The sequence below is a fragment of the Anopheles merus genome, chromosome 2R (genome assembly GCF_017562075.2).
Source record: "Anopheles merus strain MAF chromosome 2R, AmerM5.1, whole genome shotgun sequence".
NCBI lineage: Eukaryota > Metazoa > Arthropoda > Insecta > Diptera > Culicidae > Anopheles > Anopheles merus.
The window spans coordinates 17,821,390-17,936,472 of NC_054082.1; the positions used below are offsets into that span (position 1 = coordinate 17,821,390).

Below are 115,083 nucleotides of genomic sequence, written 5' to 3' on the forward strand. Positions count from 1 at the left end.
ATTTTCTGCACGAATCGTATCAAATAAATGATAAAGCGTATAAAAGTACTCAATTAAATAAAAAATTCCGAGTAATTAATAGTACTTTAGTCATAAAAACGTGAAATTCGACTTACGCGGATTAGTCGGGAACGTAGAAACCGCGAAACTCGGGAACAGACTGTATAAGGGAATACCTGAATGGAAATAACCACTGTATTTTCCGATACATTTAAAGTATTTCAATTAATTGGTGATCTTATCGAGTTTAATGCCAATCTTTAGCAAAAAATAATATGATACTGTAGCCGGTACTCATTATGTCTTATTATCGGCTGCACTATAAAACATTTGAACTACCAAAAAAAATCAATACTGCACACTTTTAAAAACTGCCATTGCCAACGATGTAAAAGTAGCATCGGAAAGTAATAAAGCTGAACTCATTAACATCTCTCTTAGCTCGCATGATTTTGCAATTGCTTTTGTGCGAATTTGCTTTATCCCTCCTTTGAAGATCGTGCAAAAAGTAAAACTGTGTCAGTAGGACTGCTTGGCGTGCATCAATAACCTGTCGATGAATGGGCAACACTTACTTAACTTTCCTGTGTTCATTCGACTTTTTTGAAACGTATAACATCAAACAGCAAGCATAATTAATAAATGCATTTAATGAGCTGAACCAGCTGCAGTAAAGGGGACATCATTAAAAGAGCAGCTCCATTAAAATGAAGCAAAACCTTGAATATGTTTGATGATCACTGCTGCCACCTCCTGCCGGTCATCCTGTAATCCGCACTAAACTGCAGGCAAATCCCGGTTACGGTGCGGAATGAAAGCAACAATTACGAATCATACCCAAATCCCATCCTTTACCATCTCCCCACCAAACCCCTTCTTTGCACCGGCCCGGGGTAAACGTACATCCCCCGGGGCATGTTTGCAGAAGGTTGTATCGTTTGCTGTTGTTGTTGTTGTCATCGTCGTCACGCTACATGGAATCGCTGCCCCCACCTGCATTTTACTAAACAACAAACAGATAGGAGCTAATAATAGAGCGCTAGCCTTAAAAGCCGGCCCCATTCGAGAGAAACGCCATCCACACACACACACAAACATTGCTAGCTGGATTACCCCCGTATGGGTGAGAATGCATGTACCGGACGAGCCTGGACTGCGGCATTATTCGATACGCCGCTACGGTCAGGATATCGTGCTGGTGCGGCCTAGGATATACACGCCGCGGTCGCGGTATTGTTCGTCCTTCGAACCCGCGTCCATGACAGTCATCGTCATTCAATGGAAATATAATGGTAGCACCAACCCCGTACCAACCCTCCTTACCACTCTCCCCTTCCCTCCCCCGAATGTTTCGGTCGACCGTGTTCGGTTTTGTGCACATTGGAGCGGCGACCGTCCGGACAGTCGCGGTGCATCGCCGACACGGCACGGTTACCACTCCCTGGGAGCACTCGGAACGTCGACCGGCTTCACACCGGGCTGCCGAACCATTACCGGGCGAGGCCTGTACGGGGAAGTGCTTGACTACTACTTCCTGCAAGTGCACTTACAAAGTTCGTATTGTGTATTATCGCCTGCGTTCTATATCTTTTTGTGCTGTTTTGTTTTTAAAAACTCACTCCCGGTGATACATTGGTTTGGTGCAGAATTTTCGAATTTTAGCTCCCTCATTGTTCCTCCTTTCCTGTCGCGCCTGGTTTCACTTTGACGGCCTTGACACAGTTGCCACGGTCGGCAAAAGTGGTGTCGTAGGTATCGTAAGGAGCCGGAGAAACCTTAGTGTATGAGAGCAGGGCAGCCAAGGCAGGCAAGGAGAGGCCGTGTTGTGTGCCGATAATATTATGGCGATTGTAAACAATCTGGGCGATTTAGTGTTTCGCAAACAACGTTTCCAACAGTACAGTACAGTGTGAGCATGGAACCAAAGAGACACGGATCTCTCTGTCAGTGTGTGTGTGTGTGTGTGTGTGTGTTTGTGTGTGTGTGTTCTTCCGTACTTTAGCCCAGTTCAGCCCAAATATATCTGCCCAAGTCCTTCAGGCGCCCCTATAATAAGGGCTGCAAATAAATAAACTTCCGTCACAAAGCGTTCCCGGTATCCTTGGTTTCCCCTTTGCCCGCCGTACCTAGATACTCGCGTAAAGCTGCTTAATAATGTTAAATGCCCCTTCGCTTCCTGGTTTGTTAGTCTTTTACGGTACGCGTAATTGTCGATCGAGTGCCCACAGCGGAAGTCCTCGCTTAAACGCCATCCACCAATCGACACACCGGTTGCCAATCTGCAAACAGTAGTAAAACGCTTAGTATTAGTGGAGTGTTTTGTTTTGTTTACTGCGTGGCCCTGGGTACGGGGATATCAATTGTGTACATATGTACAGTGGGCTACAGATTTTATGGTGCAGCTGCATGGAGAATAGTATTTCAAAATAAGAAGCTTTGTAGCATTAAGAAAGAACAATTTCATTCTAGCAACGTTGTTTTTTTTTTGCAGTCATTTGTGCGCAAAGATATGCAAATATGTTTGTAAATGTGAATTTGACCATCTGTAAGTAAATTATTGTACACCATAAAGCGACTAATTGTATTTGATGGTACATTAACTTTGTATTTGCAATTATCGTAACCATTTCCTTAGCTAGCCACTAAACATGTTGATGGCAAATGACGCATCATATTATTCTGAGCTTCTGCGACATAAATGTGTCTTACTTTGTTGACCAAGTTTAGACCAAACGCATTTAAAAAAAAACCCAAAATCAAACATTTAGTTCAACGCCTTAGATTTTACTTTGCATGAGCAACAAAAGCCATTGGCATTCTCAGGCTCGGTAAAAATAAAGAAAAAACTATCTATTTCGACCATACAACTTATAGTAATAAGAGAAAAAACGGAATCAATGGCAAGTCGTACATTCTAGCCACATTGCAAACAACTAACAATTAATGAACAAGATCATGTTAAGGACGAGATGTGGTAAAGAATTAATCTTTTAATTAATTTTTTTTTTAATTTTTAATTTTAATCTTTTAATTAATTAATTTTTACTATGTTTTACGTTCGTGTTTACGTTTACTTCAATACTTCCTCCTTCATTATCTTGGTATCTTATATTTTTTTCAACAAGCGTACAATGGATAGAATAAATCAAACAATCACCCTACAAAACTTTCTTGTACAGTAAAAATCATATGGAGCCGTACCATTTATTCAGTGAGTCACTGTGCACCATTTCCTTGCCACGGAGCTTTACCACGGAGGTCCCTTTTAAACTATGCATTGCGCCCGAGCAACTCCCTGTGTAAACAATTCCAACAAGTCACCCAGTCACTAGTACACCGGCATTAGGCTAAAGTAACGTTTGGCTTTTTTTTTGTTCTTCTTCGGCCTTTTCGCTGCTCTACCATCCTCCCAGCACCTAATGCCCTTTGGTGGAAATTAATCCCAGTTGTTGATATATTGTGTCAACAGACACGGAACATCCACGTGCAAGGCAAGGACAAAAAAGTAACGCTAAAGTGCATGTAAATAATGCAGCGGACAAGGAAGAGAAAGAGAGAGAGAGAGAGATAGAGCGAGAGAGAACAAAATCAAATTGGCCCCAGAAATGACACACAGATGAGCTGGGCTTATAGTGGAAAATGGCACTTTTGCATGTTTCACGTAATCAAAGTACAATATACACACAAAACACAGCAGGCCTGGAAGTGAACGCACTTTATCGCCATGCAATCCATCTCTAGCGTTATCGATCGACAATACCATGCCGTAAAGCACATTTTCATACACACACATATATGATAAAAAACGCGATAGGAATCGGTTTTCTTTTTTGTTAAACTTTATCACTTTTTCGGGATGGGACCGAACCGAGTAGCGTTTTTTTTTTTTTTGGCATGTTTTCCCTGAACTGTTCTAGTTCTGTAAACAATATTTTGTTTTTCTTCTTTCTATTGTTGTTTATGTTGTTGTTGTTAATGATGATTTGCTGTCCATCCACCATTGTTTGCGATCTTCTCAACAGCCGCCTTTAAGCTCCCTTCGCAACATGAAACGGCCGTAAAATCGGACCGTAAAAAGGCAGGAAATTAACGGCCTGCAGCAAACAGCAGCAGCAACAACAACAGCAGCAGTAGAAGCGTTGATAGCGGCATCATCCTTTAGTGCCTTAGTAAACAACCCCTTTTAGCCTTAGCCTTCCGGGTCCGAACGCAGACACACACAGCAGCAGCAGCAGCAGCATGTCGACGCAACGTATTTGGACGACCGACAGCAACCACAGAACAGATTACGGTACGTTGTCTTGCTATAAACGTGTGTGTGTGTATGCTTGTGAGTGTGTTTGTGATGTTTTTAATTACAGTAAATTTGCACGCTTTGATTTGCTTCCTGAGTTTCGCACAGTTTTATGGTATCCCATCGCACTGGTATTAATCGTCACTATGGACCTTCCTCGACGGGATTGACCCTCAAAAACGCTCAAAACGCAAAAACAAAACCAAAATGCTAACGAAACACCCACTGTTCCCTAGACCCAAGAGCTGTGGTGAATTGAACCACGAACGGTAGACAAAAAAATGCGCAAAATAAATAAACAAAACCGCACGCGCTCTTCTCGATAGTTGTTTTTAAACATGACATTTCCCAGAACATATTCACTAACAGACTCTGCCCAGATCTTTCAAACATCCCCCAGTGTGTCCTTTCGTGTGCCTTTTTTTTATTATATTCCTTTCTTGTCGTCGTACTACGATGAAGAAAATCGCTCCCAATGCTCGACCAGAGCCATCGCCATCGCCATCGTTTGATCTGCGCACATTTGGCACACGGTACAGAGTGCGGTGGGTAAAGTTGGCTTTCTCGGAAAACCATGGCCAGCTACGATACCGTTTCGGATCTTTGTCTTGTTTGGAAAAACTAATAAACCTAAAATGTGTGTGTGTGTGTGTGTGATAAGGGGGAAGGGAGCAAGTGTGGAAGCAATCTATCAAAGATGGCCAATAAAGGAAGGAAATGGGATCAAACCGTTGAATGGCTGCCCACTAGTCGGAGCCTGAGCAAATAGAGAAATTTGAGTGGGTAGAGGGGGGGGGGGGACGGAGAGGGGTTACGGTACCGAAAGGGCAGGGTAGACCCAGGATACCGGGACGGACGTCGGCATCCGGCGAGCTCTTACGAATCACAGGTGTAGTAAGTAGGTGCGTAACGTTTATTATGCATGATAAAAGCATCTTTTCGGTAGAAATGTGTTCACATAATGAGAGCACACATACATGTGCGCATGCAGCATGCCATAGTCACTCCGATTGCTATGGCCCTGCTAGGAAGGAATTTTTCTTTTTTCTTTTTATTTTCCACCCCTTTTTTGTGACACACGTTAGAAAGCTTCCCACGAGCCTGAACTGAGAGCGGGGGCTTTGGCACAGTTTTAAATGGTGTGACCGGGTGCTGGAAATTAAACATAAATCCACTTTTGCCACAACATTCAGAATAGAGTTTTGGATTGCTTCCATTTGTGCAGAAGCAACGAAATGCGTTCCATTTTTATTGTTATTGTTGCTGAAGTACGAAATTAATTTTCATTCAAATTAAAAGCAAACACGCTTAACCTCAAACACTGCCACGTGTGTAGCCTGATTAGCAACTCAAGCGAGGGTTGTAAACAGTCAAATACAAAAACCAAAAAAAAAAAGCAATCTAATGTGAGAATCTAAACAGCTGACTGCTGCGCCCTGCACCGAGAATGTTGAAATATTTTCAAACAACCGCATTCAGCATGCTCAGCTATAACGCCGCGCTATAGCCAGCTATGTACCACGTATACGTACAAATTATGCATGCATCTGGCCGGGTCAATAAACCTGCCGGCTTCGGGCCCCCACAAACCCCCTATCAACTGGAGAGGGGAAGGAAAAAAAAGGCCGCGAGGGAAATTGAACCAATGCTCAGTACGAGGATACGTTTCGCCCAGCGTGGGTCATTCGCCTTTTCCGCCCGTTACACCCGTTACACGGCCGTTATTGGTGTTATAATTTTTTTTTCTTCTTCTTTATTTTCGCTTGCAACAGAGGAATGGGCAGGCATAATTGTATCTGTCAACCAACTGACCACAAATGCGAACAACGTGCCGTGCCGTGGGTCATGCTGAGCTTTGGCACAAAACCCTAATTTATCCAACCGTCTCGCCCTTTCTAGTTCAGTGCCTGTAGTACATCAGGGCAGGGTTCTACATGGGGATGAACAGGAACTGTTAAGTGCTCGCAGTGGACAGTGCGGCTGACAGTTGTCCTGACCTGATTGTAGCCGGTCGAATTAACTAATAGCTCGTAAGGGCTAGAGATTTGTTTTTTTTCCGAAAAAGTGGTCGATGGGAGAGATGGCCCCGTGATTCCGTGCCCGTTCCGTGCTGTTGGTGGCGAATTCTCGCTAATGCGTCATAAATACGAAAGTTGTTTGGCTTTTGGTTAATTAGGTTTTTAATTTGCCCCGTCTAGGCGCATTACTTTAATGTAACGTGAAACGTGGCACGCGTTTCTGGGGAATCTGCCGCTCCAGCGATGTTGCTTCCTGTTCTGCAGGAAATAATTCCACTAATTTTATTTAATCTCGCACATACCTCATACCACGAATGCGTAGCGCCCGCGCCACCGGCCCTTTCTTGCGAAATCCCCAAACCAACCCAAATGAGCGAGTAATTAGAATGTTTAGTTCGCAGCACAGTTCATCACGACGAGCCGAAGCCAGTTCTGCTGAAAGTGCGCAAATTAAAGCTCTTTTCCTGGGCTGGCAACGGGGTTTGTGCGCGCCTGCACTGGCAAGCAATTCTTTCCCCCACGCTTCCGGAAACCGGTTTTCTCCCATTGATTAAAGCAAAGCAAGCCAGAGCCAGACTAGCCAGAGCTAGTAATTAGCTTTAAAAGTTTGCTAACCTTCGTCAAATGTGTCGCGCCACCACTCTCTGGTCCCGGTGGCGTGCTGGTCGAGAGTAGCGTCCCCGGAAGAGCCAGAGTGTGTCCTTTAGCTTCCCATTCCTTCCAATTCCTTCCAGGGCATGAGTCAGAGAAGAGCTCCGTCACCCATCCGCACACCGTGCCGCCGCCGCCGCCGGCCGGAAATCCCTACCTAATCGGTATCCAATCAAGGTAATGCAAGGACTTCCTTCCCGCGATTAGTTGCGCTACATCGTATCGCCATTAACGCCATTCTTTTCATCTCACGTTCCCGCACGCCCTCCCCTGATGTGTCACCAACACGTTCTCTCCCAAAATTCTTCCTCCCTCCCCGGGGGCTCACCATCTCCAGATTCCGGCGACGGTATTATCACAAATCGATAGTATTACTTCTGCTGCTGGTTATCTTCATCCTGACGATCGCTATCATAGTAATAGCATGCTTGCGTGAGTACCCATCCAGCCCAATGTTACGCCGTCATCATCATCATCATCATCATTGCTTCAACCATTCCAATTTCAGTCCACTTTCCGCCCGAAATCTGCCACAGTGCGGACTGTCTCCGGTCGGCGGCCGCCCTCAAGCACAGCATGGACCTGACGGTGGACCCGTGCGAGGACTTTTACCAGTACGCGTGCGGCAACTGGGAGGACGAGCATCCGCGCCCCGACACGTACGTCAGCTTCGATTGGTTCAGCGAGCGGCAGGCGAAGATTTTGCGCAACATCCGCCACTATCTGCAGGCGAACAGTAGCGCGCTCGACCCGAAACCGGTCGTGCAGGCCCGCACCATGTATGCGGCCTGCCTGAACCTCACTGCCATGGATCGGCTCGGCTATGGGCCGGTGTTTAAGTATCTGAAACAGTTCCAGCTTCCCCCGTACCCGTCGCTGCTGAACGTGACCGAGGGACCGGAATCGGCCCCCTTTCAGGGCTATGGGTTCGATTGGGTCAGGTCGCTGGCGAAGATCAAGCAGCTGCTCGGGATGGACATCTTCATCGGGCTGGATGTGTATCCGGATCCGCGGCACCGGGACTACAACCGGCTGGTGCTGGGAACGCCCGAGAGTGGATCGGATTTGCCATTGTAAGTGGGTGCGCTCGTATAATGGTGGTCAAATTAATTACTTAATTAATTGTACCCAGCAACACGGACATTCTGAGACACATCCGGCGGGGGCGAACGCACCGCAAGCTAATGGTCAGTGCGGACGATGAAGCAGATGGCGAGAGCGATGGCGAGGAGGTGGAGGACGCTGATGACGAGGTGGGACCGCTGACTGCTTACAAAAAGTTCATGATCGGTGTGATGAAGCTGTTGGTGAACAGTACCGACCCGACAATCAAGGTAGAATCGTTTAACGCACAGTTCGAGAGGGCGGCCACGATTGTGGTACAGTTTTCGGACTCGATCTCTAAGGTTAGTGCCGAGGGAAATCGGATTTAGATTCATGAATATGAAGGAATCTTCAAAGTCAATCAAGGAATCAGAATCTAACGTTTTGAGACTCACGAATCTATAAAGAGTTGTTTTCTCGCTTAAATGTTATGAATCTCGAACGATGCATGAAACTTTAATTGATCCCTTAAGATTAATGATTTCATGTTTGAATACGTCAAATGTCATGAATCTCAAGAGTCATGAACCTCCACAGATATGAGCCTTAAGATTCATGAGTCTCAAGAATCATTAGTCCTAAGAGTCAATGGCTTCACGAGTCATGAGTCTCAAGCACCTCAATTTGCGAGAGTCAAAAACCTCAAGACTCATCAAAGATTCATGAACATCTAACTAATCACAAAACTCTTAAGATTCATGAACGTGTGATTACTTATGAATTCCAAATGATTCTGAAAAAAAAATCAGTAGACCACTAATCAGGAATCATTGGAGATTTCTCAGAGATTTATGAGCTTTTAGAAATCTGATTGGTTTTCCAATTTACTCAACATTTAAGTTTCATATTAATAAATCTTTAAAAAAGCTTCTTTAAGTAAGATACTAGTAGCTGTCTTCTATGTCTACGAACCTTCCTATAAATCCCATTTGCTTCCCTGTCTGATTACCAGTTCAACCGTGAAGCAGAGAACGCATCCCGCAGCACCAACGTAGAGGATCGACTCAACCTACAGGACATCGTGTACTACACCGTAGCAGACCTGCAAAACATCACCGACACGCACCTAGCGCCAAAGGATCCGCTCCCGATCTGGGAGCGTCTGCTGTCCAGCGTGTTCGAGGGCATCCCGGAGGCACAGCTCAACCTACAGGACGAGCTAATCCTCACCAGCAATGCGGACCTCCTCTACCTCAAGCTGCTCGTCGACTATCTCGCCGTAACGCCACTCGCCCACATCGAGCTGTACATCTGGTGGACGGTGGTCGAGGAGCTGATCCTGCACACCACGCTCGAAGTACGGAAGCTGTACTACGACTACTACAAATCGATCGCCCCCTCCGATGGGTTCAGCTCGCGGACGCTCTACTGTACCGGCACGGTGAACCGCCTGCTCGGCATGGCCGTAAGCTACGCCATCTCGAGCGACAACTTTACGCGGGACACGAAACCGCGCGTGCAGGACATGCTGCGCTACATACGCACCGCGTTCGAGGGACTGGTGCGCGACACCACGTGGATGGATTGGCCTACGAAGCAGTCGACGCTGCGCAAATCGCAAGCGATGCGAAGCCTGATTGGCTTCCCCGACTGGATACTGGACCATCGGGAGCTGGAGCAGCATTACAGTGGGGTAAGAGTAACGCCATTGCGAGGGGGAAAAAACGGGCGCACCATTAGGTGGGCATCGATTGGGGCGACCGACAAAATCAAAACTGATTGGGGTGTTTTGTTTTCCTCCACCCCACGACAGTTGCAAGTTAACGAGAGCACCCACCTGGACAACATGATGCAAGAGGTACAGCGTAAAAACATCATCAAACTGCGCCGCTGGCGCCAGAAGCACGAGCTCAGCTGGGAAACGTTGCCCACCAACGTGAACGCGTTTCACACATTCCAAGAAAATGCGATAAGTACGTAAGGAAGGGCCAACGCAAAGGGCCTTTTTCGGAACCCCTTTCCTTTCCACGGTCGGTTCAGGTCGGGTCTGACCGAGATCGCGTTTCGGTGTGGGATATGCTGTGCTAACTTTGGTTTGTTGTACTTTTTTTGTTTTGTTTCTTTTTTCTTTATATGGTTTTGTGGCTTTTCCGCCACACAATCCTGTCGATGCCCCTGGCCGATGCTTGCGCCTTTGCAGCCATACCGATTGCAATCCTGCAGTACCCGTTCTACCATCTAGGATTGGAGTAAGGATCTTCAACATGAAACCGAAACAAGAAAAAGAAATTACACTTCTACCCACTGTGCACTGCTGCACACACACACACAAATTTACGCACAACGAAAGAAAAGCACAGACGTACTGGTTTGACGAGTAAAGAACGCAACGCTTACGCACGGCGATTCACCACACCACGCAGTTTTCATGAAGGTTGCTGAACCGCCTTGAGACGCTGCAGGCAGACCGGTGGAAACCGAAATGATTGCTCGCTACGCACGTGCTGCCCACGTAGGATGCACACAACATCGTTTTGTTCACATAAACTCACCGCCCTGAACGGAAAAGTTGTACCCGTTGTAGGAGCCACATACGCTAGAACAGAATGAAACAGTGAAAACGCCCTAAAGTATGCAATTTCGCTCAACACAACACGCTTAAAGCTATGCAATCCGCACAACGAGGTTAATCGACTGTTTTGGAGGATTATGCTTTGTCTGTGTTTGTTGTTTTGAAATGAAAGCAAGCGTAGTTTCCCTTCTGGGCGGGGGAGGGTTTACGATACACCCGCTGTGCCGTTCATTGAAGCTCTATTTTGATATTCGCTTTCTTCTCCCCCCCCCCCCATTCGCTGCTTTCCAAGAGCACTAAACTATGGTGCGCTGGGAACAATCCTTGGGCACGAGCTAACGCACGGCTTCGACGACAGTGGTAAGTGGGAGACGCCCCCGAGCTCCACCCGTTTCCCTCGTATGTAGATTAATAGTATGTATTTATTTGTTTTGCTACCTTCTCGGTGCACAAGGGCGTCAGTTCGATAAGGACGGCAATCTCGCCCAATGGTGGACGGACAGGACGGTGCAGGAGTACGTGAACCGTACCAAGTGCTTCGTGAGCCAGTACAGCCGCTACTACATACCGGAGGCGGACGATTATGTAATGGGGCGACCCGTTTGCCAGCCGTTTTTAATTAAGCGATTTGTCAACTGGCGTGTAACCGTAATTGCTGCTATCATTTGCAGATCGACGGGCTGCTGACGCTCGGCGAAAACATTGCCGACAATGGGGGCGTCCGGGAGGCGTTCCGGGCGTACCAGCTGTACGTGAAGAACGGTGGCAAGGATCCGCTGCTGCCCGGGTTCGAGCACTACACGCACGAGCAGCTGTTTTTCATCTCGTACGGCAATATATGGTGCGAGTCGCACACGCAGGCGGCGGCCAAGGCCTACCTCGACGATTCCCACTGTCCGGGGAAGTTTCGGCTGAAGGGTGTGCTGACGAACTCGCCCGAGTTTAGCGAAACGTTCAGCTGCAAGCCGGGAACGGAGATGAACCCCGGCAAGGACAAGTGTCGCATCTGGTGAGCTTGTGGCGCGCGTGATTGTGTGTGTGTGCGTATCGTGTGTCACCGCTCCTGGCGGACTCGTTGAGACAGTTGTTACCCCGTACTAGGTTTCAGTGTGAGGAATTCGCGGAAGACAGGTCACTAGCAGGAAGATATTTAAGAAGTGGTAGAGTGTGAACAAACAATTCATTATGCTGTGTTAAATGTGATACAGGCACCACAACAAACTCACAAAAAGAGGGAAGTGATACGGATGATATATGTGAAACTGTAGCAAGGGATGTTGCCCCTTTGCAATGAAAGAGAATAGGAAACAATGGGTATGTTTTTTTTTAAACAATTTGTTATCTGCATGTTAATGAGTTTATGCAAATGAAACTGTATTAAATGTCTTGCAAGAACAGCAAAATAATACCTTTGAAGTAAATGATTGGAGTGCCTCTTTGTATTTGTATGCCGTTTATTTAGTAAAATTCTTTTATTTCTTTGAATCAGTGACAGAATTCCCATGGACAATCTTGCTGAACAATTGAAAGAAATTAAATATTTGGAAACATGCAATAAAAATATGTTAAACGAAGAACAATAAATAAACACATGTGTTCCAGTGTTTATGGCAAATCAATCTTAAATCCTTTTTTTAAGAGGCGATCTGTATCTCAAAATGCCAGTCTAATTTCTACCAACGGTTTCCCTGCCCAACGGTATAAGCTTTGAATTTCAAACCCGTCTAATGACATTTGCGTTTAGATCGCTTCGGCGCGCGGCTGACGTTTCGCGACGTTTCCGAAGGTGGCCGAAGTTTGACAGCGTACGCTAAACATTTTCTCTCGCCACGGTCGTACCAGGTAAATTGAGCAGAGTTTGGCTATGAATATCTAGCCGTAATCGCAACGCATTTATCTTCATTTCCCTGCCCAGTGGTCATTTAAGAAAGAAAAACACGTTTTTTTGGTCCCTCTAGTAAAAGTGCAACCATCCTTCGCCCGTCGCCCGAAGTGCGTATTGCGAGCGAGGTGCCCTTTATCCGCTGCTTCTTCCTCTGCTACCTCTTCCTGGCTGCAGCAGCAGCAGTCGTGCTGGTGTGCCGTTGTCATAAAGTGTGAGTTTGAAGGGAGGCGGGTCCACAGCAGCACCAGCAGCAGCAGCAACACAGCAAAATAACAAGGTAAATTCAGTGCGATTTAGTGCAAAATCGACGATAAAGTGTGTCGCACATTGGTTCGGTTATCGGGTTTGGAGTGGTTTACGTGCACAAGGGAAGGGGGCTCCCGTATCTTTTGACATGAGTGTGTGCCGTCGCTAGCGTGAAGTGATGAATGCAGGCAGCAGCTTGACTCATCATCAACTTTTGGGCCGTCGTCGTCGTCGCAACTGGATGAGAGGAGAGAGTGGAAAGCGGCTGCCGTGAAGTGAGTGTGTGTGTGTGTGTGTGTGTGTGCCCCTTTTTTCTCGACTGTGCTGGGGGGAGTGTGTCTCTGCGTCATAGGAAGCAGTTTATTCTTTCAGAAAAGTCGGGAAAGAGGTGCTCTCTGCAAATATACTGAAGTCAGTTCCGGACCGAGCTTATTCCCCCGGGTTCCCCACGAACGCAGGGCCAGCTTCTTCTTTTCACACTCCCCGTGTGACTTGTGAGTTGTGTATGTGTGTTTGTGTGTGCATTAATATGTCCATGTGTGTGTGTGTGTGTGTGTGTTGGCAAAGAAACACCTAATTGTGTTTGGGCGCTGTTGATTCGAAAAATCGCAATCGGCACACGCTAATTAGGTGAAAAATATTCATCCGCCGTGCTCCGGACGTGGCCGTGTGTGTTGCCGGGTCGGCGGATGTGTCGGGTTCCTAATGAGCGGGCGAGGGGTAATCGCGGCGGTGTGGTGTCATCTCGCCCCGTCGGGACGAAGAATTTGGCCGCAGCGACGAGAGAGTGCTGCTGCTCATTTTCGTTCGTGACACAGGGGTACCAGCAGCCGGTAAAGTGTGTTGGTGCGGCTAACTGTGCCTGCTGAGTGTGGATACGTGTGTGTATGTGTGTATGCTTGTGCCATAGCGATTCGTGGCAGTGCGAGCGAAACAGCAAGCGAGCGAGAAAGTGAACGAAATAGAAGAAGAAAAAAACAGTTTCGTTCGGAAAGTGTTGAGCGTGCGGTAGAAAGAGAGGCACCACTACCACGCTATGCACACGCACTGCCCGCACGGCCAGAGCGAGAGGGGGCGAGTAAAAATGGCGTTTCTGGAATGTGATGAATTTATTATTCGTTGTCCGTTGTGTTCTCACGCCCCGTGCCCCGTCGCTGCGCTTTTACCTCCTCCACCACTGCTCTTCGCCCTGTGCTTGTCCCGTGCGGCCAGTGGGCGAAAGCTAAAGATGGGTTTCTGCTTCGAAAATGCGGCCCAACCTAAGATCTTCTCCAGTCTGAACGTATGACGACGGCGACGGTGATCTGTTGGGTGATTTTTGTGTTGTTGTTTCTTTTTTAGTTTGTTCCGTGCTGCCTTTTCCCCCCGACGGGTTCGATGAAGAATCGGCATGCATGTGTGTGTGTGTGTGTGTGTGTGTCTGGCGTCTGCATTAGGACATGCAGTTGCAGTGGAATGCTTTCTTTTGCTCAATCAAGCGTACAGTGCGCTGCAACACACCATCTGTCGTCACATTTGTGTATAGAAACTGTGTTGGAGTGCAATGGCACACGCTACCAGGCAACCAGCTGGCCGTGTGCCAAGCGCACAGGGCACGGCCTCCTGCGACTAGAAAGACGCTCAAACATACAATAATTCGCTGTTATCAGAATCAGCCCCGTAGCGTCGCTTATGTAATCGGGAAAAAAGCCTGAACCAGCTGACGGCAGTCATGAAAATTGCGTCTCATCGATAAACTCGCCCGCGAAGCAGCCGGATCCAATATTCGCATTCTACACCACCAATTCGACCGGCCCTGCCGTATGTATTGCCGATACAGATCGAATCAGCTAACATCATCCTCGTTTTTGCCAGCTGAGTCAGTTTTATCGTGCGAAACAAGAGCGAAAAGAGCCGTATCAGAACGACCCGATTTCCGCCTGGCATTGGCATGGCAGAATCATCATCTCTACCGCCAAACGGCTATTGTATGCTCGCATACAGATCTCCCAGCAGCAGCCGCCTTCCCAACTAACGCACCACCGTTCACCGTTATGATATACCCTCATTTTGCGTACCCACCTTCGCATTCACGGTTTCAGCAGCAACAGCGCCCCCTCCCCCTGGCCACGTTTGCGTTATCATGCTCAGATAACCGGTTGCGTTCTCATTCAATGCGCTAAAGATAACATTTTGCTCGAACAGCGGACGATGTGTCGGTTTTAGAGGGGTGGGGGGGGGGGGGGATGAAGGAGAAGATGGTCCATGTGTACGCACCAGAAAATTGGCCCAGACGCGGTTCGCCCCCAATGGGGTTTTGTTGAGAGAAGAAGCAAGCATCGGATCGGGCTGGAGGAACCTAACGGCTGTGTGGCATATCCGCCCAGAACATTCATCTGCGACTGCAATGGCCATTTTTGTGGAGGAGAACGTTACTAAATTTGCCAACAGTAGACCCCCGTCCAACGCCACCTTCCCCCCCCCCCCCCCCCCCACTTTACCGGCGGGTCTACTCGAGTGCGTCAATGAAGCGAATTGTATGAACAGTGATAATGGCTATCAATCGAGAGAGGGAGAGAGAGAGATAAGGCAGACAATTTTATCGTTTGCATGAGTCACGCGCGCACAACTTCTTTCGCGGTGCAGTTTTTGCGGGAGCGGGATAAGAATGAAACATATGACAATGCTCGGAAGCTTTTGCGACGAGAAAACTCACACTTATGGCAGCGTTTGTAGTGTGCGCCCTTCCTCCTTAGCAAACTGCAAACAGCAGAAAATCAATTATCGCTTCCGATCAGATCGTTTGTATTCAGCAAAGCGAGTCAAATGCGTGTAGCCGCATCGCAGTAGTCATGCTGCATCGTGACCATCGAGGGCTGTTGGTGCAATTCGCGCGGTTGTGCGTGTCACCCAGCACACTTTGATGAATAAAGCTGAAGGGGGAGGGACCAACATACATTTCCGTCAAGCCGTACTAAGTTGCTTCAATTACAACAATCAGTAGCTGCTCCATTATTGCTGGTACAAAATGTGTTCCCATTTCTTCTCCATTTGCGCTAGTTTGTTTAGTGATACGGATTTATGTGAAATATCAACATTTGCTTACAATACTAACCACTGCCGTTAGGGCCTCGTGCCTATTCCCCCTTTTTCCGTTGCAAACCAATCGGCGACATACTTGCAGCATTACGTCATGCGTCTCTTTATACAAAAGATTGGGTTTTTTTGTATTCTCACCCACAAACGTTTGATTGAGCATCTCTTGTCTGAAGTATCGATCAGACTTCAACAAACAAGCACACACATCACTTCTGACCGATCACTCGTAACCGATCAGCGGTGTATTGCAGAGATGGATAACAAAAAACTGAAATCTATTTTGCATATTTTCGCCCACAGAAGAATCAACCCGGGACGCGCGTCCACAGCCACCATACCAAGCAAAGCGTAAGCACAAACCCCACAGGCCGAGGGTTGCAGCAGCAGCAGCAGCAGAATGCAAACAATAAAGTGCGTGGTCGTTGGTGACGGTGCGGTCGGTAAGACCTGCCTGCTCATTTCCTACACGACCAACAAATTTCCATCCGAGTACGTACCGACCGTGTTCGACAACTACGCCGTCACGGTCATGATCGGTGGCGAACCCTACACGCTCGGTTTGTTTGACACAGCTGGTAAGTTTTGGGTCGCTGGTCGAGTCCTGCCGGGATTTGCTACACCAATGCGGACTTTATTCAACCAATTTCTCTTCGCATTCTCTGCAGGCCAGGAAGATTACGATCGACTACGACCACTGTCGTATCCACAGACCGATGTATTTTTAGTGTGCTTTTCCGTCGTGAGTCCCAGTTCGTTTGAAAACGTTAAAGAAAAGGTAAGCTTGGCGAGAGATTGATGGTCTCACGGGGGAGGGTGGCGAATATGGAATCCAGTAATGATCGTTTCGGTTTTCTTCTGTAATGGAACGCTTGCAGTGGGTACCAGAAATAACGCACCATTGCCAGAAAACGCCGTTCCTGCTGGTGGGCACGCAGATCGATCTGCGCGACGAAAACAGTACGCTGGAGAAGCTGGCTAAGAACAAACAAAAACCCATCACCCTCGAGCAGGGTGAGAAGCTGGCGAAGGAACTGAAGGCGGTGAAGTATGTCGAGTGTTCGGCGCTGACCCAGGTAAGCGATATGCTTGATATGGAAGATTCTTGCTTACCTCATTGTTGAATAGTTAAAGAACAAAACTAACGTTACGCTTTTTCCTGTTACCGTTTGCAGAAAGGGCTGAAGAACGTGTTCGACGAGGCAATCCTGGCGGCGCTGGAACCCCCAGAGCCGACGAAAAAGAGGAAGTGCCGATTTTTGTAAAAAAAAAAAGAAACAACTACCAACCCATTACCCGTTTTTGGTGGAGCAACAAAAATTATTTAGCACGTGGAAGGGAGAGAGAGAGAGAGGTTAGTTGTGTGGGTCGGCCACACAATAAAACATAGCTTCCTCTCATCATTGTCCTCGTCATAATCATTGGATCCTTTCTAATTATGTTCTTCTTAACTTTCGGTTTTATTCACTTTTGTCCTTTCGCCGTTGCCGCGTGCTGCGCCACGGTCGACAGGATTTTGCAGTCATTTTGAATTTTTTAGCGACGATGGAGAAAGAGAACGGCAACGCACCACCACTAAACCTAGCCAATACGTGCATGCGTGCGTGTCAGTGTGTTTTGCCCTATTTCGTTTCTTTTACTATCTTTCCCCTCTGATAAGCCTGCCGCCCGTGTGTGCCGCGTTTGTTAAGGAGGCACCCTGGAAAAAACGGGGGGAACATAATCGGGCGATGTTGTATCCGTTGCTGCTGGGTAACTAGTTCCCAACAAATCCCACACAAAATAGGGCGATGTTTATGTACGCCCCCGTACTCCTAATCCCTTCCCCCCTCGCCTCGTTACAGCAGTAATTGTTGTAAGCGTAGCAGTGTAAACAAATATGCAGAAAACACAACCTCAACAGAAATTAAAGATAGATGCTAACAAACAGAAAGGAGAAGGAACAGATATCAGCACATTGAAAACAAATCCCTATAAAACACGATTTGAGGCGAAGAACAACAAGCTCTCCGAAGCAACACACACAACTAATGATACATTTTGCTAAATTAGGTGAGCGAAGATGAAACAACTAGAAGTGAAGGTGGAGCAAAACAGTACAGAAACCTTGTTGTGCTGGGTTTCCTTACTTTTGTCACTAAAACAAAACAAAACAAAACAAAAAAAAAACTAAAAACAACAAAAAAACAAATGCAAAAGCACACACACACACACACGAAGGCTGAAACTGTGTGCAGTGTGTATAACGTGCGGGGCAAGCTTTAGCTAAGTTTGAGATTGATAAAAAAAGGCCAACATTACCTATACGATAGGGAGGGAAAGACAAAGAAAGAAAACAGTAAAAAAAATATATATACATAGCAAGCGAAGTATAAACAAGCGCATTAAATACTAAGTTTAAATACTGAACACAAATACTGACGGTGCAAAGAAACGAGCAAACTAACAAAACTAACTGAAGAGAATAGTAAAGCAGGAAGAAACAAAGCACTCCCTTCCTTTCCTTCCTTGCTCATCCTCCTCCCCAGTTCCATAGCTGCTCGATAAAGTGTTGAGCGCCTGATCGGGGTTTTTTTTTTAGGAAGACTGGACCGGTTTTCGATCATTCCTGTCCGGCTTTTGGTGCGTGAGGTATTCCAACAGTGAGGGACACCGCACCGGGGGAAAGAGAGAGATCGCAATAATACGAAAACCATACCACGACCAAAACAAAAACGGTCGATGCAGCCAGAGATGAGTACGAACACACCGACACTTTCCTCTAAACTTACACAGTTTATACAGCTTTTTTACAACATAATGTTACGAAAGTTATTAGTGTACCGATGAAAGGGGACTCAACCAAGAGAGGAAGAGCAATGGGGACAAAGAGAGACCCTTTTGTTGGGTGCGTTGCAGGACACATACGTTTGCGCAGCACCATACCGACAGTAATTTGTACACGCTGTGGTGTGTCCGGTAGAGATCAGTTGAACAGTTGTTAAAAGAACAGAAAAAGGGTATGATGAACCACAGCAAAGTGGGTGTGTTTTTTCGGATCCGCTTTCCGCCACTCCATACCTAGCAGGTTCGATGTTACGATGCATTAGCACACATTACACGCCTCGGGATATGGAACCCAGTAACGTTTATGATTCAACCCAGTATAACGTCTATCATGGTTTGATCCCGCCCGCGACAATGTGTGTGTGTGTGTGTGTAAGATAGAGCAGAGGGAAAGCACAGATTTGAGCTATGGTGAATTGAAGGTTAGAATGTTTGCCGTTTTGCAACTAACGATTTAGAGACTATTTCGTTTCACCCGGCATGTGTCGGGCGCTAATTACGTTTATTTGAATCGGTTTGTTTCGTTCGATTGGAAAGGGTATTTATTTAGTCGTTGGCCAATTGCTGTCAGCGAGTGGCAAGTGAAGGATGGAGAATAGCTTCGCTCTGGTGTGCTATTGCGTATAGCAGAGTAAACGCATTCGCATTGCTGTAAAGGGAGTTGCATACTAATTAAGGATATAATGGAAGGGATACAATCAGATAAATAGATCGAGAGGCACGCACGCACACAAACACCCTGCGTAGGCCAATTTCCTAAGAAGAAATGCCAACAGCTAGGCAACGGAAGTAGCTCGTGCGAGCTTGTTTTGAGGATTGATTGAGTTGCAGAGGAGCAGTACTGATCGTGTTTGGGTTCGAAGCAAAATCAACCAGTTCCATGTATGTATTGGTTTATGTTGTGGGTTGCATTTTACCCAGGAAGAAAAATTGGAATAAATTGTCATTGCGCACGACAAACACAAGCGACTAGACAAACGTTTCGTGTAACGTTTGTTAGTTTTTTTTTTTTTTGCATATCTGCGCATTAGAAGATGTGCTTATTTCAACAGTGTATTGCAAGTTTTCGTTATTTGTTGTAAACATCATCAGCTTCATCATCATCATTGCGCACAGTTAGAGGGATTGCGCCGTGGGACGCTCGCAGATTGTTCCCCGAGCCGTTCAACAACCGGCAATAATACCTTTTCGGACGGCAATCGTTGCGTTCTTTGATAGAGTAGTATTTGGGTTTGGTATGTATTAAACCATTTGCAATACCGTTTGACTGCAAGCAACATGATTTCACATGCGTCTCTACCAATTCTAATCTGCTGATACCGGATCAGGGGCTTCTACACAGTTCTTTCCCTTATTTAAACCGACATAATAAAAAGGAAACGCATTATGTTAATAACAAAGCATGTTTCGAGAAAGAAGGAATAATTATATTTAACGGATAATAAATATTAAAATAAAAAAAAAAAACATTTTTATACAGCTGAACATGTTTCTTCGTATTTCTGTGGGAATTTATTTCTAAACGTAGTTTATTTCTCACCTTTAAAAAATAGTTTGCATTCGATGAATGCTATTGGAATCCGAAACGCAACATTGATTAATTACATAATTTATTGCTGGACAAACAGTATACTCTAAAACTCTAGTATCCTATCGTACACGTAGCGAGGTTTGGCCTACGAGGTGAGCGTTGGGGCCGTGTCCAACGAGGGCGCTTGCTTCGCCGCTCCAGCTTCCAGCATTTTCAGCTCTTCCGCCTGCCGGGCTGGCTTGATCACGGTGAAGTACCGGTAGACGCGCACCCCGAGCATGTAGGTGCCGTACATCGTCAGGCCCATGCAGGTGTACACGACGCCCCGGTGCAGCCGATCGAGCAGCACATTTCTCGACTGTCGCTTCATTTCGCGCTGGCTGTGCGGTCTTGCTCTGGGGAGAGAATAGAAACGATTTCCGACGCATTAAGCAGTGGTATTTCACAATTTTAGGCACCGTTTTTACCCGTAGAAAGGTCTGTGTTTTGATAACTGGTGTGTGTTTTTGCGTGTTTTGCGCTGTCAGCGTGACATTTTCGACCCGAAACAGCTGATTCAAAATGGCAGACTGTCACCGTGCCATAAAGTGTGTATGCATCTTGACTGTCCCATAAACGGAGGACGAACTATTTGCGGGAATGAAACGTTGCTGTTCCTTCGTGGCATTTAAAAGGAGAATTAAAAATTACTTTCCTACATCAAGCAATGATTTTCCGCTAGTTTTTCTTCCGCTTTCTCCCGAATCGTTTCTTCTCAAGAGAGGCGCTGTCAAGTGTGTCAGTGTGCCGGCCACCGGCGCCTGTACACACCTCGGTGCGACACACAAAACCTGACGGCCACAAAAACGGAAGAAAAAACGAGTGGTGTGTGTGTACGCTTTTCTTTTCTTCTATCCTCCACGGCTGCTGCTGCTGCGCTGGGGCCGAAGGAGCAAAATACGGTGTGCAACCCAGCACAATTGTGGTGAGAAAGATCGCGAAACAAGCCGTTTTCCCCACCTCCCCCGGGCCGTTGTGCGTGTGTGTGTGCGCCAGTCCAGTGAGCCCCCGTGCGTCCGTGCGTGCGTTCGTTCGTGCATTTCGTGTGTCCATCCTCCGGGAACCTCGCGAAGTGCTTGTTCCATATTCCCCCTCGCACACACACATCCTCTGTGTGTGTGTGTGTGTGTGTGTGTGCGCGCGCGCGAGTGTGTTAGAAGGGCGTTGGAATTCGCACGGCCGTAGGTCGCGAAATCGTTCTAGTGTTTCGTGCTCGGGGAGCTGCTACCCAGGTGCTGCTGCTGCCCAAGCGTGATTCGTTTGTGCAGAATCGTGTGTGTGTGTGTGTGTGTTTGCCAGTGGGTGGGGAAGCGAGGAAGGGAGTGCGAAGCGGTCGTACGGTTGTGGAGTGCAGTGTGGCCAAAAGTGGCCCAGCGTGCCCGAGTGAGCGTGTGAGTGTGTTTGTGGGAGGGGGTGGGGCTGGTAGTGTTGTAATCGTGCGTTCGTCGTATGTGCTGGTGCGTGATCCTGTCCGTGATTTTGGCACAGCCTTCTGCACAACACCAGTGTCGTGTGAGTGTGTCTGTGTGTTGTAAATAGAGAATAGAGTTGGAATATACTGCTCGTGTGTCCCCTACCCAGAGAGCATATCGATGGCGGCATTATCATCTCGAAGGTACGTTACCAACCCAACCTCCCCCCTAAAATGTTGTTAATCATGCCGTTAACCCAATCGGCCCAGCTACCCTAACCTAGGCCGTGGAGGTGTGTGTAGAGTAGGTGGCATCAAGGAGGGGGGGGGGGGGGGGGAAGCAACCACCACACGAAAAAAAAGACGGGCCCAAACCAAACGCTTTTTCAAAGCCGCCAAGCCCCTTATCATCAGGTCGGGCCAGCGAAGAGGAAGGGAGAAATACAGGGTGGCGGGGACGTAATGTAGAGTGGAGCGCTTGATAATATGAACCCTCTCGAACCTCCTCGACATGTGTGTGTGTGTGTGTGTATGTCAGTACATTTCAGACCATCGTGCTGGGCGTGCTGGGGCGGACGGGTTGATCCCTGGCCATTCTCTGGTGTATGTCGTTCACCTTCACCGTCCGCGATGCACTCTTTCGTTTTCACACCCTGTCACACACACACACAACTTTTGTCACAACGGTGCAGTAGCCCTTCCCATTCCCTCCTCTTAGGAAGGATGAACCGCCGTTCCTTTACTACACCCAGAAATAAACAGCTGAGAGGGAGTGCTAGAGCGAGCAAGCTATGCAGGCCTGCAGTGGACGCAGACGAGAAAGAGAGAGAGAGAGAGAGAGAGTGTGTGTGTGTGTGTGAGTGTGTCGAGAAGTGGGAAGAGAAAGTATGAGAGCGCAATTTCATTATGCATTTCGGACCCGTTCTCAATCCCGGTTCCGCTTCGACCCCCCGTTCTTCACAATGTCGAGCCCCTGCTGAACACCAGCCCCACTTCGTATGTTTACAATGGATTCATGTAATGGCTCGTTCCCGGGGGTTTGCTCCCACCGTCGACACCATTCTGTGGCCATGGAACAGAGCCGCACACACGCGCACACTTGCAGGCACACGAGAAGCAACAGCTCGGCACACAGCTTCCTACGATGCAAAGTTTTGGGGTGGTTGTTTTCGGGCAGCTGCAGCTGGACAAAGGAACCATCGGGCTTTCGTCCTTGAGCCACTGTAAGCAGTTTTTTTTTTTACGGGGACGGAAGGGCCAACAAAAACCATCCCTTAATATTTTCTCTACCACCTTTGCAAGCTTTTCGTCCACTGTGATGACGAGCCGCGCATCCGGATCCGGTTTACAGCAAATGAAGGCTAGCAATAAAAAGGAAATGTGGTCACACAATTAAGCGCCACAATTTTCACACCACCCCTAGCGCTGGCTTACATTGTAAGCGAGTGCCTTTCCATCCGCCAGCCCCGAAACCTTCCGTGTCCCGTGCAGCATCAATTGGTTAGCAAAATTAGACGGCAAGAGACGTCGTCGTCGTCGTCGTCGTCATCGTCGGGGATAAAACTGGCCATAGGGGTCAATTGAATGAAAACGGGTCATAAAGTGCATTAAATGGCCGGGTTGTTGCACGTTACTGGCCAGCTGTTTCCAGCGTCGTCAATGGGCGCCGGGGCAGGGAATCTCCTGCCCTTGTTTCTCGACCCCAAAGCGCGACGTCCAACGGGGGGCCACTTGCTGTGCGAGTGTGTGAGCCGTGTCTATACAGCCTGTGGCATAGTCTACACAACCCTTGGATGCACATGTCACGGAATGTGTCAACTTTTTGCTGTTGTTTCTCAAGGAAAGCATTATAAACATTGACATCGTTTATCGATTAATTTGAGGGCGTGAAAGAATATGTAGAACAAATAAGGCTTTTACATTCATTAATAGTAAAATATTGTTTACACGGTAGGGGGTTATAAATTAAACTAAATCATCAGTTTTTTTCTATCGTGTTAAAAATAATTAATTAATTAATACCAATGATTCAATGTGGAAAATGTATACGAAAGGGGTAACAACATTAATTTGCTGATAACTTTTTTACAATTTTCTACTGTTGCGTAGACATTAAAGATTCGCATAAACATGGTTCAGCCTCTTTCATTTTCTCTCCTTTGACTGAAACATTTTTTGCTCTCCATGGGTTAACGGCTTTGCTTAAGAAAGCTTGTCAAATTCGTTCGCACTCTTGACACTTTACCCCCTCAGTTCCTTCCGTCCTCCCCCTGAAAATAAATCCCTTTAAAATCCGCTGATGAGCACCACCCCCTTTCCCCCCTTTCATCGTGAGAGAGGAAAACCGTTGTAGCGAAGCGAAGGAGTCCCCGTTTTCTTCCTTTCGTGAGTTCACAATGGCACAATTTATGATGATAATGTGTATAATTTTCCCATACATTGTATTCCGATCCACGCGCCGACGGGTGGAAGACATTCCACCTTTCGCGGAACGGAGAGGTGGTACACGGGGTGGTACCACCAGCCAGCCAGCAACAGACGGACCTTAAGGGAGATGTAGGAGCAGCAGCAAAGGTGGTGGGGCGACGGCGGCGATGAATAATTAAACGGTTCAGCCTACTGTGACACACTGTTGCGTCTAGTCAGAGGCGGACGGCTTGAAAATTAAGAATATTCGTCCTTTTCTCTTCCCTCTCTCTCTCTCTCTCTTTCTCAACGCATCGTTCCGGAGCGGTGCCATACGCGGCGGTGTGTTATGGTTGCAGTCCCCGGGAACTCGGTTTGGGAACAGTACGATGGAGCGAAATAAAATTTAATGACTTAATCGCGCTTAATGTGCGTAATGCTCATAAATACCGTGATCTTTTGATAGGAGAAGTTTCTTTCGGCTGTTATGCTTCGGTTGTACGGGGCGCGGCGGGGTACGGCGGCGCTGTGGGATATGAATTTGAAGCTGTTTATGTATGTAATGGCAGCAGGCTACAATAACTTGATCATTTTGAGATCGAAAAATGTGATTGATTTTTTGGAGAATTGATTCAAAATTGCTGTGATTCTTCAAAAATTATTTTCTTATTCCGCTCGTAAAAAGTATTAAAATATTGAACAGGGAACTATGTTCTAGCTATAAAAGAAACACACTCCAAGTTAAGCGTCGTTCAAAAACGTGTGAACGAGTGTTCAACCTCGTTTAGACATTTAATGATGCGCTCGATGATAAGACAAGCACGTCCTCGCATGTGTTAGTTAAGTACCGCAAGCAGGCAATGTAATGTGGTAGCACCCTTGCTGCCCGCGCAGAACGCACAGTCATCCGCACGGCGACAGTACGTCTCTGAACGCTCTCACACTACCTTTTTGCGCGGTCGCGCGCGCATGGACGCGCAAAACCACATTGCTCTTGCGCTGTTGCCGAGGCTGAGCCGTATGGAGGGACGGGGTGTTCTTCCCTTACCTCGCTCACGCATACCGAGCGAAGAAGGTGCTGAAGAAGGTGCCACAGCCTCTATCGTGTACTCTCGGTCTAGGGACCGACCATACGCCCTCGGTGTCTCTGGTGCTGCTTAATTATGTCATCGCAGCACTGGCGCAAACGTAAAGCGCAAACAAACCGGAGACTCACACAAACAATGCTGCGGCTTGTTTCTGCCGTTGAGCAAGTGGAGAATAATCCGTATAATTCACACTCAACGATGCTCTATGGGGGACAGGTGTTTTGAAGGTGAGGTGTAAAAGAATGGGCGCTCGATCCGTTTCTTTCCGCCACGCGGAACACGCGGGCAGCCGCGGTCGATAGCCGCGCGGTACAAAAGCGACAACAATTGCACGGCAATAATGATCGTAAATCCCAACCGCCGGGAAGGCAAACTACCACAGCTCAGGCAATGGTTGTAATATATTTTTTTGCTTTCGTTATTAGTGCTGGAATGGCTACACAATCATGGTTGGGAATGTACACTTTTAGGGCACTGTCTTGTTCAATTTATTTAAAGCTATAAAAAAGCGATTACATTAGCTGTGTTAGTGATGGCAGAAAGTAACGAGAAGGCCTCACAGACGTACCGTCGCCTTTCGGATGATTGTGTGTACCTACCTCTGGCCCGTCGCTCGATTGCCAACCAACATCCGCAGTACTCGATGAAACTCGCGGTTATCTCCCGAGATGGACGAACTGACAAAGAGAGGTTCTGCAATGTGCATTAGCAGCTGTGCTAACCTAAATTAAGCACTGACAGAGAGACCGAGAGAGAGAGAGAGAGAGAGAGAGAGAGAGAGAGAGAGAGAGAGAGAGAGCGACATGGAGGAGCCACGTGTGCAACAGGGTGTCGATGCGAATGAATCACGCGATATCCGATGATTGACCTTTCCGCCTTTGCGACAGCGATTGGACGAACCGGCGAAAGATGAGCCAGAGATTTGGGGGAGGCTTTCGCCGGGGTGGCCTTTCCGAGCATGTTGGGTCAACATGTTTGGCGAGCGTTCAAAATTGCATTCTATTGCACGATGCGGATGGATTGATCACCTGCAAAGCTCATCATCGCACGCCCCGGCAGCGCTCATTATACGGCGCGGTAATTGTCGATGCGGCGGAAAGCGAACCGCCGTTCAAATCGTTGGCACGTGGCCCATTCAGCTGATTTGGTTGGCGATGGCGGGGATGGATGGGGTGTGTAGCTCTATATTCCGTTCCGTTCCGTTGCGATGATGGGGTTGGATGCTAAACTGTGTGTCTTACTATACTTCAATCACATTTCAAACTTATTAGAAGCATTTTGGGAACTAAGGTGCATACGGCAACCACACTCCTTTGTTTCGTTGAGCACTGGGTGTGGTGAATAAACGGCTCATTAATTGCAGGCTAGAACATTCTTTTGAGTTCTTCCATTGTTATGCACCAAAAGCGACGATGGAAGCGTTTTCATTTGTGTTTGTAAATGAACCTATCTAGCAGTGAAACAACGCATAATTCCCTAAGAGAAAGAGATTCCCGAAGAGGAGCTTTTGAGGGAATAAATGAATATATACATTAATAACCAAAATGTGTATTTCTTTCTTTTTCTAATTTTATCAAAACGTCTAAGACACTCTTTAATGTTCATTTTTGGCATTTTCCTCGCTTACTTGCAGATGGTTTCATCGGTCCGTGTCCGGTGTGGAGGCGGAAACAATGCTTCTGGAGCGGGGCTTCGACGGTTCGTTTCTTGCGCGCTATTCCTCCTCCAGCCCGGGAGCATTCACACTGTCGGTGCGGCGCGGTCAAGAGGTGACCCACATAAAGATCCAGAACAATGGTGATTTTTTCGATCTCTACGGTGGTAAGTACGACTTGCGGCAGTGCAAGCACCCTCGGTCGGTGGAACAACTTCAGGAATAAAAAAAAAAACCCCTAATCAAATGATACACGTTTTTTCGTTTTAGGTGAAAAGTTTGCCACCCTTTCCGAGCTTGTTCAGTATTACATGGAAAATGGTGATCAGTTGAAGGAGAAAAATGGACAAATCATTGAACTGAAACAGCCATTGATCTGTGCCGAACCTACCACCGAACGGTAAGAGCGGGGTTTTAATAGATTACGGTTGAGTTAGATAGATGCCAAATAATGTAGGCCAGTCTATGTGACCAAAAACGACTGTAATGACTTTTAGACAAGGTTTAAAACATATCTATAGAGAAGAAAACAGTTCTAGTTTAAGTGTATTTCAATTATCTCACTTATTAATACTTTAATTTGATATAAAAACTGTAGAAGAAGATTATCATATATATAGCACTACAACTAAGTGTTGTATCGGTTAGAAAATGTACTTCTTGTCCGTTTTCGTTGACCTATCATGAGAGAATCTATGCAACCAATTAAATCCTGAACGATTTCAGCAACCCAAGTAGATGATGATTGTTGACACAATCAAATAGTACGAAAATACAAACGAAAAATTCTGCACTTACACACATTTACACAAATCAGCAACGAGTCTCAACAATGCCGGGCTAGTATTGTGCAATGAAACGAAACTTTAAATATTGTGCCATTAAACCAATGCAAATAAGCAAACAAAAGTATGATACAAAAGGCAGTTTAATTAAGAGCCTGTCGCATAATATAATCAGCGAATCTCAGTTAAACAGTTCGGAGCGAGCTCAAATTTATATCGGAATAAACTCTCAATGGTTGAGTCTATTCAGTTAGTTGTGGTTAAAACCTGAATAGTGTTGTATCATTGAAAAATTTTTAATGGAGGCCCTGGAACGTTTGTTAATCCATTGGTAAATGTTTATGATAGTTCAGACATTACAACTCATACACTCAATTGATGTAGTTAAAATAACATTTTATAAGTGCTAGAGATGGTACATGCTATTGGTTCAGAATACGGCCAGACGTAATTCAATTAATGGTTTAAAGTTTAAACAATCGGTATAAAGTCAGCATATATCGCTACTGCGTCTCCAAAATCAAGAAAGTAAATTACATAGTTCTATAGCAAATTGCAAACATCCAAAATTAGACGAGGATTGTCTTCCCCAAAATCAACCTTATGGTATGGTGGTAAAATTCACGAATTAACATATCCCGTCTATCAGGAAGTTCCACATGAAATAGGCAGAGCTGCTAATTAATCAAAATGGCTTTCCTACACTGGAGCTCACGTGAAAGTCAACCAATTAGATGCTAGGCTTAAAGTTGTTCTCAAACATAAATGAAAGGCAGTGTTTACTATTTAACATGGATATTATTAAACATGGACAAAGGGCATTGCTCGTTAGATAAAAGTTGAACGCTAAACAAATTGCGCATCCATGGAAGCTCAATATTTAATCGCTTAGTAGAGCTAGTATCATAAACTTCTTCAGCCAACAGTGGCTTATATATATTGAGGGCATTTGTTAAGAGCAATGGATGTAAAATAAGTTAATGAGGGCTTTTACGATACCAGCCAGCTGTTTTATATGGAATTTGACAGTTGGCGGCTGAAATCATGTCAACACTCCAGACTAAACCATACGCAAAACTAGCCTCAAAATTTTAGCTTAGATTACTTCAGCCTGAAAAATATGTACAAAAAACACCGAATCGTCGCAGGCTCGATCAGGTTCAGTCCATGAAGGATTGAATTTGTATGTTGAAGCATACATCAATGGCTGAAGTATGGCTCGATCAGGTCAAGAAAGGCTCAAAAATGTTTGAATCGTTATTTTAAAACGTACTTAAGTACTGTAACGGATTTCAAACACAACAGAAAGAAAAGAAAAGTATTTTAAAATGTATCTTTGTATACAAATGCTGAAAACCAACATGGCGGATTGTAATAGTCAAATGGATACAAGCCGGATGATGTTTATTGTTACACTGATCGGCTGAAATTTCAGCTTGCTGGCTAGAAAAAGAATAGGCCTGAATATTGATCACTTATTGATTGTTATAATAATTGAAAAGAAACACGGTAACTTGCAGATACTTCGATCAAGTAGTGTCGAGGAAATTTCAACACATTTATTATCCTGTTAACAATACCAAAAAAATCTGTGTTAGTAATCTTTGTTGTATTGACACAGGAAAAGGAAAAACCATTTATGATTGTGTTGATCTACATGATAATTATTAGATTGGAGTACAGCTCGCCCAAAGCTCGTATTAGTTCTGCAAACAGACACTTTGATGTGGTATTCCACATTAGTTACTGATTGAGAAAAATATCTCCACAACCTTCAAAGAGATATTGAAATTTATGTTACCGCGTAACAAAATACTTTGCTTTGTGCTTGAAGCGATCTACGAATCCTATAGCAGTGTTTGCATCACTGTTATCGTTCGATGCACGGCAAACAATTTGCTATTACTTTCTCTTTCTCGTGTCATCATCCCATTGGCTGAACAAAACAATACAGTAGTTCTTTCAACATATAAAATGGGATCTTTTAAATACCGTCCTACATAAAATGTAAATGAAAGAGCGTGCCTGTGGCTCAACTGAACTGAAAACAGGATTTTTGCGGTGTCATGTTGGGGTGTTATGTTTTATTTATACACGTTTTTCAGAAGGTCAGAAACTACTAGCGAATCTAGGAAATGGGCATGCTCCGCGTACGGCAAGGTTAGATTAGTCAGCGTGTGGCAGATTCACGTGACATGGTACCAGTTCGTCTATTGCCGTAATAGTAGACCGACTGTCGCCAAACACAGATTGCGAACGATCGAGCTTCTTCAATAATCGACATTGAACTTTAGGAGATGCTGAAAATAATGCAGTCAAAGTCGGTTTCGACCGGTTTTGATGATTTACATAAATTTCCTTGCAACCCTCACGGAACCAGTTTATGTTTAGGGTGAGATTTGTGCTGGAGACGATTTCAATAGACAGTCTTTTTGAGGTGGAATGATTCAGCAGTTGCGCAATCGATGCTTAAGGTTAATCTCTTTTTTCCTACTCTATGATATGGATGTTTCTTTTAGATTACGGTCACCGTGATTAGCGTTAGATTGCTTGTAGAGTAGGTAGATTCTATTGATTGAAAAATGGTTTTATTAACAACGCGAACGTTAAGGTAGAGCCATATTTCAATCAGTCAATTAATTAATTAATTCATAAAAAAGCACAACAATCAAATTACAACAACCAAATTCCATATTCAGACAACTCCCCCATTCGCCCGTCAGCTTATTCGGTTAGGCTGCAGGCGTAAAACATCCTTTACGAGTCACAGTAGCCCTCCGTCGGATGTTGACCGTTGCATTGAGCGTTATTGGCAACCAGGGCTGGGTAATGAATGAATAACCCTTTTTGTGCCTTCATTTGGTAGGAAGCACCTTCGTGCCAATGACGTCATAGAGTAATGGCAGTCGGCGCTCATCCGGGCATACAAATTACCTCATTTTGAGGAATCTCTACCGGTAACCTCCTGCGAGGGTCCCCGTTTCGTTAGGGCTGTGTACGTGCGGGTATACATATTCGATTTATGGAGATGCGCAAAACCCATGCAGTGCAGTGACTGCTGCTGCAACTCTCTATCTCTCTCTTTTTTCTCACACTGCAGCAGCGACTCGGAGACTTGGCGCGAGGTATCTCGGTAGAATGGTGTTTAGAATATCAACGGTTATTTCACTGAACTCCGTTGAATACAGCTACAAACGTGTAGCTGTGCATTTGCATACTTCCACACACCGCACTCCCCAAACGCACGTCAGAAGGTTGAGCAAAATCAGAAAAAAATGAACAATAAAATTGGACACTTTGCATTCATCCTGCGGCTTCGCTGACTACGCTTAGTAGACTTCACAATTACTGGTGCGCAACTCGTAGCGCACACCCGCACTGGCGTGTTAAACGAAAGTGACATTTTGCCAGTGGCGGTGAATAAATACTCGCTCGGTGCTCAGTACCACCACCGTCCCTGGCATCGCGGAAGATTGCACTGAACATCCTAAATGTGCGGGGAGCACAGCCAGCGAACAATGATGATCAATATTACGGAAGTTACGCCGATGATGATGAGGCCGGGCACGGCTGGCTGTTGGCGACAGCGGGAGGATTATTATCGCAAAGTAGTCACTTCCTTCCTTGTACAACGGGCGCCATGACGCCAGTGAGTGGCTGCTGGTAGAACTTCAGTTAGTATATCATCAGTTACGGCTTGATCGTTCATCTTGCACGGTGAAAGGAGCTGATACAGTCGAGGCTTTCATTTCTTGCTTGATGGTGTAGACCAGTTCGCTGGGTGTTCATCGCATGAGCGGTAGTTTTATGGGAGCAGTAAGAAGAAAAAGGCATTTCAAGGCTTTTTTCGAAGAACCAGGTGCATCTGGCCGATGTGCAAGCCAGTCACGCTCGCTAAGAAGGAAGTTCTGGCAAAGTGAACGCAATCGTCAATTACTACACTCTCGATCAAGCTTTCTAATGTGGTAGACGCGTGTTATAGGAAGAGCAATCTTAAACACATTCTAATACAATACAAAACCTTAACACAAACTGAGCATCAAACAGCGTTGCGAATCGGCAAGATGTACGGAAATAGACAAATTCTTCAAGCGCTGTAATCACGGACAAGTCGTCGGGCCTTAGTAACACGAAGTAGATTTGCATAGGTTTATTGTTTGCAATTTAAATAAACACATAAATATCAACTGCATTTCAACGTGGCAGCGATTCTCGCCGATGGCAAACGATCATTCTGTTTCATTCGAGGCGCAAGTGCAAAAGTGACGTTCTGGCGGGATATTTTACTGTATTGTACAAAAAAACGATGTTTACAGCGATGCAATGTACAAATTATCTTTAAAATCTTGTAATTAGCCTACCGGTGAACATCATCAATTATCTCTTGCTGTCCATATTTACCCATCTCCCGCGCGTCCTTCTGATGTAGTTGTATATTTTATATCTCCAGAATTTCAATCACTTTTTGGCGTACGTGCATTGCCCAAACGACTGCCGTGTTCTACGGTTGTTCTTCAGCAAACTCCCCCCCCCCCCCTGTTCCGATGACGCAGGTGTGTGTGTGTGAGAGGTCAATCAGCTTGCAAGTGGCGTGTGCTGCATACAAAACACGCGCCATTCGATCATCCAGCGCCAGCGGGCGGTCTGGAGTTTCGCGGCATCTCTTCCCAACCACAGGAAGCGAACGTGAGCGAACGTCAGTATATGGCGGGAAGTGTGTGCGAAAGCCGCGCCACAGAATCCTTGAGCACGGGAGTCAAGTGTGCAGTTAAAGCTAGCCGCACGACCCGCCGGCTCGCCAGCGTCCGATTCTGAAACGAACTCTTCACGTCGGCGATCCTATCGCGCCGTGTGTCCATCCGTGGCGTTTACCGCTAGCAGCTCACCCAGCGGCAAGAAGGTATCACACGATCACGTCTTTGCACGCTTGGTTGACCTTGGGGATGTACGGAAACACGAACGCGTCCTGCTGTCGGAATTGCCCGTACGTGTTCCGCCGTACGGTGGTGCGGTGCCGGTAGAATCAGGATGTCCTCATTGCAGATAAAGATCGAGGGTGGATGTGTGTGTATGTGTGTGAGTAAAACGGGAAATTCCAGAATTTTGGGAAAAGTAACAAGTAATAATTAGAATTTGTTAACACATTCACACATCTGTAGCTGCAACTACAGAGCAGCTTTACGTCAATGTCATTCAAGTTGGCTTTATACATTGTACATAAAGGCATGAATCCCAAATTGTGCTCTACGCAATTGTCCAGTACCGAGTACCAAGTTAATGTATTACACTTTTTCACAACGGCTGTCGTTCGGTTTTGCGCAGTTCTTCGCAGCAGCGTGGCGTGGCCCATTAGTCATAACGCTGGAAAGGCGGCAGATGGATAGATGGGTGGAGAACGCTGTGGTCCCAAAAGGTGGCGTTGGCGTTATGGCGGCGAAACCACACGATTCGCGACATATTTTTGGACCATGTTCTGGTCTGGCCCCTTTGTTTGTTTGCTCTCTGTGCAGATTTTGTTTTATTATTTTTGTATCTGCTTTCTACGCTTCCAGCAAAAGCGGGGGCGAAAACGGTGTCATTTTCTTCACACAATTTCACGATCGATGCAAAGCTGGTGGAGCATTAGTGGACAGTGTTTTGTTCCCTTTCGGCATAGCTTTTAAAACGAGAGAACGAAAGTCTGCTAATAACTAGCTTTAGTTTCACGAGGGAGGTGCGTAAACAATCCGGGCGTGTACTGGTTTCAGTAAACAACACCGGCAACCGGAACTGCTACAGCTTTTAAGTTGAATCTTGTTCTAAATTCCTCTGACAGTTTTTAGCCCACCAGACGATTAGCTGTTTCTTTACGCCCCTCCGCTGGTAGTGGTTGTGGCGGGCGAAAGGTTGACGATTTGGCCGCAACAGAAACATGTGCCAATAAATGTGACACGCGCGCTCGAAGCTCCAATGTATGCTTGCCAATTGCTTTCCGGAGCGCGTCCGCCCATCTCCATCTTGAGTCCGTCCCTTTCGCTCCGGTCTATTAGCCGGCTAAGAACGAATTAGTTTAGAGCGCTACAAAGCTCGAACCGTAAATCACTCGCTGGTTGTGGACATTGTGTTTGGTTGCGAGGAAATGACTTGCACCGCTGCAGCCCAATACAATGTGTGTGTTTGTGTGTGTGTTAGAATTATATTGCCATTTAATGGAACCGCAGGAAGGTGTCTAATCTAGCGTAATGAGTGGCAGTGTAAAAGGGATCGTCAGATGCAGCAGCAGCAGCAGGGAATATGTCATCGGCTAACAAGCCTTAGCTTGTCTCAAATGCCTAAACGATGCTTTGAGCTTTTGAGTGTCCGTTAATGAGTTTTGCCCTACCCCCGTTGGCAATGGCAGAATCGATGTTCCGGTACTGCGCGCTGCTCCCCGACCAATATAATAAAAACACAAAAAAACTTGGTGGAAGGTACTCGCGCTGCCTGGTGTCTCGCGATTTGTACCGACGGGGAGAGCACAGCGATTGCACGTTACCTCGACACGTGCGAATAACATCCAGCTGTGCGCACCACCAAAGTGTCCTGGCATCTGTGCGCCAAGAAATTGCTTTTGCAAACCCGTTGGCGAACGATGTTTGGTGTATTTATTTGCAACAATTTGATCGATTTTTCCATCCACGCTAATTATGGGCTTGATTATATTCATGCTTATGCTTGCGGGTAGTAGCATGTAGTGTGTGTGTGTGTGTATTCTCGCTCATAGACAACAAAGAACACGAGGGTGGGGAAGAGGACAGGAGATCAATCGATAGGAACACAATTTTGGCACAATAAAAGCTGCGCACAAATGGTCGCACACCAAAAGTGGACAAACATTTTCATTATCACCTCACGGTCGTGCCATAATGGTTGTGTGTGTGTTGTGGCAGCATTCCAACGCAATAAAATGCTCCGATAAAGTATTGCCAAGAGTACAAAAAATGTTGATAATAGTAGCATAAAGTGAAAAACTGACAAAAATGTTGGTAAATTGTTGAGCAAACGGCAGCACTTTGCACTGGTAGCATCACCCTATAACGCATTACATTTGTTTGTTGGGGAAGCTCCCACGAGATGATGTTGATTGGTTGGTTGATGAATGGGGATGAGCGTTTCTAATTCTAACACTACAGAACAGCGATATAATACTCCAAACTGGCAAGTTCAAGGACGCACCGTTTATGTTTCCTCAAACATGACCAATTAGTTATTAAACACTTTTTTGGTTAAAATGATAAAGAAAGCTTCCATCGTAGGGTGATTGTGCTTTGTTGTAAAGCTCTCTCCCCGCTGGAGGTTTTGTAAAAGCAGGTGACTTTGACATGTGCGAATTGACCGTAACAGACGTGCCCCTTGGCGACAGCTGTACCCCACAGTCGTCCTGGCCCGGTAATGGAACGGTCACACACAAATTTGCCGAAGGTTATTTTTACTTACATTCAAGTTGTACTATCATTTCTGTACGTTGTCGAGTGAGCAGAAGAAGAGAAGGCGTACAACACCGAACAAGGCGACATTTCTTTCTACAGGCCTTCCCCGTGTCCCCTAACCACTTTTTTCGAGGGCGAGTATGTGCATCATCGTCTCAGCAAACGCGCAAATTACATTCGCAAATTGTAAATCGCTCCGGCAAACACATGTGTGTGTGTGTGTGTGTGTGCGTGTGTCTTCCACCGTCTCCGACGAATCCCGTACGAACGAAGAGATGAAACTTTTGCCGTTTTGGGGAACGACATTTCACGGTTCCAGCCCGACCGTTGACAAAAACAGCTTAAAATGTGCGCGCCATCCAAATTCTAATGCGCCACGACGACGCAAAGCGACCGGGCCCGCGGGGCAGCCGGTACGCATTGCGCGAAGCGGTTGCTTTTTACGCATTTTGCATACCTGTGTGTATGTGTGTGTGTGTGTGTGTGCACAACGCCCCAGCACACACCTGTACCGAAAGCGTTGGGCTTGCTGCTCCAGCGCGAACGTGTAAACACGACACGAAGTCATCGGGCAGCCGAGAAGGAAGGGATTGCGCGGCGCTGGAGTAACGACGGCGGCGGCGGCGGCGTTACGTCGCGATCTGTCGCGAGAGCTTGCTGCGGGCTGCTGCTACGGTCGCTGTATGGTGCCTATCGTGGTCGATGGATCGGCCGCTCGCACCAACACACCAACATGCGGGCCGACAGAAGCAGCCGATGCCGAGCCTGAGCTCATATTAAAATGACAAGCGATCGACCGCGATCGGTTTAGTGCGGCGGATCAAGTTCAGCAAGCAGCAGCAGCAGCAGCAGCAGCAGTTAGCAGCGCATCTCTCGAAGACGAGGCGACAGTTCGCAGTCAATTCGAAGCAAAGAGCAGCAGCATCCAAAGAGAAGCAAACTAAAAGTTGTGATCAATTTGACAATTATTTTCTTTGTGACACGGTCTTAATAAACGTGAAAAAAAGGGAAACACTTTCAACGCAACTGTTTGAGCGCATCGTGCACGGATTTAGTGGCAAACACGCTCGGTACGACAGGCCCTTTCGGTGTGTTCAGTTCTTCAAAAAGACGCAAGAAAACACGCTTCACTTTGTAAAAATCGAATCAAGAAAGCTTAAAACATAACCGTGTTGAAGGATCATTTACCACACAAGTGCTAGTGTCGTCCTGTACCCCGTGTGTGTGTGTGTGAGAGTGTGACAATGAGTGGAGGATTCTTCTTTGAGCACATCGTCGAGTTCCTGCTTCCGAAGCAGCCCGCCCAGCAGGAAGCCGATGTGGCGAAGTGTGCCGCAGTAGCCGCCGCCCAGTCAGTGATCAAGAAATAGTGTTCTTTCCACTGGCTGTTTACAGGCTACGGCTGACTAAGACTAAAGCATTACTATTGACAGCGTTCGAGTGAACAGCAAAACAAAAATCGAAGCCTTTTAAGACACAAGAAGCGGAAAAGAAAAACAATGTTGAAAAAGTACGTGCTCAAACTGACCAACACGATCGGTACGGTCGACTACCTCAAGCGCCGATCATCCACACCAACGGAAGTGATCCGCCAGCAACAGCAGCAACAACAGCAGCAACAACAACAGCAACAACAGTACCAGGAAAATGTGCCCCACTCCCAGAGAGGCCCCGGGTTGGGCAAGTTTACGCGCAATGGGCGCAAATGTTTGCGTCGCCGGTTCTCCAGCATCTCGTCCGCGGACAGCGGCATCCTGGAGGAGATCGACCAGGAGGACGAGCTGCAGGCCCAGATGCAGCAGCGCCAGGAGCAGCATCAGCAGCAGCAGAAGCAGAGGGAACGGCTCGAGGAGGACCCACTGGAGCACGATTCTGCCCTGACGACGCCGGCTTCGGAGGAGGTCGACGGTGGCAGTGGGACAGTCACGGCCACAGCCACCATCCGGCTACCTCCGACCACCCTCGATACGGCGCTGCTAGCAGTGCCGGTCGCACAAATCATCATCTCGACCGCGATAGCGGAACTCCGGAGCGCACTGCTGTTCTATCCGTTAGTATGCATGGGTGGGGACACCCGGGGAGGGGTGTAGAATGTTAAGTGAGACCAAAGTATACACTCTGTGTGTGTGTGTGTGTGTGGTTGTATGACAATGGTTGCTCCGGATGGCCACGTGCTACTTACTTAGCCGCAAACCCCAATTAACCAATTTGTGTATTAATCGATCCTGGGTGTCCAGCCACAAGACAGCCGTCCGGGGTTGGTTTCGAAGTAGCCCGAGGACGAGATCTCCCTTCCTTTTTAGCCACAGTAATGTAGTTTAGCGTTCGGTCAGTCGCATAAAGCCTCGGAAACACGCCATAACACACTGGTCGAGGTGGTGCTAATAGGGGTTTGGGTTCGTTTTTCTTTGGTTTGATCGTCCGTCCGTCGTGTTTTACGATCGCGCGGGGATCGCCTTCTCTATCCTCGACCCCGTTGTCTGAGCGGTGGCCTGGGGGAGGAGGAGGAGGAATGTGTCGCCCGGTCGCTGGCAATGTTATTGTTGGATAAATATTACACTTTTATAGCAGCGCCTGGAAAGCTCCCATTGATTCCCTGCGCAAAAGCTGCGTTGGCGTTTGTGTTGGTTTGTTGTTGTGCTCTTTTGTGCAATTATTACATATTTTGTTGGGATTACTAGTATGGTGTGTGTGTACGTGTGTGGTGCCTGTTGAATGGGAGCGCAATTACGCGGGGAGAGGGTTGTGGCCGAGCTTGTTTGTCCAATTTTGGCGAGGACGTCTTACGCTATAAATTGGTTCATTTGTTTGGAAAAAAAGGTGACAGATAGACAGCAGGAGGACAACAGCGCATTTTACGCATTACTCTCAACAGCCACCCACGCACTCTCCCACAACTACTTTCAATTTCGCTTGAGCAGAGTGCGAGTATTGTGCCCAGTGTCTTGGCGGGGACACTATAGCAGGCACGTGTTTTTTGCCTGCTCACTACTGGAATACTACTTATCGTACTTGCTAAGTACGTTAAACGTTTCTACCACTGGTTCGGTAAACCAGCTTAAGCCAGTTGTGTACAACAATCACGTAGAAAACGCATTTTACGCTAACGCCGGTTGGAAATGTCGTAAAAATGGCAACGTCGTGTTGCGTGCCCGCGTCTAACGAGATGCACAGCATGTCGGTACGGGATCTTGACCTTATCGACTTGTTGTGTGTTTTGCTGCAACGTTTTTTAAATCCTTTTTTCGGGTATAAATTGTTCAAAAAAATGATCAAAATCGTAGATATTGATGATCCCTTCGGATGTCATAGGTTTGACATTTCGATTCTTAACCTTCGGCCACCATTAGTGACGGCGCTGGACACAAAGCATCGTACATCCCGGTACTGTGAAGTTGAAATTATTACGCGATACCAAGTAATCCCCCGGGGCGGCACATGCCGTGTGTGATAGCCCTTTAGCCCCTTATGCAACCCCTGGTGCCGGAATGCGTTTCCTGCGAAATATTATTTCCATAAACGTGACGCTGCTGCTGTCACCTTCTCCATCGGCATCCCTTTTGTGGAGGGTTTGGAGGGATGCCTGTCAATCGACAGTGTGTGAGCGTGTGTGTGTGTGTGTGTGTGTGTGTGTGTGTGTGTGTGTGTGTGTGGTGTGTGTGTGTGTGTGTGTGGTGTGGTGTGTGTGTGTGTGTGTGGTGTGTGTGTGTGTGTGTGTGTGTGTGTGTGTGTGTGTGTGTGTGTGTGTGTGTGTGTGTGTGTGTGTGTGTGTGTGTGTGGTGTGTGTGTGGTGTGTGTGTGTGTGTGTGTGTGTGTGTGTGTGGTGTGGTGTGTGTGTGTGTGTGTGTGTGTGTGTGTGTGTGTGTGTGTGTTGTGTGTGTGTGTGTGTGTGTGTGTGTGTGTGGTGTGTGTGTGTGTGTGTGTGTGTGTGTGTGTGTGTGTGTGTGTGTGTGTGTGGTGTGTGTGTGTGTGTGGTGTGTGTGTGTGTGTGGTGTGTGTGTGTGTGTGTGTGGTGTGTTGTGTGGTGTGTGTGTGTGGTGTGTGTGTGTGTGTGTGGTGTGGTGTGTGTGTGTGTGTGTGGTGTGTGTGTGTGTGTGTGTGTGTGTGTGTGTGTGTGTGTGGTGTGTGTGTGTGTGTGTGTGTGGTGTGTGTGTGTGTGTGTGTGTGTGTGTGTGTGTGTGGTTGTGTGTGTGGTGTGGTGTGTGTGTGTGTGTGTGTGTGTGTGTGTGTGGTGTGTGTGTGTGTGTGTGTGTGTGGTGTGTGTGTGTGTGTGTGTGTGGTGTGTGTGTGTGTGTGTGTGTGTGTGTGTGTGTGTGTGTGTGTGTGTGTGTGTGTGTGTGTGTGTGTGTGGTGATAGAATAACCAGTGAGGGAGAATTCGTTCCAGGGGAATGCATCACACCGGGGTTCAGGCAATAACGATCGAAGAGGAGGATGCTTGCTGCTGCCGGTGATCGTCGTTTACCATGACGGAGCGGTTATTTTACCTCCTTTGCATACTGCATTTCGTTTGCACTAGATGGATGGTGCATTAAATGCCACTGGTGTGATGATGCCATATTTTTTGCGATTTTTCTAGCATGCAAAAAGGGAGAACTTATCTCCCCCCCTTCTCAGTCCGTCGTTGAGGTTCGTCGCCTGTCGGCTGAAGCTTCCCGAAACGTTCGTTTGTAAATTGCCGCAATTGCGTCAACTGCTAGGCTCATTTCGGGCTGGGTGTAAAACTATTAGAGCTAATTCGTTGGCTTTGTTTCTGATCGCAAAATTACAGTCTTGTAAAAGCTGTACACTGTAAAACTGAAGTTAATTATGGAAATCACGACAGAGCGATATAAAAATCCACCGAATGGTTCCACCACTGTTAAATGATTCCGGTCGGTCATGAGTCGTGAGATGATGGATAGGGATGGAGTGGGATGAGTTAAAGCGTTTTGACTGACTGCTGTGTGTGTTTGTGTGTTTGTGGCAGCTAGAACCTGTTCGTCCGCAGAGTGTAGCTCTAGCGGAGCCCAAAACACGAGCATTAGAATAAAATTGCCATACATCAGACTAGAAACCTTAATTCATTTTATTACTGCTCCATTCGTTGTGCACACAAACACACACACATTCCTTCGGTGGGCAATCTGCCTTAAGCAATGTAGATCACGCGTACAACGGCTACACTACGGGCAGGAAAAAAAGGCGGCACGTTTCTTACTAATGCTGAACAAACAGTGGCGGGACACTCCGTTCGAACCGAGACTACTGCTGCACACGATCCTTTCGGTCTTCTGTGCTCCTCTCGCCCGGCTGCTTAAATAATGAATATTCAATCGTGCACTATTTGAATTGAATGCCCACAGCAGCGGCGTGCTTGGTAGGAGACGTGGGGTGTGGATAATATTTTCTTTACTTACGGATTGAGGCGAAGTGTGGAAGAGAATCCCAGATAATGTGGGACAGCGTGTGGTACCTTCGGTAAATGCACTAAACGGGGATGTTAATCCATTAATTGATCGACGTGCAGGCAAGCCACAATTAATGATAAATGAGTAAATGGTCTAATATTCTTACAAACAGAATGTGACCATATTTTAGCGACTTTTAATAAGAATTGTCCACCTTTCAAGTCATTCGAGAAGTTCCTTGAGTTGTGTTCCGGACACAAAGCGAACACACACACACAGCAGTTAAAAGATCATGATGATCTCATATGATCTCCAGCGGCGGTGGTTGGACGGGGGCTCGCTGATGAGCGCGGGAATAATGTCTCTATATCGACTTATTCGATGTGTCAACAAAATGTCACCGTGTGCTGCTGCGCTGTTATTTGCCTGTTTGCTCGCAGGGCAAACAGACTACCGCAAACGATTGTGCTGGTGCTGGTAGGAGAAAACAGGCGCTAGCCCATCACATTTGTGCGTTGTTTTTTTAATTAATTTAAAATGAAGCTTTTAGTTAGCCGTGTCATGGAAGGGAGGGATGTGCGTTTTGTCTGGAGTGTTACAATTTGCGCTAATTTTGGGGGGGAGTGCAAATATGTGTGGCACGAGGTTGTCATAATTATCAACGAAACGTTAGCATTCCGTCAACGTCGCATCACGGATCAGAATGGTTCTACGTTTATTGCTTGCTCTAACGCTTTACAGGGTGTTGTGTTTGTTTTGACTGCTGTGCGGATGAATGAGAAATGTGTCAAATTGGTTTGATTGGCAGCACACTTCACGCAGGTGGAAAATGCGCACGAAGCCACACCAAACGCGCCACGCTAAAACAGCGAAGCACTGAGAGTAAAATGTGTAACACCCGGCTATCGGGTGGCCCTTAGCTGGTGGGTTGATTGATTGAGCCACAGTACAGCAGGGCCTGCCCTCCTTCCACACCACAGACGACGCGGTTGTGGTGGTGGGGTGTACAAGGCGTATCATCTACGGACATATCGACGGGCCTGTATACCTCGATCGAACCGAATGCGCAAGAAGAAGTGTGCACACACAAAAAAAAAAAAAAACCGGTAAATTACGCAAAGCCCGTCACCAAACCCTTTTGATAGAGTGCGCGTTCCTCCCGCCGGCGTCTGCCGTCCTCTGCGGGGTGTGCATTCCAGCAGTTTCCTGCCCACCCGAGACGAGCCCACGGAAGCCTCAAGTGAGCGCTAAGATGATTCGGGCCTTTGACTCGTTGTGTTCACACACACACACACACCCAATTATTCACAGAGATAGAGAGAGAGAGGAAGACGGTGGGGTTTGGGGGTGGAAAGGGCTGCCATGAATCCTAGGGGTTGATTGCTTACAGCGACCGCTGTAGCAATTGTTGAAGCGTATGCTGGTTGACGCGTCTGCCGGGCGCCCCATCTGAAACTATGTCACATGATGACAGATAAATATTCATCGTAAAGTGACGTCTGTGTGTATATATATAAATATGTTTAAAAAGTCGCTTTTATGGGTAGTTTTTTTGTAATGGGTGACTAATTCCTCCACCGGACCGGGCATCATCAGCACTCACGTGCTCTGTCGAAAAGTTTGAAATAACGCCATCGAAAATACGTCACTTTTTTTTAAAGGGGATTGTAGCTGTCCATGTATGGTAAAAGTTCCTACTGACTACGTTTGGAGATGTCTCGCTAGCACCACATGCGAGGCTTCGGCTGATTCACAACATCGAAGTGCAGTGCCTCTGGTGTACCGCCAGAGACCGCCAAACAAGTTCCCCAATGACTCACTTGCCGGCGTGCTGTCGCCACCATCAATACGGCCAGCAATTTCGACGCAAAACAAAACATGCAATGGCCTCTTCTAGCCAGCTCTTGTCCACCTTTTACCACTTTAAACAGGGGCGGGTGGCTTGCTTTTAAGACATGCAAATGCATGACAACTCATACCTTCTTTACTGTGTGTTGTGTGGTGCCCCGCCAGGTGTGAAAACGATTTATACTACGCAACTTCAACATTGCCTTATGGCACGTTATTATCTTACACACACACACATTATCCATAAAGTGTATTACGTGTTTTACGGGGAACCACCTTCGCGTAGATCGCGGAGAGATGATTCCGTCCGGCACTTCCGGTCACCGCGGTTTTAAGTAGGCGTCTGTGAAGCGCGAAACCCTACAAATGTCTCACAAGCGAGCAAAAGCACCGCCGCGAAAGCTTCAGCGCGAGCTTTCGTCAGCATACAACAACCCCGCGCGATGAAGGAGGGTTGATAGTAGAGGGGACGAAACAAAATACGTCTCACGTGTTTGAGTGTGTGTGTGTGTGTGTGGTTGTTTGCTAACGTTTTGCGCATGTTATGTGTCCCCTGTGTCGTCACTCGTTTGGTTCGATATTTGTGCGTGTGTGTTCGTCTTGTCCGGCGGTCCGGTACGAACTTCAACATGGACCAAACATGGTCACGGAAGGACCTCAGGAAGGGAGGGGTGAGGGACCCGAAGATCGCGCAACACCCATGCAACGTACTTCGGGTGTAGCAAAACACGGGCCGCGATTGCCGAGTTCGCGCGTTCGCCCGCTCTCGCGCTGTCGTCAGAAAGCTTTAGAATCTTCAGCTGTGTGTTTACTCGTCTTCCCGTCAGTCGTTCTGTGGCTGCTGTGCTGTGCTTTAGCACCTAAATCGTTTGCTCTGTGCATTTCTTGATTCTGTGTTTTTGCGGTTTTGCACAGTGTTCGAACACTAAATTGACCGGAAAGTGAAGTTATCGTGTAGAGATTGCATCGTTCGTGCAACCGCTCCTTACGTAGGTGGGGCACGGTAGTAGTGCAAGCATTCGAACCAAGAACACAAACTTGAACTTGAACTTCCTTCTTCAAACAGAAAGGGGGGGTTGGCAGGAGTGTGCAAATAATAAAAAAAGTTAGATCGTTATTTCTGTTTCGAAAACTCAGTTGCGTCGTCGTTATGTGGGCGAGTTGAATTTGTTTACGGAATTATCGATTAGCGCGCGGCAGTGGCGCTGCAGTGGTGAATTGAGTTCTGGTGCCTTGTGGGGAAGCTGAACAGCACAGTGAACAACAACCTTCCCTTGCCGGAGGTGACTTTGTGGTGATCGTAATTTATTTCAATCAAAGTGCGACTAATTGCTGGTTAGAAGTTGGTTAGAATTGAGATTTTTTTTGTTGCTTCTATAATCCAACGTCGAATGTTTGCCTAACACAAATCCCTTTTTGTTTCTCTTCTCCTTCCATTTGCAGATGGTTCCACGGCAATCTGTCCGCTAAGGAGGCGGAAAAGCTTATCCTAGAACGTGGCAAGAATGGTTCGTTTCTAGTGCGTGAATCTCAAAGCAAGCTCAGTGATTTCGTGCTCTCGGTCCGGGCGGACGATAAGGTGACGCACGTCATGATACGATGGCATGTAAGTACCGAACCCAGCGCAGTTACATTCTTCATTTTACATACATGCATGCCTCCAGGGTGGGAGAAGAATAAATTGTGCTGCGAAAAGTAGACAGAATGTGTTAAAAGGCGAAAAAGGGCCCTGCAGCGGGATTAGTACCTTTAAGTCACTGGACCGGAAACAACGTGCCATGTGTGTGTGTGTGTGTGTGTGTGTGTTTCTGTTTGCAGAGCATGACGGAGCCGCTCTTATGTTAATGCTCTTCCTTCTCTACTCATGTCGCGACGGCCGGATGACCTTGGCACTAGCACGACGACGGTACGACGACGACGACGACAAGTGACGCATAAACCGTTGCCGATTTGGAAGCACGGTGTACCCAAGGGAGTAAACAGTACGGTGGAACAGATGGGCAGCCAAACACAAACTTACACACACACAGCCTAGACTGGGGGATGATCTGTACGGCCCTTCTTCCAGTGGCCGAACATGGCACGACGATGGCGACGACTGAAGGTCTTTCGCCGTGTTTGTAGTGATTTAAAACCGGCAACAAAACGGTTCGACTGTGTGTTGCCACTTTAAGTTGTTCGTGAGCTTTTTTGTTGTTCTGGTTGTTGTTGCTTACAGGGTTTCCCACGATTTATTGGTCAGTTCCCATGATTTTTTGGTGCGTTCCCACGATTTTTTGGTCGTATCCCATAGATTTTTGGTTCGTTCCCATAATTTATTGGTATTTTCCGATTGGATATCAATACAATTGGACCAAAAAATTCTGGGAAACGACCAAAAAATCGTGGGAACGCATCAACAAAATATGGGAACCCACCAAAAATTGATGGGAACCGACCAATAAATCGTGGGAAACCCTGTATCCTTCCTACCCTGACTTTAGTGTGTTTCGCCAAGCGAAATAACAAGGGAGGAGTTTGTGTTGTGTGCACCTTTTGTTTGAACCGGTGTGGAAGATAATTTACAACTTACTGCAATTTTTAAAAAAGCACTTCCCCGTGTCCTTCTTCATTAGATTTGCCTTTTTCCACTACGTATCAGACAGGTGTAAACATATATAAAATCATATTCTCTCTCTCACACGCATGGCAAGAGAAAATCGATTCATTGGAAAGGTTACATAAATTGCGAAAAAGCACCAAAAACGTCATTTGCCAGACTGTGCGTTGCGTTTCATCGCTCGGCGGGGTGGATGCGATGGGGAGTGGAAATTATGCTAAACGTATTTCCGCCAACCCGACGTCTGGAACTGGATCAAGGTCTAACGAAGAGCAATTAGGTCTAACAGTGACAATGGCGGGTAAAATCGGATTACATTAGTGCATTGGTGTCGATGACGGTGTCATCTGTGGGGCTTCTTTTTTTAGGCCGATTTAAGTTTTTCGGCATTGTTAGGTGGTTGCATATGCGGCGCAAAAACCGTACTCTGTGTAGGGCTAATGATGTTGAGGAAGCAAGTTTTTGAGGTACATTAACGAATAGCACGGTCAGAATTCGCTAATTGAACAGCGTTTCCAACTATTGGCATTGTGCTGACTTCGGTTTAGTTCCCGAGAGCCATTAGTATTCGGCATTTTTCTTAGTAGACACATGCACCTTAAGTAATTTGTTCCAATCCCGAGTATTCTTCCATGCCAACGCCTGGTCTTTAATTGAAGCTTCTATCGTACGTGCAGCTATTGAATTCAAATTGTATTGCCTATGTCATTAGTACGCATTTTGATCTAGTCTTCGCGTGACACCTCAGTAGCGCCACGTGTAGAGCTCGATCGTGCAACACGCTTATCGAAAGATCAAATCTAGTCTGAGACTAGTGGTGCATGTTTGGGTTTTGCTGAATGAAAAGAAGGTTTTACATACTTTTCAAACAAACAAGGTAGATAAATATACTATAGGCTTTTGAGGTATGATGGCGACTACTAATAATGACTCTAATTCTGACCTGGTCCTCATATTGATTTGTGATTTCTATGGATACAGAAAGTTTTGGAGAGAAGTCGCTACTGAGGAGGACCTTCTCTTATTAAGGCTAAGGCTATGGTTCTTCTCCCCGATCAAATACGTTTGTAACTCATCAACCCACTCTAAGTAGTAGTACCTTATTAACAACTGAAGGACGAGTTTTACTCCCTTTTTAACTCCCACTCCCCTATGCGGACAAAGACCGAACAAGGTGTAGTAGTTTGATCATACGGGAGCGCAAATAAGGCTCAAGAAAAGTATTGAACAGCGAGGGTGAGTGGCAACAGACAGATCATATTTTAAGCACACACAAACACACACACACAAAGTGATCTTAAAATTATACGACGATTAAGCAAACGTGACAGCGACGTCGGCGCAAGGCGAAACACTCTTTACCAACTGCCATCAAGGGACAAACGGCGTGGCGTGCAAAAAAGGGGAGAAGAAAACGATCATGCACTTGGCGACAGCCTTCGAATTAGTCATAATTAAATCGTTTATCGGCACCGATTGCTTCTGAACGTGGCGGCTGTCCACGTTTTACCCGCAAGAGTCCGGCGTTGGTGCGCCCGGCGTACTTTCCACTACTGCCCCGACCGGAAGTGCACGTTTCGTGACACAGACGATGCATCAGTCAGCCAGTCAGTGTAGTGTCTCTTCCGCTTATATGGTGGTTGTAACGATCGCCTGTACCCACAGAATGATGACGCCAGCCTAACCATGGATAGGTCACCGATTGCAGAATGACAAATTGATTGAATAATTAGTAACCACGAGTGTAACCTTACCTGTTAGAAGTGTAGCTGACGTGTCTTCATGTGACTCATATTAATTTATCAGAATTATTCAACTTTCATCCTCGATCCACCATCTTACTCCTTTGGTAGCAATACTTCCTTCCTACATGTGAATCATTTCTTTATTATTTTTTTTCCGCATTCCCGTAGGAGAAAATGTACGACGTCGGCGGTGGGCAAAAGTTCGCAACCCTGTGTGACCTGATCGAGCACTACAAGCGCAACCCGATGGTGGAAACGTGCGGCACGGTCGTCCACCTGCGGCAGCCGTTCAACGCGACCCGCATCACGGCGGCCGGCATCAACGATCGGGTCGAGCAGCTGCAGCGCGAAAACGGGGGCCAATCGTACGGGAAGGGCGGCTTCTGGGAGGAGTTCGAATCTCTGCAGCAGCAGGAGTGCCGGCACACGTTCTCGCGCCGCGAGGGCCAGCGGAACGAAAACCGGGCCAAGAATAGATATAAGAACATTTTACCATGTAAGTATACGTTTTGCCATTTAAATTGATCTAATCCAACTCACTCTAAATCATTAGTTTGGGGATTTGGGAATGAAAGGGAAAACAAAATTGGAAGGTAAAAATATCATTTTCTATTGCAAAACATGAAACGAGGATCTTGAAACGTTCCGCTGCTCCGTAAACAACAGCACGTCCATGTGGACCTGGTCTTTGTTACGTTGTTCGGGCGAGAAGCGGTAATTAAACGTCGGACCAGTTTAGCGGCAGCCCTGCCGAGTGTCGTGGGGTTCTAAATGTTGAATCAAAACACACCATCGGACGGAGACCCACGCAGCCGCAACCTCCGCAGAATTGTAAACCTGACGATGGTGGGTCACCATCGTTTGTGTGTGACGACTCGCTCGCTCGCTCGCTCTGCTGCCTCGCGTGTGATGCGTGTTAGTGTAGTGGGGCAGATAAAAAAGGCATCTTTGAAAAGTTGACGCCAGGTATTGCCCTTCCCTTTCCCCACCCCGAAAAACCCTCCGGTTCCGGTCTGTCGACGTCGCAAAAAGGCATCCAGCCAACCGGTCCAGGCATGACCATATACGCGAGAGTGCGCGATCCGCCACCTCGCCGGAGAACACCAAATGTACGCGGAAGAGGGTAACCCTCCCTCGCGGGCCATGTGAAGGATCTGTGACTACGTATGCGGGTTGCTCGCTATTTACATACAGATAAAATACCAATATTTCAATCTAACGCGCCCACCCCGCTCCCTCTCGGCCGGTCAAAAAGCGCATCGCGTTTGGATGCAACGGTATCGCGATACTTAATTGCAAGCGTGCGGGAATGCTAATGATCGGCAATCGGAATCAAAACACCACGTCCAGTGGGTAGTAGGATCGTGTGAACAAACTCGCCCAAGTGCAACATAATCGACGCGAGCGGGCGAACGAGCGCGCGCCTCTCTATGTCGTCTGCCGGCGTGTGAATCAGGAAGCAATCGGTCGAAGCGTTTTTCATATTTTGCAAAACGTGGCATCCGTTCAAGGGCGGCTGTGGTTGCCGCGGAAGAATCAATAAGGAGAGGGAAGGTGCGCTTTGTGCACTATGAAATATGCAATAGTGTCGTCGACAGCTCTCTCTTTATCATCATCATCATCACCACCACCGTAAGCTTTGGAGGTGTCATTCTTTTTATTGGTAAAGAGGAGCGCGCTGGGGCATCCTCCTCTGGGTGCGCAATCGATTGTCGCATTATCCTCTCGAAAGGTCACGGGTATGGTCAAGGTTTTTGCTGTTGTTAGAGCCGTGACAACAGACAGGAATAGCCCATCCAACCTCCTCCAAGCAACGTGCTCGATCGAATTATTGTGAATGATGATTAGGTAAAATTGGTTGCAACGAAAACCGTCTGCTGGCCGCCTCCAATCAGCACTGAAAAGCGGACGGATAACAATCAGAACTTTAAGTGGCCTCTCCATACATATATACACGTTAAAACACTCGAGAACCCTGACTGCCTGACGTGTGTCGCACATGTGTTTTGTCGCAAATGGCCGGGCAACTGGAGCAAACAACGAAAGGTTGACATACGTTACGTAAATGTCGGTCAACTGAGAACTGAGACACACACACACGGGGGGGAAAAGGGTGGGGACAACACACAGTGGTTTGCAAGTGGTTTTCATTTCACGGCAAACTGTTTCTTCCATCTCCGGGCAGCGGTCGAGGTGCGATAATTAGATTGCCAATCAAGCTTCATCATCATCATCATCGTCTGTCGTGTTTTAGCATCACAATGAGAACAGGAATCGTTAAACAATATGGGTGGCATAAGGGGGTCAGGTGCAGATGCAAATGCAGATTTGAAAGTTGTTAAACAGCAGGAACGATGAACAACCGAAACACAGGTTGATTGTTGTGAAATTGAATTGTTGGTTGTTTTTTTTTCGGTCGAAAGGCGAGAGATATGTTCTCTTGAATGTCGACATAGGAGAGCGAGCTTGACACAGAATGTGAGCTTGTATTTCGTTTATCTCAAAATCGAGGTTTTTTTTGCTAGAAACAGAGAGGGAGAGAGTTTAGAAAGATTGCTGGTACCAGGAAACATGTTTTGTTAATGTAAGTGTCCGGTACATGTAACCAATTATTGAACAGCTTTTGCTTCTGTACACGTGTAACATATAACCAGTGTTTAAAGCAAGCAGTTCACTATCTGAAATAATAGAAGATACGGGATCAATTACCATTTGATTGTTTATGATGCTATCGTACAACCAGATAATACGGAGAAGATAACATATTGAGCGAGATAACACACAATGCGATCGCAAAATACTAGTTACGTTTAAACGTTGGCTGGATGTGACTGTTTCGTGGTGCTAAGGTAAGGGCCTGGGAGTAATGCGTCACGGATTGTGTGTTCAAATCTTGTTTGAACCCGAAACAAAAGCGCGAATTTTACTAACTCCATAAACTTTGTTAGAAAAGTTGCATTCAATCACGTATTGGTGGAACACAAACAAATGAAATTCTATTTATAAAGAGGACCCACCTTCGTCATTTTCTCTCTTTTATGTATACTATCTTATGTCTTTTTTGTTCTCTTACAAGCAACACACTATTAAGTGAGTAATCTTTCTCGTTTTGCACCTTTTTACGCAAATGAATAGCGCCGCACGACAGACGAATGATTATTAACGAATACAAATGTCTTGTGAGCGCGCACACACATCACTATCGAGGAATTATTCTGCCTTGAGCAGATCGGAGGAGGGTGTTGTCGAGCTAGGGCACATCCGACCTGTTCTTTAGCTACAACACTGACTGCAAATATATCTGTACCCCTGACGCTGACGCTGACAATTTCCGGCGTCGAAGCGACGATTCCGCGCAATTAGTGCGCGCCCAACGTCCACATTCTTGCGTGCCGTTTTATTCATCCTGATGCACACACCAGCAGCTTAACGTGGGTGGGGAAGAATGGTTCATGTTTACCATCCACGACTTCTCGCTACTACTACTGCCGAGCGGGGGAAAGTGAACATTTCCCTACAGCAGTATAACGACATTTAATTAATCGCACCGAGTGGAATTCTTTTGCGGAAGCATTCCGTTAATAAATCCTTCCTTTTGTCTCCCTCCCCATAGTTGACCACACGCGCGTGAAGCTGAAAGACGTGGACAGCACGGTGCCGGGCGCGGACTACATTAATGCCAACTACATTCGCCAACCGACGGAGGCGGAACAGAACGACATGAGCTCGTCGTCCGAGAACCTGGCCCAGTCGGCGGGATCGGGGCTGAACAACGGGTTCTCCCAGCCGAACGCCACCAACAACAATGGCACCAACGGTAACAGTGCGTCCCAGGGCTACAGTGTCGGTTCGGTGGCGCCGACGAAAAATTGCTCCAGCTGTCAGCTGCTCAACAAACCCTGCTCCCAGTGCTCCCTAAAGGCCAGCAGCGAGGTAGGGCGTTGGAGACTTTTCCTTTATTTTCCCCTACCTCGACAGCGATAATAATGCGGTGCTGTCTATCATCGAATTACCGTTACAGATGAAGCATAAACGCAACGAGTCGATCACCTCGCGCATGCAGCTGCAGCAACAGTCGCCCCACAAGCGGGACGAGAAGGACATGTTCAAGACGTACATCGCGACGCAGGGCTGCCTGACCAACACGATACAGGACTTCTGGAACATGATCTGGCAGGAGAACACGCGCGTCATCGTCATGACAACCAAAGAGATGGAGCGGGGCAAGAAGAAGTGCGAAAAGTATTGGCCCGATCCGCAGCAGAGCAAGGAGTGGGGCCACGCCCGGGTCCGGTGCCTGAGCGAGACGAGCACCGCCGACTACACGCTGCGCGAGTTTCTGCTGTCCTGGCGCGGGCAGGAGGATCGCAAAATCTACCAGTACCACTTCCAGGTGTGGCCCGACCACGGCGTACCGGCGGATCCGGGCTGCGTGCTCAACTTCCTGCAGGACGTGAACACGCGCCAGGCCCAGCTGCAGCTGGAGGGTTTGATGCCGGTAAGTGCAGCACGACGACAAAAGCACGACGGATGGAAAGCTGACGTGTTTGCTTGCTCATTTTAGGGTCCCATTTGTGTGCACTGTTCGGCTGGCATCGGGCGCACGGGGACGTTTATCGTAATCGATATGATTTTGGATCAGATTCTGCGTCAAGGTAGGAGCTTCACAGCGCATCCCTAATCGCCCATCCTTTTAACACACGCTCCGGTTTTGTTTTTAGGTCACGAGTGTGAGATTGACATTCAGCGGACAATTCAGATGGTGCGCTCGCAGCGTTCCGGCATGGTGCAGACGGAAGCTCAATACAAGTTCGTCTACTTCGCCGTCCAGCACTACATCCAGACGCTGCTGCAGCGGAAGCAGGCCGAGCAGCAGAGCCTGCAGGTGGGCCGCGAGTACACCAACATTAAGTACGTCGACGAAATCTATGTCTAAAGTAACTGTCTAAGCGCTTTCGAAACTAACTTAGCGTTACGCTGTCCCCCCCCCCCCTCTACGTACCTCCGCCTGACCCACGTGTCCGTCTGTGTAGCCGTAACCTAGAGCGCGTGTTTGCATATCCCCCATCCGACCCCACCCAAAACCTCGATCCCTGAAAGAACGAACTACTACGTTTGCACCATGAACGGTTAAAATAACGGTCTTCACGACGACCCCTGTTGTTGTTGCTGCTACCTTGCTCTGCTCGCTGGTCGATAATTTCTCTGCCGGGTGGCCATACTAAAACAGTGCAGAATGGAAGGGCAACAATGCATTAGGAGAGCAGGGAAAGGGATCAAGGGATCAGCTGGAGCGAACGGCATGACGCATAGGGATCGACCAGATCGCGGCCAGATCACAGCGGAAAAGAAGCGCGGGGGAATATAGCTGTAAATTGTTGTACATTGTTCGTGCTACGCAAAATTCGTTCTCGTGTTGCGTGTGTTGGCTTGTACACCATCGTTGTGATATTACTGCTACTACTATAGTAATTTAAATGCTTTCCTTTTTTTGTCTCTATCCATCGCACTCCTGCTCTGTATACCTTAGTGTTTGCGGATTTGTTTTTGCTTTCCATAACAGATTGCACGATTAAAACAGTGTGTGAGTGTTTAAAGGTAGAACGGTAAACATGTGGTCGCTTGTGTGAGATAGAGATTGAGAAATCTGGGGTTACGTGTTTTGTTTTTCTATCTTTCGTTTGGATAAATGCGGCAACTGACGGTAACAAAATCGGAAAGCAAATTAGAATAAATACATAGGAGCCGAGCTGAGCTCTGAAGCAGCACGTTAAATGGTGTACATTGGTGTTGATGTACATATACAATAAAGTGTATCATTAGTTATGGTATTGCTCCTAGTAATTCAAGTAACGAGAAGGTTTAGGGAAGCGTCTGCCACGATAAGATTATGTGCACCTTTGTGATTTTGGCTTTGCTCTCTGTACAGTTTCTAGCGCTAAGATGTTTCCATAGTTTTTGGGCTCCAAATCAAGCGTTGCAGCTAAAGTCAAGCGCGGTTGCATCCGAAAGAAAGAGCGGATAAATGTTTCGGAAGATGAAATGCTTTTCTGTGCGTTGGTATTGCTTCCTCCGTTGCTGGATGGTCCAGTAAGGCATGTAAAAGAGCATATGTTTTGTCTAGTTTAAAATGTAACCGTACTAAGATCGGATATTCAATTTCAATTCACATGAGATGAAAGAAAGACGGCCTTCATTCATTTGGAACTAAACTTTAAAGACATCATTAGAACAATAAGTTACTGCTTGTACGTTTTGTTATGATGTGTTACACTACTTACTGTAAGATGGACTCTTCTCGATTGCTTTAGCCTTCTCATTGTCCGTACCCGTACTCTTTCCACCCTTTTCCATATCTGGTAGATTAAAAAAGCTAAGCGAGTGCGCTGAGCGCTCGTACTCTAATTGCATTACAAATTTAATGTTTAACCGTCTTCTGTACTGATCCCACTTTACCATCCCACGTGTACGAGCAGATATGCATGCGACTCGAATGATCTGCAGCGAACCCAGCTACTCCCATCGCTGTCAACATTAAGCTTAAACACAAGACAAGACTTGCAGAACAATCGTATGCAGCACAACCACACGATTAGGTATAATTGCGTTACAACTGTGTGTTCTTGCTGTAATTGGTCGTGGTTTTGTGTTCCTTTTTTTTTCTTTTTGTATTTTATGCTACTTTACGCTGTGATTGAAGTAAAATAAGATTGTTTTTAGGTTGGCCCCATGCAGTTACAAGGCATGTCTGCGATACGGTGTTTTTGTTTGTAGATCATTTTCATTTTGTTGTTTTCTAGTGTTGCGTTACTTACATTAGTTTTAAGTGTTAATTATGTTATCATACTCCCTGCACCGCGCGCATTACTGACCCACCTTTGTGTGTGTTTTTGTTTCAGGTCGACATCGGATTCGCAGTTGCCATTACCGAGAACTGTGAACGATCTAAATAACTCACTATCAGGTAAAGCAATCGCAGCAAAGCTACCTCCCCGCGATACTGTATCCCCCACAACACCCTAACAACTAATAATCTTAATTTCATTCTTCTTTCCATTTGCAGTATATGAGAACATTCGCAAAGAAGCTGTACGAGCACCACCGCCTACACCACCGAGAAAATCATGACAAATGGATTTTTAAAACTTATAAGGCAAATGCTGTGAAAAACAAACAAACATGAAACATGTGAAAACTACCACCAACAATCTACATATACACACCTTACGGGCATTGGTTGGTCCATATACATCTATTCTCTTTATTCTGCTTGTTGCTAGAACCGCTGTTGCGAACCGTCGTTGTCTGTGCCTGTGTTTGCATTGCGACTGTGGCGCGAGTCAAGCGGAAACCAACTTAGACGATTCGTCTATGCGCTCACGGTGCGTCAGAAGTGCACATTTCCTGCGCGAACCGAACCGTCGTCCTATATGCGTGTATGCAGCCCAGGAAGTGCTGTATATGTTTCCATACCACTTGTTTTGCTATGACAAAAAGGGGTGTACTACGAGGTGATATGTTGATCGGTCACAGTGCCTCTAACCTGTGTAGTAACAGTTGTGTGCGGCAGCTGACACACGATCGATCACTGATCCTCCTCTTAGCCCGTCAATGTGTTGGGTAGCAAATGTTACGGCATTTCTGTGTTATAGTCGTTGTAGATTGAGTTGTTTTAGAGGAGATGCGTTTCATTGTAAAATACCTGTACAGCAATGATGTGAGCGTTTTTTTTTTGCGTTTTTGTTTTGATTCTATTTTACGCGCCTTACTCCGTAATAACTGCGCCAATACCGCTGTGGTCGAGTTTTTGGGCTGGGAGCGGGGGGGCAGTGTGGATTAGATGCAACTGTTTCCAACTATTCTATGTGCATTGAATGTGTAGCGCTGCTTGTTTTGAAACCATCGCTGCTAGACCATCGCCAACCCAACTCGGCATAATCCTCGCCACCGATTGGCCATGGTTGAAATTGTGTGTTGTTGAAATTTAAGTATAAAAAAGCGGACTTAAGATGAAATGGAAAACAACACTTTAGCATGTTATCTATGTAACGTGCATCTAAATAGAATGAAAAAAAGGTAAAGAAATAGAATAGAATAAAACAAATTAAATTTATATCGCTGATAGTCAAACACACACACACACACACACACACACACACACACACACCTACATATATTCATTATAGATACACACTTTACGTTTGTCTTGCTCTAGGAGGGAGGTATATGCAAATCAGATCAGTAACGGAAAATAGACTTCTATTTTTATAACTTGAAACATTTATTACACACAGAGAAAGAGCGGACAGCGAGAGAAGAAAAACGAGACGTTGGATAACTATTGTTGCTGCAGAAACATGAAAAGGCAAGAACACTATTCAAAAGAGATTATGATAAGAGTAACAACCGGAATACAGGAAGTAAAAGAAACAAAATGAGTCCGCGCTGTGTGCAAAAGCGAACGGGCCAATAACGGTGGGAGCAGGGGAAGGAAATCAGCGCCAAAGGGAGGTACAATACAGATTCATATTATAGATTTGTTATTATACTAGACGATGCGATGGCTCAGTGAATGGAAATTGCAGGACCAGAACAAACAAACACTAGGCAAAAGACATATAATCGAAGCAAGGAAGCAGCGCATGCACGTGACGGAAGCTAGCTTATTAGCGGGGATTTGCATACAGCAATGGAACAGAATCATTTCGCCCCAAGTGCGTGTGTGTGTGTGTTTTATATTATTAGACATCAGTACATATACGAGATGCGTCTTATAATTTAAACCGTAGTTAGCGTTGTACTACAGCAAAGTCGTTTAAAAATGCTTCTTTTTTTGCTTTGTTTCACTGTGTTTGACCAGTTGCTATGAGATAGTTAGCGTTTTTTGCCTTAAGCTCCCACAGAAAGCGGTTCCATCTAAGATTAGATTACACATGGAACAATCCTTTGGATCTAATTGACTGTTAAAAAGACTCTGGAAGGTATCACTCTTCCGGTAGTGCTGTGTTATTTTAAAAGATGTCTGTTTTGTACAGATTGCTCGCCGGTACTACGTTTCGTCCTGGTACGTTTCTGTTCGCAAATCAATCCCCCCCCCCTTTTTTTTTCTCCCCATACACACACACACACACACACACACACACACACACACACACACACACACACACACACACACACACACACACACACATTGCTTAGCATGTATGTCACCACCATATTTTTCTGTTTTATTAAATTTTTATGCTTAAAGTTTTTGTTATGATTGTTAGTTATAGTCAGTTTTACAACAACCACAAAAACAACAACAATCAGTCTTGAATCATTTTATCGGATTTGAAACTTTATAAAAGTTAGACATTAAACGTATATTATAACCTCGAAAGTATAAGACGTACACAGAGAAAAAGAGCAAGAGAGAGTGAGAGAGTGAGAGAGAAAACTAAAGCTGAATATGTGATTGTAGCGTTAAATAACGACAACGGCAGAAAAAGAGAGACATTTACCACGAAAAAACAAGCGATAGGTGATTATTATTTTTTGAACCACATACATAATACTATTTGTTCTTTGTTCACACAGCATAATGTTTCTGTTCCCTAGGATTTTGTTTTTTGTAGTTTTCCTCTCTTCTTTCGCAATGAACAGTCGTATTTGGTGTAACTGCACGATTTTGAATCATTTTAGATCGATTCCGGCTGGAAAACTGGTAACTGAAAGAACGAGAGTGTAAGAATATACTTCAAAACTAAAGCCTCTGTACATCTTAATGCGAAAAACAGATCGGTAAATGTAACGAAGAGACAATGGGTAAAAGAGAGAAAATGAGATATAATAGTACATGTTCACTCAGCGCAGGCCAATTAATTGAATGAAAATAGCTGAGAGAGAGAGAGAGAGAGAGAGAGAGAAAAAGAGGAGTAAAACAAACCTATAAATAGACACACAGTTACACAATAAACAACAATAAACGTTATTGTATGGAACATATTCGTTGCGTTGTTGTGATTCTTTCTTACGTGTATGTAATTGCCCCGAAATGGTTGCTACTAAGGTGTTGGATAGCGAAACGATTGCCTTATGATTGGAATCCTGGCATCATCTACCCCATATACAAGCAGGATGGACTGCAACAACCGCATATAAAATATACTGCCGGATCTTTCAGGAACGACATGTCCCTCACGTCGTAAAGATAGTCGGAAACTATCAAAGAGGATTCCGTACTGGAAAATCAATCTCTGAGCACATAGTCACTATGCGGCAGATCCTAGAGAAGGTGATAGCCATGTACCATCTCTTCAGAATCCGCCCCAACTGATAAGGCTATAACATATGTCTAGAACTATAACCGATGTCTCTTGCCAATGGAAGGTGATTGGAAAACTCTCAGGGTCTTTTGCAACCACCAAAGGCCCAAAGGACAAAGACCAAAGTAATAGTGGCACCATCAGTGGTTCAACTACCAAATCTAGATCGGCGTAGGGTTGACGTACGGTTAGGTGCTGGTTTTCCAAGCTAGTCTTCCGAGACGCACTCAATATGGCTCAAACGATCCGTTTATTGTCTCTCTTCGTCGCTCCAAATAGCCTGTACCACTTATTCGACTTCAACTCTTCCTTGGCCTCCTTCCGTTCTCTATCCTTATATTCTATTCAATCTTCTTCCTTTTCTCCTTCTTATTACAGGCACTTTGTTGATTTATGTCTCGTCAGGATAGGGTTAGGGTAGGTGTAGGATAAGAATACTGTTTAACTGTAAGGCGGACAATTATTACCATTTAACATGGTAAACAATAAAAGTGATCCTAATTGTAAAGTCGTCCAGGATTTACTCTATGAAAGGTCAACAGCAGGGTCAAAGGTCAGCAGCTGAATAAACAGTTCATATTAAAAAAATCTGTCGCAAAGAATGACCTTAGAACTATATCGTACTATTAAAGTTCCAGTTCTTACTGCCCAAAAACGTACTAAACCCTCTTAGCCACGTTCGAGAGGAAGATGCTCAAAACAATATTTGGTACCTTATATGTGGTTAAACAATTGAGGTACCGTTACAGCGACGACCTATACGAGCCATTAGGCAATCTCACAGTCTTATACAATATAACAAACATTTCCAAACACAAACACTTCTTTAAATATACAAAATTAAATAAATTTGAAAGATTCTGCGCCGTCCAATTTTTCAACGGTACAAACAAATTCAAACGCTAAATTTAGACCAGTTTTCATCGCCAACCGTCAACTTGACAGCACCGGCCCGTCCATGTTGGCAGCGCCGTGCGATGTTATGTCAAACGTCAAACGCCAAGCTTGCCACTACAGCTCTTCCGGTGTAGCTCTTTCTTTCCCGATCAACACATCAAAATGGGTAAGTCGGCGCCTGTCCGTGTCCATCGAAAATGAGCCCAAAATTGAACCAAAATGCATCGGAAAAGTGTGCGGCTTGGTGGGCAAAGGCTCGAAACGTAGCGTAGCACCCGAAGTGAGTGAAACGGAGTGAAAACGGATGGTTTGTGCAGTGTTTTTCATCGCTACAAAAGTCCACGTTTTCCGATGTATTTGTGTTATGGGGGGAGGTCTCATGTATGCGGCTGCATCTGTCGCATGCCGTACCCCGGGGACCGGTGGCGGGTGTATCGTAGTGTGCCCGGGTGGTGAAATGTTAATTAACTTCCTTTTTCTTCTGTTTCCTGACTGCCAATTTTAGGTATTAGCCGCGATAGCTATCATAAGAGGCGAGCCACTGGTGGCAAGAAGGCCGCCATCCGCAAGAAGAGGAAGTATGAGTTAGGACGCCCGGCCGCCAACACCAAGGTAAGTGGTGCGGGTGCACACACATGACCTTTTCCATTATCTCTGCACTAGGCCAGCGGCATAATTCATGTGTTTTTTGTGTTCCGTGTATGTGTCTTTTAGATTGGTGCAACTCGTGTCCACTTCGTGCGTACCCGTGGTGGTAACAGGAAGTTCCGTGCCCTCCGTCTGGACTCGGGCAACTTCGCCTGGGGATCGGAGGGTATGGCCCGCAAGGCACGTATCATCGACGTCGTGTACAACGCGTCGAACAACGAGCTGATCCGTACCAAGACGCTGGTGAAGAACGCGATCATCGTGATCGATGCGTCGCCCTTCCGTCAGTGGTACGAGAGCCACTACCTGCTGCCGCTTGGCAAGAAGCGCGAGCTGAAGGCCGGCGAGGAGGATGTGTTGAGCAAGAAGCGCAGCAAGAGCAACCTGCGGAAGTACGTCAAGCGCCAGAAGAACGCCAAGATCGATCCTGCAGTGGAGGAACAGTTCAACGCTGGTCGTCTGCTCGGTATGTATATTGTGATATTCGATGGCCCGTTGGGTTGTGTGCAATCGGTGGTTCGCATCGTGTTGGAATGTGCTTTTGTTTTTTCAATGATGTTAAACTAGATGAGACTCACGTCTACGCCTCGGCGTAGATCTTACCAGTTGGCACGCTCGTTTTGAGCCGCCTGTGCTGGCAACAGTGGGAAATGATCCATCACCGTCATAGTTACTCTGATGATACGATAATGCCATTCCTTTCACGAATCGAACAGCTCACGAACCGAGTATTTAATTCCACAAACATCGGAGGGAAACATATTAACGGTGGTGTCCACTCTTTCGTCCCCTTTTTTTTCACAGCTTGCATCTCTTCCCGCCCTGGACAAGTTGGACGTGCCGACGGTTACATCCTGGAGGGCAAGGAGCTTGAATTCTACCTTAAGAAGATCAAGAACAAGAAATCCAAGTAAGCAGTGACAAACGGTGGCGCTCTGTGGTGTGTCAGTGTTTGTGTGCTGTGCGTTGGTAGTGACGGAGGAGGGGCGGTGATGATAGCTTGTTGGTGGCAAATAGATCGCCGGTTGTCGGTGCTACGATCCGTTCCTCGTCGTAGCATTGTCGAGCATCGCACCAACCTTAGAAACAGAGCAACAAAACATCGTGCGTCATCATCTCCTCGGGGGCAGTGAAGAGGCGTAACTGTACTGTGACGCCTTGTGTACGTGAAAAAGGAGGAATCCTTGCGAGAGAAGGGAAGGAATAAAACTTCAAAAAAACCACACAATGATTTACGATGTTTTTTTTTTATTCGCTCGGTGCTTGAATGTTTTTGATGATGCATTTGTTATTGTTTCGAAGATGAGAGAAAAACTCCAAAACCTACAGACAGTGCCGGACAATGGATCGTCGTTTATCGCTGGCATTGTTTAACTTATCTATATCTGTACCAAAAATCAAGTTGCGAGGAAATACCATCATTAAAAATTCAAATCACCAACAATCCTTGCTCAACATCTAATTAAAGTAAGTTGAATTGCTCGGTTAATGTCTTATAAAGCCCACTTATTTCTCTAAACATCCTTACGCATTCACTTAATAGGTTGTTTAACATTCAACAGGAAATGCAATAATTGCGGAAGATTTAACAGCAAATGCAATATTTGATTAAACACTTTTCTAGTTTATCCAACTCTTATTGTTGACTGTTAGCTGACGGCCTTCAAGAGGTCGCTTTCTATTGAAACAGGATTGAATTAATCGCATACATTTGACTGACTCTCGTTTGGTCTCGCATTTGTGCTCCGGTGACTTTTTTCTATGTTTTAGTTCTAATAACAGCAAATCTATACATAATTCACATTTTTAAATCCCAATTTTATTTTAAACATCAACCGTCCTTAAAAAAAAAGATACAATTCTAACGTCAACGGAAAAAGACCGCATCGCAGCCCACAGTGCTCCGTGGTTGTTTGCGCCTGAATCCGTGGCTATCGCGCAAGAACCAAAACATAAACCAAAGTTATCCCTCGCCCCTTCCCCCCTTCCTTCGCACGCTGTAAAGTGTCCTGTCAACGGGGCAGGTGGAGAAGAAAAAAAAAACGACACAAGCAGCACAATTAGATCAATAGAAATCGCGACAACGCGAGTTTTGCCCGAGAAGGCACCGCGCACAGTTCCGTTGCCGTACGCAACACTCCTACTGGCGTTCCGAAATCAGTTCAAAGCTGTACCACTACCTACCTCACAGCTGCGCCCGCAGCAGGACATCACTCCGCACCGGACACATGAATCCTTGGCGTGGTTAAATACGACCGTAGTGTGTGTGTGCAAAATGGTAATTAAATAATTGCGACAGGATGGCGCTTGACCTAGATCCCCAGCCAGGAGCCGTAGCAGCAGCAGCAGCAGCAGCAGCAGTGCCAGATTGCCAGTATTGATCGTCGGAGTGCCATCCCGGGGCAACGGTACGGCCGCCCAGTGTCGGTGCAAAATGATACCCTGGATGCGTGAAAAGTTTGCCGAACGGCGTTCCCGCTGGCAGCAATCGCGCAAGTCCGCGACGCAACCACGCGGTCCCGGCGACGGCACGTCCAGCTGCAGTTCGGCCTCGTCCAGCACCGGTCCGGAACCGTCATCCTCCGGCACGACGACACCCGGTACGAACGTTTCGCCCGTGCACCAGCCGGTGGCAGCCGCTGCTGGTGTTGCTTCTACTACTGCCACCCCATCACGTCACCACGGCCACAAGCATCGCCACGGGCAACGTACGTCGAAGGGGCCGCATCACCATCACCTATCGCAGCAACCGTCGCCGTCGACCAGCGGAACATGGCGCTCGAGGTAAGTGGGCAGAGAAAGTGACGGTTTAAAAATACGCGGTAATGGATAAGATATTCCGATGGTGGTTCGGTAAAAAGAGCAGGTAAGTGGTTTGTTTATTGATTGGATCCCCGTTTCTTCGCCGTCTTTTTCCTTTCGGTTCGGCTTTGAGGGTGAACCACACAGTGTGGAGTCAGCGCGCACATCAGCGCGTTCGTTCGCCTCGCCAGTGGACGATAGGTCAGTGAAGATGTTTAAATATTCATCGTATCCCCAAACCACCATCTGGAAAATGGACTGTTATGTGTGGGCATAGCAAGAGAGAGCGAAAGGTTGAGCAATAAATTGGGATATTCATGTTTAGGGACGGTAGCCAAAAGCATTCAGCATCCTTACAGCGTTGTGTGTGTGGTGCAATCGATCCAAATTTGGCTTCCAAATTCTGAACCGGACCGGCAATTTAATTTTTCAATTTTCATCTCCCCTTTCCGCCCCCCCCCCCCCCCCCCTTCTTGCAGATCATCCCGCAGGGAAACGCACGAGAACGGTGGAGGCGGTGGCCCATCCGCACCGCCGTCCGTTGCGCTGCGCATTATCAGCCCGCGGGGTGGCATGGTCGATGTGGAGGTGGCCCGCACCCTCACCGGCCGGCAGCTGAAGATGTACGCGCTGGAAAAGTTCGCCAGCAATGCCTTTACGATGCCTCACTTTTCGTCCGACCTGGACGAGCTGGCCGATCGGTACCGGTTGATACGGTCGCACAATCGGCGCATCTTTCGCGACGACGATCTGCTCGGTGACGCCGTGCACGATGAAGGTAAATGGCACGTGGATGCAGTGTGAAGGGAACCGCTTTGATGCGTTTTTTTTTTTCTTCTTCATTTCAGAGGAATTCCTGCTCGTCGCGAAGCGCATCGATGCGACGCCGGCCGACGAAAGCCTGAAAGGTCCCTCGCCGGCGGAAATATTGGCCGCAACGCGCCACATACCGCTGTCCCGCATAAATCAAGCTTCCGTTAACTTCAATCTAGGCATGCTGCAATCGGACGTAAGTAGATGGCTGCCTACGGTCTGCGTCACCATGGAGATACAATTCCCTTTCTCCCTCGCTGCAGCTGCAACAGGACCTTCGGCGCATCATGATATCGCTGTCCCGGGCGTCCGCCTACGTGCACGGGACGGGCCCGTGTGCCGAGAAGCTGATCGCCCTGTTCCAGCAGCGGCTCATCAACCGGAAACGGCACCAGATCAGCTCGGTCGAAACGCTGCTCGAGATGGGATTTTCGCTGGACAAAATCAATCAGGCCTTACAAATTACCAAGTAAGTTACCGCCTGGGGACAGGTCATCCCACAAGAAAACGAATTTAACCCACAACACCTTCTCCCCCCCCCCCTCCAACAGGAATGTGTTCCCGGCGGCACTGGACTGGCTGATACAGAATGATAGTACGGCGCGATTGTTTAACTGTGATAAGAGCGCAGCAATTGCGTGCTCGTCCGCTGCAACGATGAATCAAATTCAAGGTGCAAGCTCGCCGGCTAACGAATCGCCCAGCGGTGTTCCGCCCACTGGCAGCGGCCTTCACCGTGGACGGAAACGTTCGAACGCCGGCAGTGATAGCAGATCCGCCTCTACACCGTCGTCCGTCGGGAACTCGCTGGACGAGGAAGAGGAGGCGTTCGAGGCGGTCGACGACAACGAAGAGGCAGCGAATGTGAGCGATCCTTTTACGGTATGCAATGTTGTTGCTGTGCGATCGGTTCCTCTTTGATGAATGACACGATGGGAGTGGGTGTCGCTCTTTCCACAGATAAAGCGTGAAAACGTGGCCGCCTTGCTGGAAATCGTGCGCTTGTACTCGGAGAAAACGGTCGTTCCTGTACCGGAGCTGGTGAGCTCCATCGCCGAGATGGGCTTCGAGGAGGAAAACGTACGCGAAGCGCTAATAGCTACACAAAACAATCAAACGGCAGCGGTAAGTGTGTGGCCGGGGACCGGGAACCGGCCGTCCTTAAAGCCCGTGGGCCATTTCTGTGAATTGTTGATTTCGGTTTTCTCTGCGGTTTTTCCAGTGTGAATGGTTGCTAGGAAACCGGACCAAAAGTGTGCAGGGGTTGTGCGATGGCTTGCCGCCGGAATCGCCAATCCTGCGTGTCCTGATGGGTTCACCGCAAGTACAAATTAGTCTAGGAAACCCGAAAATGTTTATCGGTAAGTAGAGAAAACGCTCTGGCCACTTTGTCTCTTTGCTTAACTCGGGTTTGCTTCATCTCGCGCGCAGCGCTGATCTCCATGCTGGACAACTCTTCCACGATGAGCATGTGGCTGAGCGATAACGATACGTCGTCGGTGCTGGGACACATACTGCGCACGTACCACGAGGAGAAGCACATCGTCGCCATCAATCAGTTTAACAATGCGCAGGGAAGCGCGAGCAGTAACCAGCAGTAGTAGCAGTAGCAGAATTAGCAGTCGAAATGAAACCAAAAATTCGCTGCGATAAAAGTTTGTGGTTTGAAGGCAGATGGATGAAAGGTTCTCGTGCAACATGGTCAATATACCCCCACATAAGTCTTTCGTACAAAATATAAAATGCCTGGTAAGATGTGTATAAATGTATGATGCGCTGGAAGAGAGCACTAGAAAGGGAAGGTCACACCTTTTAGGCGTTAGAGTAAGAAAGCGCGTGGAGGCAAACGGCGACAAGCTCTTCTTCTGCTAGAGCCTTGATTGCGAACTGTTGCTTTGCTGCTTCACCACACCAAACAACCCCCTTTTATGGACAACGAGCAATTAGTAAGTCAGTAAGTAGAGCGTATTTGTTCGTAGCAATGTATTCTCGCACAGCAAGTAGTTTGCCGTTTCTTGGCCTCGGACGTTGTTTCAGATGTTTTGCGGCGAACACGATTAAAGGATGGTAAGAGAGAGATAGTTTAGGGCGAATACACACAAACAAACACAAAACCAAACCACTCACACTAGTCGCGGTCGCGGTTAATGCGCGCTTGCTCGTTTTAAGTCATGTTAGGTGTAGTGATAGCGGGGAGGGAGGGTGCAGAGAACCCGTGTTAAGGCTTTGCGATAGTTGGTCCGCTTTGGCATCTTATCCTTGTGGTGCACGCACAGACACACACACATGCACACAGAACTTACATTCTAAGAGCGGACGGTTGCACAGAAGACAACACAAGAAAAGAACGCCAAAGATGCACACTATATATATATATATATATATATATTACATATGTCCGTAATATAATACATGCCCCAGTACAGGCGGATGCTCTATTTTATAGAATTTCAACGAAGATTTGTGATTTAAATAACGAAAACAGCAACAACCAAGAGCGGTGTAGTGTGAAGCAAGTTAAATATTCACGGCAAAACGAATGTACGATGATAGATGAGAACGATGTAGGGAGGGGAGCAAGGGGAGGGAGCGAACGTTAGCAGCACATGTGGAAGCAAATCCTTAAAGTACAGACAGCAACGAATGTCAATCATCAATCACGAGCTGTGTTGTTTGTTGGCTTTTTTTTTGTTGAATAATGCGTGGATATCACATTTCTTTCATTTGCAGATAAATATGTAAAATGGCACGTGAAAGATACCGAACTAGCCGTGCGTCTGTTCTAGTAATGGGTAAAGATGACAAAAATCCCGAGTCGGCTCCGATCCGATTCCGATATTTTAGGAACCGACTCCGGAAGGTAGGTCCATCCAGCATTATCCGGAGTCGTTGGGAGTAGGAGTCATTCGGAGTCGACAGGAGTTAATTCGAAGTCGTTCAGAGTCGTCCGGAGTCGTCCGGAGTCGTCTGGAGTCGGAGTCGCAGACTTCCGGAGTCAGCCGGAGTCGACCTTCGAGACAATGGCCTGGGCATTGCACCGGACGGCTCCTGTCGACTCCGATCGACGCTAAACAACTCCGAGTGACTCCGATTCAGGTCGACTCCGATCGACTCCACACGACTGCAAACGACGCCGGGCGACTCCAGACGACTCAGAACGACTCCGGGCGGAACTAGAGGTTCGGATTTTGCCGGAGTCGGAACCGGACTAACAATAACCGGAATCGGAAGGGAGTCGTGGGTGCGCTCCAAACAGCACATCACTAGTCTCTTCAGTATCTTCAGTACAAGATTTTCCCTCTACCGACAGTAGGCGTTAACAACAAACACGCTACTCAGCTTCTATTATCAAACAATATTATTGGATTTATTTTCTCACCGCCGCCTTCTCGTTCTCCTTTTTGTCTAATACCGTGTCTCGATTTACAGATCGGATCAATCATGTCGTCGTCCTCACAAATACACACATTATCAAATAACAGTACGCAAATAAGTTAGTCTCACATTCCTGCAGGTTCACATTCTCCCAAACACGTTTTACAGTACGTTACGAACACGCTCGTCGCTCTTGCTGCTGCTGACGTAGTTCTCTGGTAATCGAAGCTCCTCCTAAACCGCAATCAAGCCTTTCTTTTATTCTTATCTTTCAACTAATCTTTCACACACGCCCTCGCTACAGCATTTTACCAATCGCTCTGCCTCGCACACCTCTGTGCTCATTATATATATGTACACAATTGTCTGCAAATTCAAACTCTTTCCTTTAAACAGTCCTTGGAAGGGGGTTCTTCCCTTTTACACAGCGGTTTTAAAATGTATACAACGGTCTAACACACACGCACACACCCGATTAGACTGAATCGCAACGGAAATGGAATCTGGAATGAGCTTTTCCCCTCTCCCGGCTGTGTTCAATCCGCCTACTCTGCTGTGTTGTCAGTGTATACACCATTGTGGTTATTTGCTTTCTCTTCGCGCACTCATTTTCCTCTTTCTGACATTATACACACTCACATATATATATATACAAAATTAAATGAAAACACCCCCGCGTTTGTTACAAAACCAAAAAAACCTTTGCATTGGTGTTTTTGTCGTGGTGCCTGCCTGCCAGCCTGTCTACTCAAAGCTCAATGCTCACCAGCGCCATCGTTGCCCGAAGAATCCAGATTGCGCTGCACCGTCTTCAGCACGACGTTCGTCTTGTGGATCTGCTGCTTCACCTCAATCTCCAGCTGCTTCTTCACCTTGTTGGAGGATTTAATTTTGTCGTACGCAACGGCCAGATAGTGGCGCGTTTTGTTGTACCGATGCATCAGATCCCTGTAGTCGACCTCGATCTTGGCACAGTCGTGATGGATCACCGTCGTCTTATCGGCCCCACCACCACCACCTTCCTGCTGTTCGCCGCCCGCCGCCCCCTTGGACGATTCTCCACTGCTCTCCGGTTTGACTGAAGCGAAAATAATGGCGAAAATAATTAGTTTTCTGCGCGGTACGACGGAGGAAACGGAAATGGATCGAAGATAGGCGACAACAACACTTACCTTCCTGGTTCGGATTCAACAGCAAGTTGGACATGGATTTCGTCAGTTCCAGCGTTTTGAGAAGGGGACGCTGCTGCGGCGAGGTCGCAAACTTTAGCTCCACGTTCGAGAGCCGGCCGGGATCACTCTCGATGCCGAGATCGGGCGATGAGTTCTCGAGCTGTCGCCGTACACCGGGCGTAATTTCTTCGTCCGTTCCGGACGCTGATTGGTTGCCGCCGCCGCTGCCGCCGCCGGAACCACGTGGACTGCGTGGATGCTGCTGCTGCTGCTGCGTCCGAATGATAGTCTGCAGCTGCTCGTTCAGTGCGTTCTTCTCCACCTTCAGCTGCTCCAGCTCGTCGTGCGCGAAGCCGAGCTCGGTCTCGAGCTGGCGCTTCTCGTTCAGCGCCTTCGTCCGCTCGATCGCTGCCTTGGACGCCTGCAGCGTCGCCTCGTCGAGGCTCTTCTTCATCGCCGCCGCGCTGCGCTCGCAGTCGGCCAGCTGGCGGCGCAGCTGCTCCTCCGCCTCGGCCATCGTGGACAGGTCGTTGTGCGCATCCTCCAGCCGGTAGTGCAGCTCGTTCAGCTCGCGCACCTTCTCCTGGTGGATGTTTTTGGAGATGTAGTTCTGGGCCAGGGCCGTGTCGAACGATTGCTGCTTCAGCTGCAGCTCGTTGCGGAATGATTCGGTAAGGCTCTGGCGCAGCTCCTCCAGCTGCTGCTGCTCCTTCGCCAGCATGGCGTCCAGTTCGCGCCGGTGCCGCTGCTGCAGCTCGCCGTACTCGGACTGCATCGTTTCCAGCTTCATCATGGCCACGCGCAGATCGACCGCCGCCTGTTCGCGCTCCTTGCGCAGCTTCTCGATCAGCGCATCGCGCTGCCGGATGTCGCCCTCGAGCGCCGCCAGTCGTTGGGCGGCCTGTTCCGCCTGTTCCCTGTACACCGTGGCGTCCCGTTCCCACCGTTCGGACAGTTGGCGCGTTTCGGTCGCTTCCGTTTGCGCTTTGGCGGCCCGGATTCGCTCCCGCTGCAGCTCACTGTCCAGATCGACCAGCTGGCTCTGTACGGTCAGCAGCGTTCCGTTCTTGTCCTGCAGCTCTTTGCTCAGCGTTGCGACCGTCTCCTGCAGCTGCTTCATTTCAGCCACGGTTGCGCTTTTCCGCTGCGAGGAAAGACCGGCAGCAGCCAACAACCCGGGCTCGTTGTCTGAGGTGGAGCTCAGTTCCAGCGCAGCAGCGCCCGACGTTGGCGAGCTTAGTGAGGCCGTCGGACCGCCGGCTGGACCGTTCTTCTGCCGCAGCAGGGCCGAAGAGCTGTCCTCCAACCCGATGCGTGCGAGCGAAACGCCCCGATCCGGTTCGGACCACGCTTCCGAGTCGGAAATCGGCTCGATGGGGACGGACTTGCGCTCCTTGCTTTCGCGGCGCCGGGTTCGCTGTTGATGCTGCTGCAGCTGCTGCTGCTCCATCAGCTCGCCCCGCAATGCTTTGTTCTCTGCACGCAACGTTTCGATCATTTGCTTCGTTTGATTCAGTCCCCCAAACAGAGCACCATGACCGCCGGTCTGAATGGTCTGTCCTTTCACGTTCGACGCGCGGTTTTCCTTGTCATGCTCGTCCACATCGTCGCCGGCACTGCTGTGTTCGCCATGCTCCAGGACGACCGACTGATCCAGATAGCCCGACAGACAGCTCAGCTGCGCCAGACTGTTGTTGATGTTGTTGCCGATGAGCGAAAGCCCCGTCACCGAGATCGACATGTTGAGGCTGCGCGACAAATCCAGGCTGCGATCGACCGCATTGCGGATCGCCTTCCGGCTGTCCGTCGACAGCGACCCAATCAGCTCCTTGTTCCGCAGCAGCGAATCGAGAAAGCCGGCCAACTCCTCCAGCCGGTGCGTCGAGATCGCGCACAGGTCCGCGTACTCTTTGCGCCACTTCTGGGCCTTTTCCGCCTCTTCGCGCGCCTTGATCAGCTCGTCGTTCAGCTGCTTGATGATGATGTTGCGATCGTTGCGATGGTCGCCCGCCCCACCATTGCCGCACAGCTTGTGGATCAGCGTGTCGTTCTTCTGCTGCAGCAGCTTTGCCCGCTGCACCAGCGCGTCGTACTCGGCCTGGCTGACCGGTTTGCGGTCCTGGTCCACGATTTCGGGCACCGCCACACCAGCCAGGGCGCCCGTGGCACCACCGTTCATGCCGTGTTCGGAGTGAAGTGAAATGTTCTGCAAAAGGATCGTCACAAAAAAGGGCAATTAGAATGGGGAAAGCAGTGTTGGTGAAAAATGGAACACAAAATGGTTTTTATTAAACAAAAAAAAAACAAAACACGTGCACACTGCTGTTTATATGGATGGTGCAAAGCTTCATACGCGCGGTCGTGTGCGAGTGTGTGTTCGTGGGTTGTTAAATCACCCTCACATGATCAAATATTTACACCGGATGCGCCCACGCCCGATTCAGCTCCACCACCGACACACAAAGTTTGCTTCTAATAAACATTACTCACAGTCAATTAATATATTAAACGCATTTGGTCAAATAACTTCAGCACGTTTGGCTAAAATCGTTAATAAAAGAAGGAGCATGTATGTGTAAAGGGGACACATCTATCTCGTCGGGACACCGGTGTTAAAGCGCCCCATCATCCTCTAGAATGCCACGAGAGGGATGATTTAACGGCGACTAGCCGGGTTTGGACTAGGTTTTCCACCGCGAACGCTTGCCAACTGTTTAAAAATGCAATGCAATTAATGTACAAAAGAGAGCTACATATTAAAGAACGTTCTGTCCCTTCCCGTTTTCTTCTTTGTTGGTGCGAGCGCAATAAAAATTAATGGGTGCGTGCTGCTGCAGAGCTAGAAAAAAAAATGGTCCAAAAGCGTTAAAAGAGAAAATACCTTTCGGATCGGCGGCTCGCGACCACCGGCGTTCGCTTCTACCGGCTTTTTTTCATGTTTTTATCGTCATTTTGTAGTAAAAAAATCAAAAACACAAAAAAGGAAATGAACGGAAAGATCAACATAAATAGAACACGACGGAATAAATATAAATGGATTAACGTCACACGCGGTCGCTCGCTTTTGTCTTACCGAGTTTCGCTTCAGCTTCTCCAGCTCCTTGTCCTGCTCGGTGATGGTTTTGATCAACTTTTCCACCATTTTGCAGGTCTTGGTGCACTCGAGCGTTTTCTCCTTCAGCTTCGTCTCGGTGTCGTCGAGCACGCACAGCTTCTCCGCCAGCTCGGCCCGAATATCAAAGTTTTGCTTCTTAAGTCGGTCAATCTGTGGAAGAAACACAAAAAAACACACATAAACAAAATGATAAAAATGGTGCAAATTTGGTAAACATTATCTTATATTTCAAAATCCTATTCAGGAAATCGCATTCCAATTGCCAATTTAAACTTTAAATTTAGGCATAGAAAATGACTGCATCGCTTCACAGCTCCGACCGAACTAAACTGCTGGAAAGGTTAAGCTTCTGCAGACACCACTGTACAATGTGGGGCCACTGGTGTGGCAGAGCAGAGTGAACAGTTTCCATCCAACAGGACGATGCTTCCCCTTCCTGCACGAGCCGTGGTTCGATGATAAAGTATTGATTTGCCCATTCGTTAATGACGCGACGGCAGAGCAGTGGGGCGGCAGCGGTGCCAGATTTCGTGAACTTCGTCCTCCTGCCTCCGTCCGATGGAGGACGGGGAGGACAGTAGCTCTGCAGCTCGTCACACGGAAGGCAAACGTCCGGCAGATTGAGCTCGCTTTCGCTGGGGCCTTCTGCTGAACCGTTTGTTGAGCTAACTGATTCGACTGTAAAACACCGAACGCAGCTGCTATCGTGCTGTTCGAGCTGCACTAGTTGCATTGAGGTTGAAGTTTGTGCCACTTCTTGTTCGAACAAGAACTTGATCGAGCGATCCTTTCGCCTCTCAAAGAAGCTTGACGAACGTTCGATGCGGGCAGATTCCTTAGGAAAAGTGTTGGTAAGAAAGTTTTGGTTTAAATTTTCCTACCAATATTCTAACCACTAAATCTCATGAAGCAATAAACAATTGACAAAGTATAGAAACGAATAAACGATTAATCCATTAGCTCAGACGCCAAACGCCACCCACGACTCACCTCAACGTTGCTCTGTGGCTTTTCGCTTTCCTCCCGCAGCTCCGCATTCTCGAACCGCAGCTCGCCCAGCTCCATCTCCAGCTGGCTGATCTTGCTCGCCTTCTCCTCGATGGTGGCCTGCAGCTGTTCCACCTGGCGGGTGAGCTGCTCGTTCCGCTCCTGGCACTGCCGGACGGCGTTCTCCATCTCCAGCACCTTAAGCTTCTCCTGCACGCTCAGCTCGCTGTGCTGCTGCACCGCGTCCAGAAAGTCGAGCAAGCTTTCGCCGACATTGTCCCGCGTCGTCATGCCCTCCTTTCCCTCTTCGGCCATGTGCTGCTGCTGCTGCTGCTGCTGCAGCTCCGGATCGCCCCGCAGGCTGGTGGACAGCTGCAGCTCCCGGTGTTGCTTCTGCAACTCGCCCGCCATCATCTCCAGCGACCGAATTTCGGCCTGATGGTTCTCGATGCGATGGTTCAGATCGTTCACCAGCTCGCGGTGCCTTTCCTCCGCCTTCTTGTGGCTTTCCTCCAGCACCTCCATCGCCTTGACGGCCTGGCACAGCAGATCATGTTTGCTTTGCAGATCCTGTCGTAACGATTCTACCTCGACCTGCGAAAAACAACCAAAGGTTTATGGTGCGTTACAACCGTCACTCATGCATGGAAAATTGCAACCTACACCTCTCCCCACCGCGAACATACCTTAAGATCGATGTTCTGTTTCAGATAGTTCCCATCGCACGACGTGTTGGACGCGGACGATGAGGTTACACCCAGTCCGCCGGGCGTGTCATTGTCGGTGCAGATGCCCGCCTTCTGCTCGAGGAAGTAAATGCGTAGCTTCAGATTGAAGTTTTCCTTGCGCAGGGTGGAAATTTCCTCCTCGTTGTCGCGCAGCGAGCGCACCTGAACCGGCGAACCGTGACCGGTCAGGGCGTTTATCGAGGGCGAACGGAATCCCATCGCATCTGGTAATGAAGAGAGAGAAGGAAAAAAACGTTACGCATTACAGTGCTACCCAATCAAGTACACATTGAACGAAAGGGGAGAAGATTGCATCACTGGACGAAGATGCCGACGCATCCAAAACTATTGTAAACTGCCAACAGAAACACACCAATCAGTCGATATCGGTTAACATTGCTTGAAGGAAGGCGCGATTTATCTTCTCGTTGTCGCACAGGCGTGCATTCACTGGAGATCCAGTCCAATTTTCGTTTGGCCCCTTCCATGCTGGTAGTATCCGTGAGTTCGGTGTAGCAACTTTTTCCATAGTAAACAGCAGTGCGGTACTGCTGGTAAAAATGCACTGCCTACTTAAACGGTGTTCACAGTGCATTGCAAACTTTTTGATTCGAACGTAGCGAGCTGTCATCAAGTGGGTTTGACAAAGTGTTTGACATCAACACTACTTACATGAGTTGTCCATGGTGGCATCCTGGTGTACGCCGGGACTGCTGCAGTAGAAAGAAAATACAAAACAAAAAGGAAACATAAATTTAGAACGTTAATACCGACGGTAGCATAACAGCAGTCTCATAATCAATGTTTTCCAAAACCTGTGAAAAATTGGGCTTTTCTGAAGATTAAAAAACGATTGTACTACTAAATAAATCCCTTCTCTTTCAGCTTCCTACAAACACACCCACCGGAGAGCTGCCAAACCAATCTATTTGACACGATCACGTCGTCGCGAACGTATGGGGGGAGGTTAGTAACACCGATTGGAAAAGATTTATACGCCCTCTCAGGTCAAGACGGGGTCTCCCTGTATCAAATCAATTGTTTCCTGCCCACGGTGTGGAACAACATTAAAACAAAAAAAACGGATTCACATTTTTATGGTCTGATTGATGCTAGCGATCGTTCGTCTTGATCCATTGAATGCAGCCGCCGACAGCCTGAGTGGGTGTAGCACAAACATACATATGCTTCTATAATGCTACCACAGAATCATTCGTGTCTACAACCGGCCGTAAATGATAGTGTGTTATAGCGAGGAGCAGGCAAAGCATACGATTGGGAGCGTCGGATCGGAAACGATCTATTTCTACCCTTAAAAATATTTGGAGCTACATATAATGATTGTGCTCTCCCCATTTGATTGGCCAATTCCATTTCCATCACGCACCCACACGGCCCAACCCGAAGGTGACTCTCGCGTATGATGACCGACCGACCGACTGACTGACTCAGACTGCTCCTCCCAGGGTGGTGGGTGGTGTTTAAACTACAAAATTGCATCACTTTATAACACTTGGGCAGGGGGTACGTTCGTGCTTGTTCCTGTGGGTTATAATCATTCCCCAGGCCAATGGGACCAGCGTTAAGATAAACAACGCTGCCTGCCTGCCGGGCCAATAAACGGAACACACAGATGACTTACATGCCGCCGCCAGACGGGTGTGTGATGTGTGTGTTTGAGAGTTGATGATGATGCTGCTGCTGACCCGGCCGTTGTGTGCTATACTCTTGAACCTAATTAAGATTACCAGCACAGAGCAATGGGAACATTTTTATCATCACTCTCACACACAACTACCCTTTCCTCTCGTCTCTCTAGCTGGTTTGAATTGAGCCAAAAGTGAGTCGCTAATTGTATACCGCGAACTTCCCTGTCTGTTACGCATGGCCGTATTCATTAGGACGCATCATCATTAGAGCAGGCAGTCCCGGCCGTTGCACTTTTCAATGTCGTCGGCTCAGAAGGACGGGCAGGGCCGGATGTTTGATATACTAATCATTCCCGTCTACGATCAGTGATGTTCGTGCATTGATGGGAGAAACTGAGCCGGGAAATCTTACTGCGTTAACTGTGCCATTTTGATGATGCATTGCTCTCTGTTGCCTCTTCCTCTTTCTTTCTTTTTTCTACAGAAATCGGAACGCCGTACACGATCGTTCATCATTTGACAATATGATTTCATTAGCGCACAACTGCAACGCACAAAGCACGGCGAATTGAGTCAATTAGGAGCCTTTTCGGACTTTGGATGAGACCGGTGGCGTCCAGCGGCACGAATGGTTCGCGTTAGCGGTACCATTCGTAGAGCTATGATAGAGTTGTGTTACTGAAATTTTAAGAAAATTATGACCAATTTAATCGTTCTTTAAAAGAGAATGAAAGTTACTTTGAAGAGTAGAATCTCTATCACGGCTTTTGCGAGCAATAATCGCTCAAAGGTCGCCTTGCTCTTGCTACAGTACGTAAGGCAATATTTACATTTGATTAGAACTAATTCCATTTCACTATTAATGCCAAGAGAGGCACACAAACATATGCCCAATAAACGTGCTAAGCTAAGTGATGCTAGTCGTTCCCCGAACCCTGAGTCACTTAACTGCTCGATTTCGGCTTTAGTGACCCTCATACATTTTTAGCATTAGTTTGGGAAGTGTTCCTATTTCCTAAACACGCTTCTCCCATTAAACGATAGTAAAAGTGCGTGCCTTAAGAACATGAGCGCTGCAAAGATTCCGCAATAATGCTTGGGACCTGCTCGGCAGAACCACTACATTCATTCATTCGTCTACTTAACATGCTTATCGGAGCCAGTTTTAAGGTTTTGGTTGAGCAATTTTTGGTTCTGTTTTGGTGCGTACGAGCGTTTTTCGTACGAAGTTTATGCGCTTAGGCCCTTTTCCGTTATCTTAAGTGGTATGGCGGCAAAGATCCACATATGTGCCACATAAAAAGGGATGAATTTTAAGAGCTAATGCAACAGAAAGACTCCCCCCATCGACTTCCAAAACCATTCACATTCGCTGATTTTAGGTCAATTTCCAGCCATACTGCCCCGTCCGTCATCATAACTGGCTTCGTTTGTCGATGATGATCACACTCCCCACCGCCTTCTCTTACCCGAATCCAGTGCCGAACGCTGATCGTCGATTCGGCGTGGAAGCTGCCGTTCGGTTGGGCGTGTATTTGAATATTCCAGACATCGCTGCAGACTATCACTCTATCACACTCGGGGGTTTGTTTTCGCTTTTACTCTTCCTCCCACCGTTGGGCACCTTCTTGTGCTCGCGCGCTTTGGTTTCTGGACACTTTTCTTTGGCACATAAAAAAAAGATACCCCTTCGGGATGTGGGTACCACTTCGGGCACCCGGGTGGCACCTCTAAACACAAGTTTGAATTTGCTTTTCCGGAAGCACCGCTTTCTCGGCTCCCTGCAGATCTTCCAATCCAATCACAGGCACACACAGCATCGGCAACAGTGTCTGTAATGCACCTGTGGAGCTGTTCACCTAAACACAATGCTGCACGCACACACAGCACCAGGCCCAGCGGAGCCGCTAGCAGCCGCGAAGCAGACCACACGTCGTTGCCTTCCCCTGGCAAACCGAGTTTTTAACGATCATTTTCGGCACCATCCGGCGGCAGTGCGTGTGCCGTGGTACCTGGGCAACGTGTTAACTGCTGCGGTGGAAGTCATCGTTCATCGTTTTCAAAGCTGGCTGTTCATTCCACGCAAACTGCAATATTACACACACTCATACTCATACACACACGCCGTACACTTTTCAGTTACACGCAGAACAACACACATAGAAAACTATAAATAGAATAGACCGTTAAAAAATCAGCATATGTATGGCACGTGTGTTTTCATTGAAATTTAGCCGAACCGCGCTATGCGGATGTGACGCGATCGCACTGATCGCATTTCGTATGGGGCGCGCGCTTGGGGCGTTTCGTGGTGGAGGCGCCTGGTGGTGGAGATACTGTGGTGGGCGATTATTTTCTTAACGTAGCACGTGGACGACCGCTCATCAACTTTTAATGAGACGCGTGAGGGGGGGGGGGGGGGGGGGTGGCTGATGGTGGTATTTATTTTTCCTAATGATAAATATCTAATTAACGAACAGTGCAACGGCGAGGGGTGGACATCGACACCACAAATCATAGCTTTTCTTGTAGAGGAAACTCGACATAAATTCGTAACGTTTGATAGATATTAAAAAATTAATAGACGTTTAATAATGAGAAGACACAGTTTTGAGAAAAAAATAAATATTTCTTACTTTAGCAACATTCATGAAACTCTTGATGAAAAAAACAACCCGTTTTTCATTACACTTGACGACAGGATGCAGTGGATTTACAAACATTTCAATCCAATATCCACCTAGCCCGACGGATGATCGTCTAACTCGATCGTTTATTTCCTGCAGATCAGCTGTCATCAGCGCCGGAAATGAAAAGCAAACACACACACCAGCAAAATAAAACCAAATATAGTTCATCTCGCAAAACAACTATTGAAACCAAAAACAACACCGTAGGAAAGCAATAAGGCCCCTCGTTCTTTCATGAATAAAAAGAAGCAATATTATACAAAAAAAAAAAATAATCTGTCTCAAGACAGTGCAAGGAACACGATGAAACCCACAAGCCAAATGCAAACGTCCATATGTCGGAGTCGAAGTCGGTGAACAGAGTCGCGCGGTTTGTTGTTCGCGAACACTACCCAAAGATCATCCTCCTCTGTACCATCACAATATTCCCACCGCCTGCTGAGATGTGAATTTCTGCTCTGTCTCAACCGAACTGAGCCCCATTGCGCCGTCGTCGTCATCGTGGTCATGTTTTGCATGCATGTATAATAAAGCAGCAGCACAGATCAAAACAGCACCAGAACAACCGCAAATCAACAAATCAGAGTGCCAACCCTGCCTTCACTCATCCCTTTTGCTCTAGATGGATGGTTTCATCGAACATCATCACATTTTACCCCGGGACAACGGCTCAACAAGCAACCGCGTGTTTGGAACGCGTAAAAAACATTGTTCGGTGTTGCACCACGCAGGACTATAATAACATCGAAATGTTTAACTAAGCCAGAAGCGGCGACCAGTACACAATGAGGCAGAGGGAGAGAGTGACATATTCAAGGCCTACTACAGTTGCCAGTCAGTAATGAACCGAAAAATGAGCACATATTCTGCACGTGTTGAAATACGGCAAAAGACACATGTTACGCGGTGGGCACGTATGACGTGTATCAGGGAGTTTTCCACCAAACGGCTTAACGGAGATAGTGATGCAAAAGAAAAATTAGGCCAGAAGGGAAATCCCTACCGAAACTTTAATGTGTTTACATTACACACGTGTCGATCAATTAGCTGCAGGACCGAAACACAATCCGTAACTACTGCTGCTACTGCTGCTGCACTTTAACTCACCACTCACCCCGAAAGGAAATAGCAGCACCAAAATCAACAACAGCGAATAATAATGATGGATCTAACACAGTTGCATCTTTCAACACAACGAACTCTGCTAGACGCTGCTGCCCCTTGGTGTGTTCTCACCAGGCATCCATTTGTGCGGCGCAATCAATCCATATTTTCTGACCTTCTAATGCTTCCGGCGTTCAAGGGAAAAGGAGTGAAGGAACTGGACCCATAAACTCACCGGGAGGGATGGTTTTTAGTTGTTTTTTTTTTTTCGATGGAATCAAAATCGACTCTCGTAGATGACGTAGTAGTGGTGGTGTGGTTTTCCTTGGTAGTGGTAACCATAACACCCCTTACAGACCCACGCCACGTACATTCGCTAAAAATCACATTGGTTGCTTTGTTTTCATGCACGCCTTTTAGCGTTGGAAATGATACCGAAATTTTTGCTTTATTGCCACAGAAAAAGCAAAACAAAAAATGCTTCCCAGTGGAAAACACATTGAATCATTTCCCGTCTCAAACCAATGCTTTACCTTCGTCTTTGTTGTTCGGGGTGGGAGGAAGGGGAAGGGGCCGTACTGTTCGCCACAGCTACGCCGCCACCGCCATTCCGTCGTTTATTTTCGGGTTTCAATGTTTTTACCAAGCGTACATTGGCTCTCGGTGCGTCGATTGAACATTGGACCCCGCCGGGGGCATACTCAACCCGAGCGATGCAACGACTGGTACTACTACACTGCTGTCCCGCTGTTTCCTCTTCTGCTTGATGCCACCGCACGGCAAAATAGTAACACACACACAAAAAAAAAACTTCAAACGCCAAGACAAACAACAAGAAGTTTGAGTTAGAAATCAAGCTGCTTCGGGTTTGTGTTGTACAACACGGTAAACCAGTTCACCAACCAGCACGCCGTCGTACCGTTGACTAGCAGACGATACCGTGCGGGAAGCGTTAGAACTGGGTCACAAACGGTACGCGAAGGATCTCAATGCGGCACACCGAGAGCCCCCGTCTTCAAAGCAGCGGGTGAGTTACCTGTATGTTTTCGTGGTCTTCGTCGTCGCCAGCAGGAATACTAACTGGCACGAAGAGCCCACAAACCCCGTCCCGTCGAAGGATGTCCGCGCGTGCCATGAGCACTCGCTGTGCGGGCGGTGCGGTGGAATTTGTTTACAGGTTGCACCAAAGCCATGGCAACCCGACTGGCCGACGAGCCAGCAGTCGGTTACGATGTTGGCTCCACTATGGGTGTGTTTTCATGTATGCCCCCCCCCCCCCCCTTGAGAGCATGAGAGGTTAACATTCGTAAACATTCGTATTTAGCTTTTAATGCCGAAAGATTTGTCCCTGTGTCGCTGTGTGTCCAACGGGAACTAATCCAGCATTCAGATTGAATGCTGCTCCCGTGCGTCACTCCCATTCGACCTTGCACGAGTCACACGCGCCAAATGGAGAAGTTATTGATCCCGAATTCAATTAGTCAGATTTGCTGCTGCGCTCCGGGGCTTGCTGTTGTTGTTGTTGTTGCTTTTGCGGTGGCCTTTCGGGCGATCGGTCGATGCCGACCCGTTGAAGGTTATGGCATTTCAATGGTCCGAAAATAGCATCCGTTACGATGCTGCTGCTGGTAGTAGGGTGATGCAGTGCGAGCAAATTGAACAACTTTGCCGGCGACTGCCAAAAAGAAATATGGCCAATATTGGCATTACACAAATTATCCTGCTCGCGTTGAGTATGATATGCAATCATTGATTAAGTTTTGCATCTGATTAAGATCGCAATAAACGACAAAAAATGTGCTTAAATATTCAATAAAATTGATATTCAAGAAGAATCTCATTAGAATCTAATTGGAATGCTCAACCAGACGCTAGACGCATTGGCTAGTCGCCGTTTTTAGTACAACTCAATGTCTAGACAGGTCTTGAGTTGTCTGCCTCTACCACACGCCGGGCACTTGCTCTGTCTCGAATCTCTGCGGTTGTAGTAAACAAAATGCAATTTATTGAAAATCGTACATTCGCTTTGACCATCGCAGACAAACAGCGGCACATAACACAACTAAACCGGTTGAAATGTTTACAAGCATTCGCACGAGAGTGATCTTCTTGGTTTGCCGCGCCATGGTGGAGTGCTCTCATCGCTACCGTGATACCCACCCTTTCGGCAGACACTATACACCTAGTAGTGGCTCTGACCTATCTACCGACATGCGGTAATTCCTCACCCGAAAAAACACACACAACCCCTTATACACCCTGGTGCAAGAGTGTGGCCGTAGTTGAAAACGTGACGCGACGCATTGCTTAAAACTACGCCACGGCACGGCGACACGTTGGCGTGAGAACTTTGAAACATACTTGTGTGCTGAACTATTTATTCCCTTTGGCACAGCAGATCAGGGTGCCGCCGGTGGGGGACTGGCGGGGTATGGGGGGTGTTAGTATCCGCCTTCGAGAAATGTCTATGGCACCGGTGCTTTGTAGGTTGGCCCTTGGCAGGGGGTAAACGTGTGCGATTAATGGGTTGATTTGATGCTCCAATATTCAGCAGATGTAAAAAAAACCTCTCCAATTAGGATCGTGGGCGATCGTCGACTGCCAACTTTGTCACCTCTATCGTGAACTCGATTAGCACCACATGGGCAAGCAATGGATAATTCAAACGACACTAACAGTGTGTGTAAAAGGCGTACGCGTGTTTGTTCTGTTGTTAATTTACTTAAATGCGCGCAAGCACATACTGCTCCAACACGATTTGCATATTTCCTCTTCATCCGAGCGCTGTGTGACCATAACGTTTGCCATAAAAACTTCGTTGTTCTTCAAGGGGGAGCGCTGCGATCAATGAATGCACAGACATATCGAGCGAGGTGAGGCGAGGCGTAATTCAATGGGGAAATAACTGGGACCCACGTGGGTGTGCGATGCGCAGAAGTGGGCGCAGCAAAGCTTGACGCAGTGTAGCAATTGAGGGGGGCCTGGCAGCACGGCATTACGCGCGCAGCAGTCCGGCCGAACAACACAATTAGCATTCAATCGAATGCTACACCTTACTGTGAGGTGGGTGCATGTGTGTGTGTGTGTGTGTGCCTGCGTGATCAAACAAAACTGTCCACCGGCGTGTGTTCCAGTGACTTCGATTCAATTTTGCATCCGCACGCGAGATTAGCGTGCCACGTGTGCAGCGATCCACGCAGTCCAGCAGGCAGGCCGAGTGCGCAGGGGATGATAGATTACGCAACACGTGTTCGAGCGATCGTGTCGTTCGTGCCAAGAATTTCTTCAAAGAGACCGACAGAGTTTTTCGTGCCTGTGGCTGTGTGTGTGTCTCGATCTTCTTGAAGATGGTTCTTTGCTGGTGACTGTTTCCCTGTTGCTGTAATGGAGAGGAAGATACGTTAGCGATGGATACTGCCGTGGCGTGTACTTAGGACTACACGAGACATAGGTTCCTCTCCGCGCCCGGTACTGCAAGGGGTACTGTAAGATCTCGTTAACTTCAAGTGTAGTATATTCTGACCATCGGAACACCCGGGGGAGTACCCGGGGATGATAGTAGAAGACCCCAGCACCCCGACACGCAAGCTACGCAATGCTAGGTGAGGTCGTGGATGCGCGCGAGCACACCACACCAACCGGCCCCGGTGAAGGTAGATCTCGTCGTGCACTACCAAAAACTCAAACACACCCGGCACGGCACTGACGGATCGGGAGGATCGGGAGAGGAAGTTGTGTGATGATTTAATTTTAGACATCTCGCACCGAATATCTTGCGTCCACGCAGCACAGACTTCCACACTCGCGTCGTAACCAGAACAGATCGCTGTGTGATCGCGTTAGCCGTAACCAGCCTGGCCGTGTGCGTTGGAAAAATGCAATAAACAGCTCATTCAATGTGGAGTTTTTCGATTCAATGGTACGCATACAGGGGGATGGGGAGAGGGAGGGGGGACTACTTTTCCTTCGAGATTCCTTGAGAAGTCGTCACCGTGTGTACCACACGACCACCCCACACGGGAGAGAGAGATTGAAACACCCAAACACGCGCGCTACACACACACTATCGGATAGGTGCAAATCCCACTAAATTCCAGAAGGGAGTGATCTAGAGCGAAGATCGCGCGTCACGCGTACGATTGGGATGGATGAGAAGGTTTTATCTTTCAGCGGCTACGAATTTTAAGGCTAATGCGTGATGCATTCTGGTAGAGAGTTTGGAGGGTGGAAGTTGCATGGGAAAATGGGAATACGCTCGGATGGCGCACATGGCAAAGAAATGTTAAGTGCATCATCCAAATTTATCGCCACTATGTGTGAGCCGTGGCGACGTCTACCCCCTCCTCCAAAGCAGAGAGAGAGAGCGAACAGTTTGATTTAAGCGTACAGAGGAGTAGCGCGAAGATCCATGCATTCTACGCAGAATGTTCCAAAACAAATCCTTGGTTTCAGATTTACGGCAAACTAAACCCCAAAAGTGACATTCTGGTGCAGCGGCTTTGGGCTCTGATAATTTGTTTTTGATGTTTTGATAATAGATCCGAAGGACGGGGTCTTTTGTTTAGAAACGGATATGGGGAGGGGCTGTGGTGTGCTATAAATATCGCTTCCAGCGAGTGAAGGAAGATGATCATCATCATCATCATGCTGCTGTGTTTACATTAACTTTTATGGAACGTAGCGCGCGCGGGTGTGCAATATTTCCAAGGTGCAGCTGTGCACGAAGGCTAAAGCAATTCCCAACCGGAGAATGTTCCGAAAATATAACCCTGAGACGGCGAGGTTTGAAATACTGCATACAGGGGGACGGGGGAGAAGTTCTTCCGATACCAGTTTCGCTCCTTTGGGACGTTCGCTAGAGACAATTTAATCTAAATTCTTCGGGAACTATCAACAACGATCTACGCGAGACGTTACCCACGTGGTGGCTTTCATCTCAGAATGTAGCAGTTGTGTGTATAATTTATACTTTGTTGTGATTGGCATTCCGGCAACCCATAGACACTCTCCCGTCTCCCGGCGTTGCAAACGGAGCCGATATATCCGTTGCTACACGGGCGGTGTCGATGGACTCCCACATCGTGTCGTGGGGTGATCGTTCGGAGCGCACAATAGATCACACTTTCGGTGGATAGGCAGGCCCCAGGAAGTGAGGCAACATCTCGAACAAACGACGACGACCATGGTGGCGATATGACAGGGCTTCCTCCCCTTCCATTCTTGTTCGCTCCGGTCCGGCCGGCTTGGAGGCGTACCAGAAGCGCCGACCGGCAGCACACCACCACGGTATGGCGTTGTTATTTTTAAAAGATTGTTTCCTCTTGGTCTTCAAAAAAAAACTGCCCCACACTGTCGATCAAAACCTCATCCTCGCTCTTCCTAACTGACGATGGCGGAGGGTTATTGGTTGCGTGTTTTTTTTTCGTCTCTTCCTGATGTGATGCGGGTGAGTATGTGCTTGAGCACCAGCAACTTGTGGGCCATATATATCCTCCGTATATAGAGGGTGGGGGGGACAGAGAATTTGAAGATCCGAAGCTCTCCAAGCATTATTCTTCTCACTTTTTCCCTGGAAACTCTTACGCCAGCAGCACACCACTTTCCACCACGATGAGGGCCTGTGATGCGTGTGTGGCGTGCCGGTGTCATTGGATATGTAGTTTCCTGTCACCGGGGTAGCAGGTAAGCGGGCGCGGGCACACGAAAGGGAAAGCCAACAGGACCGCACACCGAAAATACGCCACGATTTCGGTTCGGAAGATCGCACGAGGATCGTTGAAGTGTGCCTTGGAGCTCGAGCAGCAACGGTACATTTATCCGTCGAATGGCGCGCTTCGTCGTGCCCGGGCTGGTGTTTTCGTTGGTACGTGTCTCAGAAAGGTTCTAATTAAATCACGGCAAATTAATTGCCACGACTCGGTGCATCCAAGGGTGCTCGTACAGTAGGTCGTTTGCACCGTATAAGGGATCTTAGAGGACTCACTTTGGAATATAGAAAAGAGTTACGCGTTGTTAGCCCCGAGCAGTACCCGCGGAGGCATGATGCATGCGAATAGGAATAGATTGTTGCATCTGTCAATGTTCTTTTACAAGCAACTCCAACAACACAGTCCATTATAAACGCTTAAATATTTATAATACCTCCCGATACTTCCCCGCCTTCCAAACGTCTGGATGTGCAAAAATTTTAGCTCATCATACCAAAAATAGAACTTATCGGAACGATCGCCGAGCTCCAAAACTGCCGGGCATGGTCCCCCGCCCCCATGTGAGGGTCATCTGTTATGGCGTGTTCCTCCAACCATCCCCCCAAGCACACACACACACACACAGCAAACTGTTCCACATTTTCCACCATAGAAAGGAAAACCTTGACCACCAACAAAACACGATGCGCCGCACTCTGGCACCAAAACTCCCCCAGCATCCCACCCCACGGCCACCATTATACACCAACTCCAAGGTTTATGGTCCCTATTCTTCGGCATCGCACAGTACAAGCATTGGTTTTGGGTCGTGCCTGTGTCCTAAATGCGTTTCGAGCACGTACACAAACCGATAGGGCGATCAATCGGAGGCAAAGGTACAACGGGTAGAGGGTAAAAACAGCACCGGGTAAGGGATTCGCCTTTAGGAATAGGATTTACTGCAAGAGCAAATACACATCTAGCCGCGCTCTCAACGGCTCACCACCAACCATCGATGACTCATCAATAAACACGCCGCACGCGTGTGTGTGTGTGTGTGTGTGTGTGTGTGTTTGCGACCGTTGTTTGGCAGAACACCGTTTTAGCTACGCACTCATGGCATGCTCGAGAACGAGGCCGTGATCTGATCAGACCGCACCCTCCGTTACCACCAGCAGGTTGTGCATTTGCAGGCGATTGGCACTTTATCTGCAATCTTAGCAAGCACTTTCTTCGCCCAAAGATAAGCAATACAGGCGCACTGACACGATTGTTGCAGATAGGTTTCTTTATCTTTGTGGACACGACACGACGACGAGAGCAGAATGCAAATTACGACGCACTTGTGGGGAATAATAACGCGACTGAACCCTTCCGAAGAGAGGACCGTTAATCCATTAGCGTTTGTGCGACCACGAGGTAGATGAATTTGATGAAACTGCAACTTAAGATAGCCGAAGGCGCTGAATGTATGTATCAGTTTATTTGCTCAACTTCACAAACACACACACAAACTCTGTTTTTTATTTGATATTTGCACAAACAAGCAGTTCCGTTTTGGGGAAAGCACAGATAAAATTTGCTACACATTGAAGAACCAACACGGTGACTGTGTTTTTGTTTACAGTTCAACGCGTTCATACTGTAGGTCTCCTCATCCAAAACTGAGGCGTGATTTTTATATGAATTTTGAACTTTATAAATCACTCACACCGCCAGTTTAGTGGTTTAATGAGAGGCGAACACTACACGCTTACTCCAAGCACGTTTCATTTGTTTCTGCGTCGTAATAATTGTGCCAGAATACACTTTTTTAATTAGTTTCGCGTGTCCACTACCCTACTGTCCATCTGCCGAGAGGCAGCCGTGGGGGAAGAGGTGACGTATCCGGAGGGAAGCAAAAAGAAAAGACACGGCCATACTGTCATGTATGCATGGGACACGTTGTGGGACGAGAAAACGGTTTCCCACCCAACGGTTTCTACGATCTGCGCATGATCGGTGCATGCTGACCGCGGGGTGATTTCGAAGAGAAAGAGAGAGAGTGAGCGAGAGAGAAGTAGATATTGTTGTTCACTCCTCATCATCCCGAGGAAAGACGTTCCGCGAGAGCAATCAGGCAGGCCGCCAGCATCCTGGCTGCGCTTCCCCTTTTGTCCACCATCCCCCTTTCCGTACGTACTAATTCCATCACCAACACATGGGCAATCACAAAAAAGGGGGCAACAATTGGATAAGCGCTTGACGGGCGTTGGGTTTTTAGCGAGAGTTTTTACACTTTATTAAATTTACACTAGGGATTTTTGTAAACAGCCGTACATAAGAGCTGATCAGTTTTTGCACTGTGGACGGACTATGTTCTGTCTTTGATTTGATTCATTTTCAAGAAATCGGACCACCCTTCGCTTCACAGTACAATAAACCCCATTGAAGATTCTAAAGAGGCTGTGGCAAGCATTCAACAGAAGCGTGTTCGCACACACAGCGTTGGCCATGATTGATGGACATTATCGTCCAACGCACACTACGCTACACACCACATGGAGCATACTTTTTTTTCTCGCTCTCACAGTGACAAGTTAAGGGAGCGACGATAAAAAAGGGGAAGTTATCTAATTTCACAATCAAAAAACCACCAACAACCCCCATTTCTCCACCACCAACACACCCATTCATTCGGTCCGTGTCCCGCACACAGACAGATTTCCGCCTGATTGACCACAACAATGACCGTTTGTTATTTTCATCTTGCCGTGTTCACATAACATAGAACGGAAACGCATCGAACGCCTTTCTGTGTGTGTTATTGAACTTCCGAAAAGCGCCACCAAAAACACCACAAAAGTATACTTTATCACTAAACTAGCACACCGAAAGGAACGAAAAAACGCGGCGATAGCTTGCAACCGATCAGCACCGATACGTTAGAAATTTTACAAGCACAACCAACCCGAACATTGAACCGAAATTGTGCGAAAGCGTGGGTCCGACGGACGATACTGGAGGTAGGGTTGCGTTCACGGGGTAAAACTGAGCGCGTGTTCCCGCAACCACGCGCGCACGCTTGCGATCCGTACTTCAGAGATTTCACGTGAATACTAAAATCAACGGGCAAACGACGTTTGCACGAGCCAGCATCGCTGCCGCCGACGTTGTCTCGAATGGCGTGCGTGTATTGGAATGACCGGGATAGATAAACCGTGTGTGTTTGTGTGCACGCTCGTACCGCCAGCAGAGAGAAGACGGGCGCGAGACAAATCCGACGACGCTCCCTGAACTACCGCACGAAACACTACCACCAATACTGCCACACACACACACACCGCCCGTGGAAGGAACAAACGCCGTTCCTGTGGCGTCGTTGTGCGGTGACCTATGCACGTTGTCGCTCCGCTTGCACGATGCACAGCACGACGGGAACATGCCGCTCGCAGCGCTCTCTCTCTCACCAATGCGAAGACGGCAAAGATGATGCTCCCGTAGCATAAAAAAACGGTGCTCAATGTGCAGCGGGAAAGAGCTGTGTCTTTTAGGGGCCCATCAAGGGCTACGCTGCAAACGGACGGCAGCGCGCGTGCAATGACGCGGTTCAAATGTGCAACAGCTGTGATCGAGCGTGTCAAAGGGAGAAGGGAAAAAGGGCGAATCGAGCGCGCACACACACATATACGCATACCTTCGTAGCGAGTACAGTCCCAAAACATTTGGGTTTGGGCTGGAGAAAATGAAGCAGAGGCCGGTGAAGCAGCAGATAAACATGTGCTGGATCGGATCGGATTGTGTTTGTGTGTGAGAGAGAGAGAGACCCCGTCAGCATAACTAGCACGTGGGTAATCGGATGCGCCCTGCGATCTATCAGCCGGCTGCCGGGCGCGATTCAGGTCGATAGGGCTGCTGCACTCTCGGAGATGGAACGGAAAAACCTCGAGAGCGGCAAAGGAAAAGGATCCTTGATGCTTTGTGTTTGGGAACGCCGTCCCAGGTAGCAGAAGGAAACAGGAAGCTCGCCGCCTTTAGAAATGCGTTTCCTTTGCACAACAGATGTTTTTCCTTCTTCTTGTCTCTTGGCCGCTGATTAGACTATTTTGTACACCATTTTACGCATATGGTGGACATGTGATGAACATCCGTTGTGTTGTTTAATGGAATTCACAAGGTCGAATCACTTACATTTTGTAACCATTTTGAATTGTATGTACATAATAAAGGTAAAACTAACTGATTTTCCAATTTTCCACAACAATTCCCATCGCCAAGCACGGCCTACTGAGCGAAAGTGGAGTTGCTCAGTTTAAAAGCACAACATAGCTACACAGGCGTCCCGCGCTAAACCTGTCAATGCTATCGTCGGCTAGGGGAAGAGATGAGCAGTTTGAGAGTAAAGTGTGTCTTCTGCGGATTGATAATCGATTGCCAGCGCGAAGACACGGCCAAGCTGCTGGCACACCTGCGGAACGAACATTCGGAGATGAGCAATCATAAACCGACGGCAGTTACCACGTCAAACCGCTCGAAAGCACATCCAGCGCAGCCGGCAGGAAAGGCGGAGCTGGACGAAGGCAGCGATGCGTCGTTTGCTGAAGGCATTTCCGAATCGGAAGAGCTACTGCACCGGGAGCGAGTTGGAACAGGAACGTCAAGCGATACTTCCAGCAAGAGCAGCAGTTCGGAAGATGCAGAAACTATTCCACCGAACCGTAGTACACGGCCCTTGCATGTTTCGCTCGAGTCGCAGCGCTCGGTACTGTACCAAACATCGCTCAGCTGCTGGCGCCCGGGAGGCAGACCCGTCTGCTGCCCGGATTGTGGCGCACATCAGGTACCGATCGTTCGGTCGCACGCAACCGGGGTAACCTGGTCGTCGACGGTCGCTTCCTGCTTTCTCTTCTGCTGGCCGCTGTGCTGTTTGTCGTGGTTTTTCTCCGAACCGGTCAGCGAATATCTGCACTGTGCCCGGTGCGATCAGCTGTTGGCGAAGCACGACATCAAAGCGGAACGTGTCTCGCCCAACTATGCAATGCTTGACCGCGTTGAAGATCAATTGTAATCGAGCGAAATGAAGGGCTACTGCGCGAGGGACTGGGAAACATTCGTCGTGTAATAAACAGTGCATTGTAAAGAGAGTTTACTCACGTTTGTTCGGCGAAGCTGGCCAAGCATTCCTTCACTTGGCTGAGCTGACTTTCGTCCAGCGAGGTGCTGAGCTTCGGTGCACCGGTGCTCATCTTGCGTGCCTTGTCGGTGGATGATGGGTCGAAACACACACTGTTCACGAAACGGCCAGCAGCACTACCCACCGGGCGGCAGACGAAAATGGGATGCTTTGCGTAAAACAACCGCCTCACCTCACAAGCGCACGGTGGTTATGCGACAGTACGAAAATAACACTACCCTTTTTTTAAAATGCCGAACACTACTGCTCGCGGGCGTACCGAGCTAGATTGGTGTCGTTTGTGTCTCGTTCTACAAAACTTGGCACAGAAATCACTTTACACAAAACACGAATTACAGCAACAATGATGAAACAGACAGAATGGCGGACTTGCCGTTGTTGTTTGAAAAAATTCGGCTTCTGTTTGACGTTCGCGCTTTGTTGATTTGTTGCGCACAGTAGGTGATTGAGGCGGAAGCTATTGGTCAAATTTTGATCGAATTTTAAATTCTTAAATGTATTTAGGTGTTCCAGGAAAGTAAGTTTCCGAGATGTGAAAAAGAAAGCAAAACATTTGTTTGAATTATGGTCAAGCAACCAACAAATTATTTATCGCAATTGAACTGTATTTTGGTAGCATAAATTTTGCCTGAAATCTGTCCAATATTTATATCTAGATCAGTTTATGTTCGGGTATATACATCTTGGTCCGTGCTGTCAAATCGATATTGTTGTTGTGACAGCTGCGAGCTTGTTGTTTTTATTCGCCAAACGCGAACAGCGTCCAAATTCTCCAAACTACCCGCATTATAACGCCGCGGACGTAATTTTCCCTGCCCAAAATGCCACCGGAAACTGGGCCAACGTACGAGCTATCGAACGGCACCTGCCGTTTGTGTTTAGAACACAAGGAAGAACTGATCCCTCTCGAATGCGCTCTGTCGGAAACGGAGCTTATCAACGTCATCGATTGCTTCCTCAAGATAGACGTGAGTACACGGCGAAATTGTTCCAGAGTTCCTGCAACATGAAAAGCTTTATTTGGTTGCTGTTTTTTTAGATCACCGACAATTGGCCGTTCCAGAACGTATGTGACGATTGTATCATGCAGGTTCGGTTGATAGAAAAATTACGCGCCCATTTCGATGAGAGAAATCGTATTTTCGATGTGCTATGGACGTACGTAAGCCAGATGAGTGGGTTCAGTTGGTTGCGTTTAATAACACAATCCCTTCCTTCATTTTCCACAGGCAATACAAACGAATACACATGCAAGCCGATGGGGCGGGTGGTAGTAGTAAAAAGAAATTGCCCAAGGCAGAGGAGAGCAACGTCAACTCTGGCTACGTCATCGAGGGAATGGTGATAGAGAAAACGGAAGTGGAGATACTGCCACCGGACATGTTGCTGAAGGCAGAGGCTGGAACTGAACAGTGTGGCGCCGCCATAAAACAGGAAGAGAACGAAGAAGAGGACCATCTGGTGGAGGAGCTGGTGTACGAGGAGCTAACGCTGGATGAAACGGAACTCGACGAGGGTGAGATCATAGAAGAGGATAAGGATACGCTGGAGGGCGAACATGAGGGCGCAATGGTAGAGGAACACATCATGGAACATGAGGAAGACGTGATTGCGGCAGGGGACGAATCGGACGACCAAATTGAGCACCAGCTGTACGAGATTGAAGACAGTGAGGATGGGGAGCAAAAACAGCAGCAGGAGCAACAGCAGGATGACTGTTATTACGACGAAACGGTCAGCCGATGCTACATCTGCATGGAAACGCTGGAATCGGAGTGCGTGCTGCAAGAGCACCTGGGGACGGTGCATCTTAAATTGCTCCCATTTCACTGCGACAAATGTTTGCAGTACTATCGCACAATCGACGAGGTAAACCAGCACCTGATCTCGCACGAGTATCCGTTCGTTTGCATGTACTGCCCGCGCAAGTACAGCTCCGAGCGGCAGCTGGAGAACCACAACAAAGACTGCAACACCTACCGGTGCCTGTACTGCCCGGCGGAGTTCGAGGTTCTGTCCCATCTGAACACACACAAGCGGCAACATGCGGCCCAGCTGCGGGGCAAGCTAAAGTGCAAGACTTGCGGCCGTCAGTTCACACAGTCGTCCCAGCTGAAGCGTCATCTACGGTCGGGAAGCTGTGCCGGCGTCAAGGAACGCGGACCAAAGCGCAAGTACATGCGTAGACAAGGGCAAGAAATTCCGACCTCCCCTAGAGGCGGCGACCAATGCAGCAAGGAGCCGCAGAACAAAAATCTACTCTACTGTCAGGTGTGCGATCGGAAGTTTGTCAGCAACTCCTATCTGGCGCGGCACTTCGAGCGGGACCATTCCGAGCTACGGTTTCCCCTGTTTCCCTGCGACGTCTGTACGAAGAAGTTTACCTCGTTCGAAAAGTCCGTCCTGCACCGACGGTATCACCGCCGGCAGCCAGCCATCAAACCGAAGGAGCTAAAGAAAGAAAAGAAGGAAACGGTGTGCAAAATCTGCGGCAAAGAGTTCCGCGTCGACCATCAGCTGCTGCGCCATCTGACGGAGGAGCATTCACTCTCGCTCGAGCTGTTCCAGTGCGACCAGTGTCCGCGCAAGTTCTCGACCGAGTTCAAGCTGCGCAAGCACCATTACAACAGCCACCGGGAGAACAAGACCCTGTACGTGTGCTCGCACTGCGGGCAGAAGTTCGAGAAGAAGCTGACGCTGAAGGACCACGAAACGAAGCACCTGGGTATGCCGGCCTATCGGTGCGCGGTGTGCGACAAGACGTTCATTCACAAGCACAGCCTGGACCGGCACGCGCTCGTGCACAGTGACGAGAAGCAGTTCGCGTGCGAGTTTTGCGCGAAAACGTTCAAGCGCAACACCACGCTGGTGATCCATCGGCGGATACACACCGGGGAGAAGCCGTACCAGTGCGAACCGTGCGGTATGCGGTTCATCGATTCCAGCACGCTGATCAAACACCGGCAGCGGGCGCACATGAAAGCGGAGTGCATGCCGTTGAAACAGGAACAAGGGCAGTAGATGCTTTACCTGCACGTACTGTATTGTGTTTGTAAAGCGCCATTCTTTACACCGCGATGGGACAAGACTAGATGATAATCTTAGGACAAGTGTATAGAAAATGAAAAGCGTTTGAATAAGAGTGAAGAGTGTACAACGAGCGAGCTGTGTGTCTTGGTTCGAGCTGGTTGTAGATGACATTCGAGATTGCTTTCACATTCCTTTAAATAGCCAAGCTTTTACTGGTCACATAATTCCCATTTTAATATAAAGCTCGCGCCAAGCGATACCAGAATTCCCTCAACTGCTTTAATATCATTGCATAAAAGATCGTGAAATTATTCCTATTTTAGCTACATATTAAGTCCATACATATTTCCTATGTTAAAAAGGGTTGGAACCTAAAACAATGCAGCAAACTGCGGCTGCATCTGGAGATACATAAGTCAATAAAATTCCATCAACTAACTGCTAAAATCCACAGAACGTTGATATCACGCGAGATACGAGATAAAGTAAATATGGAGGATATTAGTATTGCATCAGCCGAACGAAGGATACAACCGGTATTGGAGAGCTTGGCTACGAAGGCCAGCGTTTGTCGTGAGTCATACCCCACCAGGAGGGTCTCTGAGGACCAACGCAATTTACGCTAGTACGATCAAGTGAAAAAGGAACCTGTTGGGAAACCTCACCATGTTAACACGCCACTCGCAACCATGATTATTCCTTTGCCCGGTCTCAGTCTCCTGCCTTTTCCTAGCGAGCAATGCTCTAATGTTCAACGCGATCAGCCACGCACCACCTGGCGGCACGGTAAAAGGTGAACATTTTTCTCACCCTAATCGACCAATTTCACTCCCATCGCTTCCATTTAACGATAATACAAAGGAAACAACACAACAAAACCCCCCTGTTTTCGGTTAGTCGAGAAACGACTCGAAGCATAATTTATACCTCAAAGAAAATATACACCACTCCTCCCCCTCTGCTAGCCACGCTACGATTGCGAAAGCCCCCACCAGCGGAGGGATTTGGCGTCGACTTCGGTATCGGAATCGAAGCAAGCGCCAGCAAGGAAAAGCACACCGGCATGTTTGCAAACGGTGTAAGCGGGATGTTGCCGTGACTACCGACTACCCTCGCTTCCCCACCGACAAGCATATATATATTTATGCGCCCACAGGTAGAGTGGTGGTGCGCACGTGTGGCAGTGTGTGTGTGTGTGTAATCCGCCATTCGGGCATGATATTGCCCAGCACGACATAATAAATATTGTTGCTGAATATATTGAACAGCATTTGATCATGTATGTACATTTTGATGAGGTGTAGAAATGGGCCCATTGTGTGTGTGTGTGTGTCAGCTCTCGGAAGACATCGTTTTACATGTTTTTTTTGTTCTAAAACATAAGAAAATGAGTTTTTCCAAAACAAAGCACTCAGACGTTTGTAGTTTGTTGCAAGACACGTTTTTAGTGTTGGTGGTTAAGCTTTATAGCACAAGTTATTTACATCCAATTTATACACAAGACTTCCCTGCATGCCTTAACACGCAAGAAGAAGAAAAAAAAAACATTCAAACGACCCAAGATTCATTTCACTAATTTCTTTCCAGTGTCGCAATTTTCAACCACATTCTGCACCGCTTTCCTTCCACCAACAACCGCCCCGCAATGTTCCACCATTTCGATAATGGACACTAATTTGCAATCCACCACCCAGAAGGGTCGTCTACGTTATAGATTTTAGACATTTTCCAACAGTAAAAACCGATCATAAATTAAGATCCCATTTCGAAGGCGCCTTTTCATACATTCTGTACTGGCCTTTGTGCTGCAAGAAAGAAAGAAAGAAACCACAAACCACGGTTCCGGATTGTTCTCCCGGCGATCGGGAATAATGTCCCCAAAAAGCTCTCACCCCATGTGTGGTTTCATTACACGTATGAGCCAAGGCGGAGAAAATAAATTCCAATTTGCGACGAATGCATTAACACCGGCCGTAGCTGCCAAGTCGCTTTTTGCTGTAATACCTAAACCACTTTTTTAGCCATGATGTATGCTGAGCATCTTGCAGGGAGAGAGAGGGAGAGAGAGAGAGGAAGGGATAGAACCAAGACGGAAAAGTGTCCATCCCGAGTGCAGTGGTCCACGTGGTCAAGGGAATATCGGAATCAGAAGAAGCTACGCAAAACTCTTTCGAAAATGCTCGATGTGTGTCGGTGTGTTTGTGTCTGTTTAAATGTGCTTGAAAGTGTGTTTATAATTTAATTAAGTTTATTCATCCTCTCTCTCTCTCCCGTTGAATGGTTGCTGTCTAATAGCTTGCCCTTTTGCTTGTGCAAATGTCTGTTTGTTTTGCGCCGCCTCTTGCTTGCTTGCGCGCCATTTGATGGCGCAACGTTTTACGCGTGTGGCGGTTTGCGTGCGTGCGTGCGTGCGTGTGGTGTATGTGTTTTTCGGCGTGCCTAATTTGTTTGCCAAAAAACGGGGTAAGAGGTTGGGGCGCACGGAGGCGCTAGATTCTTCTAATGTGTTGTTGATGCAGATTTACGACACCCGGCACAGCGTAACGACCAAACACGCGACAATGCAACGCTGCGGGTGGGTGGTGGGCAGTTGTGAAGCAACCAACACACACCCCCCGTTTTCCTTATGCTCACCACTCACTTGGGTGAAAAACACTTGTTCTTGTTGTTCGATGGTGGTCGAGGTTTCGGTTAATTTAGCTTCAAGTCAACTTCCTCCCGTTCCTCTTGGTGACTTACTGGGCAGGAGCGTTTGCAGCATCCTCCGACACGTGACCGGCACGTGGCAAGTGGGAAGGTGTGAGAGGCGGCCCTTGTTTACAGGCGCCGGGCGGATTTAATGTGATCGGTGCATATCGCAGCACAGAGTGTAAGCGGTTGTTTACAAGTTTAGTTTACACCACTTTAATTATCCAATTAAAATGCTATACAAATCACAAATGGGGCGGATGCTAGGGGGGAAGGGTGTGGGAGTGAAATATGTTTGCCGTTTTGGTTGGTACTTGGTTCTGGTTGTTTGTGGGCGGTCTTGTTTTAAATGAAGTGTATTTGTTTCCTTTTTCGTTAAATTGAATTTCCTTTAATTAAATAATGTGCATACTGCTGAAAAGATACACTTAAGTACACTACTGTTCGTGTGAAATCATTTAAACATCGCTAGCCATCTAATTCCATTACTTTAGAAGGCTACAAACACTGCTGGAAACCGTTTAAATCAAAGTTATGCTGCACAATTGTGTGTTTGCCTTCTTTCGCCAGTGCATTTGCATCAATCATTACGCCCCGATCGCCCCCCATATGAATGCAAATCAATCGAAATGCCGACAGACCGATGCAATTAGATTGATGTGATGCAAACCACCCACCCGATCCTCCGCACCACCCACGCACCGACCCACTCACCCACTAATAGCAGTTGCATTTTCTAAAACGGAACCTTTCTCCACTCAACTCAACCTCCCCCCCAAATAAATGCGACAAATTTTGTGAAGCAGAAAAATGTCGACTTCAAACTACACTCCATCCTCTCCCCTCCCCCCCCCCTCCCACCGTTGTTCCACGACAACAACGACGCATTAGATTGTAGTTTGTGTGAGGCATCCCCCCATTGAAGGCCCCTGTTAGAGGGTGGCAAAACTATTTTTGATAAATTTAAATGATCAAACCATTTGTTTTAGTGCGAAAACCGAACCGGTGTTTAGTGCAGTGTGGCACAACCAAATTAGCCACCGTCAGCGCCCCTAGGAGGTGCCCCACCGGCGGTCGCTTCCCTCCCCTTTGCTATAGTAGTCCAAACTGAAGTTAGAGCAGCTAAAAATGGTTCAAAAAATGGAGAGAAAAAATACACAAATAACAACCACTTTTCGGTTCAGTTGTGTATCCCATGCCTGTGCCATGCCATGGCCCGTTGACCGGTAACAACTCCACGCCCAACGCCGTGTTTGTGTCGTTTGTCGGCCAAAGGTGAGATTCGGTGCCTTTTTTTGTTGTTCCTGCTGTACGACTACTACTACTACTACTAACACCGCTGATGCTGGTTGCTTGTATAATGAGTTTTATATTTCTTCGATTGCAAACGAACACAACGGTACGGGCCGCACCACTCGGAAACGGAACGGCTAAGCTACCTTTAATGCTGGTGATTAGAATAAATGATCCGAATGCTCTTACTGTCTGCTGATGATTACTATTGCAAAAGGTGCTGTTGCCATGTGCATTGCAAAAATGGAAGAGAAAAACACATAACTATGAAAAGGACGACTTTTTGAGGTTTTGAAAGATATGCTAATACAGTAGAACGTCGATTATCCGGGCAGCTCGGATACCGAGTGGATGCTGGTTTATCGATTTCCACGGATAATGGTTCAAGAATTGTCAAATTCATAAAAAAATATAAAATTTACTGCTTTTACTGAGAAATAACCTTAAACCAATCGAATTATCCGTCATAGAATATTTTCTGAGTCAGTAACAATACATTTAACAATTATTATGTATCAAAAATGAATTTTAAATATATCACTAGACTGTAGATAAACCCACAACAAATGTTTTTTGCGAAGCTGACCATCGTAGAAAATGTTCGCCACGATTGACCAACTGTCAAATTCATGCGCACGGTTAAGCCGCCCGCCGATTAATCCGTTCCCGGATAATCGACGTTCTACTGTACTGCCAATTGTTAGAGGTGTTTGTTGTGCTTAAATTTTTGTTTAAACATCTATATGTGTTTGGCTCATTTTCAGACAATTTTGTATTTCTTTCAGCTTTTGTGGATGATTATACACAGCAAGAATTTTATATTTATTTATTTTTGTAGTACACAGCAGTCCTCTATGGTCAATATATAACGCCATGTCCGTAATGAGTTTGAAGCGTTTAAACTGTACTCATATCGACCACTAACTGGATGTGTTTTATTGGAGTTTTTTAACTGAAAGTTCGCTAACTGGAATGATTCTCAGTTAAAAAACTCATAAATGTCAAAACATGAATCATCATGAATCTTACGAAGAGAAATTCATAGCAAATGTGCATTTTTCTCACAAATTTAACCTCCCAGTTAGCGGTCACCTACTGTACAGTTCCCAAGGTTTTGCTACATTTTCTAATAGTTTTTAGATTATTAACTCAATTGTTGTGTCTCAGTCATATTGGATCAATTAATCAGTCATCAATTAATGGCACTGATATGCCAGCCAGAGTACTCCAGATATTGGAGTTAATTAAATGTCAAAATAAGTAGATTTTGCTTCAGATTTACACATTTGAACATACAAAATGCTCATCTAAAGTGCTTTCAATTACTACTAAATTTGTCATGTTGTAAACACAATTCATTGCATTTCCAAATATAAATCATAAAGTGAGTGTTTCAAAGAATTACTATGAAGTAAATAACCCTGCCTCAAATGTTATCATATGATGCACGGTCTCCGGCGTTTGTTACCTTTCGTAGAAAACCCACAACGTCCCCTCCAAAAGTTGTGTTAGAATTCGCATATAAGAGTGCGTGCTGTGGCACCAACACACCACAGCCGTGTGTCTTGCTCTCATCAGCTTACTAAAAACGTGCGTTGTACGAATGGATCGTTTACTGTTGGTGCTTTTAGGCAGCGCTAGTTTACTGCTTACAGTGTACGGAATAAAACACCACATTCTGACCAAAAGCTGGTCCGAAGCACAGTCTGACTGTCTTCAGTATCTACGCATCGAATCACCCGGACGGTACCTTTCCCATCGATACCGGGACAATCAAGCGTTGAAGCAACTGATCTTCTGCATCATGCTCAACCTGCGCATCTACGATCCAACCCAGAACGTGTTGCGACTGGAAGCGATGGGGCAATTTTTCAACCCTGACAAAACTGACACACTGTACGTCAATCGAACGAATGCGTGTTTGCTGAGAGTGAAAGTTGCACCGCTTGTGGATAGTTCCGAAGATAGCCTGCCGTATAGTGGGGTGATGGAGACATTGTACGAGGTATTTCGATGTTTCTATCACTGCTACGGTAATATCAACACTAATGCCCCGAAACTGCCCCCAACTGTACTGGAGCTGGAACAGATACAGCAAGAGTGTGCTCGTATCATCGGTGTCTCGGAACGGTTGTTGGATGGTGGTTTACAGCTGAGGAGCCATCCACGGTACAGTGAGCTTTCGCGGTGTATCATGTTAAGAAGTGGAGAGTCTGTAGACTTTTTAACGCATCGCAGCAACTTCAGCAGAAGGTTCAAGTTGAACAAAACGTGGAAAATGATGCACTTCAAATAGGGTTATTAAAAACTTCATGTTATTCGATCCTGGGCAGGACTACTTAAGATTGGCCTTAATAATAACGATTAAGGCGAGTTGATGTCCCAATCGATCACAAGAGACCTAGAGCTGATTGAAGATCAGGTTTAGCGACAGCGTTCAGATGTAGCGTTCAGATGTCAGATTTAAATGTTATTACATGTTTGTTTAATAACACAATATTATTGCTTTGAATCGCTCTCTTTAGGATTTCTTCTCTATTGTTAATCATTTTGCTACACTGGATACAACATTGTTTTTGTAAGCTCCAGCTTTCGTGCATAATATTGAGTTTTGGTTTTTTGTGACAAATGTTGAGCTCAGCAACTTGTTCCTCAGCAGCAACTGTTCAGAGGAGGCAACAGCAGCAGGAAGATTCTGAAAAAATATATAAGAAGACACAAATAATTGGTACAAAAGATACGACATCTATATGAAACATTTTCCATCGATTAAAAGCAATGAGGGCGATCCAAAACGGAAGAAATAGGGACTAGTGATGGGTAAAGTTGGCAAAAATCCGAAGTCGACTCCGATCCGACTCCGATAAATTCGGAATTGACTCCGGAAGGTAGGTCCGCGCTGGATAATCCGGAGTCGTTCGGAATCGTCCGGAGTCGTCCGGAGTCGTCCGGAGTCGCCTGGAGTCGTCCGGAGTCGTCCGGAGTCATCGGAGTCGTTCGGAGTCGTCCGGAGTCGCCCGGAGTCGGAGTCGTTCGGAGTCGTTCGGAGTCGCCCGGAGTCATCGGATTTGTCCGGAGTCTTCCGGAGTCGTATAAATCCGGAGTACAGCCTGGACATTGCTCCTTGCGATAACATCCTGTTCCGTGTCGATAGAGCACGATCCTGCAGTCTAGCACTTCTCCAATTGTGATCATGTAAAATATGTTACCATTCCATGGATAGCCAGGTTTTGCTGTCAATACAGGATTCGAAATTACCTTAAAACATGGGTGAAAGTAGTGAAAACAGTGGAACCTATTTTACGCCACGAATAAGTTACAAATCCTCCACGAAAAAAAGTGTCAAAGTTTGATTAAACCAAGTATTAGCTTATTGGTACTTCTAATACAATAACGGCAATGAAATTGTGACTCAGATATTTGATTATTTTCCACCCATTTCTCAACCTAAATCTACGACTTCCAAACACCAGAAGAAGAAGTAAATAAACTGTTATAATAGCAAGCAGGTTATAAATGATGCGGACTGCAGAAGGAAAGCACCTCGTCCATCCGACGTGCTACCAAATGAAAGGGAAAAAAAGGAAAGAACGAACGGAAAAATGATAAATGTGTTTTAATTTCATAATTGGCACGATTCATATTTCGCTGACGGAAGTCACCAAATATCGTTCCGTACGTTCCGTTCCTCCATCTTCCTGTCCCTGGCGAGCCCTGGAAATGCACGGGGTAAAGAAAAAAAAAAAAAACACTTCCTCACCCAAAACTTTCAAACACTTATCGAACGAAAAAAACCAAATAAAACGCCAAATGGAGTGGTGCTAGGGCAGGGGCGCGCTGGGGAACGAACGCCACCGTACACTCCGCCACACTACGGCGAATGTAATGAAGAATTATCGTAGATCAAGCATCCATTTCCGAAGGTTTGGCGAAGAAAGGTGAGGTGGGAAACTGGTGGGACAAATAAGATTTGCCAAGGAAAAATGTACCGCCACCATTGTGACCGTCCGACTTTCCGACTGCTACCCCGCGATCGAAGAAATGGCGGCAAATGAAAATTGCACCAAAGCGAAATCAATTCCATCAATTGACAGTTTGGCAGCGGCCGTTTTGTTGCCCTCCACTTGCCCTTCCAGCTACGCAGGAGGCCACTGCCAAGAGTGGTGGTGGAAAAGTCAATTCCAAATGAAACTTTGCCCTAGTGTTTCGAGTGGGGGGGAGGGGTGGAAATGATCGCGGGCCAGAGTGGCATGTCATTTTTCTTGTGCAGCAGCAATTGTACGTCGTCGTCGCCGTGCCGGAAAAGAACCCGGAATGGAGTTCGAAATCGAAAATCGAATTTGAATAATGGACGAAAGTGGCCTTTTGATTGGTAAGGCGCAGCACCAGCACCAGCAGCACTAGCAACTCAAAATGGTGGAGAATGGCACAACGATCAAGTCCGGGGAGGGAAAACGCCTTGCAAACGCCAATGTCGCAAGTAGGTACGCCATTCGGTGGCCCATTGGTACGAAGCAAAACGATGGGTCATTATTGGATGATAAATTATGAATACAGGCAAATACATTAGCGTTTGAAAAACAGATTTTCCCGATATTATGTTTTACCCCAGCGTGGTGGTGGGGTGGCTCAGGGGTGGAACCGGAGGTATCGTCGTTTGTTTTCGATACACACACACTGCTCCAGGCCTACTATTGGGCTGTTATTTTTGCTCACTGACGTCTTAGCGGAGGGGCTGGACTTCTTGTGCTACTTGGATCATAGAAAGCTCAAACAGAGCAAAAACAAAAAGCCACGAGAAAATTATTTGTGCTTTGTGTGTAGTGTTTAGTGCTTGCAGCAGGGGGTGGCAAGGGATTTCGTTTTTTTTTTTTTGTCTCTTTGCAATTCATCCAGCCGGCGTCCACCGTGGTGCTGTTCGTCGACTGTTTTAATTTTCATTTCCTTGTCAAGTAGCACGAAAGAGGGAGACACTGTTCCTGACAAATGGCGTTGGCAGGTTTGGAGTGTGTTTTTTTTCCTTTTCATTCTTCACTCTTCTTAGACACTTTTTTCTTATCACAATCACTGGCGGTAGTGATTTCTTTTTTAATAACATTTTTTTCCTTATTGCTTGCCTCAGGATGTTCAGTTTCTTATGGTTTTTTTTTCTCTCTCCCTTTTCCAGCAACTCGCCATAGGCTGGTGACAGTTCTTTTTTTTCCAGTTCCCCACGGTGTTGGTGTGACACCAACTGATTGTGAGTGGCAGGTGGGGAGAGGTAAAGTTTCGTTTTGCGCCCACCGTAATCTTTCCGCTGGTCAGCAAACCGGGAGGAGGAGGCAGTGTAATGTGGACGTTATTTGTTTCATTTCGTGCCTTCCTTTAGCAAGCAAAGCGACACGGCACCGAGCTGTCCGGGCCGGGCGCGGAATCAGAACGGACATTTTAATTAACGATTGTACTTTGATTAATTAAAAAAATATGCTAATCCGTATGTTAACGCCAAACTGGGCTACAAGGTGGGAAGAAATCACGGTGGGATTGGTTGGGAACTACTTGTAACTTACTTACTTTCTTTCTTGGTTGTTTGCGCTGAGATTTTAACCTGCAGAGAGACTTTTTGGGGGGGTTTTATTGTTACTTTACTTACCCTCACCCATCCCCGCTGATACCCTTGCCACCCAGTGCCGCGCGTGTGAATATTAATTCGTATTATAGGTTTGGCATGTGTTGCATGAAAAATTGAGCACCGGCCGAACTGCAATCGCTTTGGCCTGTGAGCGCGCACACCCTCGGCTGGCGCATTACACACTACTTCAGTGCACCGATTTCGTTCTGCCCAGCCAGCCAGCCAGGTCTCGATTGTTGCAAAATAAATGTGTGTAAAAGTGGTGTAAGTTTTGTGTGCGAAATTTAAATAAATTTTACGACCCACCGCGTGTTGTGTGTGTGTGCGCGCGCGCCCTCGTGGCAGACGGTGGGTTTCGTTGCGCGAAATAGTAGTGGAAACTGCGATTGAAACACGGCCCGGGTGCAGGCGAAAGTTAATCGAATGGGCGGTAAAAATTGAATGAGCAAGGTCACGCATTAGAAATTTATTTTCCTGTGCGCGTGGAAATAGGGAGCGCTACGAATTCGGGCCTGCCGAAGTAGGGAAATCAATAACTTTGGGTTGGAAGATGTAAAATTGCAGTTTCAAATTTTGACTTCCCTATCATGGCGCGGGATAGGCAGGCAAGCAAATGGTGTATGTGTAGTGATAAATAAATCAGATCATCGATGATGATAGCGCGATGGAATGGGCTGGACGGAGGGCTATTTCATGCAGATGGTGCAACGATTCATAATAATTCACTAGCTTATCTTGCGCCACAGATGGGTGGGTAGGTGCACATGGACGGGGACGGGAGGGTTTTGTCGTGTGGGAATGATTTTCCAATGGCACGCCGCTATTCGGTTACGGGTGTAAATGTATGGACGAGATGAAGCGATTTGGTAGGTTTGCAGTTTCTGGAGGAAAAGCTCGAATTCATACTGGGTAAAAAATGTTGGTTCATTACTTTGAAGGGAATAATCGCCAGTAATGGTTTCAGATACCATACAAAAATAAGGCTTAGAATCTTTTTTTTAAATACAGTTAACAACATTCGGTTCTCTTTTATGAATGAAAATGGTTAGATTGATCATTTCTTATATCATTATTTTACAAAACTAAAAATGAGACAACATGGCAGCATTACGTCTCGGTGGAAATACGAATTATTATGTGACTTATTACGATTTTTTTTGGTTTTCTGACTAACCTCATTTTAAAATGTTTATTTAACCATTTTAAGATCACCAACAGCATAGTATCGGGATCTTAGCGAGGAACAAGTGAAGACAGTCGTCAATTCGGGTCCCTTAACAACATGCTCGTCATGGGTTCAATAGCTGTATATGGACCGTCCTCCGTAGCAAGGGCTTGACTTATCCGGCTACGTGGTACTTAATAAGTCCAATGGCGGATTATGTATATCGGGGGCCCTGGGCGGTAAGACTAGTTGAGGCTCCCTGTAGTGGTAAATGGTGAGCCGGGGGAGGGAAAATGAATCGCCAGCGTCAGGGCCCCAACGTCCATCCTTTCGGGGCCCTTGTCGCTAGTACTCTGTCGCTCTCTCTATTTTTATACATACTGCATACTACAGACTAGCGATCTACGGGGCCCCTAAATCGACGAGGCCCCAGGCGGCCGCCTAGTCCGCCTACCGTTAGATCCGCTGCTGAAGAGGTCTTAAAAACATGAATAGGCCAGCTTGATCGCACAGGTCGTCGCGTTAATAAGAAGTTACGGCTATCACAGACTGTTCTACACCATTCTCCGGGGAGCTCTTATCAATCTCATGGGGAATGCCCCCAGTATGACACCCTGTACCATTGGAATTTCCATCGGAACTGGATTTTTATCATTCCTATTGCCTACTGGCACGCGCTTACAGGTTTTATTTTGGTCTTTCCATCAATCTTCTATTCCAGACGTTTTTTCCCAAAAAGGCATTCCCCAATAGTATCAAAAAGTTGTCTTCCTTTGATTTAACGCTCTTATCAGGGGTGTGGGGGTATCGTCTTATCGCACGTGACTTTTCTGGTGGGCAATTTTGAGCGAATCTTTATCGCAAACCCCAAGCGATAAGCAATGTTTTGGTATAAAAGCACACCTTCACCGATTTGTTGGTTGTATCAGTCTTTGAGTTAGCAATCCATGCGGAACAACCAATTCCTTTGCCGAGCAAAGATGAAGTGTGCAATTTCACTCACAATGGTAGGGCTTCTGGCACTGCTACACGGTGTCTCGCCACTACCCACTATCTCGTCCTCCTCCTACGAAATCGATTGGTCCCAGGTGCGTCCGATCGAGGAATTCGATCACATCAAAGCTCACCTCCGCACACCAATCACGACGCAAAACGCACCCAACCGTCGCATCGTCAACGGGCAGGAAGCTCGCCCCGGTCAGTTCCCCTACCAGGTGGCGCTGCTCGGACAGTTCAACGCAGGTATTGGGCTGTGCGGTGCATCGATCATTACCCAGCGCTACGTCCTTACGGCGGCACACTGTGTCTACACCGGAGTCGATGCCAGTGCACCCGTGGCCAACGGTACCGCCATTCTGGGTGCCCACAATCGGATGATCGAGGAACCGTCCCAGCAGCGCATCACGTTCAGCTCGAGCGGCGTTATTGGCCATCCCGGATACGATCTGTTCGACGTGCGCAATGACATCGCGGTGGTGCGGCTGGACGAACTGATCGTGTACACCGATCGGATTCAACCGATCCGTCTACCGAGCCGTTCCGATACACGTACCTTTGCCGGGCTGATGGGTACCGTGTCCGGGTACGGTATATACTCGACCGCTAATCCGGGGCTTTCGGATGTGCTGAATTACGTGCTGAATCCTGTCATGACCAACGCAGACTGTCGGGCTGGATGGAGTGGTTTGGAGTGGCTGATCGAGGCCCAGAACATCTGCCAGTCGGGTGATGGTGGTCGGGCGGCCTGTAACAGCGATTCCGGCGGCCCACTGACGGTGCAGGACAGCGGGGAAAGCTTGCAGGTGGGAGTCGTTTCCTTCGGTTCGTCGGGCGGTTGTGACAATGGCGTACCGACGGTGTTTGCACGCGTTACCTACTATCTGGAGTGGATCGAGGCGAACTCGGACTTTACCCCGGATGTGTGAAGTGAAGGATCGTTAAAACAAATGTTATTAGTACATAAGCTTTAAAAGTCTACAATAACTTATAGGATCTATCTTAGCAAAATAAAGCAAAAATATTCCAATATAGCAGCACTATTTGTAAAAAGGAATTAAATTTAACGTACACATTATTTTACTATTATATTACCTTTTCAACTTTATGCAATACTAAAGTAACTCCTTCAACAGATCTCTAAAGATGTTCCGCGAGTTTTCTCTATTTCGAACAGAAGTTATATGTATCTTGGTGTGTTAGAAGCCTGTATTAATCACTCATTCGCATTTACACAACACCGGGAAAGGTACTACAGAAGGCCACCAAATAAAGTACGTCAAGTTGTATGTTTTCATGACTCAAAAGGCGTACAGATCACATCATCAGACACTGAAGAGGTGTCTCAAAATATCCTGCTATCCTAGTGGACTGCTAATGTGAGTGTAGTCGTTGAATATCTATAATCAGGTATATTCCAACATTACATCAGGCATTGCTGCATCACATCATATCTTACTTCATATTTCAGTTCTTAAGATAAACGAAGTTCTATATTTAGAAAATTTCTGTGATTTTTTTTTAACTAAGTTGGCTTTTCTAAGGACTCATGCTCTTGTGACTCTTAAGTCAACATATTCGTACAGCTTGTACTGCTCGTAATTGTAGGGGCTTTTTTTGTTTGTCCTTTGACACACATGCGAACCAAAAATATTCCTACGAACTTTCCTCTCGATCTCGATTAAGCTTCTTCTTCTTCTTCTTTTTGGCACAACAACCGCTGGCGGTCAAGGCCTGCCTGTACCCACTGGTGAAGTGGGGGCTTGGCTTTCAGTGACTTATTGTTACCATAGCAGGATAGTCAGTCCTACGTATGGGGGCACGGTCTATTCGGGGCTTGAACCCATGACGGGCATGTTGTTAAGTCGTTCGAGTTGACGACTGTACCACCAGACCGGCCCCTCGATTAAGCTATTTTAGTCATATTTTACCAGGACCGATGTTTCTCAGCCGAGTATGTTAGTGCTGGTATAGGCTTTAGTTTTATGCGTTACATGTTAAAACTTGAATGCCCATCCTAGGTTAAATTCTAGCTATTACTCTCCAAAACGTAACGCAAGCGTAATGGACTGACTATCTGCATCGAGAAATGCTACTGTGTGTCAAGGAACGCTGCTTCAAGGAACGTCTCCGGCTTTTGCTGTGGCCGCAGTGAATTGCGATGCAAATCTTGTTCTTGTTATGTATTTTTTTAATGAACTGTTACATCTTAATTAGGCCATACGGCCCGTTGAAGATTAATAATAAATAAATAATAATAATAATAAAACGTATCAACGCTTCTTCTACTGAACAAATGACGCTTAAATGGAATAGATTTTGAAAATGGGTTAAGTCAGTTAATTAAAATCTTATGTAAGTTAATTACAATCTTATGTTAAGTTTATGTTAGTTAATTACACACAAGTACAAAGAGAGTGTGATGCTGTAATTGATATATACTCCGGTGCTTAATACATTTGAACAACCCATTTATATGACAAATCTCTAAACTCATTTCTATTAAAATGTGTAAAACCTCAAACATCTTACCGATCAATAAAAACGATCCGCCCCTAAAAGGGTAGAACTTTGCCGAAACACATCAGTGCCGATCTAGCGTACCCTTCATATAACGAACATCTCCCGGGGTAGGGTGTCCAAACAATCCTCCGATTCCCGTTTGCACTGTTCAAAAATCGCGCATCCATTTCCACCTTCCACTTCCATTTCCCGCTCCAACCGTTTTGGCTGCTGGGAAAATACGGCACAATCATGACAACAGCTTCATCGGTCATAAAATCGTCGTATACAATCACCTTTAACCGTTTCCAATATGGCAATTTCGCCTTTTGCGAGGCTCCGTTCCGGCAATCGGCGTGACCGCAACCGGCCGCCCCTGGGAAGGGTGTTCATATAAAGGTGTATTCTTTGATCGGCCCACAGTTTTTTACCGTTTACCACCCAAAAGAGGTGCTCTTATTGCGACAGGACCTCTTTCGTGTGTGTGTGTGTTATCCTTTTCCGATGCGCAAAAAAAGGACCATTTGCTACAGTTCAGTAGCACTGGTATTCATTTTGGGGAAGGATTGTTTGTCACAGCCTAATCCAGCCCCTTTCCCTGGCCGGTGGTTTCAGGTGTGCAGGGCATGCCTTAATATTCCGATGTGAGGCAATCATAATAACAATAACAGCCACCGCGTTCCACCCTATCATTGATTGCTTTTGCGCTGCAGTCGAACAGGAACGTCGAACTGGTCGGCCTTTCCTTTCGTTTCCATTTGCCGTTTATTTTTGTTGGGGCCAGGCGGTTTTGCAAGGACAAAATTGTATGCGTTCCACTGTGGCATGCGATGTTGGCACTGGCAGGATCGTTGCAAACGATCGAAGATGAAGATCCGCACTCCCAACAAGCGATTGTGGCAAACCAGCGGGAAAAACGCACAGGATGCGTGTGTAGGTATTTGCTGCTGTCATTTTTGTGGCACCGTGGCACAAAAAACAGCTCGGTGGGAGCTGAATTCAAATGGCAGTTTTTATTGCCACCGACACCACAGGCCGGGTGGTGTGTTTTTCATGCAACAGCCACATAAAAGTGGATGCGGTTTTTTGATGTTTTTGGCGATGCGCATTTTTTTACGACGCTTGCAAAACGCGCCCTCGATTCGCCGCGGTACACACGGGTACCGGGCTCCCTATCAATGGTCATAGTTTCGCTGTCGTAAAACCGATTGTTCTGCCCGTGGCGAGGAGTGGGCGAGCACGGGGCCAAGCAGCAGGGCAAACAGCCAGGAACGGCAAGAAGCGAAACATTTTCTAAGAGTCACATGATGAAGCTATAAAAAGAAAGTGTTGTGGAGTGTTTTTTTTGTGTTGTTTTTGAAATAATAATTTTGTTATGATTTCTGCACTGCTTTCGTTGTCCTTTTTTTTAGCACGAATCAGCGGAAAAATAGGGTAAATATAATCCACCTAAAGCTTTTTCTTTGTTATGTTTGTTGGATCGAATATGTGTTGCAGTTGGAATGGAGCAAAAAAAAAAAAATCAAACAAACAACCAAGCTTTGTCTTTGATTACCTTCAAACTTTGAATAACTTTGAGCTTCGGCTCGATTTACTTCATGTATCGTCGTGCCCTTCTCTCTAATCCATGCTCGGTATCAGTACGGACAATCGCAGGTGATTTTGATTTTCGATAGCTTTTGATAGCTTTGTTCCACAAAATGGTCTCCGTGCAGCGAATGAGCAACGAATGTGGCTCACAAAAACTCTTCCCAAACCCGCAATGGTGGCAAAACAAATCGATGCCAGCAGAATGTGGAACGGGAAGTGTGGTAAGGGTAGTATAAAAATATTGGAGTTGGAAAAACATACTCTCCCCACTCGCGGCGATCGGAAGGATCTAACTGGCAGAGACAAACGGGGGACAAATTGATAGCGTAAAGGCGCACTGCCGGATGCGGTGGCGGTTTATGGCGTGGCAGCATCCAGTTGCCAGTACACACAGTGGCACACGTGCTGGGACAGTAAAAAAAGTGGTGGATACACCTTTATTACCATATTTTCCAGATTTCCAATTATTGGTGCTTGTTGTCCGATCGGAAAATAAAGGAAAGCGGCCGTTGGTGATACTACTGCTGCTGCTGTTGCTGCTGGAGGAGGATATGGAAAGGATTTAATCGAAGCAAAGCCCGAACCAAATCACTGCAAAGGTTTGGGTCGGGGAAAAGAGGGCTGAAGTGGTGGATCAATGCATAGTGATCGGTATCGTATGAGTACACAAAAACCATCATGGATCGAAGATAGTATGCTTGGTGGAAGGAATTGGAGGATTTGATAAAGCGTATAAATACAGTGTCTTTATGTGGCGCTTTTTTGTAGTTCCTGTGGTAGTGCAATATGGTTTTTGAATTGTAAAATTTGACTAATAGAAAATAAATCAATTTTAATTGAATCTATGGACTTGTGTCTACTATGGAAAAGGAAAATGTAGTTTGATTTTTATAAACCTTTTGCTTTTCGCATGGATTTTTTGCTAGTCTCTAACACTCACTAAAAAGAACAACGGAAGAATTGTCACTTTTAGAGGTAATTTGCGGTTTGGGAGATGGCAGTAGTAATCAATTCACTCAACCTCTCTGAATAAAAATGTAAAACATTATAAAATATAAAATGAGCAGGGAAAAATGGTATAGAAATTTGATTTTATTGCTATCATTGGAGCTAGTTGAATTGCAGAAATTACATGAAAACATTGATTTTAGTACTCAAATTATCTCAGTATTAGATGTGTCGAGTTTTCCTACATGTTTTTAGCTTTTTATAAAGATTTTGACATCTTCTCCATAACATGGTCCTGATACTTATATAGAAAAAATAAGCTGAAGTATCAACTTATCATGCTATGAATGATCATGCTGTTGGATAGATTCCCTAGTATGTTTGTATGATACCTAATTTAATTCCAATCTGTTAATCCTATCATCTTTTGGGAAGATTACATTAATAGGTCCAGCAACTGAGTAAGATGACAGTCAGTCAGTCAGTCAGTCAGTCAGTCAGGCAGTCAGTCTGTCAGTCAGTTCTATGCTTAATCCAATGGCGTAAAGTAGTATGGTGACTAACATCTGGCCAAAGCGCTTCGTCGTACTGTATGTATCCCATAATTAATTGAGACGTTCAGGCAACTATGCCAGATCTTAGAAAAGATGTAAATCAATTCAATCAAAACCGATTGTATCGATTGTAATTGGAATTGTAATCGATTGTAATTCAAAAATAGAAAAGATGTGATTCAATTGTTGCAAAAGGATCATTCAGTATAAAAGTAGAAAAAATAGAAACATGCGCACGGTGGGTGAAGAAGTTTCTATGTTGTGTATAGTTTTTCCCCGAGTTACGCGAATAATATGTTTCCAAGGCATTCGCGCAAGTTGGATTTTCACGTAAGTCAAATATCACATTTCTTTCGCCAAAATATAGTTGTTCAATAGTTTTTTTTTAATTAAATTTTGTACTTGTATGCACTTACAGTAAAGGATTAACATGCGTGGAGGCTTAGGTACGTACTGCTTAATCAGTTCCTGTGCATTTGAATTAGTGTTTTATTGGTTTTTTTTAAATAAAATTGGTGTTTCTTTGTTATTTCAGACTTATAGGTGATTTTAAAATATTACCAATAATCCAAATAGGACCAATAAGGTATATGGAACTGAATAAATAAATGAAATAAAGAAATAACAATTTATAATCGCTACAGTTCTTATAGTCTTAGATATTCGTACACGAGTAAATAATTTTAAACAGATTGAAAGAATAATTGTTTCAGAACAATAGTTAGTATCAGACACAAAACAAAGCCAATGAAAAGTATTACACAATATTTTCCGATGTTCAATGAAATTTATCAAATTATCATACTTTTAAATGTTTGTTCTCAAGATTAATCACACAGCCAGCACAGCTCTTTCGGTGACTTTTGACTCTCCAATCCGTTGCTCTCCTTCCATTGGTAGTACAATAATTAGAGCACCAATTGACAGTAACGACCCTTTAGTTGCCCGTAATAATGGTGGCGCTAGAATCATCCGCATCCGAAACAGCCGAAACCAGTACCAGGTACCACCACTCAGCGGTGGTGATTTATGGCGCACTTAAAAAAGAAGTTGCAGCTTCCAAGCGCTAAACACTGACCATTTCGCTTACCCAGGGACAACATAATTGACCATTGAAAAATGTGCTTCGATACCAAAACCGTATCGAAAGTATACGCGGTAAAGGAAACAGCAACAGCAGCAGCGTTACCAAAACTGAAACCGGAAAGGTATGTTAGAAGCTACAGATTGCAAAAAGGGATTCACCGTCAGACCCTAGTCAGCCGACCATCGGAGCGAATCCTTCCATCCAGTGTCTGCCCGGTAACTTGGTGACGGTATCAGTATCGGTAGCATTCGGTTCCTCGTAGCTTTTGTTGATCTTTTGTTGGCGACTCTTCCTTACCGGCCAGGTAAGGATAATGCACCCCGAGGGGTGCGGTGTCCCCTAGGGGTTGCCGGTTGAGCTTTTTCTCTTTCATGTCAATTGAATCCGGATGCGAATGGTTTATTTTTGCTGCCTTAGGGCATCATCATCATTTCGGGAACAATGCACGGCGGAAGGCCAACAGGGAACACCAGGGGAGGGTTCACTAAACGGTTTGCGCACTTCGCTTAAAATGGGAGCAATAATAATTTTTCACTCTAGTGTCACTTATTTGTAGCAATTAAATGTCCATAAATAACACCAATTAATCTATTATCCGGTGGGTAATGGGGATGCCGGTGAGTGTGCATGAGAACAGCACTCGGGACAGGGAAATGTGTGGAACAGTGACTGTATTAGGTAGGGTCGTCGACGAATCTGACTGGGACTGCTGGCAACCTTGGATGGGTAATAATTGGCGGCAAAAGACTATATTGCGTGCGTTTGAGTTGACAAGGCAAGGAAATGGAAGCCAGGAATGCGCCAATGCCATCATCAGGGCATGATGGAAGATTGTCCCCGAGGGAATTAAGCTGGAGGAAGATGTAAAGTCAATTGCAGCTGTAAAAATAAGCTTGTGCATTCTAAATGGATCTTTTGGTGTATGCAGTGTGCAGGAAAAAAGAGCTTGTGTATACGTGAATGGCATTGTGAAACGTTTAATGTTATCACAACAGCAAAAAAACTAAACCACTAACACTAAAACGTGGCGCATGAATAGCCATTCCTCTACCGTTGTTGTAAGTTGCCGGTAGAACCGGTTGATTGAATAGGAAGAGGCGTCATCCTTCTAGGGATAGGGTTGGAAGATCATAAATTATGTCACGAACTATTCTCAGCGAGTTCATTTCAATTGTTTGAAGATGGTAGATTTGCTTATAACTAGAGTGAGAGTGCTAGCCAGTGTTAAAAGGAGAGTTAATTAGGTGTTTTATTTAAATCGGTTTTAATGAGAATACTAGCTTCACTGATTTAATTTGTTTTAACAAATAATGTTAAACTCGCTCAATATTTTGTCATAATTAAATTGCTTTAATATAAACTTCTGTTATATATTTGTTATTAACAATGGCACACAATAAAAGGTACATGGAAGAAATATAAAGTGCAAAATAAAAATCGAAACAAAGTTCTTTAACAACCCTATAATTATAATTTTCAATTAAATTCAATAAATAATTAAACATTATTTATCACCTCTACCAACAATTAACCTTTTTGATGAGTCTCTTTTGCTTGCATCACGTCTCGACTATTGAGCAAAATGCAACACACACACACGCAACAACTGAGCACCGAAAGAGAAACCCCACGCCGACAGGGATTGTCTGATGAGGCGTAGAAAATTTTAGCTGAATATTATAGACTCCCTAAGCGCGGTACGAGTTCGGTACTCGATCGGGTATGAAAAAGGGTCCTACGTGTGTCTGTGCGCCCGCGTGTGTGTGTGTTTGTGAGAAAGCAATGGAACGGAAATGAACACACAGGTTTGTGAGGTGTTGTTTGTTTGTAAAAGCTGAATCGTTCATCCAAAATCAGGTCCGGAATGTGTGACTACAATGGTAAAATCGCTTTGAAGGGACGTCGTAAAAGTCAATCGTTCTTACAGGCATGATGAAATGAATGAAATCCCACATAACGCAAACAATGGCATATTGAGGACCCAGCAAAGAGCGGACAAAAGGTGTATTGTTAGCGGGTGCGAATGGGACACTGCAATAAAATCAATCTGTAATTATTTAGGAAATATATTGATAGTTACGTAAATGCAAGCAAAACGGCCTGGTCGTTTTTAATGAATATTTAAAAAAAGTAAAACATGTAAGTTTAACAGTGTAACAATAATTTTAAAAGGACCGTCATAGTCTCTTAAAGGTTAGTAAATTTTATTAAAAATTGCACAAAATTATTTACAGTAAACTTCCAAAAAGGACACAAACTTTTCTGTACCTTTCTCGCTGCATCCTCTTCCAGCATAACGCCGAACAAAAGCGAACCGGATATCCGTTTGCCGCTGGTAAACTAAACACCTTTCCACAGGGGTTGTCGTTCAAATGTTCGAAGCAAAAAGTCAAACGATTAACAGAACAAAGCGACTCAAATATTGAATCTGTCACCTTTTCCTTCAGGTCCCTTTGTACCCAATCCAGCAGGGATACGCTCGCATTTTCTCAGTTCTCTGCCAGTTTCAAAGTTTCGTTTACCTCTCATCCTTTTGCTGTTGATGCACTGTTGCAGCTTCCAACTTTCCAGCCGGACTCACCACACCGAAAACGGACCCAATTCGCTTTCGTGTGCAATCGAAAAGGTGTGATAATTTTACGGCAGTTTAATTTGTGATGTGGTTAGAAGATGTTGAGAAAAAAAAAACGTGCTGTGAACGGTCCTTTGCTGGGCGCACAGGGGAACTGTACTGTGTGTAGGTATGGTCAGGTAAAGTGTTCACATTTCACAACAGCCTTTCCTCGAATGGGGATAGTTAAGCTAATCGACCTGCTCGTTATCTTTAAGCATGATAAAAAATTAACACGATGTGATTAATAGAAAGTATGGTGTGTGGTTTTTGTTTCCGTGATCAAATCAATGAAACGAGTTATAAAAATCGTGCAAAAAATATAATAAAAAAAAAACACACACACCACACACTTAGCATCGTTCCCGCGGCCAGGTGAGCCAGTTGGTAATAATGCAAGTTTGGCCGAAGTTGCCGACACACAACACAAACTCCCGTAATAATAATTCCAATTGCAAAACGGCAGCTGCAAACTGCCCGTCACAAAACTTTCCCGGTGTTCCGGGTACAAACAGCAAAACATTTTCGGTACGGTTCAATTTTTGGCCACTTTTCTGTGTATGTGTGTGTTTTTTTGTTTGACCTCCCAAAAAGCTCCCCCAAAAAAGGGTGGAGAGAGTGAGCGTTGGGAACGGTAAAGGTAGGGGAGGAAAGTTTTTTTTGCTCTCTTTGTTTGTGCGGTTTTGCTACCGTATGCATACACAGTGTGCACCATGTTGCATACATTTCACATGTGTACATATAATACTAGCTTCACTGATTTAATTTGTTTTAACAAATAATGTTAAACTCGCTCAATATTTTGTCATAATTAAATTGCTTTAATATAAACTTCTGTTATATATTTGTTATTAACAATGGCACACAATAAAAGGTACATGGAAGAAATATAAAGTGCAAAATAAAAATCGAAACAAAGTTCTTTAACAACCCTATAATTATAATTTTCAATTAAATTCAATAAATAATTAAACATTATTTATCACCTCTACCAACAATTAACCTTTTTGATGAGTCTCTTTTGCTTGCATCACGTCTCGACTATTGAGCAAAATGCAACACACACACACGCAACAACTGAGCACCGAAAGAGAAACCCCACGCCGACAGGGATTGTCTGATGAGGCGTAGAAAATTTTAGCTGAATATTATAGACTCCCTAAGCGCGGTACGAGTTCGGTACTCGATCGGGTATGAAAAAGGGTCCTACGTGTGTCTGTGCGCCCGCGTGTGTGTGTGTTTGTGAGAAAGCAATGGAACGGAAATGAACACACAGGTTTGTGAGGTGTTGTTTGTTTGTAAAAGCTGAATCGTTCATCCAAAATCAGGTCCGGAATGTGTGACTACAATGGTAAAATCGCTTTGAAGGGACGTCGTAAAAGTCAATCGTTCTTACAGGCATGATGAAATGAATGAAATCCCACATAACGCAAACAATGGCATATTGAGGACCCAGCAAAGAGCGGACAAAAGGTGTATTGTTAGCGGGTGCGAATGGGACACTGCAATAAAATCAATCTGTAATTATTTAGGAAATATATTGATAGTTACGTAAATGCAAGCAAAACGGCCTGGTCGTTTTTAATGAATATTTAAAAAAAGTAAAACATGTAAGTTTAACAGTGTAACAATAATTTTAAAAGGACCGTCATAGTCTCTTAAAGGTTAGTAAATTTTATTAAAAATTGCACAAAATTATTTACAGTAAACTTCCAAAAAGGACACAAACTTTTCTGTACCTTTCTCGCTGCATCCTCTTCCAGCATAACGCCGAACAAAAGCGAACCGGATATCCGTTTGCCGCTGGTAAACTAAACACCTTTCCACAGGGGTTGTCGTTCAAATGTTCGAAGCAAAAAGTCAAACGATTAACAGAACAAAGCGACTCAAATATTGAATCTGTCACCTTTTCCTTCAGGTCCCTTTGTACCCAATCCAGCAGGGATACGCTCGCATTTTCTCAGTTCTCTGCCAGTTTCAAAGTTTCGTTTACCTCTCATCCTTTTGCTGTTGATGCACTGTTGCAGCTTCCAACTTTCCAGCCGGACTCACCACACCGAAAACGGACCCAATTCGCTTTCGTGTGCAATCGAAAAGGTGTGATAATTTTACGGCAGTTTAATTTGTGATGTGGTTAGAAGATGTTGAGAAAAAAAAACGTGCTGTGAACGGTCCTTTGCTGGGCGCACAGGGGAACTGTACTGTGTGTAGGTATGGTCAGGTAAAGTGTTCACATTTCACAACAGCCTTTCCTCGAATGGGGATAGTTAAGCTAATCGACCTGCTCGTTATCTTTAAGCATGATAAAAAATTAACACGATGTGATTAATAGAAAGTATGGTGTGTGGTTTTTGTTTCCGTGATCAAATCAATGAAACGAGTTATAAAAATCGTGCAAAAAATATAATAAAAAAAAAAACACACACACACACACACTTAGCATCGTTCCCGCGGCCAGGTGAGCCAGTTGGTAATAATGCAAGTTTGGCCGAAGTTGCCGACACACAACACAAACTCCCGTAATAATAATTCCAATTGCAAAACGGCAGCTGCAAACTGCCCGTCACAAAACTTTCCCGGTGTTCCGGGTACAAACAGCAAAACATTTTCGGTACGGTTCAATTTTTGGCCACTTTTCTGTGTATGTGTGTGTTTTTTTTGTTTGACCTCCCAAAAAGCTCCCCCAAAAAAGGGTGGAGAGAGTGAGCGTTGGGAACGGTAAAGGTAGGGGAGGAAAGTTTTTTTTGCTCTCTTTGTTTGTGCGGTTTTGCTACCGTATGCATACACAGTGTGCACCATGTTGCATACATTTCACATGTGTACATGTGAGTGTGTTTGTGTGTGTGTAGTGTGAAAGTGCATGTTCATATGTGGAGGGACTTCTCCCTAAAATCTGCACACTCGACACAACGATTGCATTATGTGGAACAGTATTAACTGTAGTTTTGTTTGTTTTAGGTAGTTCGTTGATTGGATACAACATTGTTAAGGCATTTCTTGCATGGTTGGAAAAGTTTCGAATTTTTACATTTGACAAAAAAAACAAAAAACAAAAAACTTGTGTTGAATATGTGCAATTTTTGCTTAAGATTGCATTCAGATAATAGAGCGATTGAATCTGCAAAAAAAAAAGAAACAATATATAAAAAGTACAATCCGCATGCACTTCCCCAAGAAATGAAGAAACAACAAACAAAAAACCTTAGACAGTGTGTTGGTGACCTATGCAAATGGTGTGCGAAAAAGGGTTTACACGACCTCGAGTCGTTGATCTGGTGCACCCTATGCGCAAACGCCGAATGTCACC

The 115,083-nt window shown here is 46.6% G+C and overlaps 11 protein-coding genes and 1 long non-coding RNA gene across 29 annotated transcripts; 9 read left to right on the forward strand and 3 right to left on the reverse strand.

Moving 5' to 3' along the window:
* Positions 1–1,421: 1,421 nt before the first annotated feature.
* Positions 1,422–12,055, forward strand: LOC121590570 (endothelin-converting enzyme 2). The gene is made up of 13 exons (XM_041910359.1): positions 1,422–1,553; positions 2,492–2,545; positions 4,023–4,291; positions 7,047–7,140; positions 7,301–7,395; positions 7,472–8,036; positions 8,096–8,369; positions 9,020–9,700; positions 9,821–9,980; positions 10,208–10,256; positions 10,872–10,939; positions 11,034–11,164; positions 11,251–12,055. The coding sequence occupies exons 3-13, from the start codon at positions 4,240–4,242 to the stop codon at positions 11,590–11,592; spliced, it is 2,511 nt and encodes an 836-aa protein (XP_041766293.1). The 5' UTR covers positions 1,422–1,553; positions 2,492–2,545; positions 4,023–4,239; the 3' UTR covers positions 11,593–12,055.
* A 286-nt stretch (positions 12,056–12,341) lies between these two features.
* On the forward strand, positions 12,342–19,366 carry LOC121590084 (cdc42 homolog). 6 transcript variants are annotated; one of them, XM_041909467.1, is made up of 6 exons: positions 12,342–12,421; positions 12,538–12,741; positions 16,089–16,363; positions 16,454–16,563; positions 16,664–16,861; positions 16,961–19,366. In XM_041909467.1, exons 3-6 carry the CDS (start codon positions 16,186–16,188, stop codon positions 17,048–17,050), a joined length of 576 nt encoding a protein of 191 aa, XP_041765401.1. In that variant the 5' UTR covers positions 12,342–12,421; positions 12,538–12,741; positions 16,089–16,185; the 3' UTR covers positions 17,051–19,366. The 6 variants fall into 6 exon arrangements, with proteins under 6 accessions (XP_041765401.1, XP_041765402.1, XP_041765403.1 ...); XM_041909468.1 differs by lacking the exons at positions 12,342–12,421; positions 12,538–12,741 and adding an exon at positions 12,772–12,985; XM_041909469.1 differs by lacking the exons at positions 12,342–12,421; positions 12,538–12,741 and adding an exon at positions 13,052–13,213.
* An 838-nt stretch (positions 19,367–20,204) lies between these two features.
* On the reverse strand, positions 20,205–20,720 carry LOC121590085. The gene is made up of 2 exons (XM_041909473.1): positions 20,610–20,720; positions 20,205–20,537 (listed from the first exon to the last, which is right to left on the reverse strand). The coding sequence occupies exon 2, from the start codon at positions 20,510–20,512 to the stop codon at positions 20,288–20,290; it is 225 nt and encodes a 74-aa protein (XP_041765407.1). The 5' UTR covers positions 20,513–20,537; positions 20,610–20,720; the 3' UTR covers positions 20,205–20,287.
* Positions 20,721–20,950: 230 nt separating this feature from the next.
* Positions 20,951–56,472, forward strand: LOC121590082 (tyrosine-protein phosphatase corkscrew). Of its 3 annotated transcripts, XM_041909466.1 has the most exons (12): positions 20,951–21,796; positions 26,720–26,907; positions 27,011–27,140; positions 43,654–43,816; positions 46,723–47,050; positions 50,168–50,487; positions 50,576–51,052; positions 51,119–51,209; positions 51,276–51,465; positions 53,031–53,150; positions 53,454–53,518; positions 53,618–56,472. In XM_041909466.1, exons 1-12 carry the CDS (start codon positions 21,774–21,776, stop codon positions 53,680–53,682), a joined length of 2,160 nt encoding a protein of 719 aa, XP_041765400.1. In that variant the 5' UTR covers positions 20,951–21,773; the 3' UTR covers positions 53,683–56,472. The 3 variants fall into 3 exon arrangements, with proteins under 3 accessions (XP_041765400.1, XP_041765397.1, XP_041765399.1); XM_041909463.1 differs by lacking the exons at positions 20,951–21,796; positions 26,720–26,907; positions 27,011–27,140 and adding an exon at positions 35,739–37,023; XM_041909465.1 differs by lacking the exons at positions 20,951–21,796; positions 26,720–26,907; positions 27,011–27,140; positions 53,031–53,150 and adding an exon at positions 35,742–37,023.
* LOC121590086 lies at positions 43,678–44,461 on the reverse strand. Its single transcript, XR_006004386.1, has 2 exons — positions 43,958–44,461; positions 43,678–43,896 (listed from the first exon to the last, which is right to left on the reverse strand). It is a non-coding gene; the product is annotated as an uncharacterized LOC121590086 (long non-coding RNA).
* Positions 56,473–57,822: 1,350 nt separating the features above from the next.
* On the forward strand, positions 57,823–59,637 carry LOC121588744 (40S ribosomal protein S8). The gene is made up of 4 exons (XM_041907043.1): positions 57,823–57,924; positions 58,264–58,370; positions 58,473–58,872; positions 59,211–59,637. The coding sequence occupies exons 1-4, from the start codon at positions 57,921–57,923 to the stop codon at positions 59,318–59,320; spliced, it is 621 nt and encodes a 206-aa protein (XP_041762977.1). The 5' UTR covers positions 57,823–57,920; the 3' UTR covers positions 59,321–59,637.
* A 77-nt stretch (positions 59,638–59,714) lies between these two features.
* LOC121588743 (ubiquitin-associated domain-containing protein 1) lies at positions 59,715–63,967 on the forward strand. 3 transcript variants are annotated; one of them, XM_041907040.1, is made up of 9 exons: positions 59,715–59,873; positions 59,950–61,190; positions 61,688–61,986; positions 62,057–62,217; positions 62,285–62,490; positions 62,573–62,903; positions 62,982–63,146; positions 63,244–63,382; positions 63,453–63,967. In XM_041907040.1, the coding sequence occupies exons 2-9, from the start codon at positions 60,841–60,843 to the stop codon at positions 63,620–63,622; spliced, it is 1,821 nt and encodes a 606-aa protein (XP_041762974.1). In that variant the 5' UTR covers positions 59,715–59,873; positions 59,950–60,840; the 3' UTR covers positions 63,623–63,967. The 3 variants fall into 3 exon arrangements, with proteins under 3 accessions (XP_041762974.1, XP_041762975.1, XP_041762976.1); XM_041907041.1 differs by having other exon boundaries at positions 59,969–61,190; XM_041907042.1 differs by lacking the exon at positions 59,715–59,873 and having other exon boundaries at positions 61,136–61,272.
* Positions 63,968–65,753: 1,786 nt separating this feature from the next.
* On the reverse strand, positions 65,754–88,088 carry LOC121587677 (centrosomin). Of its 9 annotated transcripts, none has more exons than XM_041904676.1 (9): positions 85,479–85,686; positions 74,517–75,214; positions 72,071–72,108; positions 71,357–71,622; positions 70,674–71,264; positions 69,642–69,833; positions 69,450–69,494; positions 66,569–68,774; positions 65,754–66,474 (listed from the first exon to the last, which is right to left on the reverse strand). In XM_041904676.1, the coding sequence occupies exons 2-9, from the start codon at positions 74,597–74,599 to the stop codon at positions 66,152–66,154; spliced, it is 3,744 nt and encodes a 1,247-aa protein (XP_041760610.1). In that variant the 5' UTR covers positions 74,600–75,214; positions 85,479–85,686; the 3' UTR covers positions 65,754–66,151. The 9 variants fall into 9 exon arrangements, with proteins under 9 accessions (XP_041760610.1, XP_041760606.1, XP_041760608.1 ...); XM_041904672.1 differs by having other exon boundaries at positions 72,071–72,111; XM_041904674.1 differs by lacking the exon at positions 85,479–85,686 and adding an exon at positions 85,400–85,469 and having other exon boundaries at positions 72,071–72,111.
* On the forward strand, positions 86,832–87,656 carry LOC121587678. The gene has a single exon (XM_041904681.1). The coding sequence runs from the start codon at positions 86,892–86,894 to the stop codon at positions 87,573–87,575; it is 684 nt and encodes a 227-aa protein (XP_041760615.1). The 5' UTR covers positions 86,832–86,891; the 3' UTR covers positions 87,576–87,656.
* A 303-nt stretch (positions 88,089–88,391) lies between the features above and the next one.
* On the forward strand, positions 88,392–91,228 carry LOC121590095 (zinc finger protein 260-like). Its single transcript, XM_041909484.1, has 3 exons — positions 88,392–88,669; positions 88,741–88,859; positions 88,931–91,228. Exons 1-3 carry the CDS (start codon positions 88,523–88,525, stop codon positions 90,720–90,722), a joined length of 2,058 nt encoding a protein of 685 aa, XP_041765418.1. The 5' UTR covers positions 88,392–88,522; the 3' UTR covers positions 90,723–91,228.
* Positions 91,229–96,315: 5,087 nt separating this feature from the next.
* On the forward strand, positions 96,316–97,008 carry LOC121590238 (general odorant-binding protein 69). The gene has a single exon (XM_041909721.1). It carries the CDS (start codon positions 96,316–96,318, stop codon positions 97,006–97,008), a length of 693 nt encoding a protein of 230 aa, XP_041765655.1.
* A 5,416-nt stretch (positions 97,009–102,424) lies between these two features.
* LOC121588378 (brachyurin-like) lies at positions 102,425–103,542 on the forward strand. The gene has a single exon (XM_041906235.1). It carries the CDS (start codon positions 102,436–102,438, stop codon positions 103,411–103,413), a length of 978 nt encoding a protein of 325 aa, XP_041762169.1. The 5' UTR covers positions 102,425–102,435; the 3' UTR covers positions 103,414–103,542.
* Positions 103,543–115,083: the final 11,541 nt, after the last annotated feature.

What these genes read in the sequence shown, in the direction of transcription:
- LOC121587678 (XM_041904681.1), top strand. Translation starts at nt 86,892, where the DNA reads ATGAGCAGTTTGAGAGTAAAGTGTGTCTTCTGCGGATTGATAATCGAT.
- LOC121590085 (XM_041909473.1), bottom strand. Translation starts at nt 20,512, where the DNA reads ATGAAGCGACAGTCGAGAAATGTGCTGCTCGATCGGCTGCACCGGGGC.
- LOC121588743 (XM_041907040.1), top strand. Translation starts at nt 60,841, where the DNA reads ATGATACCCTGGATGCGTGAAAAGTTTGCCGAACGGCGTTCCCGCTGG. An exon ending in ATGTGAGCGATCCTTTTACG is followed by an intron (nt 62,904 to 62,981) that starts GTATGCAATGTT and finishes CTCTTTCCACAG; the next exon opens with ATAAAGCGTGAAAACGTGGC. An exon ending in AAAACAATCAAACGGCAGCG is followed by an intron (nt 63,147 to 63,243) that starts GTAAGTGTGTGG and finishes CGGTTTTTCCAG; the next exon opens with TGTGAATGGTTGCTAGGAAA.
- LOC121590570 (XM_041910359.1), top strand. Translation starts at nt 4,240, where the DNA reads ATGTCGACGCAACGTATTTGGACGACCGACAGCAACCACAGAACAGAT. An exon ending in CATAGTAATAGCATGCTTGC is followed by an intron (nt 7,396 to 7,471) that starts GTGAGTACCCAT and finishes TTCCAATTTCAG; the next exon opens with TCCACTTTCCGCCCGAAATC. An exon ending in TGGAGCAGCATTACAGTGGG is followed by an intron (nt 9,701 to 9,820) that starts GTAAGAGTAACG and finishes ACCCCACGACAG; the next exon opens with TTGCAAGTTAACGAGAGCAC.
- LOC121590082 (XM_041909463.1), top strand. Translation starts at nt 36,473, where the DNA reads ATGTTGAAAAAGTACGTGCTCAAACTGACCAACACGATCGGTACGGTC. An exon ending in AGCGCACTGCTGTTCTATCC is followed by an intron (nt 37,024 to 43,653) that starts GTTAGTATGCAT and finishes TTCCATTTGCAG; the next exon opens with ATGGTTCCACGGCAATCTGT. An exon ending in TCTAAATAACTCACTATCAG is followed by an intron (nt 53,519 to 53,617) that starts GTAAAGCAATCG and finishes TTCCATTTGCAG; the next exon opens with TATATGAGAACATTCGCAAA.
- LOC121587677 (XM_041904670.1), bottom strand. Translation starts at nt 87,753, where the DNA reads ATGAGCACCGGTGCACCGAAGCTCAGCACCTCGCTGGACGAAAGTCAG. An exon ending in GCCAGCTTCGCCGAACAAAC is followed by an intron (nt 72,112 to 87,661) that starts GTGAGTAAACTC and finishes TTTCTACTGCAG; the next exon opens with CAGTCCCGGCGTACACCAGG. An exon ending in TGCCACCATGGACAACTCAT is followed by an intron (nt 71,623 to 72,070) that starts GTAAGTAGTGTT and finishes CTTCATTACCAG; the next exon opens with ATGCGATGGGATTCCGTTCG.
- LOC121588744 (XM_041907043.1), top strand. An exon ending in GCCCGGCCGCCAACACCAAG is followed by an intron (nt 58,371 to 58,472) that starts GTAAGTGGTGCG and finishes TGTGTCTTTTAG; the next exon opens with ATTGGTGCAACTCGTGTCCA. An exon ending in CAACGCTGGTCGTCTGCTCG is followed by an intron (nt 58,873 to 59,210) that starts GTATGTATATTG and finishes TTTTTTTCACAG; the next exon opens with CTTGCATCTCTTCCCGCCCT.
- LOC121590238 (XM_041909721.1), top strand. Translation starts at nt 96,316, where the DNA reads ATGGATCGTTTACTGTTGGTGCTTTTAGGCAGCGCTAGTTTACTGCTT.
- LOC121588378 (XM_041906235.1), top strand. Translation starts at nt 102,436, where the DNA reads ATGCGGAACAACCAATTCCTTTGCCGAGCAAAGATGAAGTGTGCAATT.
- LOC121590084 (XM_041909467.1), top strand. Translation starts at nt 16,186, where the DNA reads ATGCAAACAATAAAGTGCGTGGTCGTTGGTGACGGTGCGGTCGGTAAG. An exon ending in CGGTTTGTTTGACACAGCTG is followed by an intron (nt 16,364 to 16,453) that starts GTAAGTTTTGGG and finishes CATTCTCTGCAG; the next exon opens with GCCAGGAAGATTACGATCGA. An exon ending in AGTGTTCGGCGCTGACCCAG is followed by an intron (nt 16,862 to 16,960) that starts GTAAGCGATATG and finishes TACCGTTTGCAG; the next exon opens with AAAGGGCTGAAGAACGTGTT.
- LOC121590095 (XM_041909484.1), top strand. Translation starts at nt 88,523, where the DNA reads ATGCCACCGGAAACTGGGCCAACGTACGAGCTATCGAACGGCACCTGC. An exon ending in ATTGCTTCCTCAAGATAGAC is followed by an intron (nt 88,670 to 88,740) that starts GTGAGTACACGG and finishes CTGTTTTTTTAG; the next exon opens with ATCACCGACAATTGGCCGTT. An exon ending in ATTTTCGATGTGCTATGGAC is followed by an intron (nt 88,860 to 88,930) that starts GTACGTAAGCCA and finishes CATTTTCCACAG; the next exon opens with GCAATACAAACGAATACACA.